This window comes from Lepus europaeus, unplaced genomic scaffold (genome assembly GCF_033115175.1).
Source record: "Lepus europaeus isolate LE1 unplaced genomic scaffold, mLepTim1.pri SCAFFOLD_105, whole genome shotgun sequence".
In the NCBI taxonomy this organism is placed as follows: Eukaryota; Metazoa; Chordata; class Mammalia; order Lagomorpha; family Leporidae; genus Lepus; species Lepus europaeus.
Genome location: NW_026909023.1, coordinates 560236 through 690494, shown reverse-complemented (window position 1 = coordinate 690494; position 130259 = coordinate 560236). Strand labels below are relative to the sequence as shown.

Below are 130259 nucleotides of genomic sequence, written 5' to 3'. Positions count from 1 at the left end.
AAGACGGCCCGAGTGTTCGCAGCCCTGCCATCACGCAGCAGACCTGGGGACGCTCCCGGCTCCGCCTGGCCCAGCCCTGACCCTGCCACCATCTGGGGAGTGAGCAGACGATGGAAGACCAGCCTCCCTCTGCAACTCCTTCAGATAAATAAACAGGTCTTTAAAGAGACAGAACCTGGACCTGCAGTAACCGCATCGCCTGTGAGAGGGGGCGTGGCCGAAAACTGCAGGGGACCCCTCCCCCCATACACACACACACATACACATAAACAAAGACACACACAGACACACACACAGAGACACAGACACACACAGAACACACAGGTGGGGACTGCCCTCCCCCCCACACACACAGGTGGGGACCGCCCTCCCCCCATACACACACAGGTGGGGACTGCCCTCCCCCCACACACACACAGGTGGGGACTGCCCTCCCCCCATACACACACACACAGGTGGGGGCTGCCCTCCCCCCCCCCACACACAGGGGTCTTTACAACATCGGGGGAACACGCATGTTAAAAACCGCCTGGAATTCAAAAACTCCTGCACCAAAATCAACTTCATCTTCTCCCTCCTCTTCCACAAACTCCGTGAAATCCCCGGAGCGGGAAGAGACTGGGCAGGAGGAGGGACTTCCCGAGCCGGCAGAGCCTGGGGGCCGGCGCCCCACCCCGCCCTGCCCCGCGAGCAGCTGCAGCCCCGGGCTCCAGCGCTGGGGACTGAACCAGCGGAGAGGCACAGCCCGCGGTCCCGGAGCACAGGGACACCCCTGCGGGCCAGAGCCGCGCGCCGGTCCGGGGGTCCCAGCAGAACCAGACCACACCCCGGCCCCCGCCCCTCAGCCCAGCTGCGCAGGGGAACCGCGGAGCCAGAGCGCAGGGGGCGGGCGGGGAGGGACCGCGGCCCGGCCCAGGTGCGGGCGAGCGGCTGTCCGAGGGCCCTGCAGGGGGCGGGCGGGGAGGGACCCCGGCCGGCCCAGGTGCGGGCGAGCGGCTGTCCGAGGGCCCTGCAGGGCGGGCGGGGAGGGACCCCGGCCCAGGTGCGGGCGAGCGGCTGTCCGAGGGCCCTGCAGGGCGGGCGGGGAGGGACCCCGGCCCAGGTGCGGGCGAGCGGCTGTCCGAGGGCCCTGCAGGGCGGGCGGGGAGGGACCCCGGCCCAGGTGCGGGCGAGCGGCTGTCCGAGGGCCCCGGCCCAGGTGCGGGCGAGCGGCTGTCCGAGGGCCCTGCAGGGCGGGCGGGGAGGGACCCCGGCCCAGGTGCGGGCGAGCGGCTGTCCGAGGGCCCCGGCCCAGGTGCGGGCGAGCGGCCGTCCGAGGGGCCCTGCAGGGGGCGGGCGGGGAGGGGCCCCGGCCCAGGTGCGGGCGAGCGGCTGTCCGAGGGGCCCTGCAGAGGGCGGGCGGAGAGGGACCCCGGCCCAGGTGCGGGCGAGCGGCCGTCCGAGGGCCCTGCCGGGCGGGGCGCCTGCACCTGCTCCGAGGCGCCGGCCGCTCCTCCCCGATCCGGGTCACGCGCTGGGGGCAGGGAGGGACGAGGCCCACTTCGGGAACCCGCGGCCGCGCCCCGGAATCGGGCTCCCGCTCCCAGCCGGCCCCCCAGCCCGGGGGCCCTGCGCTGCGGTCGCCCCAGCCGCCGAGCCGAGGCCCCGCACGTCCCCGGATGCGGCGGTAAACTGAGGCCGGGCGGGCGGGGGCGCGCGGGGGGCCGGCTCACCTCGTCCTCCTTGTGGTTGCGGATGCCGCGGACCAGGTCTTGCAGGTTCTTGTCAAACATGCGGTCGATGCTGCCCTTGACCATCTTGAGGGCCATCGCGGCGGCCCTCGGGCTCTGGCCCCGGGAGGCCCGCGGCCGGGCGCCGCCGAGCGGGGGCCAGGAGGCCGCGCCTACCGCCCGCGGAGCGCTGCGCTGCCGGCCGCCGCGCCGGGGCGGACTCCCAGGCCAGGGTGGCGGCGGGGCCCGGGGACAGCGGCGGCGGCAGCGACCCGCCAAGCAGGAGCCCCGCTCCCGCTCCCGGCAGCTGGCAAATGGCGGACAAGATGGCGGCCCGGTCAGCTGACGACGGCGCCCGGTCTCCAGCTGCCCACCCCCGGAAGCCCCGCCTCCCCGACGGCCACGCCCCCGTACCTCCGGGGCAACGCGTCTCCCTGACGTAGACAGACCGCCCAATGGCAATGCGGACACCGCCCCCTCCGCGGCTAGACCACGCCCCCTCCCGCACAGGGCTCTGCGCTCATTGGTCACCAGCCTCTGGAATTCCACCCACATGCTCGTTCCGGGTTCCAACCACGCCCTGCCCCGCCCCTCAGCTCAGTGACAGCTCTGGGCGTGGCCGGGTGTGGGCGGGGCCAGAGGTGGGCGGAGCGTCCACGTAGAGCTTACCTGGCCAATTTCTTCTACAGCATCAGCTCCGCCATCTGCGAACCTGCCGCTGCGTGCGACACCGGCGGGACTCGAACCAGCGACCTCAGGCCGCAGCTAGGCCCCCGACGCAGCCCTTCGTCCAGTATGCGATTCTCAAGGGCTTCTCCCATGGGGGGCTTGGTCGGGGTGGGGGGGCCTTGGACACTGAAGGACAAGCGGCCAACCTGGCCGGAGACTCGTGTCCAAAACACACCCGATCCGGCAGGCAGAACGGGGATTGGAATTCCTACCAGCCACGAACACGAGATAAAAGGCGAACTCAGCCCTTAATCCAAGGTGGGCTCTGGTCACTGACCCCTTGCACTGGCTACTGTAGGAAGACCTGGTCCAGGGCAGCACGACCGTGGGATGGGGGCACGACCCCCCAGCTGCACCCCAGTGCTGACCGGCTCACCCCAAGACCCAGCGGGCCCCCTGCAAATGGAGCACTGGCCGGGCGGGCGAGGACCACACGCACAGGGCTGGACAGAACAGGCCGGCCACACGGAACAGTGCCCACGCGTGGGGCTGCCGTGGCTGGGAGGTTTGCAAGCGGGAGCCACGGAGCTGGCGCTGCAGGTGAAGCCCCCTGCCCACAGCACTGGCTGCTCCTATCAGAGGTGGCTGCCACCTGTCCAGTCCACCCCCTGCTTGGCCACCTGGGAAAGCACCGGAGGACGGCCCCAGTGCCTGGGTCCCCGCCACCTGCAAGGGAGACCTGGAGGAAGCTCCTGGCTCCTGGCTTCGGATCAGCACAGCTCTGGCCGTGGCCATCTGGGGAGTGAACCAGCGGATGGAAGACCTCCCTCTCTCTCTCTCTCTCTCTCTCTGCCTCTCCTCCCTCTCTCTCTCTCTCTGCCTCTCCCTCTCCCCCTCCTCCTCTCCCTGCCTCCCTGTAACTCTGCCTTTCACATAAATAAATGAGCCACCCTGCCGCATCACCCCCCACGAGCCTCTTCTACTCCTGCAGCCCCAGCCCTCCCTGAGCCACAGCAGAACCCCAGACGGCTCTCGCAAGGGTCGGAAGCTGGGGAGCGCTGGCCGGGCGCCCCCGTTTGGGGCCGCAGTGAACCCTAAGACGGCAGGGAACCCCATGCTACCACGGGAAGTAAGGCTTGGCTCGCACCTGCTGGCTTCCCAGCCCCCTTTTGTCTTTGTAATTTTCCTATTTATCCATTTGACAGAGCTGCTCCCAGCTGTCAGGACTGCCTGAGCCCGGGCGAAGCTCGGAGCTGGGGGCGCGGCTGCGGGCTCCTGTGTTCCTGACGGACCCCAGCACCTGCGCCATCGCCTGCCGCCTCCCAGGCCCCACTGGCAGGAAGCTGGAGCCAGGAGCCGGAGCCGGGACTTGAACCCGGCACTCAGAGGTGCCAGACAGACAGGTTGGCCGGAAGCTGGATCAAGTCTGGAGGCAGAACAGAACCCAGACTTGGGGTGTGGGTGTCTCAAGGGGTGGCTTAACCCACACAGCTCACTGCAAGACCAACTTTTAAAAGACCCAGGCCAGCGCCGCGGCTCACTAGGCTAATCCTCTGCCTGCGGCACCAGCACCCCAGGTTCTAGTCCCGGTCGGGGTGCCGGATTCTGTCCCGGTTGCCCCTCTTCCAGGCCAGCTCTCTGCTGTGGCCCGGGAGTGCAGTGGAGGATGGCCCAAGTGCTTGGGCCCTGCACCCCATGGGAGACCAGGAGAAGCACCTGGCTCCTGGCTTCGGATCAGTGCGGTGCACCTGCCGCGGCGGCCATTGGAGGGTGAACCAACAGAAAAAGACCTTTCTCTCTGTCTCTCTCTCTCTCTCTAACTCTGCCTTGCAAATAAAAGAAAGATCCATTGTCTCCGAGTTTCCAGTGGGTAGGTGCAACCCTCGGAACGTGGCCAGTGAGCCTGAGACACTGAACTTGGACTGTGATGGAGACGGGGGTGTCGTCTCATCCAAACGCAGCTGGAACCCAGAGTCGGCAAGGACGTCCTGTGAGCAGCTGGCGGGAGCGTGACCGCAGCTTCCTGCTGGTGCACCCTGGGAGCAGCCATGATGGCTCAATACTCTGGAGACCCGGAAGAGCTCACAGCTCCAGCCCCCAGCCAGCCCTGCCTGCTGGGAGCACCTGCGGAGGGAAACAGAGGACGGGAGATTCCCTCCTCCTGTCTTCTGACCCTATGTTTCCTACTAGCCATTTTGGGTGTTGGTCTGAGCCACCGCCCCCCACCTGGACACGCGCAGAGACTGTGGCTTTGTCTTGTTTGCTAAGCAGGTGGGCTGCCTGCAATGCCCGGGGCTGCCAGCAGGGGGCAGTGCTAGCCAGGCTCGTCTCTGGCACGGACTTGGCCAGGAGCCCGGAGCTCTGGGAAGCAGACTGGAGGTGCAGACGTCTGTGGGCAGCTCACCCAGCCTCGCTTCCCTTGTTCACAAGAGATCCAGCCGCCCACCCGCCCATCATCCACTCATCTGTCTATACACACACAGGCACCCCCAGCCATTCACCCATCACCCATCTGTCCATTCACCATCCATCCATCCATCCATCCCAAGGAGATTCTGAGGGACTGGTACTGTGGCACAGCAACACCGTTGTCCCATATGGGTGCCGGTTCGAGTCCCGGCTGCTCCACTTCAGAGCCAGCTCCCTGCTAACGCGCCTGGGAAAGCAGTGGACGATGGCCCAAGTCCTTGGGTCCCTGCACCCACAAGGGAGCCCTGGAAGAAGCTCCTGGCTCCAGCCTGGCCCAGCCCTAGCCGCTGCAGCCATTTGGGGAGTGGAGCAGTGTCTGGAAGACACCTCCCTCTCTGGCACATGAGGGGTCCCGTGTCAGAGCACTGCTTCCTGCTGAGGTACTGGGAAGGCAGCAGGTGGGGGCTCCCTGGCTGGGGCCCCTGCAGGAGCTGAGGTGGTCTCCCCCTCTTCCTGGAGACCTGGAATCACAGGTGAGGGAAGAGGGAGGGGCCGCTGCTGGCCCCACCCCGGCGTCCTCCCAGCTCCCAGCCATCAGGAGTGGTGGTGGCCCCGTCAGGAGGGCACGGAGGGACCCAAGCATTCGCCCCGGCTCCCGGCACCACCCTGGGGGCTCTGTCACAGGTGTCTCTCACTCTGAGCCGGGCAACACAACTGCTCCAACGCGGTGGCCCCATGGCACGTGTCTGTCCCTGTAGGCACTCGACAAACATTGTGGACAAAATCAGCCACGGAGGGCATTCAGTTCACCGACAGGCACGGCCATCAGGACCGAAAATTCCCCCGGGAGCCAGCAGCATCCTGGTGCAGCCGGTGAACCCCACCCCGGCCATGCCCCCCTCCCGGGTCACCAGGTCCTGTCCCGGCTGCTCCACTGCGGATCCAGGTTCCTGCCAGCGCAGCTGGAAGCGGCTCAGGTTCCTGGGCTCCGCCACCCATGTGGGAGACCCGGTGGGGTCCTGAACTCCCGACTGCACCCGGCCCAGCCCTGGCTGTGCTAGGCGCTGTGGGAGGGAAACCTCTATCCCCCCACCCCGTGACCGCCTCTTTCAAATGAGAAGAGAGGTCCTCCCGCTCCTGCCCCTGCCCGTCTCTGCGAGGATCTCGGACCTGGAATCAAACCACGTTCATAAAGGCACAGCCAGCCGAGGCCTCAGAGGCGCAGGTGCTCCGTCCAGGTGCTGAGGGCCCCGCCACGCCGTCCTGGCCCATAGAGGGCGATACTGACTCACTCATCTAAGATTGGTTTTACTGGGACGGGCGTTGTGGGGAACTGGGCTAAGCCGCTGCCTGCAATCCTGCAGCCCCTGTTGGGCGCCGGTTTGAACCCCGGCTGCTCCACTTTCGATCCGGCTCCCTGCTAAGGCACCTGGGAAGGCAGCAGAGATGGCCCAAGTGCTTGGGCCCTGCAACCGCATGGGAGACCAGGAGAAGCACCTGGCTCCTGGATTAGGATCAACGTGGTGCACCTCTCACGGCGGCCATTGAAGGGTGAACCAACGGCAAAGGAAGACCTTTCTCTCTGTCTCTCTCTCACTGTCCACTCTGCCTGTCAAAAATAAATAAATAAATAAACTTTTTAAAATAAGATTTATTTTATTTATTGGAAAGATAGAGTGACACAGAGAGAGAGATCTTCCATCTACTGGCTCACTCCCCACATGGCCACAACGGCCTGGGCTGGGCCAGGCGGGAGCCAGGAGCCAGGAGCTTCCTCCGGGTCTCCCACGCGGGTGCAGGGGCCCAGCACTGGGCCATTCCCGCTGCCTTCCCAGGTGCATTAGCAGGGAGCTGGATCGGAAGTGGAGCAGCCAGGACTGGAGCCGGTGATCCAGTGACCCGGTGACCCAGTGACCCGGTGACCCGGTGACCTGGCCTCCTGTGGTTTAACCACTGTGTGCAGCCGATCCAGGGCCAAGCCTTTACCCAGGGCCTCTCCTAGAATCTTCCATTGTTCTGTTGCTGTTCCTGGGGTGGCCCCCGACATTCCTGGGTGGCCCCCAAATTTCCTGGAGTGGTCCCCGACATTCCTGGGGTGGCCCCTGATATTCCTGGGGTGGCCCCTGACATTCCTGGGGTGGTCCCCGACATTCCTGGGTGGCCCCCAAATTTCCTGGGGTGGCCCCCGACATTCCTGGGGTGGCCCCCGACATTCCTGGGTGGCCCCCAAATTTCCTGGAGTGGCCCCCGACATTCCTGGGGTGGCCCCTGATATTCCTGGGGTGGCCCCTGACATTCCTGGGGTGGTCCCCGACATTCCTGGGTGGCCCCCAAATTTCCTGGGGTGGCCCCCGACATTCCTGGGGTGGCCCCCGACATTCCTGGGTGGCCCCCAAATTTCCTGGGGTGGCCCCAGACATTCCTGGGGTGGCCCCTGACATTCCTGGGGTGGCCCCCAAATTTCCTGGGGTGGCCCCCGACATTCCTGGGGTGGTCCCCGACATTCCTGGGGTGGCCCTCGAATTTCCTGGGGTGGCCCCAGACATTCCTGGGGTGGCCCCTGACATTCCTGGGGTGGTCCCCGACATTCCTGGGTGGCCCCCAAATTTCCTGGGGTGGCCCCTGACATTCCTGGGGTGGTCCCTGACATTCCTAGGGTGGTCCCCGACATTCCTGGGTGGCCCCCAAATTTCCTGGGGTGGCCCCAGCCATTCCTGGGGTGGCCCCTGACATTCCTGGGGTGGTCCCCAATGCTGTGGATGGGGACGAAGCTCAGAACGGTTGCAGCCCAGGGCCCTCGGCTGGGGTCTCGGAGCACCAGGGCCCCAGGGCCCCAGCTTGCACCCTGGCCTTTCTGGCTGCTGGGCCAGGTGTCCCGCCCTGTGCGTGGCCCGAGGGACACTGCCACCTGCTAATCCACACAGAAGTGTCCCCGGGAGGGGCAGCAGGGAGTGGAACCCTTAGTTGCTGCTGGCTTCTGGGACCTCTGGGAGCAGGAAGCTGGCGTAAGGAGCCAGAGCCACGTGGGCCCCGGCACTGTGACGACTTGGGCCCAGGCACCGTGATGTGGACCCAGGCACGTGGACCCAGGCACCGTGACTACATGGGCCCCGGCGCTGTGACAACGTGGACCCAGGCACCGTGACGTGGGGCCCACAGTGTGTTAACCCTCACAAGGGCTCTGCCAAGCCACTGATTCCCGCCCCGGGCTTTGAACTGCTGAACCACCTTGCTGGCCCAAAAAATCTTACAAACAAAACAAAACAAGGGGCTGGCGCTGTGGCACAACGGGTAAAGCCTCCACTTGCAGCACCAGTGTCCTACATGGGCGCCGGTTCGAGTCCCGGCCGCTCCACTCTGACCCAGCTCTCTGCTATGGCCTGGGAAAGCAGTGGACGATGGCCCTTCAAGTCCTTGGGCCCCTGCACCCACGTGGGAGACCTGGAAGAAGCTCCTGGCTCCCAGCTTCGGGTCGGTAGCTTTGGGATCCACAGGAAAGAAAGCCCACACTTCGGGGAACGGAGAGTCCCTACCACACTTACGGGAACAAAAAGTCCTTGCCAAGATCCCCCTGGGTGCCTAAAAGGTCAACCAATGAGGGTCAGACGTGCCTCAACCTTTAACCTCCATGCTCTGTATCTGTAAAAGGAGCCCTGCCAACCTCTGCTGGGCAGCTTCCCTGTCCCCTGCTCTGTTGGGGCCGGTGAACTTCGCCCGGGGACGGAATCCCGGTAACAGCCTGTGCACGGGTTCATCGGGCTGGGAGACTTGTCACACACTGGACGCTGCGCACGGAGCAGCAGGGTTCTGGCTGTTGCAGAGTGACCCGGCGGGGGGCAGACCCCTCTCCTCTCTCTGTAACTCTGCCTCTCAAATAAATACATAAAGGAGATTTACTTTTTAAAAGCGTTATGCGAAAAGAGCGACAGAGAATGTATTATCGCCTTGGTTCTGTCCCATGTGGAAGAATTTCCAAGCAGAGATTTAAAAAGCAAGAGTTATTGAGGCCGGCGCCGCGGCTCACTAGGCTAATCCCCTGCCTTGCGGCGCCGGCACACCGGGTTCTAGTCCCGGTCGGGGCGCCGGATTCTGTCCCGGTTCCCTCTTCCAGTCCAGCTCTCTGCTGTGGCCCGGGAGGGCAGTGGAGGATGGCCCAAGTGCTTGGGCCCTGCACCCCATGGGAGACCAGGAGAAGCACCTGGCTCCTGGCTTCGGATCAGCGCAGTGCGCCGGCCGCGGCGGCCATTAGAGGGCGAACCAACAGAAGGAAGACCTTTCTCTCTGTCTCTGTCTCACTGTCTACTCTGCCTGTCAAAAAAAAAAAAAAAAAAAAAAGAGTTATTGGCGTCCAAGCCCTCCGGCCAGAGCGGCTCGGAGAGGGGGCTCCCAAGAGAGGAAAAGCCCGAGGGCTGGGGGTGGTGGGGGTCTAAGCACAATTTTGATTGGCATTCAGTTACAGGGCAGGAAGACCTGGGTTACAATCTATCCTACATGGAAACCCCCAGGAGGGTGGGGCAGGTGACTCCTCTACACCAGGAGCTCTGAGCTCAGGGGGACAAAGGACTGCTCTCTGTGAGCTCAGGGGGACCAGCGACCACTCTCTGTGAGCTCAGGGGGACCAGTGACTGCTCTGTGAGCTCAGGGGGACCAGCGACCACTCTCTGTGAGCTCAGGGAGTCCAGCGACCACACCCTCGCTATTCTCATGGGAAATGTGGAAGCCCCCAAGGAGTGGGCAGGCAGGCACTAAAAAAAAAAAGGGGGGGGGCTGGCGCCGCGGCTCACTAGGCTAATCCCCCGCCTAGCGGCGCTGGCACACCAGGTTCTAGTCCCCGTCGGGGAGTCGGATTCTATCCCGGTTTCCCCTCTTCCAGGCCAGCTCTCTGCTGTGGCCCGGGAGTGCAGTGGAGGATGGCCCAAGTGCTTGGGCCCTGCACCCCATGGGAGACCAGGAGAAGCACCTGGCTCCTGGCTTCGGATCAGCACGGTGCGCAGGCAGCAGCGTGCTGGCCACGGTGACCATTGGAGGGTGAACCAATGGCAAAGGAAGACCTTTCTCTCTGTCTCTCTCTCTCACTGTCCACTCTGCCTGTCAAAAATAAAAAAAAAATAAATTTAAAAAAAATTTTTAAAGGATTAATTTAATTTTATCCATTTGAAAGACAGAGTTAGGGAGAGAGGCAGAGCCAGGGAGTGGCCTTCCATCCTCTGGTTCACTCCCCAGATGGCCACAAGGGCCAGACCTGGGTTGATCTGAAGCCAGGAGCCAGGAGCTCCTTCTGGGTCTCCCACGTGGGTTCAGGGGCCCAAGGATTTGGACCATCGTCCACTGCTTTCCCAGGCCGCAGCAGAGAGCTGGATCGGAAGAGCAGCCGGGACTCGAACCGGTCCCCATATTGAAAGGAAAAGCCAGCACAAAATACACCAAACGCTGGAATAATGGAACAGGTTTACTGTGGGGTGGGGAGGTGGGGGAACCTGACAGGCGGCCTCCCGGGCCACAGAGAACAGAGCTTAGGAAGGGAGCGGCAAATTCCGTGAGGGTGGGGGTGGAGCCTGACACCCCACGCGGTGGTCGGGCCCCGTGGCCGCCTGGCTTCCAGCAGTGGTGGCAGGAGCTGGAGCCCAGGGTGGTGTCAGGGTGCAGATCCTGCCACAGATAAGACTGGGCCATCTTACTGACACCTGCGCTGGCCCTGCAGGCCAGGGCCTTAACCGGCTGAGCCACAGCACTGCCCCCACCCCAGGCACTTCTGACCTTGCTGGGGATAACCTTGGAGGGGGACAAGCTCTCCACACCCCAAGTCCCGCTGGGACCACCCCAACTGCCTGTTAACCCCTCTTACTCCTCAGAAAACCACAGCCCCTCCCACCAAGACCTCCAGGGGCAGGGTGGGGGTGGGGGGCCCAGAGAGTCAGGCGGGAGAACTTCCGGCAGCTGCACGGGGAGGGTGGCAGACGGAGGCAGGGCAGTCTGGGGCGTCTGGGGCGCAAGAAGCTGGGTTTGACTGGCACAGCACAGAGAGGGGCTGTGGGGTGGGTCCTGCTTCCGTGGCAACCACAGTGAGGTCAAAACTCCCCTGTGAACCCCGGGCCTGGGCAGGGGGTCTAGGCTGCTTCCGGGATCCCCACCCAGCCTCCAGGCCAGGGCTGGGTGCCGGCTCTCCCCAACCTGCCTGCAGACAGGGAACACTGAAAATAATTTTTTATTGGTGCTGGCATCCCTCACGGGGGCCGGTTCCAGTCCCGGCTGCTCCTCTTCCCATCCAGCTCCCTGCTGTGGCCTGGGAAAGCAGTGGACGATGGCCCAAGTGCTCGGGCCCCCGCACCCTTCAGATCAGCTCAGCTCTGGCCACTGCAGCCATCTGGGGAGTGAACCAGCAGGTGGGAGACCTCTCTCTCTGTCTCTGTAACTCTACTTCTCAAATAAACAAAATCTTAAAAATATGTATTATTTATTTGAAAGGCAGAGATACAGAGAGAGCTCCTATCTGCTGTCTCACCCTCCCCCAACGCCCCCAATGCCCACAGCGGCTGGCGCTGGGGGCTCCACCCGGGTCTCCCGCGTGGGTGGCAGGGACCCAAGTCCTGGAGCCCCCACTGCTGCCTCCCGGGGTGCACATCAGAGGCTGGAGTGGGCAGCAGCACCGGGACCCAGGCTAGGCACCTGAGGGTGGTCTTGGCTGCCGAACGAGTGCCGGTCTCTCTGTGCCTTTGTCACAAGCTCCTCCCTAAAGAGGCCGGGGCACCTTACAGCAGCGCCACGGCCTCGACCTTGGCACCAGGATTCCTTACCCTCCTCCCTGGCCAAGATGGCCACCCCTCCCCCACCAGCCAAACCCCATCGCAGGGTCTCTGAGGCTGAGGTTGTGGTCAGCAGGACCCCACCTCCCTGCCCCCACTGTTAATTAACCACTTGCTAAAAGCAGCCCCCAGAAACTTCCAGGCAATTAGCATCTGGATGGGGGGCATTGTGGGGGGGGGCAGGACCACCTGCAGTGGCCCCAGGCTGAAGGAAGCCCACCTGCCCATCACAAAGAACCCCGTGGAAGCCCGCCCAGGGGAAGGCGGTGTTGGGGTGCTGGCCGCCCAGGGGAAGGCGGTGTTGGGGTGCTGGCCGCCCAGGGGAAGGCGGTGTTGGGGTGCTGGCCGCGGGCTCCTGGCTTGCTGCTTAGCAACGGAAGCTCCTTTGCCCCCCCCCCCCCCCCCCCCCCCCGCGGAAGCTCCTTTGCCCCGGGCTGGCTGGCTTCCTGCCCACGGGGAGTGAACGCCGCCTGAGGGTTAGGCAGCAGCTGCTCCGACTGGTCCTGGGGCTTTCAGGAGCTCGCCAGGGGCCCCGCCCAGGACGACCGACCAGGCTCCGGGGGTCTCGGACTTCAGGCCAGGAGCCCACCCTCAAGTTCAGAGGTAGCCATTACAATCCTCATTCTGTTTGCTACCATCTACTTCTCGCTTAAAGTATTTGGGAGCCAGAGAGAGACAGAGAGATGGAGAGAACATCAGGGCCCCCACTGCTGGGTGGTCACCCCCGGTCTCACCAGGGCCATCGGCAGTGTAAGGCCACCACCAAGCACCAAGCACAGGAGTCAGTGGGAGGGTTTATTGGGGAAACTGGACAGAGGGTGTTTGGGGGGGGGGGGGCGGGACAGGGAAGTAGGAGCAGCGAATCCCATTAGGGTGGGGGTGGAATCCCATTAGGGTGGGGGTGGAGCTGACACGGGTGGTTGGGCCCTGGGGTCGCCTGGCGGTGGTGGGGCCAGAGCCTAGGATGGTGTAGATGGAGCTGTAGATAAGAGGAACAGTAGATAAGAGGAACTGGCCGGAAGCTGGATCTGAATAGGAGCACCTGGGAATGAATATGCAAATTCACAGAGACAGGAAATCGTTTTTGTTCCTGTCTACATTTATCCACTTATTTAAGACAGGGGCCGACAGTTGGACCTACAGGGGCCGACAGTTGACCTTCTACTTGCTGGTTCACTCTCCAAAGTCCTGCAAGGGCTGGGGCCGGGCCAGGCCAAAGCCAGGAGCCAGAAAACACAATCCAGGCCTCCTACAAGGGTGCCGGGGCCCCGGGGACTTGGGGACAGCCTCTGCTGCTTTCCCAGCGCAGGCGTCAGCTGGGGCGGAAGCGGAGCGGCCGGGCCTCGGTCCGGCACTTGTGGGATGTGAGTGCCTGGACCGTCGTGCAGCCCACTGCACCCCAGTGGCCGCCCCGGCTTAGTAGCCTTTACTACAGAGAGCTCACGGAGGGCGGGCCTGCCTGTGGCACCCAGCAAGGGGGCAGGTGTCCGGCTTAGACGCTGAGATGCCCAGGCCCCACATCCTGTTAGGCAGGAAGTTGGGCGCTCTCTCTGTCCCTTCCGTTCTGACGGACGCCCTGTCCCCAGTGACGCCCAATCACCCCGCGCTCTCTCACCCCTGAATTCTATTAAGATATAAGAGGTCCTGGTGTTGTGGCACCCTGGGCTATGTCATAGCCTGAGACACTAAACATCCCACGTGGGCACCGGTTTGAGTCCCGGCTGCTCCACTTCTGACCCAGCTCTCTGCTGTGGCCTGGGAAAGCAGTGGAAGATGGAGCAGGTGCCTGGGCCCCTGTACCCACATGGGAGACCCGGATGGAGCTCCTGGCTTCGGAGTGGTTCAACACTGACCATTCCAGCTACTGGGGGCTGTGAACCAGCAGACGGAAGACCTCTCTCTGTGTGTCTTCCTGGAACTATCTCTGCCTTTCAAATAAATAAGAAATACTGCGGCCGGCGCTGTGGGACAGAGGGTTAATCCGCTGCCTGTGGTGCCTGCATCCCATATGGGCGCCGGTTCGAGTCCCAGCTGCTCCTCTTCCGATCCAGCTCTCTGCTGTGGCCTGGGAGAGCAGTGGATGATGGCCCGAGTCCTCGTGATATCGGAATCACAATGTGGCCCCGTAAGGTTCCCCAGAAGTCCCATCTGGGGTGCCACATGATGTCACCATATGCTTATTACTAAATCCCCAATATTAATACTCCCGAGTGGGTTCTTCCCTAATATTTAGAAAAAAAATTATAAATACCGGCATCAATGAATGCGGCAGCATGGTGCATTTTAGGCTTTTATTTAGTGCGGAAGATGCATAGGAGAGTGAGGGCTTTATCTATAGGGGAGAGGCAGATCTGGGTTCATAAGGAGCACCAGGAACCAGCCACATGCAGGCACAGGGCGGTGCCGGGTGGCCCGAAGGTCATGCCCTGGGGGCACAGGGCAGCAGCCAACCCCCTACTGACCATTGGCCAGAGCAAAGAGAAAGCAGGAAAGGGGCGGACACACCCTCTCCCAGGTTTTTAATCCACTTGCAAAGGGGAGGGGTTAATTAACCTGATTGTCCAGGGGGTGCTCAGGTGTGGCCAGGTAGGGGCGTGAGGTCACACAGGGGCGTGGCGAAGGCATGGTCTTCCAGCTCACAAATCTGATCAATTTTTTTTTTTTTTGGACAGGCAGAGTGGACAGTGAGAGAGAGAGAGAGACAGAGAGAAAGGTCTTCCTTTGCCGTTGGTTCACCCTCTAATGGCCGCCGCGGTAGCGCGCTGCGGCCGGCGCACCGCGCTGATCCGATGGCAGGAGCCAGGTGCTTATCCTGGTCTCCCATGGGGTGCAGAGCCCAAACACTTGGGCCATCCTCCACTGCACTCCCTGGCCACAGCAGAGAGCTGGCCTGGAAGAGGGGCAACCGGGACAGGATCAGTGCCCCGACCGGGACTAGAACCCGGTGTGCTGGCGCCGCAAGGCGGAGGATTAGCCTGTTGAGCCACGGCGCTGGCCAAATCTGATCAATTTTAACCTGCATGCCTGCCTACCTCACCTGGGCCCCTGCACCCGCGTGGGAGACCCAGAGGAAGCTCCTGGCTCCCGGCTCCGGATCGGCGCAGCTCTGGCCGTTGCGACCATCTGGGGAGTGAACCAGCAGATGGGAGACCTCTCTCTCTCTCTCGTCTGTCTCTACCTCTCTCTGTAACTCTGTCTTTCAAATAAATACAATAAATCTGCCTCCATTATTGCTATAGCAGCGGAATGAACCAAGACAGGGTCGCCTTTCACACACATCCCATTTTACAGATGAACAAACTGAGGTTCAGACAATCCCAACAGCCGGCCAGAGTCACAAGCAGGTGCTTAGTGGCTGAGCTGGCCTTGGGAAAAAACTCACATCACCCTAGAACCCACGCCATCCTCCAGCGCCGGTGACCGGCAGGGCCTCCAGACAGCCGTGTGCAAGGGGGGCCTCTGTCAGGTGCACGTGGGGCTCAGGGAACCGAGGTGGGCAGGAGCCGCTGTGGCGAAGTCCGTGCGGGCCCCCTACCCTGTGGGTGCGGCATCTCTCCTCCTCCCGTGGGATCCGGCGTCTGGTCTCAGCCCTGGCTGGGCAGCTCGGAGCTGTCCACGGTGCTGAAACGGCCCTCGCTGGTCACTCTCGGCCGCCGTCTGGACCCTGCGTCCTGCTCCTCCTGTGCTGTCACGCTATACCCCGGCCACGCAGGAGCGTGAGCTCTCTGGACCTTGGGGATCCCGGCTGCTGGGCCATCAACGAGCTCCGGGGCTGCGGGACGCCTGCCCTGGCTGACTCGCCCTTGGGAACAAGGACAGGAAGACACCTGTACAAGCTTAGATGCCCGCGTCCCGGCCCCGGGATCCCCCTGCACCCTCTCAGGCGCCGGCGTCCTGGCCCCCGGATCCACCAGCCGACTCCAAGCAAACAGAAACAAACCCTGTTCTATTCTGAACCCAGGGCAGCCTCCGGGAGTCAGCTGTTCGGCCACGTGGCTCTCTGAGAGCCTCAGACCTCCCTCGTTATTTATTTATTGTTTAAAAATAGATCTCAATGGCTTTGTTTATGAACAAACTAGGATAACAGCTCCTCTGATCATTATTTGTCATGTAAGGTTTTTTTTTTCCCCTCCAAAATTCTGCAACAGCCAGAGCCGGGTCGGGTGATGCCGGGAGCCAAGATCTCCATCCAGGTCTCCCAAGCTCTTGGGCTGTCACTGCCGCCTCCCCGGGGTCGGCATTAGTGGGGGAGTTGATGCAGTGGTGTAGCCGGGGTAAAGTCGCCGCCTGCAGGGCCGGCATCCCATATGGGCGGTGGTTCGAGCTCTGGCCACTCCACTTCCGATCCAGCTCTCTGCTGTGGCCTGGGAGAGCAGTGGACGATGGCCCAAGTCCTTAGGGCCCTGCACCTGCGTGGGAGACCCGGATGGAGCTCCTGGCTCCCGACTCCAGCCTGGCCCAGCCTGGTTGTTGCAGCCATTTGGGGAGTGACCCAGTGCCTGGAAAGAGCGCTCTCTCTCTCTCTCTCAAATATATAAATCTTAAGGAAAAGGAAGCACCCATGTCCCAGGGCCGTCTACGGCGCCGGCGTCCCATATGGTGCCTGTTGGAGCCCAGGCTGGGGATGGGCACACACGTGTCCATTCATCACCGAACGTCGTGCCAATCTCCGAGGTTACAGTGGACAGGGCCTGGGGGAGCCGAGCTGTCAGTAACCGTGGCCCAGGGTCTCTGGACACTGGGGCCGGATCCTTCCCTGAGGGGGGCTGTCTGGGCTTCAGGGTACGGAGCAGCGTTCCCGGTCTCGCCGTCTTCAGCTCAGGAGCACCCATGGTTGTGAGACCACAGGTGCCCCAGACACTGCCCAGGGCCCCCTGGGGGCTGGGCTCTGCCTCCATGCCTTCTGCTTCTGGACTTAAAGGGACGCCGGTCCCTTCCCCTCTCCCCCCGCTGTCCCCTGTGTGCAGCAGGAATGTGGGTGGGTACTCAGTAGCTATTTTTGGTCAAATATTCTTTTTTTTTATTTGACAGATAGAGTTATAGACAGTGAGAGAGAGAGAGAGGAGAGAGGGGAGAGAGAGAGAGGGAGAGACAGGGAGATAGAGAGAGAGAGGAAGAGGGAGAGAGAGAGAGGAAGAGAGAGAGGAAGAGAGAGACAGGGAGAGAGAGAGAGAGGGAGAGAGGGGAGAGAGAGGGAGAGAGAGGGAGGGAGAGGGAGAGAAAGAGAGAGAGAGAGGAAGAGAGAGGGAGGGAGGGAGGAGGAGGAGGAGAGAGAGAGAGAGGGAGAGAAAGAGGGGGAAAGAGGGAGAGAGAGAGAGAAAGAGAGAGAGGAAGAGAGAGACAGGGAGAGAGAGAGAGAGGGAGAGAGGGGAGAGAGAGGGAGAGAGAGGGAGGGAGAGGGAGAGAAAGAGAGAGAGAGGGAGGGAGGAGGAGGAGGAGAGAGAGAGAGAGAGAGAAAGGTCTTCCATCCATTGGTTCATCCCCTGAATGGCCGCCACGGCCGGTGCCGCGCTGATCTGAAGCCAGGAGCCAGGTGCTTCTCCTGGTCTCCCATGCGGGTGCAGGGCCCAAGCACTTGGGCCATCCTCCACTGCCTTCCCAGGCCATAGCAGAGAGCTGGCCTGGAAGAGGGGCAACCGGGACAGAATCCGGCGCCCCGACTGGGACTAGAACCCGGTGTGCCGGCGCCGCAGGCGGAGGATCAGCCTAGTGAGCCACAGCGCTGGCCCCCATTTTTTCTATTAACATTTATTTACTTGAAAGGCAGGATGAGAGAATTTCCATCCGTTGGTTCACTCCCCAGACGGCCACGAAGGCCAGACCTGGGCCTGGAGCCCCATCCGGGTCTCCCACATGGGTGCAGGGGCCCAAGTCCCTGGGCCATGGTCGGCTGCCTGCCCCGGCGCATTAGCAGGGAGCCGGATGGGACAGAAGTGGAGCAGCCGGGAGCCTGTCCGGTGACCCCTGTGCTGGCAAGCCTGGTGCTGGGGGCCTTGCTGGCGTCCCGACACCTCCACCAGGCAGGGCTGCAATAACTCAGGGCCCCCTCACAGGCCCCTCCCAGAGTTCTCTCCTCTGCCCCGGGGGGCCCAGAACAGCCTCGGGCAGGGGCCCTGGCCTCCACTGCTGGAGGGGAAGCCGAGGGTCCAGGGCACCTAGGTCGCTCGGCCTGGAAGGGTGGGGCCAGGCCTGGAATCTGGTGGTGCAGGGCAAGGTCAGGCCTGGCCCAGGGCTTGCTGTGCCGGCAAAGTTCGCTGCAGAACCCCTAAGGCTGGGCCTGCAGGTCGCCTGGTGCAGAGAAAGCCGACCACAGACATCCGGCGTTTTATTGCCAAACTCGGGGGCGGCGTCCTGGCCTGGGGGGTTAAGCTGCGGCCTGCAAAGCCCGCGTCCCTTATGGGCACCGGGCTGCTCCCTGCCACCCACGCCGGGGACCCGGGTCCTGGCAGTCACTTGGGGAGGGAGCCGGCAGATGCAAATCTCTGAGTCGCCCTCTCGAAGCTACGGGCAGAACAGGGCGACTCAAAGGCATGCAGGCCACTGCCATTATCCTCCCGGCGGCCTCAGCAAACAGCGGCATCGCAGCCGGGGACGAGGCGCGGACGTGCGGTTTCACACGCGGCCGAGCGCGGACCGGGGACTCGAACTCGCCAACCACCCCCTCCGCCCGCAGGGCTTCCCCCGGGTTCCCGCTTCCGGCCGGCGGGGGCAGCCTAGGGCAGCCGAGGACGCGCGTGCGAGCGTGCGAGCGTGCGTGCGTGCGTGCCTGCGTGTGTTCGCGCCGCCGGGCGAGCCCACAGGGCGGGGCGCCGGGGGGTGGCGCGCGCGGCGCGGCGGGCGGGGCCGTGGGCGCGCGCCGCCTCCTCGCGCCGGCCCCCCCCCCGCGGCCGCGCGGCGAGTGGTTCGGCCCGGCCCCCGGCTCATTGTGCTCGCCTCCCGCCGGCCCAAGATGGCGGCGGCGCTGGCGGCCCCGGGCCTGTGACCACAAAGAGGGAGCCGGGGCCCGGACGGGAGCGCGGCGGCGGCGGCGGCGGCGGCGGCCGAGCCCCAGGCCAGGCCCCCTCCCCTCAGCCTCCCGCCCCTCCCCGCCCCGCCCCGCCCGCCGGCGGCCCCGCCCCTCCCCCACCGCCCGCCTAGCATGGTGCGGCGGCCGCGCGCGTCGACATGGGCGAGAAGCTGGAGCTGAGGCTCAAGTCGCCCGTGGGGGCCGAGCCCGCCGTCTACCCGTGGCCTCTGCCGGTCTACGTGAGTGTCGTGCCCGCGCGCGGGGGAGGGGGCCGAAACCGCTGTTGGCGACGCCGCGGGGCCGGTGGTCCGCGTGGACGCGGGCGCCGGCGGGGCGCGGCCCGCGTGGCCCCGGCGCCGCTGCGGCGGGGTGGTCGCGCGGTCCGCCGTGGGGCGGTGGGCTCGGCCGGGCCCTGGGGGCGGGGCGGCGGTTGCCCCGCTCCCGGGGCGCCCCTCGGCCCGCCGGGCTCCCGCGCGCTGCGCCGGTGTCGGTTTCTGGGAGCGCGGGGGCGGGGCCTGCGGGGCGGCGCGGGGGAGGGGGAGGGGGAGGGAGGGGGAGGGGCGGCGGGGCTTCCTCCTGCGGCCGCGGGCCCCGAGCCGCCCGACCCGGCCGGGAGCGGGGAGCGCCCCGGGCGCCCGCGCCTGCCCAGCCCCGGCCGCGCGAGCCGGACGTTGCAGCCCGCTCTTGGGTTACGTGCAGTGGAGTTCACTTCCTTTTGCATTTTTGTAACTTTCGGGAATATTCCAAAGGCGCAGACCGAGGCGGGCAGGGGGCACAGAGCCTCCCTCCGTCGTCCCCCGCCCCATGTCCAGCAGCCAGGAGCGGGGCCGGGCTGAGCCGCTCGCCCACGTGGGTGGCGGGGACCCCGCACTTGGGGCCTCGCCTGCTCTGCCCGGGGGCTGCGGGGCCGAGAGCCAGCCCCCTCCCCCAGCCCGGTCCGGGCCCCGTGGCAGGGCCGCGGCTCCCGCGCGTGCAGCGTCCAGGGCGGGTTTCTCTGTGAGCTGGAGTGGGGAGAGGCCCGGGAGGCGGCTGCTGGCCTGTGCTGAGGTCGTGCGCGGCGCTGCCCCCAGCCGCAGACCCCTGCCCTCGGCTTCCCGGCGGGCGGGGCTGGGTGGCTCCTGGCCGCCCCTCGCTGGCCCGGCCTCGCGTGGCAGGGCCCGTGGGTGCTGAAGTCCGCAATGCGTGGAGTGGCAGGCGGCGGCCCGAGTGAGGCCGGGCGGGTCTGCGGCACTGGGCAAGCGCAGAGCTGGGGCAGGTGCCTTCTCATGCCGGGTTCGCCGGGGCACCTGCACGACGGAGAGGGCAGCCCAGCGGAGTCACGGGGGCGGGGGCTAGAGCGAGGCCCACGCTTCCCTGCCCGCTGTCCACAGGGCAGCCCAGCGGAGTTACGGGGGGGGGGGCTAGAGCGAGGCCCACGCTGCCCCTGCCCGCAGTCGGGGTGGGGGGCGGGCAGCCGGCCTAGGCTCGCGGCACAGGCTCCGGGGTGCATGTGGTGCTCGTGGTTGCCTGGCTGGCAGGAGAGGGCTGGAGGGCGCCCTCTGCAGTGACTCAGGGCGGGGGGGGGGGCGGGGGGGCGGTACGGAGATGTGCCTTCGCGGGTCCCTGCTCCCTGAAGGTGCCGGCCGGGGGCGGAGTGAGCCATCCCCGCCCTGACTCAGAGCCTATTTCTGGGGCTGACCCGGGGATGAGTGTCCCGCGGAAGCTGCTCTGGCGGCCGTGACCTTCACACGGCCTGTGTGGGCGGGGCCGTGCTGCGGGGAGACCCAGCCGCGCTCGGGTTCAGACTTGTGGGGCCTCCTTGCCTGCAGGGGTGAGGTGTGTGCGCCCAGGAGCCAGGGGCTGCGGGGAGGCCCCTCCGCCCAGGAGCCAGAGGGAACTTGTGTCTGCCCATCCGCTCTCCCCTGATGCCCACGACCAGGGCTGCACAGGCTGGGGCCCGGAGCAGAAACAACTGGCCTCCAGTGTGGGTGGCGCGGTGCTGGGAGCTGGAGCCGATGTGGAGGGGCCGGCTCTGGGGTGCCCTGCTGCCCCCTCTTTTTGTCCAATTAAAAAAGTATTTGAATTTCGGCGTGGTGGCGAGACTGATCTTCCATCCACTGGGTCACTCCCCAGATGGCCTCAGGGACGCGGGCTGAGCCAGACCAGAGTCAGGAGCCAGGAGCTTCCGGGTCTCCCACGTGGGTGCAGGGGCCCAAGGACTTGTGGGCCGTCTTCTTCCGCTCTCCCAGGCCCTTAGCAGGGAGCTGGATCGGAAGTGGAGCAGCCGGGTGTTGAACGGGTGCCCGTGTGGGATGCCAGCCCTGTGTACCACGCTGGGCCCCCGTGCCGTCCCCCACACACGTCTTTTTTTTTTTTTTTTTAAGATTGATTTTTTTTTTGTTTATTTGAAAGTCAGAGTTACACAGAGAAAGAGAGGGAGAGAAAGAGGGGCGTCTCCCATCTGCTGGTTCACTCCCCACATGGCTGCAACGTCCGGAGCTGGGCCGATCCAAAGCCAGGAGCCAGGAGCTTCTTCTGGGTCTCCCACGTGCATGCAGAGGCCCAAGCACTTGGGTCATCCTCTACTGCTCTCCCAGGCCACAGTAGAGAGCTGGATTGGAAGTGGAGCAGCCGGGACTCGAACCGGCGCCCATATGGGATGCCGGCGCTTTAGGCCAGGGCGTTAACCCACTACACCACAGCATCGGCCCCATCACGTGAGGATGGTGCCTGGCAGGACCACTTGGGGGCTGGGCTGACGGTGCCCTCCGTGTGCCCATGCCCTCCCCGGTGTCCAGTGTGTTTTCTGGGGTGCTTGCCCCTGTGCGCCCCTGGGAGCCTGGGCCCCGGTGTCCATCAGCACAGCGGTCCCTCCTGCCCACAGCACGCAGGGCTGCCGACGCGCGTGGCCTGGGGCCCTGGCCCGGTGGTGGCTGCTGCTTCTCTGCGTGTGTCCCCAGCCTCCAGGAAGAGGGCTGCCTGTGTGCCCAGGCCTGGCGTCTGCCGGGGCGTCACTGCGTGGGCAGGGCCCTCGGGTCTCACCGCCGCAGATGGGCTGGGAGTGCTTGGAGCTGGCTTTGTTTGTAGAAATATTTATTTGTTGGGTTAATCTTCCGCCTGCGGCGCCGGCATCCTATATGGGCACTGGGTTCTGTCCCGGTTGCCCCTCTTCCAGGCCAGCTCTCTGCTGTGGCCCGGGAAGGCAGTGGAGGATGGCCCAAGTGCTTGGGCCCTGCACCCGCATGGGAGACCAGGAGAGGCACCTGGCTCCTGGCTTCAGATCGGCGTAGCGCTGGCCATGGCAGCCATTTAGGGGGTGAACCAACGAAGGAAGACCTTTCTCTCTGTCTCTCTCTCTCTCATTGTCTAACTCTGCCTGTCAAATTAAAAAAAAAAAAAAAAAAAGAAATATTTATTTGTTTGAGTTGAGTTACAGGGAGAGAGACCTTCCCTCTGCTGTGCCACTCCCCAGATGGCTGCCGTGGCCGGCGCTGGACCAGGTCAGATCCAGGAGCCTTATCCAGGTCGCCCATGTGGCTGCAGGGGCCCAAACACTTGGGTCATCTTCTGCTTTTCCCAGGCCGGGAGCAGGGAGCAGGATTGGAGGAGCAGCCGGGACAGGAACCGGTATCGTGACGAAGGTGACTCGCTGTGCCACAGCTTGGCGCTGGCTTTCCCACGCTTGGTGACGGAAGACGAGAGCCCCCAGCCCTGGCGCAGTGTCAGGCCCGCGCTAGGACGTTCCAGGGTCCCGGCAGTGAGCTGCGTGGACGCAGGTCAGGGCCGCGAGGCGGCACCATGGAAGTGCCCGCTCGTGGAAGGGCTCCCGACACCTCGTTGACCCGGCACAGCTGACGCTACCGTCTTGGCGTGGACCTTGGCCCTGGGTGTCCACGGTGCCGCGGTGTCTGTGAGGGCCCCGGCGTGGTGGCATCCCATGTGTGTGCCACCCAATTCCTGTCCGGCGCCCTGCTGGTGCTCACCTGGAAGGCGGCTGGGAGGGCCCCCCCCCCCCCCCGGAGGCCCTGGTGGCGTTCCTGGCTCCTGGCTCTGGACGGGCCCAGCCCCACCGCTGGCCACCGAGGCGAGGGGGAGTGGACAGGAGCCCGCCCTCCCTCTGTAGCGCCTCTCAGGCGTGGAATAGTTGAGAAGGCCGTGGGGGCGGGGGCGGGGGCGTGGGGTGAGCCCTGGGCTGGGGCTGCTCCCGGCCGCTGCTGCTCTGCTTCCCATCCCGCTCCTGGCTCCTGAGCCTGGGAGGCCGCCACCCTCGTGGCACTGCTGCGTCCCGCTGGCCTGGACCTGGCTGTTGAGGCCACGTGGGGAGGAGCCCGCAGGCCAGGGCTCTGTCTGCTTCCCCGCGGCGCCGCCTTTCACGTGGCGCAGAATACATCTTGAAGTCCTTGGGAGCAGTGTTCTGTGTGTGTGAGTGTGTGTGGGGTGTGTGTGTGTATGTGTGTGAGCGTGGGTGTGTGTGAATGTGTGCGTGGGTGTGTGTGTGTGGGTGTGTGTGTGAGCGTGGGTGTGGGTGTGTGTGTGAGCGTGGGTGTGTGGGTGTGAGCGTGGGTGTGTGGGTGTGAGCGTGGGTGTGTCTGCACGCATGTGTGAGCCTGTGTGTGTGTGGGGTGTGTATGTGCATGTGTGAGTGTGTGTGAGCGTGGGTGTGTGTGTGTGAGCGTGGGTGTGTGTGTGTGAGCATGGGTGTGTGTATGTGAGCGTGGGTGTGTGTGTGAGCATGGGTGTGTCTGCGCGCATGTGTGAACCTGTGTGTGTGAGTGTGTGGGGTGTGTATGTGCATGTGTGAGTGTGTGTGAGCGTGTGTGCGCGCATGTGTGAACCTGTGTGTGTGAGTGTGTGGGGGTGTGTGTGCATATGTGAGTATGTGTGAGGGTGTGGGTGTGGGGTGTGTATGTGTGTGCATATGTGAGTATGTGTGAGCGTGTGTGTGCGCACATGTGTGAACCTGTGTGGGAGTGTGTATGTGTTTGCATGAGTGTGTGTGAGCGTGTGTGCGCACATGTGTGAACCTGTGTGGGAGTGTGTATGTGTTTGCATGAGTGTGCGCACATGTGTGAACCTGTGTGAGTGTGTGGGGTGTGTATGTGTGTGAATGTGTGTGTGGGGTGTGTATGTGTGTGCATGTGTGAGTGTGTGTGTGCGTGTGTGTGTGCACGCGTGTGCTCATTCCACAGCCTGCTGGGTTAGTTGTGCCTGGCACCTCTCCAGCCAACCGCATGCCGAGGGCCCAGGGTGCTTTGTGGCCCGTGGCTGCCGTCAGAACCCCTCTTCCCATGAGGTCCCCCCGAGCCTGTGACCCCGGGAGCTGGGCGGAGCGTGGGGCCCAGGGGGCTCGTGGGGCCCTGCTCCTGCGAGGCACAGCTGCTGGGGCGCCGCGCGGGGCCCCGCCGTGTCCCCTGCCTCCTCTTTCCCCGCTGGCCTGGGAGGGATCCCCGGTCCCTTCCTGTTCCTGCACACATCCCAGGCCTCTGCCAGGGCCTCCCGTGTCGGGCGGCAGCACTGTCTCGGGGGGCTGTGCCAGACGGGCAGGGTATTTTTAGCTGCGGCTTTGTGCTGTGAGCACGGGTCAGGACCGCGCTGAGCAGGGGTGAGTGGTGGCGTGCGCAGCCTCCTTCCTGTGACTCACCCTGCGTGGAGGAGTGGGCACGCTGGGCAGTGACTCACAGGTGTGTGCGGGAGCCGCACGCAGTGACTCAGCCCCACTCGCAGCCAGGGCCACCCAGAGGCCACGGCGCTGAGCTCGGCTTCTGGGAGCCTGTGGCCGTGGGGGCTGAGCTGGGCGGCGCTGCCAGGAGTGTGACGGCTGCCCTCAGCTGCCCTCTCGGGGGCCGCCCGGGGGCGGGGCCGGGGACAGGTGCGCCTCTCCCTGGCCTGTGTGTGAGCCAGCCGCTGGGTCCCCCCACGCAGGGATCTCGCGCTGTGGCTCAGCGGTTGCCTGGGACCCGCACCCCGGTGGGCGCTGGCGGAGCCCCTGCCCCACGCGGGAGACCGGGTGGGCTCTCTGCTGCTGGCCTCGGCCTGGCCAGGCCGTCTGGGGTGGCCAGCAGGTGGAGGTCTCTGTCTGAGTCTTCCTTTCAAATAAATCACTGTTGAAGCCCCAGCAGACGGTGCTGTGCGGGGACCACCCACAGTGAACTGACTTTTCTCATGGTTTGTTTATTTGAATGTCAGAGTTACACTGAGAGAGCAGAGAGAGAGAGAGAGACAGACTGACAGAGGTCTTCCATCTGTTGGGTCACTCCCCAGTTGGCCACAAAGGCCGGAGCTGGGCCAATCCGGAGTCAGGAGCCAGGAGCCTCCTCCTGGTCTCCCACGCAGGTGCAGGGGCCCAAGGAACCAGGCCATCCTCCACTGCTCTCCCAGGCCACAACAGAGAGCTGGATGGGACGTGGAGCAGCCGGGTCTTGAACCTGCGCCCATATGGGATGCCAGCCCTGCAGGTGGTGGATTTACCTGCTGTGCCAGGGCGCCAGGCCCTAAACTTAATTCCGTTTTCCCCTCATGTCCAGGATGGTGCTGTCCAAGGTTACAGGTATCCTCCCTAACTCCCTCGGATCGGTGAGGGGAGACGATGGGCCGTGGGTCAGGTCAGGAGCAGCTATTTATTAAGGTGATGGATGCTCCAGTAGAGCACCTGGGATGGGGAGCCCCGTGCCCACCCCATGCCCATCACCTGTCTGGGCGTAGGCAGCCCCGTGCCCATCACCTGTCTGGGCGTAGGGAGCCCCGTGCCCATCACCTGTCTGGGCGTAGGCAGCCCAGTGCCCACCCCATGCCCATCACCTGTCTGGGCGTAGGGAGCCCGTGCCCATCACCTGTCTGGGCGTAGGGAGCCCCGTGCCCATCACCTGTCTGGGCGTAGGCAGCCCCGTGCCCATCACCTGTCTGGGCGTAGGCAGCCCCGTGCCCACCCCGTGCCCATCACCTGTCTGGGCGTAGGGAGCCCCGTGCCCATCACCTGTCTGGGCGTAGGCAGCCCCGTGCCCACCCCGTGCCCATCACCTGTCTGGGCGTAGGGAGCCCCGTGCCCATCACCTGTCTGGGCGTAGGCAGCCCCGTGCCCATCACCTGTCTGGGCGTAGGGAGCCCCGTGCCCACCCCGTGCCCATCACCTGTCTGGGCGTAGGGAGCCCGTGCCCATCACCTGTCTGGGCGTAGGGAGCCCGTGCCCATCACCTGTCTGGGCGTAGGGAGCCCCGTGCCCACCCCGTGCCCATCACCTGTCTGGGCGTAGGCAGCCCCGTGCCCATCACCTGTCTGGGCGTAGGGAGCCCCGTGCCCACCCCGTGCCCATCACCTGTCTGGGCGTAGGGAGCCCCGTGCCCATCACCTGTCTGGGCGTAGGCAGCCCCGTGCCCACCCCGTGCCCATCACCTGTCTGGGCGTAGGGAGCCCCGTGCCCATCACCTGTCTGGGCGTAGGCAGCCCCGTGCCCATCACCTGTCTGGGCGTAGGGAGCCCCGTGCCCACCCCGTGCCCATCACCTGTCTGGGCGTAGGGAGCCCGTGCCCATCACCTGTCTGGGCGTAGGGAGCCCGTGCCCATCACCTGTCTGGGCGTAGGGAGCCCCGTGCCCACCCCGTGCCCATCACCTGTCTGGGCGTAGGGAGCCCCGTGCCCATCACCTGTCTGGGCGTAGGCAGCCCCGTGCCCATCACCTGTCTGGGCGTAGGGAGCCCGTGCCCATCACCTGTCTGGGCGTAGGGAGCCCCGTGCCCACCCCGTGCCCATCACCTGTCTGGGCGTAGGGAGCCCGTGCCCATCACCTGTCTGGGCGTAGGGAGCCCCGTGCCCACCCCGTGCCCATCACCTGTCTGGGCGTAGGGAGCCCGTGCCCATCACCTGTCTGGGCGTAGGGAGCCCCGTGCCCACCCCGTGCCCATCACCTGTCTGGGCGTAGGGAGCCCCGTGCCCATCACCTGTCTGGGCGTAGGCAGCCCCGTGCCCATCACCTGTCTGGGCGTAGGGAGCCCGTGCCCATCACCTGTCTGGGCGTAGGGAGCCCCGTGCCCACCCCGTGCCCATCACCTGTCTGGGCGTAGGGAGCCCGTGCCCATCACCTGTCTGGGCGTAGGGAGCCCCGTGCCCACCCCGTGCCCATCACCTGTCTGGGCGTAGGGAGCCCGTGCCCATCACCTGTCTGGGCGTAGGGAGCCCCGTGCCCATCACCTGTCTGGGCGTAGGCAGCCCCGTGCCCACCCCGTGCCCATCACCTGTCTGGGCGTAGGGAGCCCCGTGCCCATCACCTGTCTGGGCGTAGGCAGCCCCGTGCCCACCCCGTGCCCATCACCTGTCTGGGTGTAGGGAGCCCCGTGCCCACCCCGTGCCCATCACCTGTCTGGGCGTAGGGAGCCCGTGCCCATCACCTGTCTGGGCGTAGGGAGCCCGTGCCCATCACCTGTCTGGGCGTAGGGAGCCCGTGCCCATCACCTGTCTGGGCGTAGGGAGCCCCGTGCCCACCCCGTGCCCATCACCTGTCTGGGCGTAGGGAGCCCGTGCCCATCACCTGTCTGGGCGTAGGCAGCCCCGTGCCCATCACCTGTCTGGGCGTAGGCAGCCCCGTGCCCATCACCTGTCTGGGCGTAGGGAGCCCGTGCCCATCACCTGCTGTTTTCAGGCTCAGTTGATCAGTGAGGGGGACAGTCCCTTGCTCAGCGAGAGGAGCGCCTGCAGTGCCAGTGGTCACAGGGGTGGGGGGGATGGGGGATGTCCCTGCCGTGATGGGGGGATGGGGGGTGTCCCTGCCGTGATGGGGGGATGGGGGGTGTCCCTGCCGTGATGGGGGGGATGGGGGTGTCCCTGCCGTGATGGGGGGATGGGGGGTGTCCCTGCCGTGATGGGGGGATGAGCTTGTCCCTGCCATGATGGGGGCAGTGATGGGCATGTCCCTGCTGTGGGGACAGTGATGGGGGTGTCTGCTGTGGGGGCAGTGATGGGGGTGTCTGCTGTGGGGGGGCAGTGATGGGGGTCTCTGCTGTGGGGGCAGTGATGGGGGTCTCTGCTGTGGGGGCAGTGATGGGGGTGTCTCTGCTGTGGGGGGGCAGTGATGGGGGTGTCTGCTGTGGGGGCAGTGATGGGGGTGTCTGCTGGGGGGCAGTGATGGGGGTGTCTGCTGTGAGGGCAGTGATGGGGGTGTCTGCTGTGGGGGGCAGTGATGGGGGTGTCTGCTGTGGGGGCAGTGATGGGGGTGTCTCTGCTGTGGGGAGGGGGCAGTGATGGGCATGTCCCTGCTGTGGGGGGGCAGTGATGGGCATGTCTGCTGTGGGGGCAGTGATGGGGGTGTCTGCTGTGGGGGGGCAGTGATGGGGGTGTCTGCTGTGGGGGGGCAGTGATGGGGGTGTCTGCTGTGGGGGGACAGTGATGGGGGTGTCTGCTGTGGGGGGGGCAGTGATGGGGGTGTCTGCTGTGGGGGCAGTGATGGGGGTGTCTGCTGTGGGGGGCAGTGATGGGGGTGTCTGCTGTGGGGGCAGTGATGGGGGTCTGCTGTGGGGGCAGTGATGGGGGTGTCTGCTGTGGGGGCAGTGATGGGGGTGTCTGCTGTGGGGGGGACAGTGATGGGCATGTCCCTGCGGTGGGGCTGTTCCTGGTGTGTTCTTGGCAGCCTGGGGCAGCTGTGGGGACCCTGGAGCTGCACTGGCGGCTCCCTGGGCGCTAGGACCTGCGGTCTCTGGGGCCCCATCATACCACTTTTCCTTCCTCGGTCTCCAGTTCTGAAGCTTGGGAAAACTTGGGTTCACGGCCTCACTTTTTTTTTAATTCGAAAGTCAGAGTCACACAGAGAGAGGGCGAGGGAGAGAGGGAGGGGGAGAGAGAGGGAGATCTTCCATCCGCTGGGTCACTCCCCAGTTGGTTGCAGTAGCTGGAGCTGAGCTGATCCGGAGCCAGGAGCCAGGAGCTTCCTCCGGGGCTCCCACGAGGGTGCAGGGGTCCAAGGACTTGGGCCATCTTCAGGCCACAGCACAGAGCTGGATCAGAAGAGGAGCAGCCGGGTCTCGAACCGGCGCCCATAGGGATGCAGGCGCTTCAGGCCAGGGAGTTAACCTGCTGCGGCACAGCGCCGGCCACCTCGTGTCCTCCCTCAAGAGACCAGATGACGATGCCTTTGCCTTTCCAGGCTTGAAGGATTTGGACAGACGCGCTCATTCACCAAGTCGGTGGTGTGCGACAGCTGCGCTTCAGCCAGCCCTACCGGGCGCTGGGCTCGCCGGGACAGCAGAGGACCCCCGTGTGGCGCATGCGTGGTGGGCGGGCGCGCCTGCGTGTGGCCTTGATGTGGAAGAACTCGCTGCCCTCGCGTCTCTGGGGTCCCCGCCGTGGTGCCCCACAGGGCCTCCATGAGAGGGCCCTGTTCGCCTCGGACACTTGCAGCAGGGGTCCCGTCGCCAGGAGGTCGGGTGGGCGCTTCCCCGGAGGCCGCCAGGCAGGGCAGGGCTGCTCGGCTCCGCAGCGTGGGCAGGCGGGAGAGCTGGCCGCGCACTGCCCACGTCGCGCTCCCCAGCCTTCCTGCGTCTGGGGGTCTCAGCTCCATGGAGCTGGGGTGCTGTGAGTCAGCCCTGCCACGGCGGCGTCCGCGGGGCTTCAGAGGAGAACGGAGGGTGGATCCCGCGAGAGAACCGCCTGGGTTAGAGCGAAGTTAATCCTCTTCACGTACTTGGAAGAGGAGCAGGGGGAGAGGGAGGCGTCGCTCACGGGCCGCAGCTGGGAGCCCAGAGCTCCACCCGGTCCCCACGTGGGTGCAGGGGCCCGTGGCCACCTCCTGGTGTCCCCAAGGGGCCGAGGGTTGGGCATCCCAGGCGGAGCCCCCCCAGCCCGTTCCTGCCGTCTGCCCTGGGTGTCCCCTCTGGCTAACTCAGCGCCACGCCCGCAGGGTTGCTGCACACTGGCAGCGAGCTGGAGCCCGGCTGCTGTGCCCGGCGTGGAGGGGCTGTGCTGTGCCCCCTGCCCCGTGCTTCCCGGGCCCTGGGTGTGTCCATTCCTCCGGCCTCCCGGGCAGGGTGTCCACCGCGGCCGCTCCGTGCTGTCCTGGCCACGTCCCCACGTGCCCACGTGCTCAGCGCTGGGTCCGCCCGTCTGTGCCCGCAGCCGTGTTGGCAGCAGCAGCAGGTGGCGGTGCGGGCAGGGAGGCCGGACGGTGGAGTGGCCCCGGCGCGTTTCTACAGGGCTTTCTGCCAAGCTGCCGGAATTCTGTGCCCGTGGGCTTCTCCTCGTCCTGGGTTCCCCTGGCTTGAGCAGACTCGGCTGTGGTGGGAGACTGGAGCCTAGGCCACGTGTCAGACCTGTTTGGTGCCGGTGAGAGGGGCACCGTCCCTGGCAGGGCGCCGCTGGCCTCCACCTGTGCTCTGTGTCTGTGTCGCGGCCACAGCGCCCTCTGGCTGCCCGAGGGCTTGCTCGGTTATTATCTGGGGTTGGCGCGTTCACCTGTTCGGGGTCCGAGGCGCTGGTGGGAGAGGGAGTGGCCAGGGACAGCCCCTCGCAGGTCTGCGTCCTTGGGAGGCCTGGCTCCTGCCCCTGCCTGCTGGTGGGGTGCGAGGTAGGGGGCCGCCTCGGGTCACCGGCCCGACCGCAGAGTGGGGTCCGAGCATCTAAACACGGCCTCTTTTTCTTCCCCAGGACAAACACCACGATGCTGCTCACGAAATCATCGAGACCATCCGGTGAGTCGGGGAGCCCTGCGGGGGGGGGCATCGGCCCAGCCGCGGCCGGGGGCTGGCGCAGGGTGGGGGCGCAGCGAGCTCCCAGGATGGCAGACGCAGGGCCTGGCTGCTCGCTGCTTAGGGTGCTGCCGGCAGGTTCGGCGTGTGCATTCTAGGCGTGTGTGGTGCGGTGTGGCTGTGGCAGCCGGGCCTAGGGCCCCCTGTGCGAGCTGTGGCTGAGCGCAGGAGCCAGGGGCCTGGCTGCTGCTGCTTCCCTGGGGCGCCACCGCCCTTCACAGGGGACCGGAAATGGCAGCTGCTGGGGGGTAGGGGCTGTGGGCGGGCTCACCCCTGGTGGCTACCGCCGTCGCCCCTCCCTCCCGCACTGCCTAGGAGAGCAGGGCGGGTCAGAGGGAGCTGGCGGCCCAGGCTGAGCGCCCGGTCGTTTGGGTCAGAGCCCCTGCAGCCAGGCGAATCTGCCTGGCCCAGGGCGCTGCTCCCGGGACCTTGGGTTTGCATTTGGGGCTGCGCAAGGTTATCTTGGGGTCAGTGACATCGCGTGACGATCCCAACAGGGGTTGAGGGCCTGGCCCGCCTGACCCGATGTGTCTACAGTAGACCTCTGTGGAGCCGAGTGGCTGGCAGCCTCCCGCTGCCTGGGCCAGGGCCTCTGTGGAGGGGGGGGGGCGGAGCCAGCGCGGGCCCTGGTTTGGTTATGGAGGTGATGCTGGCTCGGTGAGAGGGAAGTTCTGAGAGCGTCAGCGTGCGCGTGCAGACGTCTGGAAGGGTTCCCGGGAGGCCGTTGGCCTGGCGCCTTTCTGTGGAAGGTGTTCAGTTAGGGAGTGTGGACACAGCTCTCGTCGTGTGCCCGCGCAGGGGTTGTTTCTGTGTGCTGTGCTCCATCAGCCGCAGGGCACCGGTGACGACCCCTCCCAGGGACGACCCTGCACGCTTCTCTCCTCCTCCACCTTCTGTTTTTTCAAAGGCAGAGGAAAGACAGCGGGGACAGACAGGTCTTCTATCTGCTGGTCCGCTCCCCAGGTGGCCACAGCCAGGGCTGGGCCATCTTCACTGCTTTCCTAGGTGGGCCAGCAGGGAGCTGGGGGCCCAGCGCTGTGGTGCCGCGAGTAAAGCCGCCGCCTGCAGTGCCGGCATCCCATGTGGGCGCTGGTTCTAGTCCCAGCTGCTCCACTTCCGATCCAGCTCCCTGCTGTGGCCTGGGAGAGCAGTGGAGGACGGCTCAAGTGCTTGGGGGCCCCTGCACCCGCACGGGAGACCCGGATGGAGCTCCTGGCTCCGGATCTGCGCAACTCCGGCCATTGCAGCCGATTGGGGAGTGACCCAGCGGATGGAAGCCCTCTCTCTCTGTCTCTTCTTCTTTCTCTTGCTCTCTCCCTCTCTCTCTCTCTCCAAGTCTGACTTTCAAATAAATAAATCCTTTAAAAAAAAAAAAAAAAAAAGCCGAGCTGGGCCCTTGTCAGATGCAGGAACCCCAAGCAGTGACGTCCGCATCTGTGGTTTCTGTTTGTCTGTCTGTGGCCGTGGCCGTGCTGACGCTGTCCCGCGTGTGCCCGTCTGAGCTGGCCGTGGTCGTGCTGACGCTGTCCCGCGTGTGCCCGTCTGTGGCTGTGGCCGTGCTGACGCTGTCCCGCGTGTGCCCGTCTGTGGCTGTGGCCGTGCTGACGCTGTCCCGCGTGTGCCCGTCTGTGGCCGTGGCAGTGCTGACGCTGTCCTGTTTCAGGTGGGTCTGTGAGGAGATCCCGGACCTCAAGCTCGCCATGGAGAACTACGTCCTGATCGACTATGACACCAAGAGGTAAGGGGCCCTGGGCGCGGTGCGGAGCCACCTGGAGCGACGCCGAGCACCCTGGTGGGAACGCGCATCAGACGGGCACAGGCCCCCCTCTCCTGCCAGGCTCTCATGGTCAGTAGTGGCTCTTTTTATAGCCAGCGAGCGGCCACCCGCTGCCCACATTCCTGCCATTCCGGGGTCAGGTGGGCAGCTCTGCCCCAGCCCCACTGCCTCCTGGCAGCCCCAGGGTCTCGTGGAGCCGGGGTGGGGCGGGCACTGATGTGGGAGGCTCCCTGGAGCCCGCGGCTGGACCCGTGCTGGCGACTCTGCCGCCTTTCCCCTTGCCCCCCGACTCGCTGTCCATCTGCCTCCCTCAGCTCCGACTGCACCTGCCGTACCTGCGAGGCCCCACTGTGTCCTCGCCCAGCCTCCTGCTCCCCGGCCTGGGCTCCCTTCCCGCGGGCAGCCCCTGCGGCCCCCAGAAGGCGGTCAGGCTGTGTCCACCCCTGCTGGGCGGGGCCCGCTGTCCCCAGGGAAGCCTGGCAGCAGTGACTGGGCCATCACGGAGGGTGCTGCCCTGCAGGACCTGCCCCGCGCGGCTGTGGGTGTCACCGTGCGGGCCCCGGAGCTGGGGGTTTCTGTGAGCTGGCCTGGCCGGTGATTCACGTGGGCTCTCCCGTCCCCAGAGCAGCCGAAGCCCCAGGCCCCGTCAGGACTCGGCTTCCTGGGGTCCAGCCCCTCCAGGGGTCTCTGCCTCAGAGCCGGAGCCGTGCCTGTAGCCCAAGACGCCGCGGGGTTGGCAGAGACGAAGCTCACGCCTGGGTTGTTCTCTCTTCCTTTTTTTTAAAAAAAAATTTTAATGTTTGTTTGTCTTTATCTACTTGACAAGCAGAGGGCTGGGAGAGGGGGCCTCTGTTTTCAGTCACCAATGCCCACAATGGCCAGGGCTGGGCCAGGCCAAAGCCGAGGCCCCGAACGTGATCGCGTAACACCATGGGTAGCAGGGGCCCGGGCACTGAGCCATCATTGCCGTGTCTCAGGTTGCACAAGACAGGGACGGGGTCAGGAGCCGTGGGCACTGGGTGTGTGCACGTTAGGGACGGGGCCGGGAGCCGTGGGCACTGGGTGTGTGCACGTTAGGGACGGGGCCGGGAGCCGTGGGCACTGGGTGTGTGCACGTTAGGGACGGGGTCAGGAGCCGTGGGCACTGGGTGTGTGCACGTTAGGGTCGGGGCCGGGAGCCGTGGGCACTGGGTGTGTGAGGAGCCGTGGGCACTGGGTGTGTGCATGTTAGGGAGCGGGCCGGGAGCCGTGGGCACTGGGTGTGTGCACGTTAGGGATGGGGCCGGGAGCCGTGGGCACTGGGTGTGTGAGGAGCCGTGGGCACTGGGTGTGTGCACGTTAGGGACGGGGCCGGGAGCCGTGGGCACTGGGTGTGTGCACGTTAGGGACGGGGCCGGGAGCCGTGGGCACTGGGTGTGTGAGGAGCCGTGGGCACTGGGTGTGTGCATGTTAGGGAGCGGGCCGGGAGCCGTGGGCACTGGGTGTGTGCACGTTAGGGATGGGGCCGGGAGCCGTGGGCACTGGGTGTGTGAGGAGCCGTGGGCACTGGGTGTGTGCACGTTAGGGACGGGGCCGGGAGCCGTGGGCACTGGGTGTGTGCACGTTAGGGAGCTGGCCGGGAGCCGTGGGCACTGGGTGTGTGCACGTTAGGGACGGGGCCGGGAGCCGTGGGCACTGGGTGTGTGCACGTTAGGGACGGGGCCGGGAGCCGTGGGCACTGGGTGTGTGAGGAGCCGTGGGCACTGGGTGTGTGCACGTTAGGGACGGGGCCGGGAGCCGTGGGCACTGGGTGTGTGCATGTTAGGGACGGGGCCGGGAGCCGTGGGCACTGGGTGTGTGAGGAGCCGTGGGCACTGGGTGTGTGCACGTTAGGGAGCTGGCCGGGAGCCGTGGGCACTGGGTGTGTGCACGTTAGGGAGCTGGCCGGGAGCCGTGGGCACTGCCGCCAGTACGTGGGGGTGCAGTTGTCCCAAGCTGTAGTTTCACTGCTGCACCACAGCGCCCACCCCCGCACTCGTATATTTCTTTTTCCTTATTTTAAAGATTCATTTATTTATTTATTTGAAAGGCAGACAGAGAGAGAGATCTTCCATCTGGTTCACTTCCCAAATGGCATCAGGTAGGTCTGGGCCAGGCTGAGCCAGGAGCCGGGAGCTCCATCCGGGTCTCCACGTGGGTGCAGGGGCCCACATCCTTGGGCCGTCCTCCACTGCCTTCCTGACGCGTGAGGACGCAGCTGGTTCAGAAGCGGAGCCGCTGGGCGTGGACAGGCGCTGATGGCTGTGGTGGCACCCGCCCTGTGTGACCCTCAGTCCATCACGGGGTCAGGCCCTCGGGGGGGGTTGTCAGTGCTGGCCGCGTGGACCCGGGTGCCCCTCACGTCCCCACGCGGCTCCCGGGGCTCAGCAGCCCAGCCCCCACTGGCAGGATGTTGGGGCCTCCCTGCACACCAAGGTGCTGGCAGAGGGAGTGGGCGCCGGGGGGAGCACAGCCCCCCTGTCGGCCTCCGTGCGGGTCCCTCCCTCAGAAAGCTGGCCAGGGCCTCGAGGTTCGAGTGCGGCCCATTGGTGCCGTTGAAGGCAGGCTGTGAGAACCAAGAAACCGGGATGGGGCCGGCCTTCGCGCCCTGTGTGGAGGGCGCCTGCTCCGCACGTCCAGAGCCCGGGCCGCCAGCCCTGCCCGGCGCACAGCTGAGGTGTGGGGCGGGGAGCCCCGCCACCCACTGCCCGGTCACTGTGTCCTGGTGTCTGAGGGACGGACGGACACGGGGCTGCCGGCTCCCTGCCCCCTGCTGTCCCCCTGTCCTCACCCCTGCCGCGGCTGCTCACTGTTCCCGAGCCCGCCTGCGTTTCCAGCCGCCGCTGCGGGGAGCGGCCACGCGGCCTCCGTGCTGGAGCGGGGTCTGGTCACTCACCTGCTCCCATGGGTGTCTTCTGGGCTTCTGGTCACCCACGGGCCACCCCCTGAGCGGTACCCACCGGGGCACGGTGGACCATGGGCCAGCAGCTTCCCTGACGCGCTGGCTGCACACAGCGCCTCCTGCTGTCGAGGTTGTACATGGCTGGGTCCTCTGGGGCCTGGCAGGTGACGGACCCCTGTGGGAGGGCATGTATCGAAGAGCCCAGGCTACCTGGTGGGGCCAGAGAGGAAGACCTGACATTACAGAGCCATCCGTGCCGTGCGGTCTCAGCCAGGTGTGTCCCGGCTGTGCGTGTCTGGTGTGGCCCCTGCATCCCGCTCCGGTCCACGCACAGCTCAGCCACGGCACCAACGCCAAAGGTCCGAGCCCTCGCGCCGCGCGGGGACCTGGACAGAGCTCCCGGCTCCTGGCTTCCGCCTGGCCCAGCCCTGGCTGTTGGGGGGTCTGGGGAGTGAGCCAGCCGTGGATGGGAGTTCTGTCTCTGTCTCTGACTCACGTAAATAAAGTAAAGCTCGCCTCGTGGACACTTCCTCTTCCGTGTCCCACACTCGCCGCTCGTGTCTGATGGCCTCGGCCCAGACGGCTCTGGCCTCCGGGGCTGGGGGACCTGCTAGGCTGCCACGGCTCACCCACGTGGGCTCTGTCAGGTGCAGCCCCGGGGCGAGGGTCTGCCCTCAGCTCGCTGTGTGGAGCCTCTCATCTCGGGTTTGGCCAAGGGCCTGGACCTGCCACTGCCCGTGAGGGAAGTGCTCGGCCCAGGGACCAGGGCCCGGCCTCGTCCATGGGTGGGACCTCGGGGCTCCAGCTGGCCAGGGGCTGCAGCCGCGGGCATGGGCCTGCTGTGCTATGTGTGTGTGTGTGTGCTGTGTGTGCCAGCGCCCTCCCCGTGGGCCTGCTGTGCTGTGTGTGCTGTGTGTGTGCTGTGTGTGCCAGCGCCCTCCCCGTGGGCCTGCTGTGTTGTGTGTGCTGTGTGTGTGTCAGCGCCCTCCCCGTGGGCCTGCTGTGTTGTGTGTGTGCTGTGTGTGCCAGCGCCCTCCCCGTGGGCCTGCTGTGTTGTGTGTGTGGTGTGTGTGCTGTGTGTGCGCCAGCGCCCTCCCCGTGGGCCTGCTGTGTGTGCTGTGTGTGTGCTGTGTGTGCGCCAGCGCCCTCCCCGTGGGCCTGCTGTGCTGTGTGTGCTGTGTGTGCCAGCGCCCTCCCCGTGGGCCTGCTGTGCTATGTGTGTGTGTGTGTGTGCCAGCGCCCTCCCCGTGGGCCTGCTGTGCTATGTGTGTGTGTGTGTGTGCTGTGTGTGCCAGCGCCCTCCCTGTGGGCCTGCTGTGTTGTGTGTGCTGTGTGTGTGTCAGCGCCCTCCCCGTGGGCCTGCTGTGCTGTGTGTGCTGTGTGTGCTGTGTGTGTGCTGTGTGTGCCAGCGCCCTCCCCGTGGGCCTGCTGTGTTGTGTGTGTGGTGTGTGTGCTGTGTGTGCGCCAGCGCCCTCCCCGTGGGCCTGCTGTGCTGTGTGTGCTGTGTGTGCCAGCGCCCTCCCCGTGGGCCTGCTGTGCTATGTGTGTGTGTGTGTGTGCCAGCGCCCTCCCCGTGGGCCTGCTGTGTTGTGTGTGCTGTGTGTGCGCCAGCGCCCTCCCCGTGGGCCTGCTGTGCTGTGTGTGCTGTGTGTGCCAGCGCCCTCCCCGTGGGCCTGCTGTGCTATGTGTGTGTGTGTGTGTGCTGTGTGTGCCAGCGCCCTCCCCGTGGGCCTGCTGTGTTGTGTGTTGTGTGCCAGCGCCCTCCCCGTGGGCCTGCTGTGTTGTGTGTGTGGTATGTGCGCCAGCGCCCTCCCCGTGGGCCTGCTGTGTTGTGTGTGTGGTGTGTGTGCCAGCGCCCTCCCCGTGGGCCTGCTGTGTTGTGTGTTGTGTGCCAGCGCCCTCCCCGTGGGCCTGCTGTGTTGTGTGTGCTGTGTGTGCTGTGTGCGCCAGCGCCCTCCCCGTGGGCCTGCTGTGTTGTGTGTGTGGTGTGTGTGCCAGCGCCCTCCCCGTGGGCCTGCTGTGTTGTGTGTGTGGTGTGTGTGCCAGCGCCCTCCCCGTGGGCCTGCTGTGTTGTGTGTTGTGTGCCAGCGCCCTCCCCATGGGCCTGCTGTGTTGTGTGTTGTGTGTTGTGTGCCAGCGCCCTCCCCGTGGGCCTGCTGTGTTGTGTGTGTGTTGTGTGCCAGCGCCCTCCCCGTGGGCCTGCTGTGTTGTGTGTGTGCTGTATGTGTGCCAGCGCCCTCCCCGTGGGCCTGCTGTGCTGTGTGTTGTGTGTTGTGCGCCAGCGCCCTCCCCGTGGGCCTGCTGTGTTGTGTGTGTGCTGTGTGTGTGCCAGCGCCCTCCCCGTGGGCCTGCTGTGTTGTGTATGTGTGTGGTGTGTGTGCCAGCGCCCTCCCCGTAGGCCTGCTGTGTTGTGTGTGTGGTGTGTGTGCCAGCGCCCTCCCCGTGGGCCTGCTGTGTTGTGTGTTGTGTGCCAGCGCCCTCCCCGTGGGCCTGCTGTGTTGTGTGTGTGTTGTGTGCCAGCGCCCTCCCCGTGGGCCTGCTGTGTTGTGTGTTGTGTGCCAGCGCCCTCCCCGTGGGCCTGCTGTGTTGTGTGTGGTGTGTTGTGTGCCAGCGCCCTCCCCGTGGGCCTGCTGTGTTGTGTGTGTGGTATGTGCGCCAGCGCCCTCCCCATGGGCCTGCTGTGTTGTGTGTGTGCTGTGTGTGTGCCAGCGCCCTCCCCGTGGGCCTGCTGTGTTGTGTGTGTGTGTGGTGTGTGTGCCAGCGCCCTCCCCGTGGGCCTGCTGTGTTGTGTGTGTGGTGTGTGTGCCAGCGCCCTCCCCGTGGGCCTGCTGTGTTGTGTGTGCTGTGTGTGCCAGCGCCCTCCCCGTGGGCCTGCTGTGTTGTGTGTTGTGTGCCAGCGCCCTCCCCGTGGGCCTGCTGTGTTGTGTGTGTGTTGTGTGCCAGCGCCCTCCCCGTGGGCCTGCTGTGTTGTGTGTGTGGTATGTGCGCCAGCGCCCTCCCCATGGGCCTGCTGTGTTGTGTGTGTGCTGTGTGTGTGCCAGCGCCCTCCCCGTGGGCCAGCTGTGTTGTGTGTGTGGTGTGTGCGCCAGCGCCCTCCCCGTGGGCCTGCTGTGTTGTGTGCCAGCGCCCTCCCCGTGGGCCTGCTGTGTTGTGTGTTGTGTGTTGTGTGCCAGCGCCCTCCCCTTGCCGTTTCAGCTTTGAGAGCATGCAGAGGCTGTGTGACAAGTACAACCGCGCCATCGACAGCATCCACCAGCTGGTAGGTGCTCCTGGGGCCTGGAGCCAGCCCGCAGGACCAGGTTCCCCCTGCACACTGGCCGTCGGGCAGCGGGGAGCCAGCTGCCGCGTGGTGTGCACCCCGGGCTGCCTGCTGTGCCGTCCTGGCCTCAGACCGAAGCAAGCTGGGACGGCTCCTCCCAGGAGCGCCTGCTCTGGGTGTGCTGAGCCTGCCCTGTCCCTCCCCAGCCGGTGGTGCTGAGGCACTGGGGGCCACTGCCCCTGCCCTGTGCGTGCGGCCCCTCTCAGACCCCCTGCCCCTGTCCCGCGCGAGCGGCCCCTCAGACCCCCTGCCCCTGCCCAGCGTGTGTGGCCCCTCTCAGGCCCGCTGGCCGCCCTCGCCTGCTGCTGCCTGTGGCGGGGTCGGGGGGAGGGCTCCTCCCTGGAGCAGGTCAGGTGGTGAAGGTTGGGGTCTTTGTGTGGCTCCTGGCGCTGGGGTAGCCAGGGAGCAGGTCCTGGGGCTCGAGGCCTCAGCTGCCCAGGGGCGGCACCCTGGCAGAGCCGGGGCCCGTCTCTCCAGCTGTGGGTCCCTCTGCAGCCGGCACAGCCCCGGTGCAGCGCTGCAGGAGGTTAAAGTCCTGCAGGTGAATCGGGGGGGGGGGGCGGCGGCGCCGGCTCCATCAAGGACTGGAGTCAGAGCGCTGGGCCCCGGGCCCTGACCGTGGTGCAGCCAGAAGGGACCTGTGTCCTAGGCTCTGGTTGGCTGAGCGAGGGTTTGTGCACCAGGCACAGGGCGTGAGCACCAGGCTGCTAGGGGCCTGCTGTGCAAGCCCTCCCCTGACCACTTCCTGTGGTCTCAGCCGACTTCTTGTCCTAGTGGACGCCACTCAGCACAGCCTTTCTGAGCCTTGTGCCGCAGCCTGGGAGGCAGGGCAGGCGGCCTGTGAGCTGGTGCTTGGGGCAGGGCCAGGGCCAGGAGGGGTTCCCATGTCATCCCCCAATGAGCACCGTCCGCTTCTTGGAGGACGTAGCCTATTGACCCTTCCCCGCTGTGGGTGCCACCCTTGCACAGCGGGTGCAGCCGGCATGGTGGGGCTGCCTGTGGCGTGTGTGACAGACGCGTCCCCGTGTCCCCTAGTGGAAGGGCACCACCCAGCCCATGAAGCTGAACACGCGGCCGTCCAACGGGCTGCTGCGGCACATCCTGCAGCAGGTATACAACCACTCGGTGACCGACCCCGAGAAGCTCAACAACTACGAGCCCTTCTCGCCCGAGGTGTACGGCGAGACCTCCTTCGACCTGGTGGCCCAGATGATTGACGAGATCAAGATGACGGAGGACGACCTCTTCGTGGACTTGGGCAGCGGTGAGTGCTGGTGCTGCCGCTGCTAACTGCTCCCTCCCTTGGGCTGTCCATCTCCGTCCAGGCCGCCCCTGACCCTCGTGGGGCAGCTGCCCCCACCCGTTCCTCCACTCACAGCCCGGTGTGCTCTCCTGGGGCTCCCTGGGCAGAGAGGCTCACGGCTCTGCCGTCAGCCCCGGCGCCAGGGCCTGACCCGAGCGCACGCAGCTGTTTTCAGAGAAACAGGGCATTCTGGGAGGGGACGGGGCCGTGGGTCTGCCCCTTGCCGCGTCCTCACGGCAGAGGCCCAGGCGGGAAGGGTGCTGCTCGGGTCCCTGCAGCCCTTCTCTGAGGGGCCGGCCCTTGCTGGGGAGAGCAGAGCTGGCACCCTGACCCGGGCGGAGGCTGGGACGGGCACTCTGGGCGACACCAGCCGGGCGGAGGCTGGGACGGGCGCTCTGGGCGATACCAGCGTCTCTGCCGCCTCCTTGCTAACCTGGGCCGTCCGGGGACTCGGGCACGACTGTCCATGCACCTGCACTGCGGTGCCCCCACCCCAGTGATGTGGGCCTGCTGCGTGGTGCTGGGCAGGACGGGGCTCTGGCCTGGCCGTGCTGAGGCAGGGGCCAGGCAGCCGTCCCTCGGGTCTGTGTCAGGCCCAGGACCTGAGCAGCTTCTGGTGTGGGGGCCAGGGTGGCGTCCAGGGATGGCCGGGAGGCCTGGTGACGGCCGGCCCTGGGAGGGGAGCTCTGCGGGCCCGGCCCCTGGCGCTGTCCTCCGTGCCAGCCGCTCACGCATGTCTCTGCCCAAAGGCGTGGGCCAGGTCGTGCTCCAGGTCGCCGCGGCCACCAACTGCAAACATCACTATGGCGTCGAGAAAGCCGACATCCCAGCCAAGTACGCGGAGGTGAGCGGGGCCGGGCTGGGTCCCCGGTGGGGAAGGCGCCGGGTGCTGTACCCTGCCGAGGCGGGCAGCTGGGCAGGGGTGTGCAGGCCAGGCCTCTGCCCTTGATTCCGTCTGGAGGTCCAGCGCACCATGAGGCCCTGGCAGGGCGAGAGTAAGCCCCTCCCTCCTGCCAGGCCTCTCCCTCGCCCAGGGTCCCTGAAGGGACACTGGCCTCTCCGCCCCGCTGGCCTCTCCCACTCACGTGATGGATGCTGGCCGGCTGAGGGGGCGGGGAGGGGTCCACGCCTCCTCCCCACGGAGGCGCCCTAGGTCTGCAGTGCCTGGGGCTCTGTGAGGGCTGGGGACCTGGAGGTGCCGTGGCCAGAGCGCGGTGGGGCGGGCGTGCCGCAGCCCTCAGCAGCCGTCTGGTGTGTGTGCTTTCAGACCATGGACCGAGAGTTCAGGAAGTGGATGAAATGGTATGGAAAAAAGCATGCAGAATACACAGTGAGTGCCCTCCTCCACGGCGCCTGACCCGCCCTCCCCGCCGTGCTGCCCACACGGTCCCGCGGGCCCCCTCCCTGCTCGCTGGGGCCACGAGCGAGCAGCTTGCCCCTCCCCCACCACGGCTGAGCCTCCCCGAGCGGTCGGCCTGTGGCACCCTCAGGTGGGCGTGTCCTTGCTGGGGGCGTCCGGCCCTGCGCCAGGCTCTGCAGGCGCTGGAGCTGAGCTCGGCAGGTGACCATGGCCCAAGGCCGACAGAGCTTTTGGGCGCAGGCTGCGCGTGTGTACGTTAGTGCACGTGTGTGCGTGCCCCACCCTCTTGCCAGTAGCCAACTGAGTAGACCTGGGCCTGGGTGCCTGGTGGAGTAGGGGGCGGGGTAGTGCCAGGCACAGAGCTGGGGGCAGGCTGTGTGTGTGCGTGTGTCTGTGCGCGTGTGTGTGTGGCCGCCTGAGTCGTGCTGGGCACAGAGCTGGGCCCCCCTCACCCCGCCGTGCCCTCCTGCCCTCCCCGTCTCCTCCACCTGAGCACCGTGCCCTCCGCAGGGCCCAGTTGGCCTGCCCTGGCGGTGCTGGCTTTAGCTGACAGCTGGGCTCACGGTGGTCTGCGGGCAGCGTGTGCTGTGTGCCGCGCCCCTCGTAGCGTTCATGCCGCCCTCACTCCCGCAGTCCTGCTCGGCCCACGCGTCCCCTGCGCTCGGTGCCTTTTCCGGAACGTTCCGCAGGGATCCTGTAGAACGTTGCTGTTCCAGACTGAGCGTGCGCAGAGAGGCCTCCCGCTCTCCCCAGGTGCCCACAGCCAGTCCAGAGCCGGGAGCCAGGAGCTCTGCCTGGTGCCCTGTGTGGCGGGCGGGGCCCCAGTGCTGGCGCCGTCAGCGCTGCCCCCGATGGCGGCGGGGCAGCCCCACCCCCAGTTGTTGCCGGCGCTGGGCAGCCTGGGGGGTGAGCCTGAGTGACCCGCGCACTCAGCCATGGGATGGCCTGGTTCCTGCGAGTGTTCAGTTGTGAGCGAACTGCATTCAGACCCTGCCTGCCGGTGTCCGGGCAGCCGGGGTTCTCTTTCTCCTTTGGAAAAATTCATTTTATTTCATTTATTTTTTTAAAGATTTATTTATCTGAAAGACCTACAGAGAGGTGGGGAGAGGGGGAGAGAGGGAGAGAGAGAGAGAGAGTGGAGTCTTCCATCTGCTGGTTCACTCCCCAGTTGGAGCTACGCCAGGAGCCAGGAGCTCCATCCGGGTCTCCCACACAGGTGCAGGGTCCCAAGGACTTGGGCCATCGTCCACTGCTCTCCCAGGCCACAGCAGGGAGCTGGATGGGAAGTGGAGCAGCCAGGACTCGAACCGGCGCCCGTGTGGGATGCGGCCCTGCAGGTGGATGTTTAACACTCCATGCCTAGGCGCCGGCCCGTTTGTTTGAGACAGAGAACTCCCTTTGGTTGGTTCCTTTCCAGGAGTGGGGGCCTCGGGCCACGTCTGCTGCAGAAGTGGCTGGGACCCCGCTGGGTTAGCCCCAGCTTGAGGAGGGGCCGGCGGTGTTGCATGCGGTGTGCTGACGCGGGCCGCGGGCCCGGGGGCAGCTTAGCCACTCACTAGTCTGGAGGCCCACGCTGCGTTCTCCGCTCCATGGGTAAACGGGCTTAGTTTTTGTTTTTTTTTTAATTTTTTAAAAGATTTACTTCATTTATTTGAAAGACAAAGTGCAGAGAAAGGTAGAGACAGAGAAGTCTTCTATCTGCTGGCCCACTCCCCAGGTGGCCACACGGCCGGAGCTGCACCAATCTGGAGCCAGGAGCCTCCCCCAGGTCTCCCACATGCAGGGGCCCAAGCTTCCACCACTATCCCAGGCCACAGCAGAGAGCCAGATCGGAAGGGGAGCAGCCGGGACTCGAACCGGCGCCCGTATAGGATGCCGGGGCATTAACCCGCTGTGCCACAGCGCCGGCCCCAACAGGCTTAGTTTGAGAGGGGCGGCCTCGTCGTCTCCCTGTGTGCCCCGCGCTGCACTCCCTACGGCACCGAGGGGCCTTGCCCTGTGCCGGCTGTGCTGTGCAGGAGTGCAGTGGCGCCGGACTCGTGCCTGACCCCTGGGGATGTGGTCAGCTGGGGCCTCGCGCTCAGGCTGCAGCCTCGTGTCTCCTTTTCGCACCGTCCTGCGCGGGCTGTGGCTTCCAGGCTGCCTGCGCGCCCCCTGGCTTCGCTGGGGGTTTTGTTAGGAGCGGGGCAGTGGGCGCTGTACCTGCCCGTGGGGTCGTCATTGGCGGGCGTGCAGCCTGGCACTGGCAGGCGCCGCCGCCCCGGCCTCTGGGTCTCCCCTCCTGCGTGGTCTGGGGCCGTCCCTGCGGGGGCTCGGGAACTCCCTCTGCTTCTGCCCCCTGTTCTCCAGCAGGCGCAGGGCTGTGGGCCCACGTCTTCTCCCTCCTTAGCCTCTTGCGCCTCAGCGAGAGGTGAGGGTGGATCCCAGCCTCGGCTCCGCAGCCGTGGCGCCCTCGGCCTTTGTCGGTGGGCGGGCTGGGCGGGGGCCGCGTCTTCCTGCACGGGGAGGCCCCCGTCCAGGTGGGGTTACTGCTAGCGAGGTCGCTCCTGCTGCTACCGGGGCATTTGCATGACGTGGTTTGCATCACTGTGTGACCCTGGCCGGTGTGCCGGGCCTGGGGGCGGGGACGGGGGATGTATCAGGAGGTCCTCTGTGCCTGCTTCGGTGTCTGATCCGGTAGCAGTTCAGGGGTTTGCTCTCTGCCATGGCTCAGTTCCAGGGACAGGACTGGCGCCGCTCTGAGACGCCCCACGGGAGGGCCAGCCCTCGACGGGAGGTGCAGCGCCGGCTGTGTGCTCGTCCTGAGGCCCTGCGGGACTTCCTGTGCGGCTGCCAGCAGGCCTGGTTGGCAGGCTCCACGTCCTGCCTCCCTTACCCAAGAATGAAGAACGGCCAGCAGGAGCCTAAAAATAGCCCAGGGTGCACGCCCGGCCAGGGCCGCCCCACTGCTGCCGGAGAGGCGCGGCCGTGCGCTCCGGCCCCGCCTCCTGGGCCTGCTGTCGCTGCTCTGTCCCAGACCCTGCGCCCTGCAGGGCGCGCGGCCAGTGCTGGGGTGAGGTTGTGGCTGCCTCTGCGGGCTTCCCAGTCCTCTGTCCCTGCCCTGCAGTTAGAGAGAGAGAGAGCTAGGGAGGTCTCCGTCCGCTGCTTCACTCCCCAAGTGACCACGATGGCCGGAGCTGTGCTGATCTGAGCTGGGAGCTTCCGGTCTCCACGTGGTGCAGGGGCCCAAGGGTCATCTTCCACTGCGTTCCCAGGCCATTATCATCAGGGAACTGGGTTGACGTGGAGCAGCCGGGACGTGAACAGGTGCCCACGTGGGCTGCCGGGGTCACGGACGGCGGCTGCACCCGCTGCGCCACAGTTCTGTGGGGTCTGCCGTCAGGGGTGTGACACTGTGTGGCCGTTTGCGTCTGTGTGTCTGGTGAGTGGTGCGTGCAGAGCCCTGTCCCGGTTCGTGGCTGCGTGACGCTCTGTCTGCTCCCTGTCCGGGCGCACGGGTTGCTCCCCCGGGAGTGCCGTGCCCGGCGGCTGCGGGGTGCAGTGTTGCCTCCCTCAGTGCGTGCTCGGGAGCGGAGGCGCCAGTCTGAGGATTTCTGAATGTTGTGAGTCCCAGGGACGTTGTGTCTGGGCAGGACCCCGATCGGGCAGGGTCTGCTCACTGCCCAGAAGGGGCCCGGGCAGACCCTGGAGCCGCACAGCCTGTTTGTGCCTGCTCTTGCAGCCACGCAGGTGGGGCCCTGGCTTCCGAGCCGCATGGTCGTGTCCTGGCCCGCGTGGGGTCTTTGCAGCCCGGCCCCCGCTGCTTCCCTGGGCTGAGTTGGCCCTGCAGGGTCCTGGCCACCTCCCCCCGAGCGGATGAGCCCCCACCAGGAGGCACGTAGGACACGCAGGGTTTCTTGTGCTTTCTTGTCGGCCCCCCCTTGCAGCCCCCCACCCCCCGTGTCGTCCTGTTCCGGCCCTGCCCCGCCCCCTTGTCCCCTCGCAGGGCTCAGTCTCCCTAGTGCAGGAGTGAAGGCCCCACCTCTCTCTTGCAGCTGGAAAGAGGTGACTTCCTCTCGGAAGAGTGGAGGGAGCGCATTGCCAACACGAGGTACGCGTCCTGGGCCCGCGGGGCTTCTTGGGGGGGTGGGGGCTGTTCCCAGGACTCGCCCAGTCTGCTCCCCGACCCCGGCTCAGACGCGTGGCCCGGCCTGTGGTCTCCCCGTGAGGTGCTGGAGCCGGCTCCCTGTGGGCCCTCCGCACTGCCCCCCCCCCCCCGTCCTGCCTGCGCGTGAGCGTCCCCTGCTGGCTCTAACACTGTGGGGACTGAGTACAAGCCCTTGGCCACGCGAGTCAGCTCGGGCGCTTCTGCCCGCCGGGCCCGAGCACGGCCTGGGGGTGCGGGGTGCGCACGGGGCGCCGCACTCACCTGAGCCTTGTGTTGCAGTGTTATCTTTGTGAATAACTTTGCCTTTGGCCCTGAGGTGGATCACCAGCTGAAGGAGCGGTTCGCTAACATGAAGGAAGGTGAGCGCTGGCCCGGCCCCGGGCGTGGCTGGCTTCTCCAAGATGTGTTTGTCCCTTTATTTGGAAGGCAGGGTGACAGAGAGAGGTATTTCCCCCCACTGGCTCAGGTGACCACACCAGCCGGGGCTGGCCAGGCTACGGCCAGGAGCCAGGAGCTCCTGGGTCTCCGCTGTGGGTGCAGGGCCCGCGTGTGGGCCGTCCTCCCCGGGGCGTTAGCAGGTAGCTGGATCAGAAGTGGAGCGGCGGCTCCTTCCCCAGTGTCCGGTCCCGTGCTGGGGCCGTCCCTCTCCAGGCCAGGGGTGGGGTCTCGGAGCTAGACAAGGTCTCCAGGCGAGCCCCTGGTGCGACGGTTTGTCAGATCAGCATCGTGGGTGTTTGGCCTCGTGTCCCAGTTCTCAGCCCTTGGTCTGTCCGCGGCTCCTCGGGGCTGTCCTGGAGCTGAGCCTGCCCCAGCACAGACAGCAGGAGGCCTGGCCCTGGGCATGGGGGCTGGCAGCGTGAAGCCAGAGCCCCCGTGTCTGTGAGTGTGGGGTGAGCGCGCGCAGCAGGGACCGGGGACCAGGGACCAGGGCTTTCCCCACTCTGCAGCTGCACTCGCGTGGTGGCCGCTGTGTCGGTTGCTTCCAGCCCGCCAGGGTGGCGGTGGTCACCTGCGGGCTGAGTGAGGCTGGGGTCACCTGGTCTGGTCCTTCCAAGGCAGCTGCCTGTGGAGCGTGAACGTGAGGGAACCTGGGGCAGCCTGCGTGTCCCACATGGACCTGCTGGCCAGGGAGACCTCGGCGGCCGTCCTCACTGGGGAGCTGTGTGAGGCCTCTCGGGTCCAGTGTCCACTCCTCTTTTTCTTTCTTTTTTTTTTTAATTTATTTATCTGAAAGGGAGAGTTACAAAGAAGGAGAGAGAGGGGGAGAGAGAGAGAGAGAGAGAGCGAGCGAGTGATCTTCCGTCCGCTGGTCCACTCCCCACATGGCTACAACAGCCAGAGGCTGCGCTGGTGCGAAGCCAGGAGCCAGGAGCTTCTTCCGGGCCTCCAGTGCGGGTGCAGGGGCCCGAGGGTTAGGCCGTCCTCCAGTGCTCTCCCAGGCCACAGCAGGGAGCTGATGGGAAGTGGAGCATCCAGGACTCGAACCGGCGCCCACATGGGATGTGGCCCTGCAGGCGGCGGCTTCACCCGCTGCGCCACAGCGCCGGCCCTTACGTCCACTCCTCGTCCACTGCTCCCGTGGCTGCCGGCTCAGGGCTTTGTGGAGCGGCTCTGTGGGCTTTTGAGTGCCGGCTCCTCCTCCCTGGCATCACAGGGCCTCAGCCAGCCCCAGCGCCTCCCCTGCCGCTCCCGTGGGGGAGCCCGGAGCCGGCGGGGGTGTGCACCTGCTGAGAGGGGATTGTGTTGACTCCCACCTCCCACAGCCGCGGCCCCTCTGGTGCCGGGCGTTCCTGCAAGCACCCATGTGTGCCCTCCCGGTGCTTCCCCTGCACTGTCCCGTGGGCGCCCTCCCGGCCGGGACTTCCTTCTGGTCCTCTCGTCCTTAGCGTTTGATGAGGGTGTGGCGGGATCCAGGCCACGTCGTGACCTTGGTTTCTGCTTGTGTGGGGTCTGGGTGGCCGCTCCTGCCGCTCACACATCCGGAGAGGGTCCCCGGCCCCTGCCCACCAGCTCCGCCACCGTCAGTTCCCCGGGTTGGCGAGGCGGCGGTGAGACCTGGGGTCCCCTTGGTCTGGGCCCTCCTGTGGGGTCTGTGGGGGCTGGGGTCAGGAGAAGGCAGTGCAGCAGTGGTGGGCGGGGCCGTGCTGGCGCGTCTGGGGTCCTCCTGCCTCCGGCCCTGACCCCGGCGCTGTTCCAGGTGGCCGAATCGTGTCCTCGAAGCCCTTTGCGCCGCTGAACTTCAGAATCAACAGCAGGAACTTGAGCGGTGAGAGGCTGTGTGGGCGCCCACCCTCACGTAGCTGCCTTTGACCCCACACCCGGGCACCGCCAGCTCTCCACCCCTTCCCCAGCCACGGCCCAGCATGGGGCAGGGTGGCCCCGAGGGAGGCCTGGCGGCCGAGGGAGCTACTTAGAGCTGCTTGAGCTCAGGCCGCAGGTGGTGGGGGGCACAGCTGCCCGTGCTGTCGGGAGATGGCCGGGCTGGGGGGGGCACAGCCGCCCGTGCTGTCGGGAGATGGCCAGGCTGGGGGGGGCACAGCCACCCGTGCTGTCGGGAGATGGCCAGGCTGCGGGGGGGGCACAGCCGCCCGTGCTGTCGGGAGATGACCAGGCTGGGGGGGCGCACAGCCGCCCGTGCTGTCGGGAGATGGCCAGGCTGCGGGGGGTGCACAGCTGCCCGTGCTGTCGGGAGATGGCCGGGCTGGGGGGGGCACAGCTGCCCGTGCTGTCGGGAGATGACCAGGCTGGGGGGGCGCACAGCCGCCCGTGCTGTCGGGAGATGGCCGGGCTGCGGGGGGTGCACAGCTGCCCGTGCTGTCGGGAGATGGCCGGGCTGGGGGGGGCACAGCTGCCCGTGCTGTCGGGAGATGACCAGGCTGGGGGGGCGCACAGCCGCCCGTGCTGTCGGGAGATGACCAGGCTGGGGGGGTGCACAGCTGCCCGTGCTGTCGGGAGATGACCAGGCTGGGGGGGGCGCACAGCCGCCCGTGCTGTCGGGAGATGGCCGGGCTGGGGGGGGCACAGCCGCCCGTGCTGTCGGGAGATGGCCGGGCTGGGGGGGGCACAGCTGCCCGTGCTGTCGGGAGATGACCAGGCTGGGGGGGCGCACAGCCGCCCGTGCTGTCGGGAGATGACCAGGCTGGGGGGGTGCACAGCTGCCCGTGCTGTCGGGAGATGACCAGGCTGGGGGGGCGCACAGCCGCCCGTGCTGTCGGGAGATGGCCGGGCTGGGGGGGGCACAGCTGCCCATGCTGTCGGGAGATGGCCGGGCGGTTGTCAGGACCCCTGCTTGCCCATCCCCCCAGTTGGCGTACGCACTGTCAGGTGAGGGGAACATGGCCCAGTCCCTGCCGTGGGGGCACGCGTGGCCGGTCCCCTGAGGGGCCCTGGGGTTGCTCCGGGGACGAGCACCCAGGCGGCCCTCGCTGTCTGCAGACATTGGCACGATCATGCGTGTGGTGGAGCTGTCGCCCCTGAAGGGCTCCGTGTCGTGGACGGGGAAGCCCGTGTCCTACTACCTGCACACGATCGACCGCACCATAGTGAGTGCCCCTGCCCCGCCCTCTGCCGTGGGGCGGCCTCACGGTCCAGGGCTCCTGTCCGTGTCCTGCCGCGGCCCCGCCCCAGTCCCCCCGGCCAGCTGTGGCCTCGGGGTGCCTCATCCCTCCAGGCCCATGCAGCCGCGTGGGGGCTCTGGTGCTGAGCGCTGGGTGCAGGGCCCCGACTCGCTCTAACACGCGTTTCTTTGCTTTCATTTCTTTAGCTTGAAAACTATTTTTCTAGTTTGAAAAACCCAAAACTCAGGGTAAGTTGTATGTGTTCCCCCGACTTAGGAGTGGAGGGTACCTCACCAGCCTTGGCCTGCTGCCCGCACCGGGCCACAGAGCAGTCCCAGGGCCCTTCCCACCCCTCCTGCATGCCTGTGTCCCACGCGTGTCTCCGTCTGCGTGTCTGCATCTGTGTCCAGGCTCTGTCTCGCCAGCAGGCCCGTGTGGTTCTGCCTGTGGCCAGCAGTGTGTGTGAGCTGGTGACGTGGGCGGCTCTGGACTGGGCCGCCTGCCCTCCCTCCCGTAGACAGGGATGTCCCGGGGGTCCCTCGCCCCCTCCCCAAGTCTTCCCGCTGAGTCTGCCCTAGAACCCCCAGCGCACTTGCTGCAGAGGGGGGCCAGGTGTGAGGAGGGGCCCTTAGGCCCCGTGGCCCCCAGGGCGGCCGTGTCCTTCCCAGCAGCCATGGGGGACATCGGCCTAGTGAGCCCAGGAAGCAGTCACTCCGGTTTGCCTTCCTCTCCCAGGGCGGCCTTGCCGCGGCCCTCGGCCCGGTGCCTTTGTGCAGCCCCTGGGAGGCCGCCCTTGGCTGGCGCCGTGCACGCGGGCCTGGGCCTCCTGGGCACCGTGGCCGCAGCGGAGCAGACGGGCGAGCGCGGCCCGTGCCCGGCAGCCCTGCCTCGCTGCGGCTCCGCGGCTGCTCAGGCCTCTCTCCGCAGGAGGAACAGGAGGCAGCTCGGCGCCGGCAGCAGCGGGAGACCAAGAGCAACGCCACGACGCCCACCAAGGCCCCCGAGGGCAAGGCGGCCGGGCCTGCGGAGGCCCCCGCGGTAAGCTGCCCGCCTCCCCCTGCTCCCTGGCCTGGTGTGCGCCTCCGCTGCCCACCCCCTGCCTCCTGGCCCGGCGCCCCTCTGCCCCCTAGCCTGGCGCCCGGTGCCCCTCTGCCCCCTAGCCTGGTGCATGCCTGTACTGCCCACCTCCCTGCTCCCTGGCCCGGCGCCCCTCTGCCCCCTAGCCTGGCGCATGCCTGTACTGCCTGCCTCCCTGCCCCCTGGCCTGGCGCGCGCCTCCACTGCCCGCCTCCCTGCCCCCTGGCCCGGCGCCCCCGCCCCCTGGCCCGGCGCCCCCACCCCCCTGGCCCGGCGCGCGCCTCCACTGCCCGCCTCTGCCCGCCAGGACTCTGGGGCCGAGGAAGAGAAGGCTGGGGTGACCACTGTCAAGAAGGCCTCTCCCTCCAAGGCCCGGAAGAAGAAGCTGAACAGGAAGGGGAGGAAGATGGCCGGCCGCAGGCGTGGACGCCCCAAGAAGATGAGCGCCGTGGACGCGGAGCGCAAGCCCAGGAAGAGCCGCGCGGCGCTGGACGCCCTGCAGGCCCCGGCCGCGCCCGCCACCGCCCCGCCCTCGCCCCAGGGTGAGCGCCCGCGCCTGCCGGGCCTCCTCTTCCACGTTTGGGATTTTGGACTGATTTAGTTGGAAGGCAGACGGAGTGAGGGCGAGCCAGCTCCACCCACCCGCTTGTTCGTGCTCGGTGGCCGCAGACACTGGCGCTGGCCAGGCTCGTCCAGCAGCCAGGAGCTCCATCCGGGTCTCCCACGTGGGTGGCGGGGCCTAGCTCACCCACTGCCTTCCTAGCCACATGAGTAGGGAGCTGGATCGGGGGTGGAGCAGCCAAGATCTGCGGGGTGCTCGTGCCGCCAGGGTAGTCTTAACCCACTTGGCCACAACGCTGGTCTCCTGGCTGCGCTGCCTTGCTGGCGGTGCCGCCCTGTGGGGTCCCTGGATCCCGTGCCCATCCCTCTGTGGCCGTGGAGGTCGTGGCGGCCCAGTGCCAGCCCGGGGCCCCTCCCGGAGCAGCACTAGCAAGCAGGACTTGGCCGTGAGGGTCTCGTCCTGCAGGAGCCTCATGGACCCGGCCCCATCCGCCTGAGTTCCTGAGGGCCTGGCGCAGGCTGTGGGGGGGTGGGGCTGAGCAGGGTGCGGGGGCCCTGCAGAGCTGTGGGCGGGGCCTCGGCGGGCAGGGAGGGGTGACGTGCTGCTGTCTCTGCAGAGGCGTACAGGCCCCCCCACAGCCCCTTCTACCAGCTACCTCCGGGCGCGCAGCGGCTCCCCCCCAGCCCGCTGCTCGCGGCACCTACCCCGCCCGCGCTGCAGAAGCTGCTAGGTGAGCTGGGCCGCCTCCCCGGGTGGGTCGGGGTCCTGGGTGGGGGACGCTGAGCTACATCTCTGGCTGCCTGACACCCATGCCAGCCCCCAAGCCCACGAGAGGCCGGGCTCAGGTCAGGCCTCTGCACGGGGCAGCAGGGCCTCCTCAGCCTGTGACGGATGCTGGGCTGTGTCTGGGGACCCTGGTGGCCGTCACGGTGTGCTCCTGGCGTGGTGTGGCTGGGACCAGTGCACCCTGCCGTGTCCAGGGTGCCCCGCCTCCAAGGACGGGCTGCTGGGCCGTGGAAGGGGCCCGTGAGGCCCTGGGGCAGCGGGGGCAGGGTGCCAAGCCTTCGGGCCCAGTGTGCGCCCTGGCTGCGCCGCCTCACCCTGCCCTGCCCTCCAGAGTCCTTCAAGGTGCAGTACCTGCAGTTCCTGGCCTACACCAAGACCCCGCAGTACAAGGCCGGCCTGCAGCAGCTGCTGCTCCGGGAGAAGGTGGGTGGGGCGGGGGTAGGGGTCCCCTGGCCCCAGGGAGAAGTGCGCGCTGTGCCGGGGGCTGGGCGGGGGTAGGGGTCCCCTGGCCCCAGGGAGAAGTGCGCGCTGTGCCGGGGGCTGGGCGGGGGTAGGGCTGGGCGGGGTGCGGCGGGGCCCCTGGTGCTGCGCTCAGCCGCCCGCTGCCCGCAGGAGAAGAAGGCCCAGCTCCTGGGCACGGCGCGGCAGCTCTTCAGCCACTGCCAGGCCCAGAAGGAGGAGATCCGCAGGCTGTTCCAGCAGAAGCTGGACGAGGTGGGGCTGCCCGCGCCCGCACCCCTGTGTCCCCGTGCCCCCGTGTCCCTGTGTCCCCGGCCCCCAGCCCTGTGTCCCCGGCCCCCACCCCCGCGCCCCCGTGCCCCCGTGTCCCTATGTCCCCGTGTCCCTGTGTCCCCGGCCCCCAGCCCCGCGCCCCCATGTCCCCGTGTCCCTATGTCCCCGTGTCCCTGTGTCCCCGGCCCCCAGCCCCACGCCGTGCCCATGTGTCCCCGGCCCCCAGCCCCACGCCGTGCCCATGTGTTCCCGGCCCCCAGCCCCGCGCCCCCGTGTCCCCGTGTCCCCGGCCCCCAGCCCCGCGCCGTGCTCCGGCCCTCACCCCCGCGCCCCTGTGTTGTAGCTGGGGGTGAAGGCGCTGACCTACGACGACCTGATCCAAGCGCAGAAGGAGATCTCAGCGCACAACCAGCAGCTGCGGGAGCAGTCGGAGCAGCTGGAGCGCGACACCCGGCAGCTCCGGAGCCAGAGCCTGCAGCTGGTGCGCGCCCCCGCTCCTGCCCACGGGACCCCGCCAGCCCGAGCCCGTCCTCCACCCCCTCGTCCTGAGGCCCCGGGAGCCGCCCGCCTCCAGCGCCTCGGTCCCTGTCGCTGCAGCTCAAGGCGCGCTGTGAGGAGCTGAAGCTGGACTGGGCCACGCTGTCCCTGGAGAAGCTGCTGAAGGAGAAGCAGGCACTCAGGAGCCAGATCTCGGAGAAGCAGAGGCGCTGCCTGGAGCTGCAGGTGGGGCGGGCGCGGCGGGGCTGGGGCGGGGCTGGGGCTCAGGGCAGCAGGCACCCACGCTGCAGCCAGCCTGCTTCCGCCCGGCACAGGCCCGCGTGCCCCTCTGCCGTGTGGCTCGGCATGTGTCCTGCACCGCACAGGCCCGCGGGCTTGTTCAGAGCCGAGCCAGGCCTGCTGGCACCAGACAGGTGGCCGCCGAGCAGTGGGGAAGTGGGGCGGCAGGAGGGCGGCAGCCGCCTTGCAGGGTAGCGGAGAGAAGCAGCTGGGTGGGCGCCGTGTGCACCGCGAGGGTGTCCCCTGACCGCGCCCTCACTGCCGGGCGCCCTGAGAGTGTGGCCTGGCCCTCGGGTCACAGTGTCTGTGATGAACAGCGTGACGCTGCTCGTCGGAGTGGAAAGTACCAGCGACAGCAGCTGAGCCCCGTGCAGGCCCCGGCCGGGGGGCGTGCCTCCTGGGGACCCCTCGGGTGCATGGCAGGGCCGTGCCTCGTTTTGGCCCCTTGGGTCCTAGCTGCGTGCTCACGGCGCCTCCCGCTGCAGATCAGCATCGTGGAGCTGGAGAAGAGCCAGCGGCAGCAGGAGCTGCTGCAGCTCAAGTCCTGTGTGCCGCCCGACGACGCCGCGTCCCTGCACCTGCGTGGAAAAGGCACGCTGGGCCGCGAGCCGGAGGCCGACCCTGGCCGGCTGCACCTCGACCTGGACTGCGCCAAGCGCTGCCTGCCTCACTTCAGTAGCATGAGCCCAGAGCTCTCCATGAACGGGCACGCGGCCGGCTACGAGCTGTGCGGTGCGCTCAGCCGGCCGCCGTCCAAGCAGAACACACCGCAGTACCTGGCCTCGCCCCTGGACCAGGAGGTGGTGCCCTGTACGCCCAGCCACAGCGGCCGGCCGCGGCTGGACAAGCTCTCGGCCCTGGCCTTGCCCGAGTGCGCGAGGCTGTCCCCCGCCAGCACACTGCTGCGCAGGCACCCAGGCCAGGACCCCACGGGGCCTGCCAGGGCGGCGGCCGGTGAGCCACCCTCACGGTGAGTGCCAGTGCCGGGGTCTGGGGCGGTGGGGAAGAGGCTGGCGCAGGCGCACTCCCCGGAAACGTCACAGGCTTCTTGCGCAGGGCCGAGCACGCCAAGGAGAACGGCATCGCCTACCCGAGCCCCAGCCTGCCCAGCAGCACCAAGCTGAGCCCTCAGGACCCGCGGCCGCCGCCGTCCCCGGGGGCCGTGCCTCTTGTGGGGGAGAAGAGCAGTGAGAAGGTGAGGCTCCCCTTGGGCCGGACGCGCGCCCCGAGCCCTCTGGGTGGCACTCGGCCCTCACGGCCCAGCCAGTGCCAAAGCTGGAGGCGCCCACGTGGTGCTGGGCGGGGAGCGTGGTGGGGAGCCAGGCGGTAGAGATGGGGCTCAGGCAGCAGAGGGCGCTGTTCCCAGCAGGCTGGGCGGAGCGGTGCGGGGCCTGGTTCAGGGCACTCTGCCTCCGGGAATGAAGCCCCCAGCCAGCAGGTGGAGGAGTGGGTGGGGTCGGGGCTGGGTGGAGGAGTGGGTGGGGTCAGTGGCAGGAGCATCCCTGTCCGGGCTGGGCTCCACCCCAGCTCCAGGAGGGGCTGCCTGCGGGTACATGCGCCCTGTGCTGAGGCCGTGAGCGCGTGGCCGTGCCCGCAGGGTGTGAAGGAGCGCGCCTACGGCAGCGGCGGAGACACCATCACCAGCCTGCCCATCAGCATCCCGCTCAGCACCGTGCAGCCCAACAAGCTCCCCGTGAGCATCCCCCTGGCCAGCGTGGTGCTGCCCAGCCGCGCAGAGAAGGTGGGCGTGGGCTGCGTGTGTGTGTGTGTGGGGGACCAGCTGTCCTGGGTGTGTGTGTGTGTGTGTGAGACCAGCTGTCCTGGGTGTGTGTGTGGGGGGAACCAGCTGTCCTGGTGTGTGTGTGTGTGTGTGTGTGTGAGACCAGCTGTCCTGGGGGGGTGTGTGTGTGGGGGGAACCAGCTGTCCTGGTGTGTGTGTGTGTGTGTGTGTGAGACCAGCTGTCCTGGGGGTGTGTGTGTGTGTGAGACCAGCTGTCCTGGGGGTGTGTGTGTGTGTGTGGGACCAGCTGTCCCGGGTGTGTGTGTGTGTGTGGGACCAGCTGTCCCAGGTGTGTGTGTGTGTGGGACCAGCTGTCCCGGGTGTGTGTGTGTGTGTGAGACCAGCTGTCCTGGGTGTGTGTGTGGGGGGGGGACCAGCTGTCCTGGGTGTGTGTGTGTGTGTGTGTGAGACCAGCTGTCCCGGGTGTGTGTGTGTGTGTATGTGTGGGACCAGCTGTCCCGGGTGTGTGTGTGTGTGTGAGACCAGCTGTCCCGGGTGTGTGTGTGTGTGTGAGACCAGCTGTCCCGGGTTTGTGTGTGTGTGTGAGACCAGCTGTCCCGGGTGTGTGTGTGTGTGTGAGACCAGCTGTCCTGGGTGTGTGTGTGTGTGAGACCAGCTGTCCCGGGTGTGTGTGTGTGTGTGAGACCAGCTGTCCTGGGTGTGTGTGTGTGTGTGAGACCAGCTGTCCTGGGTGTGTGTGTGTGTGTGAGACCAGCTGTCCCGGGTGTGTGTGTGTGTGTGAGACCAGCTGTCCCGGGTGTGTGTGTGTGTGTGAGACCAGCTGTCCTGGGTGTGTGTGTGTGTGTGAGACCAGCTGTCCCGGGTGTGTGTGTGTGTGTGTGTGACCAGCTGTCCCAGGTGTGTGTGTGTGTGTGTGTGTGTGAGACCAGCTGTCCTGGGTGTGTGTGTGTGTGTGAGACCAGCTGTCCCGGGTGTGTGTGTGTGTGTGTGTGGGACCAGCTGTCCCAGGTGTGTGTGTGTGTGTGTGTGAGACCAGCTGTCCCAGGTGTGTGTGTGTGTGTGTGAGACCAGCTGTCCTGGGTGTGTGTGTAGGGGGGCGGGACCAGCTGTCCCGCCCTGAGGGCAGGCGCGGTCCGGGTAGAACCCACACTGCCCTGTTGTCTCATCCTCTGTGAAAGGGAGCCTGTGGGGGGGCTCGATGCCCTGAGGCCCTGCTCCCGCCCCTCCCCTCCCCTCCCTGGGGCACACACAGCACAGCTGCTGCCCTCCCCCCTCCTCCCCCTCCCCCTCCCCCTCCCATGTTTTGGAGACGCACTGGTTAGGAAGGTGGTTCCAGAGAGGAGACAGATCTCCCTTCCCCAGTGCTGCCGCAGCCGGGCCAGGGTCTCCCCCACGGGTACAGGGACCCAGACCTCGGGCCGTCTGCTGCCGCTCCCATGCGCATGAGCAGGGAGCTGGGCCGGAAGTGGAGCAGCGGGGACTGAACCCAGTGCTCGCGTGGGAGGCCGGCGTCCCAGGCAGCTGCACCACGCATGCCGGTTAGAGGCACAGCTCAGGGCCTTTGCTCAGACAGGCCCAGCCACCGAGCCACGCCCACAGTGGTGTGGGGGGAGCTCGGCTGGAGCCCAGCGCAGGCCCTTCCCCGCCGACGTGCCCCCTGCCCAGCCCGCAGCCCCTCCCCATCGACGCGCCGTGTGTCTTTCCACAGAGGAGCAGCCCCAGCCCTGTGCCACAGCCCCGAGACTCCGCGTCCACTCTTGACAAGCAGATCGGTGCTAACGCCCACGGCGCTGGGAGCAGAGGCCTCGCCCTGGCTTCCACAGGTACTGCCCCGCAGCAGGGGGCGCCCAGCCGGCACCCACTCCCCCAGCCTCTGCTGGTGGTCTCTGATCTTTCTTAAAGATGGGGTTGGTTGGTTTTTCACTTATTTAAAAGGCAGATTGACAGGGAGAGGGGGAGGAGAGGGAGGGAGGGAGAGAGGGAGAGAGAGGTCTTCATCTGCTGGGTCCCTCCCCCAGCGCCTGCAGCATCAGGGCTGGGCCAGGCTGAGGCAGAGCCGGGAGCTCCATGCTGTCTCCCTCGTGGGTGTGGGGCCTGTGCCCGTGGGCCGTCTGCCACTGGCTTCCCAGGACGCTCTTAGCAGGGAGCTGGGTCGGAAGCCGAGCAGCCCCCAGTAAGGGCCGCGGGGGTCCCGTCGGCAGGGCCACCACAGCCCCCCCAGCTGTCTGGAACATGGCTTGTACTGGGAGCACCTGTGGCCCCGCCCAGCTCCTATGCCTGGCACTCCACAGCGGAGCCAGTGCCTGGCCCTTGTCCCTGGGAGACCCCAGGACCCACGAGCCCTGCTGTCAGCCGGAAATGGCCTGTGGCTGCCCGGGCGTGCCAGTGGCTGAGCCCGGGGGCGGGGGGAGGGGACTGGGCCCAGGAAAGGGCTTCTCCTGCTGGGGTCTCTGAGCCGCCAGCCTGGGGGCTTGGGAGGACACCTGACCCGGCCAGGGCCCAGCTCTGCACAGATGCTGGGCAGGAGGGGCCGCCTCGGCTGAGCCGTGGGGGTTCAGGCAGGAGTGTGGGGGCTGGCGTTGAGCGCGGGTGCTGCCTGGTGACGAGGGGGCCGGCAGTGTCCCCCCGGCAGCTGAACCCACTCACCCTAGAGCAGGTGTGGGGGCCAGGGCCAGTGAGCAGGCCCCAGAGGTCACCAGGCAGCAGGCCCGAGGTAGCCGGGTGTCTCCTGTGCCCTGGGGCCCCCATTCCACAGTGCCCCGGGAACCTTCCGGAAGCACAGCCGGGGTGGTCTCCTGGTTCCCACGGTCTGCGGGCTCTCGTGTCCCTGGTGGGAGCCCCCGCCTCCCCTGAGGCCACCTGTCCTTACTGCAGGTTTCTACGCCGGCTCTGTGGCCGTCACGGGGGCCCTGGGCGGGAGCCCGGCCCCGCTGCTCCCCGGAGTGGAGCTGGCCGCCTTTGACGAGCCCTGCAGCTCGGGCGGCCTCTTCGCGGCTGCCACGCCACAGCACCCGCCCCTGCTCGCCCAGCCCCGCACCTCCGGCCCCACCTCCCCGGCCCACCAGCTCGCCGCCAGCCCCCGGCTCGCCGGGGCCGCCCAGGGCCTGCTCCCTGACACTGGCAAGGGAGACCCGCCCTGTGACGCCGGCTTCTCGGAGCCCGAGAGCGAGGCCAAGAGGAGAGCAGTGTTCGGCGTCGCGGCCGGGCCCGGCAGCGCCAAGCAGTCGCCCTCCAACAAGCACAGCCCCCTGACCTCCGGCCCCCGCGGGGACAGCGGGCAGGGCCACGGGCAGGACAGCCGCAGGCGCGGCCGCAGGAAGCGCGCGTCAGCCGGGGCTGGGACGGCCAGCCTGGGCGCGGGCATGTCTCCGAAGCGCCGGGCCCTGCCGTCCGTCGTGGGGCTCTTCACCGCGTCCTCAGGGTCCCCCCTCAACCTGAGCTCCATGGTGAGTGTGGGCGGGGTGGCCCTGGGTGCAGGAGGCCCCTGGGGCCCCACGGCCTGTCCCCCGGGACTCCGGGGCAGCTGGGAGCCCAGCGGTGTGGCTGCCGGACGCCGCCGAGCCTCTGCCTGTGTCCACCCCTCAGGTCAGCAACATCAACCAGCCCCTGGAGATCACGGCCATCTCGTCCCCCGAGAACTCGCTGAAGAGCTCCCCCGTGCCCTACCCGGACCACGACCAGCCGCCCGTGCTGAAGAAGGAGCGGCCCCTGGGCCCCCCCAACGGGGCCCACTACTCCCCGCTCACCTCGGACGAGGAGCCGGGCTCCGAGGACGAGCCTGGCAGCGCTCGGTGAGGGGGGGCGTCGGGGCTGCCAAGGAGGAGCCTGGCGGCTTTGCCGGGAGTAGTGGGCACGGGCGTGGCGACGGCCTTGGGAGCCGTGGCTCGCGTGGCGGCGCTGTGCGGGCAGGACCTGGGACCGCAGCCTCCCGTGAACACCCGCTCTTGCTGTCTGGACCTGAGGACCGCAGGGCTCCTGGGCCCGGAACCCCACCGTGTGCGTCCTTGTGTCTGGGGTGCCGCCAGGCCCCCGCACTGTCGCTGCTTTGTGTGCCGGCCTGCAGCCATGGACATGAGTGCGTGCTCTCGTTGGCTTTCCCCGGCGCCTCCTGGCCGGCTCGCTGCTGCGGGATCGCCGACGTCCACCACCCTCGCGTGCTGCCTGGCGTGTTCCCGCCACGGCCACGGGTCCCTTCCCCCCGCGCTCCAGCAGTTGTCGGTGGCTCGGCCACTGGAGTGGGGAGGCGCGGTGTCTCCCTCCTCGTGTGGGTTTTTGTTTGCTTGTCTCATCATAAAGATCTGTTCACTTGAAAGGCAGAGAGAAGGAGAGCGGTCGTTCCAGTGCTGGGTCCCTCCCCAAATGCCGGCAGCAGCCAGGGCTGGGCAGGCCGAAGCCAGGGCCAGGAGCTCCGTCCTGGGCTCCCACGTGGGTGCAGGGCCCAGCACTCGGGCCCTCACGGCCGCCTCCCAGGCACTGGGACTGAGACGTGGGTCCTTGGTCTGGGCCATGGTGGCCCAGCAGCCTCCTGCCGCCGGCCACACAGTAGCCTGCCGCGCGTGGCTCCATCTGGTTTGGTTCTTGTTGCTTCGGTGGTGAATGGTGGCCAGGTCCTGGGTGCACCGGCCAAGTGTGTCCTTTGCAGAGCGTCTCTCCAGATGCTTGGTGCAGCGTCCCCGGCCGTGCCCCCCACCCTGTCCCCCGCAGCCGCCTGTGCTGTGGGTGTCCTGTCCTCCACACAGGGTGAGGCCCGTGGAGGTGCGGCCTCCGGCGCCGCCGTGTGTGCCGGGGTCACGGGCTCCTCCTGCCACGGGCTGTAGTCCATTGTAGAGTTTGGTGCTGCCACTGTCCCCTGCATGGGACAGTGTGCCGTGTGCCTCACGGTGAGCTCACCGCTCGCGGCGGGGGGCGTGGGGGCGGGCGCTCCTGGGGACCTGCGCGTGCCCGCATGCGCGGCTCGGCCCCTGAGTGCACTCCTCCGCCTCACAGGATCGAGAGGAAGATCGCAACCATCTCCTTAGAGAGCAAATCTCCCCCGAAGAACCTGGAGAACGGTGAGTGCCGCGGCCTCTGCCCCCCCCCCCCCCCGCCCCGGCCAGCCCACCAGCCCACCAGCCCACAGGCACCTGGCCGAGCTCCGTGGGGCCCTGGGGGGCAGTTCCCGGGGCGGCTGGCGGGAGCTGGCTCCGTTTCCCCTCACGGCGCCCACAGTGGCCTCACGCCCCGGCCCCCTGCCTTCCTGTCAGGTGGCGGCCTGGTGGGGAGGAAGCCAACGCCCGCGAGCGAGCCGGGCAGCAGCGGCAAGTGGAAGTCCACCTTCTCGCCCATCTCCGACGTCAGCCTCACCAAGTCGGCCGACAGCCCGCTGCAGGCCAACTCCACCCTCAGCCAGGCCACCCTGTTCGCGTTCCGACCGGCCCTGGACGATCCGGTGGCAGCCGATGCCAAACTGGCCGCCCACCCCAGGAAGAGCTTTGCCGGCTCCCTCTCGGGGGCCGACGGCCACAGCCCGGGCACCAACCCCACCAACGGCTTCGCCTTGGGCTCTGGCCTGGCCTCGGAGCTCGGCCTGCACGGCTTCAGCGACGGTGCTTCCCTCCCCCACAAGGGCCCCTCGGAGGCCAACCCCTTCCTGAACAAGAGGCAGCTGGAGGGCCTGGGCGAGCCGGCGGGACCCCCGGACAAGGCCGGCCCGCCCCATGGCAGCCGGGCCAGCAAGGGGCGGGACCGCGAGCCCGACAGCAAGAACGGCCACAACCTCTTCATCTCGGCGGCCGCCGTGCCCCCCGGGAGCCTCCTGGGCGGCCCTGGCCTCGTCACGGCGGCGCCCTCTGTGGGCAGCACGGCTCCGGCCAGCCAGGCGCACCGCCCCTTCCTGGGCACGTTCGGCCCGGGGCCGCAGTTCACCATGGGCCCCATGTCCCTGCAGGCCAACCTCAGCTCGGTGGCCGGCTCGTCCGTGCTGCAGTCCCTGTTTGGCTCCGTGCCGGCCGCCGCGGGCCTGGTGCACGTGTCTTCCGCCGCGGCCAGACTCACCAACTCCCACACTATGGGCAGCTTCTCCGGGGTGGCAGGCGGAGCCGTTGGAGGTAGGCGGCGGCGGCACTCGGCGTCCGTGCTTTGCTTCCCGTGCAGGTGGTGAGCGTGCCGGCCGGGGCCCCGCCCCGCCGTCGCTCTCTTTCCACGAGGTCCCGACGGCGTGGGGAGACGCGGACGTGGGCACGGTGGCTGTGCCAGGCTCGGCTGTAACGCGTCCTCTCGTTTTCAGAAGTCCACGGCGCACGTGGCTAGGGCGGCCCGTGGTGCCGTGTGTGGCCCGTGAGCGTGGCCCCGTGGCCAGGCCGAGAGCCCTGGTGCCACCTGCCGTGGGCGCGGGCCGCAGCGTTGCGGCCAGGCGAGGTGCGGGCCTTGCTGGGTGCAGGCGGGCAGGTGGGCCCGGAGGGGCGGGGCCTTGCCCGCACAGGTAAGCCGCCGCGGCCGGCGCCCCGCTGCTTGCTGCTTGGTGCCTGCACCCCGCCTCGGCGCTGCGCCCGCCCTGCCCCTGCTCGCCGGCCCCAGCGCCTCGTTGAAGCCGCCTTTTTGTCTCCTGTCCGCAGGTGTCTTTAACCACGCGGCGCCTCCCGCCTCTGCGCATCCGTTCGGAGCCGGTGTCGGCAGCGGGGCCGTGTGTGGCAGCGCCGCGGTGGGCCTGGGCCCGCTGCAGGCGGCGGCCGACACGGGGCCGCCCCCTCCGCCTCCCCCGCTGCCCCCTCCTCAGCACCTGGGCCGGCCCCCCGCGGGGCCGCCCGCCCTCCCGCACGCCCCGCCTCCGCCTAACGTGGCCTTGCCTGCTCCCCCCGCGCTGCTGGCCGCTCCCCCCGAGCCCGTGCTAACGCAGAGCCTCGCGCCCGGCCCGGCTAACCAAGCGCTTCCCGCCCCCGCCTCCGCCACCTCCCTGCCGCGCGCTAACACCTGTGTGTCTGTCAAGCTCGCCCCCCTCCCGCACAAGGCCTCCCGCCCCTCCTTCACGGCGCACCCCCCGCCCCCGCCCCGCCTCCCGCAGGCCGGCCCCGCGGCCCCGCCCGCTCTCTGGGTTTCCCTTGGCATGCCGCCTCCTTATGCCGCGCGCCTCGCGGGGGTTAAGCCGCGAGCAGACCTTTAGCTAGCAGTGCGTGTGTAAGGTAAGGCTGCAGCCGCCCCGCGCCCTCGCCAGCCACCCGCAGGGCTCTGCAGGAGGGCCGGGGTGGGCGCAGGGAGACCGGGCCCGGGGCGTGGCCGTGCGGCCCCTCTGGCAGCCAGTGGACAGGTCATAGGCAGCCCCCCGAGGCCGGCCGGGTACCAGGCAGGGAGGCAGCCCAGCCGCGGCGCCCCTCTGCCCTGTGCCAGAGGCGCGCGGCGCTGCCCACATGGGCTCTGTGGCCGAGCGGGTGTCCGCGTGGCTCCGGGCCCAGCGCCCGGCACGTGGCGGGCCAGGCAGGCGGCCAGGAGGCAGAGCGGGTGGTAGCCGCAGCGTCAGCCGCTGTGGGCCCGCCCCCAGACCTGGCGCTGGCTCCCACGGGGCAGGAGCCGGGCTGCTGGGGTCCTGGTGGGCTCCAGACCTCGCCCGGGCCCGGCAGGGTGGCTGTGGACAGCTGCCGGCGGGCAGGGCGGGGGCGGGGGGCTGCTGCCGACGCCGTGCCCGCACCCGCCCGGCTCTGCGCTCACGTTGCCGCCTCCTGTGCCCTCCTGCAGGTAACTAGGACTTCTACCTCAACTGCGACCTATGCAAGGACGGCGTGGACCAAGGACGCCGGCGGCGGGGGGGGGGGCGCGGAGGGACTGCGGCCCCGACCCACGGACGCCGCCCGAGTCCTGCGGGAAACAGGATGAGCCGACACGCCCGCCGGCTGCCCCACCTCGGTGCTGACCGCCGCCGCAGCCCCCCCCTCCCCCCGTACCAAAGGCTCCCCCCCAGGAGGGGCTTCCCCCCCCCCCAGGGCTCGGCCCGTGGCCCCCAGGGCGCCTGCCTGCGCGACAAGTGCATTACTGTCCCGGGCCCTGGCCGCGCCCCCTGCTGGCCGGCGGCAGTATTTTATAGATGGATGAGATTTGTACGTTCAGAGACGCGACGGCATCTATTTTTAGATTGTATAATGCACAGATGTACAGCAGAGCAAGGGGAAATTCTTTATTTATTCGAGTGCACAACTGTGGCGTCGGCCCAGTGCCTCTCCGCGCAGGGACCACTGGGGCGGGGCCTGGCTCTGGGGGCGTGGTGGTGGGCGGGCCGGCCAGGACCCTGCCCAGCCCCTCGGCCCCCTCACAGCCCCGCCCCAGCAATAGTGAAGTCTGAAGATGGTGCTCGGACCCGGTTCACGCCGGCCCACCCTCCCTCGGTGCTCTTGGCTCATAGGTGCTGCGCCCCACGCCTGCCCCGGCCGGGGCGGCCCTGCTCAGCGTGGGGAACCGAGGGCCACCCCTCATCCCGGCTCCCCAGCCGCCCCAGGGTGGACAGTAGCGACGTCACACATGCAGGTCCCCGGTCTAGAACAATGCACGTCCCGAGACAAACACTGTACCCCCCTGCCCGCGCCCCGGCCGGCACGTGAGCTGACCGAGCAGCCGCACCAGGTCGAGCCGAGCTGCTGGGCGACGGCTCCCGCTCAGGAATCGGCCAGGTCGCCCGCCCCGGCGCTCGCCGGCGCTCCCCTCATCTGCCCAGGACGGCGACTTATTTAACACCCCCCCCCCCGTTATTTATCTCCCGCAGGACCCCGTCCTGCGTCCCCGCCCGGGCTCCGTGGTCGGCTCTGTGCTCACTGTCACGGCCCCTCCCCGCGGGGGTCGCTCTGCACTTTGTGGTCCCACCTGCAGCCGCTGTTAATAAAGAGACATTTTCACTTGAACCTGCCCAGTGCCGCTCTCTGGGGGCGTGGCCGCTGGGGGGGTAGGGTGGGGGCTGCAGGCTCCCCGCCCCTCCCCTCATGAACACAACCACCGGGTTTGGAAAAGGAGGTCCCTTTATTTGAGCACGGGGACCCCGGGGCCAGAGCATCCGGGCTCGCCCCGGCCCCTTCACAGCATGGTCTAGCTCCGCACGTACATTCAGCCGGGAGGGGGCCTCGCAGGGCGGGAACCCCCGGAGGGCAGACCCTCCCACCCGCACCCGGGCTCGCCCGGCTGGGGTCAGTCCAGCGAGTCCAGCCCGGGCCCGGTGCCCGCCGGCCGCCCGTCGCTGGGCGGGCTGCTGAGCTGGAAGCGGGCCTCCGCGGAGATGCCGAACTGCTCCAGGGGGTCCTAGGGCGGCGGGCGGGGAGCCGGTGAGCCGGGCGGCGCGGGAGCCCCGCCCCCGCCCGCCCCGCCCGCGCACCTTGCCCGTCATCTTCTGGATCTCATTCCGGTAGAAGATGAGGCTCCTCCGCATGAACTCGTAGCTGCGGGAGAGGCCGTGCCCGCGGGGTCAGGCCGCCGCCGCGCCCGCCGCGCCCGCCCGCCGCGCCCCGGCCCCACCTGGCCCTGCGCAGCGCCTCGGTCCACTGCCGGCACTGCTCCTCGCTGCCGCACTCGAACAGGTACTTCCTCTCCGGGTCCTCCAGGAAGCCTGCGGGGAGCGGCCGCCGCTGGGTCCCCGCGCCCGCCCCGCCCCGCCCCGCCCCGCCGCGCCGCGGGCCCGGCCCCGCGCACTCACCGATGGAGAAGCTCCGCGCCTCCTCCTGGGCGACCCGGCAGCGCTCCAGCAGCAGGGCTCCGACGGGCTGCGGGCACACGCGCCGTGAGCGCGGGGCCGCCCCGCGCCCGCACCCGCGCGTCCCGAACCCGCACCCGCGCCCACGAGCCCCGCACCCCGCGCGTCCCGAACCCGCGCCCGCACTCGCACCCACGAGCCCCGCACGCGCGTCCCGCACCCGCACTCGCGCGCCCCGCACCCGCGAGCTCCGCACCCCGCGCACCCGCATCCGCACACGCGCCCGCGCGTCCCGAACCCGCACCCGCGCCCACGAGCCCCGCACCCCGCACACCCGCGAGCCCCGCACCCGCGCGTCCCGAACCCGCGCCCGCACTCGCGCCCACGAGCCCCGCACCCCGCACCCGCGCGCCCCGCACCCACCTCCGCCTCGTCCGTGCGGAAGTAGAAGAGGAAATTCACCACCAGCTTCACCAGGCGCCGCTTCAGCGCTGCGGGCACACAGCGGGCTCAGGGCGGCCCCGCGCCCCCACGCCCCCGCCCCGCGCCCGCGCTCCCGCCCGCTCACCGCTGCCCTTCTTGGGGCCCCGCATGCCCAACTCAGCCGCCATCTCGGCCGGCTGCCGGGACAGCGCCTGCAGCTCCTTCTCGTTGTAACGCATGGCGCCGGCGCCGCCCGGGAACGGGAACGCGCCGCTAGTTCTGAGCCCTCTCGGCCGCCGTCCCGGATCGCGCCAGAAAGGTCCCGGGTCGCAGCCCCGGAAGCGCCATTGCGCCTGCGCGCCACGGGCGGGTCTTCCGTGCTGTAACCGCGGCGTGGCGCTGGCGTGCTGGGGCGGGGGGTACACTCCGGGCAGCCGCGACACCGCCGTGGTGGAATACACTGGGTCTGAGGCGCAAGCGGGAACGAAGGACCGCCGAGCGCGGGCGGACGGGGCGGTACCGGTTCCCGCCCCCGCCCCCAGAGCCGACGCGGGCGCGTGCACAGAGCGCGTTGTGCGCAGGCGTGCCTCGGGCACGCGCATGCGCACACTCGACGGCCCGTCCTCCCTCCGGAAGTGCTGCGAGCGTCCGCGCCGCGCGTGCGCACCGCAACGTCGTGGCGGCGGCTCCTGAGGCGGTCGGCGGAGGCCTGGGACGCGGGGCGCGACCTCCACGAAGTAGGCGCGGGGGCCATCGGGGCCCCGGGGCGCCCAGGGCGGGCTGGGGGTGCAGGGGGCAGCGGCCGGGGCGGGCGGCGGGCCCCGCGGCGTCCGGCCGGGCGGCCTCCGGAGCCTGGGGAGCGGCCGCGGGCCTTTCGCTGCTCGGCGGGGCGGGCCGGGGCTGCGAGCCGGCGTTCCCGCCAAAAGCCGCCGCGACCCCCGAGGCCGCCCCCGCTGGCGCCTTTGTCTTCGCGGGGCGTCCCGGGTGCAGACGGTGGTGCGGGTGCGCCCTGCGCTTCGCTTCTGCAGGCTGCGTGCCAGGGCCGCCGGGGGCGGGGTCTCCTCCCGCCGGTCCGGTCCCCGGGAGGCCGGGCCCCAGCAGGTGCGGGGCCCAGGCCCGAGCGGTCCCTGCCGTCCACGGGGGCCGCCCGGATGGAGCCGCAGGCCCCCGAGGCCCACCCTGGCTCAGGGGCATTTGGGGAGTGGACGGCGGGCGGGCAGCACGCGGCCTCCGTCACTCCAGCGCGGGGGCGCCAGGCGATCGTCCGCGGCCCCGTTCTCCGCGGCGGCCGACACGGGAGAGCCCGCGTGGGCGCGTGGGAGGTTCTGGGGCCGTGGTCTCCGTCCCGGGGGCTTCCCGCAGGCAGCGATGGCTCCCGGCGGTGCCTCCTGGGGTCTCCGGTCCCCGCCCCGCGCCCTGAAGGCAGCCCCGCCCCGTCTGCAGGCTTCTCCGGCTCTGAGTTCGCCAGGCCTGCACCATGGACTTCCAGCACCGCCCCGGGGGCAAGACCGGGAGTGGGGGCGTGGCCTCCTCCTCCGAGAGCAACCGGGACCGCCGCGAGCGCCTGCGGCAGCTGGCCCTGGAGACCATCGACATCAACAAGGTAGGGCCACCCCGCGCCCCCGCCCCCGCCCGCCGCAGCGGGGGCGCCCCTGACGCCCCTGACGCCCGCTCCCCCCCAGGACCCCTACTTCATGAAGAACCACCTGGGCTCCTACGAGTGCAAGCTGTGCCTGACCCTGCACAACAACGAGGTAGGGCCCCGCCCCTGCCTGCTCCGCCCCGCCCCGAGGCCTGGCCCCGCCCCCAGCCTGATGCCCCGCCTCCTCCACGCAGGGCAGCTACCTGGCACACACCCAAGGGAAGAAGCATCAGACCAACTTGTGAGTGCCCCCCCCCCCGCGCCCACGGCTGTGACACGGGGAGGGCCCCTGACGCCGCCACCCCCAGCCCCAGGGCCGCCGCCCCGACACCCCCCCGCGGGAGCCCAAGGCCAGGGAGGGGAGTCCTGCACCTGCGCCCGTGGCCTTGGCCTGCGTGTGGAGGAGCCACAGCACCGGGTCTGCCCTGCCCCCAGGGCCCGGCGCGCGGCCAAGGAGGCCAAGGAGGCGCCCGCCCAGCCCGCGCCCGAGAAGGTCAAGGTGGAGGTGAAGAAGTTCGTGAAGATCGGCCGCCCGGGCTACAAAGGTGAGGGGTGCGGGGGGCCGCCCCGCCACGTGCCCTGGGCACGGAGGGGGCGTGGCGCAGGCCGTGGGGTCCTGGGCCGGCCCTCTGAGCTGGGGTCTCGGCGGCGGGGCTCCTGGGTCCCTGCCCGGCGGCCGAGTGGCCAGGGAGGCCCCGCCTCAGCCCGGGCCTCGTGTTGCAGTGACCAAGCAGCGGGACACGGAGATGGGCCAGCAGAGCCTGCTTTTCCAGGTGGGCCTGGGCAGGGCCGGGGGCGGGCGGGGCGGGCCCGCGTCCTGGCGCCCCTGACGTGCTCGTCCCCACAGATCGACTACCCTGAGATCGCCGAGGGCATCACCCCCCGGCACCGCTTCATGTCGGCCTACGAGCAGAGGATCGAGCCCCCGGACCGGCGCTGGCAGTACCTGCTCATGGCCGCCGAGCCCTACGAGACCATCGCCTTCAAGGTAGCGCGGCCCCGCCTCCCCCCACCACCCCCACCCCACCCCCCACCCCTGGGCTTGAGCCCCATGGCCGCCTCCCCCCAGGTGCCGAGCAGGGAGATCGACAAGGCCGAGGGCAAGTTCTGGACCCACTGGAACAGAGAGACCAAGCAGGTGAGCGCCGCCCCTGCCGGCCGGCCCCACCCCCACCCCCCTGGGTGGCCCTACTGAGCCCCCTCCCCACAGTTCTTCCTGCAGTTCCACTTCAAGATGGAGAAGCCCCCGGCCCCGCCCAGCCTCCCTGCCGGGCCTCCGGGGGTGAAGCGGCCCCCGCCCCCGCTGATGAACGGTCTGCCCCCGCGGCCACCCCTGCCGGAGTCTCTGCCCCCGCCCCCACCCGGCGGCCTGCCCCTGCCTCCCATGCCCCCCACGGGGCCTGCGCCCTCGGGGCCCCCTGGGCCCCCCCAGCTGCCCCCTCCAGCCCCAGGAGTGCACCCCCCCGCCCCAGTGGTCCACCCCCCCACATCTGGGGTCCACCCGCCAGCCCCCGGGGTCCACCCCCCGGCTCCTGTGGTTCACCCCCCTGCACCTGTGGTGCACCCCCCGGCTTCTGGGGTGCACCCCCCCGCTCCAGGGGTCCATCCTCCAGCCCCGGGGGTCCACCCTCCAGCGCCAGGGGTCCACCCCCCAGCCCCCGGGGTCCACCCTCCAGCGCCAGGGGTCCACCCTCCCCCAGCGGCTGGAGTTCATCCTCAGGCCCCGGGGGTGCACCCGCCGGCACCCGCGGTCCACCCCCAGGCCCCAGGGGTCCACCCAGCGGCCCCCGGGATTCACCCCCAGGCCCCGGGGGTCCACCCCCAGCCTCCTGGTGTCCATCCTGCGGCTGCTGGGGTCCACCCCCAGCCCCCCGGCGTCCACCCCTCCAACCCCGGGGTGCACCCTGCTGCCCCCATGCCCCCAATGCTGAGGCCCCCACTCCCCTCGGAAGGCCCAGGGAACATCCCTCCGCCTCCCCCCGCCAACTGAGAAGCCGCCCGCCCCCGAGCCTGGTCCTCTGTGCCCCCCTTCCCACGTTGGTTTATTAAAACGTTTTCTAAGGCCTGAGCGGACTGCTGTGTCTGGGGGGGGGGCTGGGGCCTGAGCAGACCACTGTGTCTGGGGGGGCTGGGCCTGAGCAGACCGCTGTCTGGGGGGGCTGGGCCTGAGCGGACCACTGTGTCTGGGGGGGGCTGGGGCCTGAGCGGACCACTGTGTCTGGGGGTGGGGGTGCTGGGGCCTGAGCGGACCACTGTGTCTGGGGGGGCTGGGCCTGAGCAGACCGCTGTCTGGGGGGGCTGGGCCTGAGCGGACCACTGTGTCTGGGGGGGGCTGGGGCCTGAGCGGACCACTGTGTCTGGGGGTGGGGGTGCTGGGGCCTGAGCGGACCACTGTGTCTGGGGGGGCTGGGCCTGAGCGGACCACTGTGTCTGGGGGTGGGGGTGCTGGGGCCTGAGCAGACTGCTGTCTGGGGGGCTGGGCCTGAGCGGACCGCTGTCTGGGGGGGGCTGGGGCCTGAGCAGACCGCTGTCTGGGGGGGCTGGGCTTGAGCCCATGACTGTGGGGGGGGCTCGGGGAGGGCTGAGTCAGGGAGCTGCCCCGTTTGCAGAGGGGGATCCCGCCTGTGTCTGGGTCTGGCCGCGGGGTCTCAAGGACACGGCCCCGTGAGATAGGGACAGGCAGCTCTGAGAAGGCGTCTCCTGCCCACCGGGGAGTGTGTGTCCCCAAGGCCACCCCAGGGAGACGCCCCCACCCTGCCCGGACATTCCACCCTGACCCATAAAAGCCCGGCTTCCCGGCCCCTGGCAGCACCCAAGATGCGGGGTCTGCCTCTCGCCCTGCTACTCGGGCTGCTTGCCCCCGGGGCGCCGCAGGGGGCCGAGACCCCTGGGACGGAGCTGCTCTTCGGCCAGGACTGGGGCTGGCCACCGGGCGGCCCGCGGGACCCCCTGTGCCTGGTGACCCTGGGCAGGGGCAGCCCGGGGGGCGGGGCAGCCCTGCGGGTGGTGGGGGCCCTGAGCGGCTACGAGCGAGCCTTCCTGGAGGCCGTGCAGGGGGCTCGCTGGGGCCCCCGCGACCTTGACACCTTCGGGGTCTGCAGCCCCAGCCCCGCGCAGGCGGCCCTGCCTGCTCTGCGGCGGCTGGCGGCCCGGCTGGGGGAGCCGGGGGCGCCACGGCTGTGGGTCCTACACCTGGAGGAAGGTACGTGCGCGGGGGTCCTGCCCGAGCCCCGCCGTCTGGGGGGGGTGGCTCGCGCGGGGCAGGCCTGGCTGACCGGGGCCGCTTGCTTGCCCTGGCTGCAGTGACCTGGGAGCCCACGCCCTCTCTGAGGTTCCAGGAGCCCCCGCCCGGAGGAGCCCACCCGCTGGAGCTGGCGCTGCTGGTGCTGTACCCCGGGCCCGGCCCCGCGGTCACCGCCACCGGGCCCGGGCTGCCAGGGGCCCAGGTGACCAGCGGGTTGCATGCGGCAGTCCCCGGGCCCCTAGGGGAGAGGGCGGGGGTCTTCCGAAGGCCTGTGCGTCCGCGGCTGGCTGGGGGGGGGGGGCGCAGCAGGTGCCCCGCCCCAGCCTGCCGTGCCCCGCCCCCGCAGAGCCTCTGCCCGACCGCGGACACCCGCTACTCGGCGCTGGTGGTGGCCCAGCCGGCGGAGGCGTGGCGCGGCTCTGGGCTCTCGCTGACCCTGCGGCCCCGCGGAGACGGTAGGCGGCAGCGGCGGGCGGGGGCGGGGGCAGCCGGTGCGGCCCAGCGCCCTGAGCCGCCCGGCGTCTCCGCGCAGGGCCCCCCCTGAGCACCGCCCAGCTGCAGGCCCTGCTGTTCGGCGCAGACCCCCGCAGCTTCACGCGGAAGACCCCGGCCCTGCTGCTGCTGCCGCGGTCCCCCGCACCACTGCCCGCGCACGGCCAGCTGGACACGGTGCCCCTCCCGCCGCCCCGGTGCGCGCAGGCCCGAGCCGGGGATAGGGAGGTGGGCGTGGCGCCGCGCCGCCACCTGCCAAGTCCTCTCTCTGGCTCTGCGTTCCAGGCCGTCCCCGGCGCCGGAGGAGCCGCTGCCCAGCGCCGACCCCTTCCTGGAGACGCTCACGCGCCTGGTGCGGGTGCTGCGGGGCACCCCGGGGCGCGCCTCCCCGCCGCGCCTCTCCCTGGACCCCGGAGCGCTGGCCGGCTTCCCGCAGGGTCCGGTCAACCTGTCGGACCCCGCGGCGCTGGAGCGCCTGCTGGACGGCGAGGAGCCCCTGCTACTGCTGCTCCCGCCCTCCGCGACCACCGCCGGGGACCCCGCCCAGCCGCAGGGCCCCGCGTCGGCGCCGTGGGCCGAGGGCCTGGCGCGCCGTGTGGCCGCGGAGCTGCAGGCGGCGGCCGCCGAGCTCCGCGGCCTCCCGGGCCTGCCGCCCGCCGCCGCCCCGCTGCTGGCGCGCCTGCTCGAGCTGTGCCCCGGCGACCCCCGGGCCCCGGGCGGCGCCCTGCGCGCTCTGCTGCTGCTGAAGGCCCTGCAGGGCCTGCGCAGCGAGTGGCGCGGGCGGGACGCGCGCGGGGCGGCGCGGGCGCAGCGCAGCGCGGGGGCCGCGGCCGCCGCCGCCGGGCCGTGCGCGCTGCACGAGCTCAGCGTGGACCTGCGCGCCGAGCGCTCGGTGCTCATCCCCGAGACCTACCAGGCCAACAACTGCCAGGGCGCGTGCGCCTGGCCGCAGTCCGACCGCAACCCGCGCTACGGCAACCATGTGGTGCTGCTGCTGAAGATGCAGGCGCGCGGCGCTGCCCTGGCGCGCGCGCCCTGCTGCGTGCCCACCGCCTACGCGGGCAAGCTGCTCATCAGCCTGTCCGAGGAGCGCATCAGCGCGCACCACGTGCCCAACATGGTGGCCACCGAGTGCGGCTGCCGGTGACCCCCGCGCCAGCGCCCCTCACCGTATTTATTCGCACCCCAATAAAGACGAGCGAGCGAGCACCGGCTGGGGTCTCCGTGTGTGTCTGGGTCCCCCCCCGCCTGTCCCCGCGCCCCCGGGAGGCCCCAGGCTGCAGGTGCTAAGGAGGCGGCAGCCGCGGCACTCGCTTTATTTTGTGGGAGTGGGCCCGGCGTGCTGGGACGCGCGCTCAGTCCCGCCCCTTGCCCGCGCGCGGCTTCTGGCGGCCTGGGAGCCGCTCCTCGCGGTCGTGGCGCCGCGGCGAAGCCCGGGCCTGCCTCTTGCTGCGCCCGGGGTCCCTGGAGTCCCGCGCCCACGGCCCACGGCCCCCTTCGCGCGTCTCCCAGCGCCGGGGGAGGGCTTCCCGGGGCTCCTCGGACCGCGGCCGCGTCTTCAGCGGCCTCGTCCTCCGCGGCTTGTCCTTGGGCCCGCGGTCCACGCGGGGCGCGCGCTTCTCAGCGGCCTCTGTGGGGGCTCCTCCGGGCTGTGCCTCCGCCTCATCTGTAGCCCCCAGGCTCCCTCTGTCCTCTGCCTCCGCCGGGGGCTCAGGCCGTGCAGGGGGGGGCGCCAGGACGGGGGGCTTCGGCTGCCACGGGGACATTTGGGGGGTCCTGGGGTCAGCGCCCACCTCCCGGGTCCCAGCCCGACCTCCCGCGATCACTCAACGGAGGATGCTCACCAGGGGCGCCACTGGTTCCTTCCTGGGCGGGCTCGGTGGGACCCACGGCTCGGGGATGGGCGCTGGGGCTGTGGCCTCTCCAACTACAGCATCTGGGGGACCCCGGCGGGAACGCGAGTCAGCCAGGGCGGGGACACGCCGGCGACCCCTTCTCGGCCCCCAAGGCCCCCAGCCCAGGTCAGACGTAGGGGGCCTGACTCCCAGGGTCTCCCCCCTTCCTGTCTTGGGGAGCAGGAGCACCCCCGGGCCTGTGCCCAGGGCCGGAGTGGGGCCCCCTGAAGCCCACGGCCAGGTAGGTTCTGGGCTCCAGTCTGGAGGAAGGGGGCGGGCGCGCACTGCTCCAGGCCGGGGGCGGGGTTGGGGGGGACGTAGGCCAGGTGCTGGGGGGGGGCGCCCTCACCGCGGCACAGCTGCAGCGCCGAGCCCAGGAGCGCCAGCAGAGCGGCCAGCACCAGGCACGTGTTGAGCGACGCGGCCCCCCAGGGCAGCTCCTCGCTGGGCGCCGGCGGAGGCGGGGGCGCGGCCTGCGGCTTCCTGCGCGCCGGGGCGCTGCGGGAGGCTGCAGGGACAAGTGCGGGGCACGCTCTGATCTCCACGCACAGGCACCCCTCCCCTGCTCGGCCCCGCCCCCCGCATGCCCGCTGCAAACCCACTGGTGCCAGCTCTCGGTCTGTCCCGCCCGGGTCCTGGGGCGCCCCTGGCCGCGGGCTCCTTGTCCGTCTTCTTGGGTCTGGCGTCCACGCCGCTCCCTGCCCCCGGCTCCCGAGAGTCCTGCGGGAATCGCCCGTCCTGGTGCTTCCTCGGCCCGTGCGCGAGCACGAGCCAGCAACACCTGGAGCCCCAGGAGCGCGCGGAGGGAGCTGACCCCAGAGAAACCCAGCCCCTGTGCGTCCCACACTCCCAGGACCCAGCTACTCACCGGGGACCAGCTGCCGGAGTGGGCCAGCCGGGGAGACCCTGTGGCCAGAGCAAGGGGGCAGATCAGGGTGGGGGGGGGCACCGTCAGCCCCCCCTGCCCAGCCCTGCTGCTCCGGGTTAAGCAGAGACCTGGCCACAGAGGACCACACTCCGTGGCTCCCGGGAGCTCACCCCCTCTGCTGACCTAGCACCCCCATTTTTCCGGGGGCTCCTTAGACCCCGAGGCAGGGCAGGGGCAGGGGTTGGGGCCGCAGCGTGAGCCCCCCGGGCAGAGCCAGGCCTCAGGGTTTGCCACAGGGCTGGCTCCACGCCACCGTCCACGCACCTGCAGCCTTGTCTTCTGGGGGCCGCCCTGGGCAGGGCTCAGCCAGGACAGAGAGGTCCTCGCCGGCCGGGCAGCTGCCCAGGCCTCCGTCCAGCTCCTCCAGGGTTGTCATGGGGACCGGGGCAGGGCCGCCGGGCAGTGGGCCACAGGGAGTTGCTGCGAACCAACCCAGCCCTGTGTGTCGTGCCATTGAACTCGGTGCCTCCCCTATCACAGGAGCCCACAGCCGGCCCCCACGCCTCCCCTCTACCAGAGACCCCCGAAGCCACACAGCAGCGAGTCGCAGACCAGCCCCGGTCAGCTCCTGTTCTCTGAGACCAGGGCTATTTTTAGACGGTGCCCACGGCCAGCAGGCCAGGCCGGAGGGTGACCCAGCCCCGCCCAGGCCTCTGCTCCCCGGGGTCTCCCTCCAGACCCTCCAGCCGCGCTCTGGGTGCTGGATATCCGCCAGTCTGACCTGGGGATCCCAGGGGCTCCGACTGCCTGATTGAGGCTGCCGCAGGTCAAGCCCTGCCAGAGGCCAGGATTCCCACCCCCCCAGGGCCGCGGCCCCCACCTCCCTCCACCTCTGTCCCCAGATGCCGGATGGGGAGACAGGCGGGAGCCGCAGCGGCCGGCGGAGGCCACACCAACCGGACCCAGTGCCCTGCTTCCCGGGGTCCCCACCCCCACGGGGGACGACCGCCCCGGCTGGGGCTCTGAGTGGGGAGGGGGGCTGCAGCCTGAGTGGGAGGACGGGGTGGAGTCCCAGAGCCCTGCGGCATCTCCTGCAGCTCCCACCCCAGACCCCGAGAGCCCCCAGGCTGCCCCCAGCCCCTCTTACCACACAGCCACTGCGCGGGGCCTGGTGCTCTGGACGGACCAGGAAGGGTGGCCCTGGGACTGACAGCGACAGGTGTCTGGGACAGCTGAGTGGACCAATCAGAGAGGGCCTGAGCCGAGTGTGGGGAGGGGCTGGCAGGAGGAAGCTGCCGAGGGTGTCCCCGCGGAGGAGAGGCGACCCCAGGCCCACCCCAGCAGGCAGTGGGGACCTGAGTCGAGCCCTGTGTGATGGAGGGGGCTGGGGTCCATGGTCCCCTGGCCGCCTTCTGGGGCAGCCACAACTGGGGGCAGACTCCTGGAGGGCTCCCTGGAGGAGGGGTCGCCTTCCCCACACCTGTGGGTGGAGCCCAGGCTGTGCCTCGGGCTGCTCACTGGAGATGGAGCGCAGACCATTGGGTGCCCCTGCAGCTGGGGGTCGGCCACTGCTTCTGAGCAGGGAGCTGCCATCACAGAGCCACGCCCACTACACTGGGCATCAGCTTCTCACGTGTGCTTGGGTTAAGATCTGAAAGGCAGGGGGAGAGGGAGAGAGGGAGGGAGAGAGAGAGGGAGAGGGAGGGAAAGAGAGGGAGAGAGGGAGAGGGAGGGAGAGAGGGAGAGAGGGAGGGAGAGAGAGAGGGAGGGAGAGGGAGGGAGAGAGGGAGAGAGGGAGAGGGAGGGAGAGAGGGAGAGAGGGGAGGGAGAGAGAGAGGGAGGGAGAGAGGGAGAGGGAGAGAGGTCTTCCATCCGCTGGGTCACTCCCCAGTTGGCTGCAGTGGCCGGAGCTGGGCCGATCCGGAGCCAGGGGCCAGGAGCTTCCTGCTGGTCTCCCACAGGGTGCAGGGGATTTGTCAGACAAGGGACAGGGACACAGGCGTGGCGCAATGTCATTGTTCCATGTGGGTGCTGGTTCGAGTCCCGGCTGTCCCAGCTCCCTGTTGTGGCCTGGGAGAGCAGTGGACGATGGCCCAGGTGCTGGGGCCCCTGCACCTGCGTGGGAGACCTGGATGGAGCTCCTGGCTTCTGGCTTTAGATCGGCACAGCTCCAGCCACTGTGGCCATCTGGGGAGTGACCCAGTGGATGGAAGACCTCCCTCTCTCCCTCTCCTTCTCTCTCCCTCTCTCTCTCTCCCCCTCTCCCTCCCTCCCCCTCTCCCCCTCTCTCTCCCTCTCCCTCTCCTTCTCTCTCCCTCTCTCCCCCCTCTCCCTCTCCTTCTCTCTCCCCCTCCCTCCCTCTCTCTCTCCCTCTCTCTCTCTCCCTCCCTCTCCCCCCTCCCTCTCCCTCCCTCCCTCCCTCCCTCCCTCCCTCCCCCTCTCTCTCCCCTGCTCTAATGCAGGAATGCACACACACAGAGGAAGGTGTTCAGTGAACTGGTAGCTGCCCCAGACAGCAAAGAGGCGAGGCAGGTGAGGGCCGGGCAGGAGCCCTGGGAGCAGCCCCTCGTGCTCTTTCCCACGCCTCCTCCGCCGGATCCTCCGTGAGGATGTCGGGAAGGTCGGGAACGTCAAAGGGAAACACTGGCGGCCTCAAGGTTAAGAAGCGACCGGCAAGGAAGGACCAGAGGCTGGCTCCTCCCTTCGCCTGGTGGCGCCGCCCAGCCCGCTGGCTCCGGGGGTGGGGGGGCCCTGGGCCTTATCGCGGGGCTGCAGGCTTGGTGGGGTTTGTGGGCAAATGCTGCCCGTTGGCAGCTGGGCCCGGAGCACCGCCCGCCCGGGCCCCTTCCCTCTCTCTCTGCCCAGGGTCCAAAGGCCTCAGGCTTGGTCTCCTGCCCGGGGAGAGCTGGACGGAGCCGGGCTCACCACGGCGCTGCTAGGTGTTCCCTCAATGGTTGATTAAAAATAAGTTTTTAAAATTTATTTGAAAGGCAGAGCAACAGGAGAGGGAGAGGAGAGAAGGAGAGGGAGGGGGAGGGGGAGGGGGAGGGGGGAGAGGGAGATACTCCACCTGCTGGGCCACTCCCCAGACACCCCCAGCAGCCAGCGCTGGGCCAGGAGCCAGGAGCCCCCTCCGGGTCTCCCACGTGAGGGGCAGGGACCCCGACACTTGGTGGCCTGAGGGGCCGGCGGCCACTGGCAGGTCCCAAATCTGTGCAGACGCCGAGGAGGCGGGGGGGGGGAGCAGAGGCCCCCAGGCCGGCACAGCGAGGACCCCGGAGCCCCGGAGCCTGCTGGGGGGGAGGTTTGGGAAAACAGCGGAGGCTGACAGTGACCCAGGACGCCACGCCCCCCCCCCCCCAGCCGCAGAATGGCACCTCCCGGAGCCGGGGTGGGGCGGGGCTGCCCAGGGGTCCAGGGGCACTCCGACGCCCCCAGCCCAGTTCCCAGTGCCCGCGTTCAGGGTCTGGCTCCAGCTGCCCGGTCCCGAGCACCCGGGAGCAGTGGCCATGGCTCAGGGCTGGGCCCTGCTCTCCCGCAGAGACCAGATGGAGCTCCTGGCCCCGCCTGGCCCAGCGCCCCTGTTGTGGGCATCTGCGGATGAAGACCTCCTTCTCTGCCTTCCAAACGGCCGGGCCGGCATCCCCTAGAGGCGCAGGTTCAAGTCCCAGCTGCTCCACTTCCCGTCCAGCTCCCTGCTGTGGCCTGGGAGAGCAGCGGACGATGGCCCAGGTCCTTGGGCCCCTGCACCCACGTGGGAGACCCGGATGGAGCTCCTGGCTCCTGGCTTCAGATCAGCCCAGCTCTGGCCCTTGTGGCCATCTGGGGAGTGACCCAGCGGACGGAAGATCCGCCCTCCCCCCCGTCTGTCATTCTAACTCTGAAATAAATACATCTTCAAGTGATTGAAGCAAGTAAGTGAATTAATTAATTAACAGCAAACGGAAGGCAGGGAGCAGAGCGGCCCACCAGGTCCAGCCCTCTGCAGCTCCCGCGGGAGATGCGGACCCCGGCCCGCACAGCTGCAGCCGCTGACCCCGGCCCGCACCGCCCGCACAGCCGGAAGACTAGGACCCCGGCCCGCACAGCCCGCACACCGCACAGCCGTGAGCCGCTGACCCCGGTCCGCACAGCCGTGAGCCGCTGACCCCGGTCCGCACAGCTGGGACACGTAGACCCTGGCCTGCACAGCCGGGAGATGAGGACCCCGGCCCGCACAGCTGCAGCCGCTGACCCCGGCCCGCACCGCCCGCACAGCCTGCACACCGCACAGCCGTGAGCCGCTGACCCCGGTCCGCACAAGCCGGGAGACGAGGACCCCGGTCCGCATAGCTGGGACACGTAGACCCCGGCCCGCACAGCCGGGAGACGAGGACCCCGGCCCGCACAGCTGGGACACGTAGACCCCGGCCCGCACAGCCGGGAGACGAGGACCCCGGCCCGCACAGCCGGGAGACGAGGACCCCGGCCCGCACCGCCGGAGCCGCGGCTGCGCCTGGGGAACGCGGGGAAGTGCCCTGTTTGCCGGGGGACCCGCGCCCCGCGCCCGGGCAGCGCCTGCGGGGGACCCCCGCGCCCCACTTCCGGATCTATCCGGCACCAGCGAGATTTTCGCTCAGGCCCCAAGTTCACGGCCAGCGCTTCCCCGGTTGTTTACCCAGGGAGCTGGCTTCCGCCCGAAAGCCGAGCCGCGCGAACGGCGCGGATCACCGATCACCACCGAACGCCGGCCGCGGGGGCGGGGCGCGGCGGGGCGGCCCCGGCGCCCGGTGAGGGGCCCGGACGGGGGCCGCGGGCCCGGGCGCCGACGCGGGCTCCGCCCCGCCCCCAACCAGACGGCCCCGCGGTGGGGGCGGGGCGGGCAGGGCGCGCGCGGCGCGTACCCGGCGCCCGGTGACGCCGGAGAAAGGGGGCGGCCCCCGCGGCGCACGCCTGACCAATAGCCAGCCGGGACTCACGCCCGGACTCGGCCTCGGCCAATCAGACTCCCGAGGGGGCGGGCGCCCCCGCTCCCCGGCGGCGCGCGGGGCGGGGCCTGGGCGCAGCGCCTATAAAGGCGGGCGGCGGCGGCGGCGCCATTTTGCGGACGGCGAGCGGCGGCGGGGCGCGGGGAGGCGCAGCGGGGGTTTTGCTGGTTTCGGACCCCAGCGGCCGGATGGTGAAATCCTCCCTGCAGCGGATCCTCAACAGCCACTGCTTCGCCAGAGAGAAGGAAGGGGACAAGGCCAGCGCCGCCCACGCCAGCCGCACCATGCCGCGCCTGAGCCTGCCCGCCGGCCGCGGCGGCCGCAGCGCCGAGAGGTGAGCGCCCCGCCCCCGCCCGAAGCTTCCAGAAGCGCCGGCCCGCGGGGAGTCGGCCCGGGGCGGGGTCTGGGCCGCGGCGGGGCGGGGCGCCCCCTGGGGGCCGGCGCCGCCCCCGTGCCTGATCCCCGCGGCGGGGTCGCCCCTTGGGGCGTGGGGGTCGCGGGAGGAGGCCTGGGGGGCCGGGTGGGGCCGGGGGTGGGGGGTCGCGGGGGGCGCTGGGGGTCGCGGGAGGAGGCCTGGGGGGCCAGGTGGGGCCGGGGGTGGGGGGTCGCGGGGGGCGCTGGGGGTGGGAGGCCAGCCCGCGGGGGTCGCTGGGGGGACGTGGGGTCGCGGGAGGAGGTCTGGGGGGTCGCGGGGGACGTGGGGGTCGCGGGAGGAGGTCTGGGGGGTCGCGGGGGGCGCTTGGGGGGCGTGCGGGTCGCGGGAGGAGGCCTGGGGGGCCGGGTGGGGCCGGGGGTGGGAGCCCGCGGGGGACGTGGGGGTCGCGGGAGGAGGTCTGGGGGGCCGGGTGGGGCTGGGGGTGGGAGGCCAGCCCGCGGGGGTCGCTGGGGGGACATGGGGGTCGCGGGAGGAGGCCTGGGGGGCCGGGGGTGGGAGCCCGCGGGGGGCGCTGGGGGGACGTGGGGGTCGCGGGAGGAGGCCTGGGGGGCCGGGTGGGGCCGGGGGCGGTGGGTCAGCCCGGCTCGGGGGTCGCTGCGAGGCCCCCCGGCGGCGCCGAACAAGATGGAGGCGGCTTCGGGGCCTGTGGACGCCGCGCGGCAAATGGCTGCTGGCGCCGCGGCCGAGGTGACGCAAGATCCCCGCAGGGCCTCCCCCCACGGCTGTCGTCACCCGGGTCCGGGGCCTCGGTGGTGCTCCTGATGTCCCTCACCCACCCCTGAAGATCCCAGGTGGGCGAGGGGATAGCCAGAGGGATCCCAGCCTCGCGGCCGCGCCGCTGTACTCCGTGAGTTCGGGCCCCGCGCCCCCGCCCTGCTCCTGCCCCGCCCCCACAGCCGGCCCCGCGCCCCCGCCCCGCCCCCCGCTCCCTGCTCTGACGCGCGCCCCCGCAGGACCAGCGGCTGAGCGTGACCGAGGAGCTGACGCCGGGCGGCCAGACGCGGGTCCTGCACGTGCGGTCCCGGCTGTCGGACGCCAGGCAGGTCAGCTGGAGGGCGGTGCTGAGCGCCAACCGCCTGTACGTGGAGCTGCCGGCCGGCCCGCTGCCCGAGGGCTGCAAGGACAGGTGAGGGCGGGGCGGGGCCTGGGGTGGGGGCGGGGCCGGGGCGGGGTCAGGTGGGCGGGGCCGGGCTCACGCGCCTCCCCGCAGCCTCGCGGTGCTGCTGGAGTTCGCCGAGGAGCAGCTGCGCGCCGACCACGTCTTCATCTGCTTCCCCAAGAACCGCGAGGACCGAGGTGCGGCCGGGGGCGGCCGGGGGGGGGGGCGCGGGCCGGGGTAGCCCCTCCCCGCTCTGACCTCCCCGCCCGCCCCCCGCAGCCGCCCTGCTCCGCACCTTCGGCTTCCTGGGCTTCGAGCTGGTGAGGCCGGGGCACCCGCTGGTCCCCGCGCGGCCCGACGCCTGCTTCCTGGCCTACTCGCTGCGGGAGTAGCGGAGCCCGCGCTGTGCCCGCGATGAACGCCCTCGGACCCGTGTCGTGTTTGTGATACTGAAGTGTTTGCTTTAATTCTAAATAAAAGTTTATATTTTACTTTTCCACTGCTGCGGTGCCGTGGGTCCACTCGTGGGCGGGGCCTGGTGCGGACCCCGCGCCCCGCAGCCCTACCCAGGCCCTGCAGTGGGGGCTTACGGCCGATGACCCGCGGGGCGTCAGGGGAGCACTTCCGGGTCGCGTTGTGCGCGCCTAGCGCTGCCTGCCGGCCGTAGCAGAAATGGGGGACGAGACCTCTGAGACGGCGAGTCTTAGGATTGATTGGTTAGGAAGATTCAGACCCAATCCACTCCCCGGGGGCTGCATCCGGGCCTCCGACATACCTGGGCCGGGACCCCCAGCCAGGTGGACTCGGGGAGAGGCGGGGAGCCAGGAGGCCCGGGGCGGGGGCGGGCGCTCCAGGCTCCAGGGGGCTTCCCTTACCGAGACCCCCGCCATCGGCGGCACTAAGGCTGCCGGGAGGGCACTCGGACAGTCGCGGGCCCCGCGCTCGGGGTACCCGGAGGCCTCGCCGAGCCGCCGTCCGCGGGGTCGGGGTCAGTCCCACAGCAGCTCCAGGGCGTGGCCAGCGACAACTCGGTGGCCTCGGCCAGGTCTTCGCAGCACAGCCAGTCCTGCAGGTCCGGCGCCAGGCCCCCCGCCGCGCGCTCCCCCAGCTGCAGAACCAGCCCCGCGCAGGCGCACCTGCAGCCAGCGCCCCAGCGGAGCCCCGCGGCCGCGCAACTCCGGCCCGGGCCCCCAGAGCAGCGCCTGAGCGCGCCGCGCGGCCAAGCACTGCAAGCCCGCGAGCAGGGGCGAGGCCTCGGGAGGCGCCAGGGCGCTAAGCAGCGAGGAGCAGGCGGCCCAGCGGCAGCGCGTGGGCGCCCGGCCAGCGCAGCCGAAGTCGGCGAGCAGCAGGCGCGGAGACCCGCGGCCCGCAGCCCCTGGGCGCGGCCAGCAGCAGGTTCTGGGCGCGCAGCTCGGCCAGGTGCTCCAAGGCCGCGCTCAACTGCTGGCCCACGCCAGCTCCCGCGGCCTCCGGGCGCTCACCTCCTGCAGCCACTGAGCCGCGGTGCGCTCCGGCACCTCGGCCACCAGCGCCACGGGGCCTGTCCAGGGCGCCGCGGGCAGTACGCCCTTGCGCACCAGGCCACACAGCCCCTGCAGGTGGAAGTGGGGCCTCCGCCCCGGGGCCTGGGCACCTGCGGGGGCGGAGGGCGTGGTCAGGGCGGTGACCGCCGGGTTTCTGGTAGTTTCCGCCTGGCTCTGAGGAGGATTAAACCCAGGGGGTACCTTGGTTGAGGGTCGGAATCTCCGGTTTGTCTCCGGCCCCGCCCTTTCTGACCACCTGCTAAAGTGGGAGGGGCCTGTGATCCCGGAAGCGGCTTCGTGGCCGTTTTAGTGCGGGGGTCAGTTTTGGAGGCCGGGTCCTGAGCCTGGGAGAGCACCCGACCCCCGTAAGGAGCCCAGCGGCAGCGGCCAGCGGTCTGGAGAGCTTCAGCCTTGGGGGCCCTGGGGCGGGTGCATTTAAACTCCCGGGGAGCGCTGTGGCGCACCGGGTTAGGCCACAGCCTGCAGGGCCAGCATCCCACATGGACGCCGGTTCGAGTCCTGGCTGCTCCACTTCCGATCCAGCTCCCTGCCAATAGCCTGAGAGAGGTGGCCAAGAACCTGGGTCCCTGCACCCACGTGGGAGACTCGGAGAAGGCTCCGGGCTTCGGCCTGGCCCAGCTCTGGCCGTCGTGGCCATCTGGAATGAGCTACAAATGGCCTTAACGCACTTGGCCACAGCGCTGTCCCCAGTCGGGGCCCAGCCTGACCATGGCTCAGGGTTATCCATCCATCTATCTATCTATTTATTTATTTATTTTTGCCAGGCAGAGTAGACAGAGAGAGACAGAGAAAGGTCTTCCTTCCGTTGGTTCACCCCTAGATGGCCACTATGGCCGGCACACCACGCTGATCTGAAGGCAGGAGCCAGGTGCTTCCTCTTGGGCGCCGGCCTTAGTTTTAATTTTAATTAGAACGTTGCTCTGAGCGCGGACTCCCTAGAGTCCCGGGCCCCTGAAGGTGGGGAAGGGGTACGACGAGACCCCTCCCAAGGGTCACACACACCCGCCTCGGGCGCCAGCACGTGCCAGACGTCGCCGTGCACGCACACCACGCGGTAGTAGAGCGCGCCCCCGCTCTCCACGCATGGCGAGCTGTCCAGGAGGCGGAAGCTGTGTCGGGGCGGCCGCCCGTGAGCCGGGCCCGCAGCCGGGCGTGGATGCTGCGCAGGCCCTGGAGCTGCAGGGCGAGCAGCGCCCCCGGGCTGTGCAGCTCCCCGAGGCCGAGGGCCAGCTCTGCAGGGCAGGCCGGCCCCGCCTCGGCCTGGCTGTCGTCCACGTCCACGCTGTGGGATCCCAGGAGGGGCCTCCGCGTGGAGCCGGGACCGGGGGCCGAGTGTGTGGGCAGGGACTGGGTGCGGGTTAAGGCCTTCTTGGGCAGGGCTGGGGGCTGCGGGTCGGGGCGAGGGAGCCGGGTGTCCGCCGGCCTTGGAGGGCAGCAGGTGGGCGCGGACCTCACCTGCGGGGGAGGGGCGGGCAGAGAGCGTGTGGGGGGAGTGAGGGCCATGGCTCCACCCCCAGCGTCCATCTCCCCAAGGCCCCGCCCCTACCGGCCTCCAGGGCCCCGCCCCAGGTGGTCTTCGCCAGTCTCCCCCCCCCGCCCCCCACCGTGGGGGCCCCCAGGGCCGTAGGTTGCCGTAGGTGGGCTCCGCGGTCTCTGGGCGGATCATGCTGCTGGGGGCAGCGGTGGGGCACACGACGCTGGTGTGGGTGGGGTGCCAGGGGCCGGGGGCTCGTGCCCTCCTCCGGGGGCAGGAGGGTCCCCGCGGGCCTTCAGGGTGGTCTGGCCTGCGGGCGCCCAGCTCTCAGCCCTCCCACCCGGGAGGACCGGCATGAACTCCGAGAGGGGGAGAGGGCAGCCTGGTGCCCCCAGCACAGTGGGCAGGAAGCACTCGCAACCATCGTCCGCAGGCCCAGCCCTCTCTTCCCCACTGCCCACTGCCCACTGCCCGCCCGCTGGACCCGGGCCGGCGCAGATCCAGCGGGGGCAGGGACCGTGAGCGGGCGGCTGGGCCCTGGGGCTGCCTGGCTCGCAGCATCGTCTGAGACCCCCCGGTGACCCCGCCCGGCCCGGTCCAGCCCGGCTGAGTGACCTCGGGCTACACCTGTCGCCCTCCGTGCTGGTCCGGCCACACTGGCTGTGTATCCCCTCTCACCTCCTGCCCCTGAGCCCTATACATTTATTTATTTATTTATTTATTTTATTTTATTTTTGACAGGTAGAGTAGACAGTGAGAGAGACAGAGAGAAAGGTCTTCCTTTGCCGTTGGTTCACTCTCCAATGGCCGCCGCGGCCGGCATGCTGCGGCCGGCGCACCGCGCTGATCTGAAGCCAGGAGCCAGGTGCTTCTCCTGTCTCCCATGCAGGTGCAGGGCCCAAGGACTTGGGCCATCCTCCACTGCACTCCCGGGCCACAGCAGAGAGCTGGCCTGGAAGAGGGGCAATCGGGACAGAATCCGGCACCCCAACCGGGACTAGAACCCAGTGTGCCGGCGCCGCTAGGCGGAGGATTAGCCTGTTGAGCCACGGCGTCGGCCCCTATACATTTATTTTAAAAGACAATTTCTCGGGGCCACCACTGTGGTGCAGTGGGCTAAGCCCACGCCTGCAGTGCCGGCATCCCACATGGACGCCGGTTCAAGACCCGGCTGCTCCACTTCCTGTCCAGCTCTCTGCTGTGGCCTGGGAAAGCAGTGGAGGATGGCCCAAGTCCTTGGGCCCCTGCACCCGCGTGGGAGACCTGGATGGAGCTCCTGGCTTTGGCCTGGGCCAGCACTGGCTTTTGCGGCCATTAGGGGAGTAAGCCAGTGGATGGAAGACCTCTCTCTCTCCCTCCTCCTCTCTCTCTCTCTCTCTCTCTCTCTCTCTCTGTCCTTTAAAAACACAAAGGAGGCCGATTCCCAGGTGATGACCCGGGGCCATCCCAGGCTCATGGCTCCCAGATTGTCCATAGAGAGGGGCGCAGCCTCCCCCAGACCCTCGCAGGACCGGGCAGGAGGGGGCGGTGCCCTGTCTCGGGCCAGGCTCGGGAGCAGGCTGCTGCCCACTGCTGGGACCCCAGGCAGAGGGCTGGTGAGCTGAGCCTGGAGAGAGTGGGAGGCACCTGGGGTGCGCCTGGTCCCTGAGCCTGGAGAGAGTGGGAGGCACCTGGGGGTGCGCCTGGTCCCCAGAGCCCTCCCCTAAGGGCGGGGCTTCCAGGCTGGGGGAGGAAGTTGGGGGGTTCCGCTTCCTCCCGGTGGAGCCTGGCTCTGCCCGTCCTCCCTCGGCCCGTGTGTGAAATGGGGTCGCAAGGGGAGGGGAGTGCCGGGACGGGCCCCTGGCAGCAGCGTGGGTGCCCCTGCAGCGCCCCCTCTGGTGTCCTCTCCACGGGGGTCATTCTCCGGGCCTCGGGACCCCGGCCGGCCCCGCCCCCGCCCTCTGCACCACGCCATGGCCGTTAAGGAGAACCTGAAGTTTGCTATTAAATCAGGCTAGTTTTATTGGATTCCAACCAAGAACAGCAGGGAAGGGGGCTGTGGGGGGGCCGGGGGCGGCCAGGGGCGGGGAGGACCCCAGCGTTCTGCCGTCGCTGTCCCTGTCCAGGCCGAGAGCGCCCCCCACCCCGTCTGTGATGCGGCTGAAGGCACTTGGATGTGTTTTGGGGGGCCCTTGGGGAGCCACGGCCACCGGGGTGGGTTCTGCCTGCCTCACGGGGGCGGGGCTTCAGCCCAGGCACGCCCATGCGTGTCCAGGGCTCCGCCTCCCCCTGGCAGAGCTCCGGCCGGGCAGGAGGGGACCCTGCCTCTGGACGCACACCCCTGAGCCTCGGCCCCGTCCTGCAGAGGGCGCTGTCGGTCCCAGGGCCCCCCGTGGCTGGGCAGCACAGGCTGGCTCCGGGCCTCCCAGGGGTGGCCAGGCCACACACGGTCACCATGCTGAGGTCACGGACGGTCCCCATCTGCCATCCGAGTTCTGCCCGCTCACCCCGGTGACGGAGGCCCAGTCCATGCACAGCCAGCAGCAGTGGTCCTGGGGGAGCTGCGACCCCCCCCACGCCCCGCAGAGCAGCAGCGGCCGAGGTCCGCCTGGCCACGGCTGGGTCCTGCCTCCCCGAGCGGAGGTCAGCCTCCCTGGCCGCCCCCACGCCTCCTGGGCTTCCCCTGTGGGCAGTGGGTCAGTGGGGGCTGCAGCGGGGGCCGGGGTGCCCTCGGGGGAGGGAGGTCCCCCCAGCTGGCCTGGTGAGGAGGACTGCCTGGATGGCCCCCCACCCAGCACCAGCTGTGGGGCAGGTGGAGGAGGCTGGAGGTGCAGCTCCCGCCCACGGGCAGCCCCAGTGGGCCAGTGTCCTGGCGTGAGCCATGTGTGTCTCTAGTATGAGCTATACATGTCCCGGCCGTGAGCCATGCGTGTCCCTGTGTGTCATGCATGTCATTTGGGCCATGTCTGTCCCTGTGTGACCCACGTGTGTCTGGTGTGTCATGTGTGTCTGTGTCAGCTATGTGTGTCCCTGGTGTGAGCCATACACGTCTCTGCTGCACCGTGTCTGTCCCTGTGTGTCATGTGTGTCTCTGGCGTGCCGTGTGTGTCTGTGTGAGCCATGCATGGCCCTGTGTGACCTATGCGTGCCATGTGTGACCCATGCATGTCCCTGGGTGTCATGTGTGTCCCTGGTGTGAGCCATTCATGGCTCTGCTGTATCATGTCTGTCCCTGTATGAGCCATGCGTGTCCCTGGCGTGTCGTGTGTCCGTGTGAGCCATGCCTGTGCCTGGTGAGAGCAGTGGTCTCAGAGCATCCCTTACGCCCCCGGGGGGCCGCTCTGGAGCCCACGGCCTGACCCAGGGCTAGCTGGGAGCCAGCGGCGTGTGGGGTCCCAGGTGTGCAGCGTGTGCTCTGCGTGTGAGGGTGGGCGGCCAGGGGACAGCAGCGCAGGCCTCCCAGGCACCGCCCCTTGCCCCCCTCCCCCCGCAGGAGCCAGCCAGGTGGGACAGGAACAAGGGCAGGAGCCCTAGGGGCAGCAGCTGGCGCCTCCCTGTCCCCCACTCCAGCAGGGCAGGGGGGTGGTGGGAGTGGGCGTGGAAACCTCTAGAACCCTCTGCTGAGAAGCCAGGGTGGCCTGCTGAGGAGGGGGCGGAGCCCAGTGCAGGTGGCGGCCGTCGCTCCCCCGCACAGGTGGGGCCGCTGCTCCCCCGCACAGGTGGGGCCGCTCCCCGCACAGGTGGGCCACCCCTCCCCCGCACAGGTGGGCCACCGCTCCCCGCACAGGTGGAGTCGCCCCTCCCCCCGCACAGGTGGAGTCGCCCCTCCCCCGCACCGGTGGGCCGCCCCTCCCCCGCGCACAGTGGGGCCTCCACTCCCCCCGCACAGGTGGAGTCGCCCCTCCCCCCGCACCGGTGGGCCGCCCCTCCCCCGGCACAGTGGGGCCTCCACTCCCCCGCACAGGTGGGGCCACCCCTCCCCCGCACAGGTGGGGCCTCCCCTTCCCCGCACAGGTGGGCGGCCCCTCCCCGCACAGGCGCCCTCCCCCGCACCGGTGGGCCGCCGCTCCCCGCACAGGCGCCCTCCCCCGCACCGGTGGGCCGCCGCTCCCCGCACAGGCGCCCCCCCGCCCCGCGCGCCCTCAGATCATCTTCATGTTGAACTTGCGCGCGCTGCCCGGGCCCGCGGGCGGCGGCCGGGCCGTCGGCCTTGCGGAACGAGTACTCGACGGAGAAGCTGTTCTTGTGCTGCCCGCGGCCGCGGCTCCAGGCGAGAGCAGCAGGAAGCAGAAGAGGACGACGCCCAGGAAGGTGATGCAGCCCATGGCCGTGGACACCAGGATGGTGGTGAGGTCCAGCGGCGAGCGCGCGGCCGCCTGCGTGTCGTTGCGGCCGCGGGCCCGGCGTGGCGTTGGCGGCGGCCGGCTCGGGCCGCACGGCCAGCGTGGCGAAGTAGGTGTCGTTGCCGCCCGCGTTGCTGGCCACGCACGTGTAGGTGCCGCTGTCCTGCGGCCGCGCGTCCGCGATCTCCAGCGTGCCCCCGGGCAGCAGGCGCGCGCGGCCCGCGCTCTGCGCCGTCACCACGCGGTGCTGCGGCGTGACCCAGGCCACGGTGGGCGCCGGCTCGCCCTCGGCGCGGCACAGGAAGCGCACGGCGTCGCCGGCCGCCGCCGCCACGCGCTGCAGCCGCCGCTCGCGGATCTTGGGCTTGCGGCACACGAAGTACTCGAACAGCACGGCGTCGGGCAGGCTGCGCAGCGCGTCCCCGCGCACCTCGGCCGGCGTGGCGCAGGCCGGCAGCCGCCCGTCGAAGTTGAGCGTCTTGCGGCGCTGCACGATCCACAGCAGGCGGCAGTCGCAGGCCAGCGGGTTGCCGTCCACGCGCAGCGTCTCCAGCGTGTTCACCGAGTGGAAGGTGCTCTCCTCCAGCGTGGACAGCAGGTTGTTGGAGAGTTGAGCAGGCGGATCTGGCGCAGGCCCAGGAAGGCCTGCGGCTCCACCACGGCCAGCAGCGCGCCGGCCAGGTGCAGCTCGCGCAGGCGCACCAGGTCGCGGAAGGAGCCGCGCGGCAGGGCGCTGATGGGGTTGTGCGAGAGGTTGAGGCAGGCGAGGTGCGCCTGGTGGCGCAGCGCGGCGGCCGGCACGGCGGTGATGTTGGTGTGCGTGACGGACAGCGAGGTGAGGTTGAGGCCGCGCAGGCTGCCCGGCGCCACCTCCTCCAGCAGCGGCCAGTTGTCGATCTCCAGGTGCCGCAGGCCGGGCAGCCGCTGGAAGTTCTGGTCCTCCAGGGCGGCGATGGCCAGGTGGCGCAGGCGCAGCGCGCCCAGGCCGGGCAGCTGGCCCAGCGCCTCGGCCGACAGCGCCGTGAGGTTGCAGCGCTCCAGCGTGAGCTCGCGCAGCGCCAGCAGCCCCCGCGAAGGCGCGGCGCGAGATGAACACCAGGTCGTTGTCGCCCACCTCCAGGGTGCGCAGGCTGCGCAGGTCCTGGAAGGCGTAGTCCAGCAGGATCACCAGCTTGTTCTCGCTCAGGTCCAGCAGCGTGAGGTTGCCCAGGCGCGTGAACACGCCCGGCGGGATCAGCGTGAGCTGGTTGCCGCGCAGGCGCAGCACGCGCAGGCGCGGCAGGTGCGCGAAGGCGCCGGGCTCCACGTGCGCGATCACGTTGAGGCTGAGGTCCAGCTCCTCCAGCGCGGGGCAGCGCGGCCAGGTCGCCGGGGTTCAGGCAGCGGATGCGGTTGCGGCTGAGCCCCAGCACGCGCGTCTCGGCGGGGATGCCCTCGGGCACGGCGGTCAGGCGGCGGCGCGCGCAGGCCACGGCGCGGGTCTGCGCGGTGCACTCGCAGCGCGCGGGGCAGCCGCCGGCCGGGGGCGGCGCCGCGGGCAGCAGCAGCAGGTGCAGGCTCACGAGGCTCAGCCAGGTCATGGTGCACAGCCTGGGCCTAGGGCCGGGCCACCATCCTGCGCCCCTGAGGGTGGAGGCAGTGTTAGCTCCCCGCCACCAGCCCGCACCCGCACGCCCCAGAGGCCTGGACACGCAACAACTAGGACGTCACGGCCGGCGCTCCTAGCAGCCAGCCACAGACAACAGAGTCCAGCCCCGCGTGGGCGCCGGTTCGAGTCCCGGCCGCTCCATTGCCACCCAGCTCCCGGGAAAGCAGAGGAAGACGGCCCTAGTGCTGGGGCCCCCGCACCCCACGAGGGAGACCCGGATGGAGCTCCTGGCTCCGGTCTGGTGCAGCCCTGGCTGTGTGGCCACGGGGGAGTGAACCCGTGGATGGAAGACCTCTCTCTCTCTCTCTGTCACGCTGCCTTTCAAGCAAATATAAAATAAATACAAATCTTTAAGAAAAAATCCCCACCCACAGCTGGGTGGACGCGGGCAGCAGGGCCCACGCGGACGAGCAGCATCACGCGGCCTGGGGCAGCCAAGGCTCTGATGACCGCTGTGGGAGGCCGGACACACAGGCCCCACGCGTGGGCCCCACCTGCAGGACACGCCAGGGACACAGGCCCCACGGGGGCAGGAAGTGGATGTGTGGTCGCCAGGGGCTGGGGAGACTGCTCCTGGGGATTCTGTGGGGTGAGGGAATGTTCTAGAATTAGCTGGGGTGGCTGTGTAGTACTGTGAACACACTGAAAACTACTGAATTGTGTAGATTTAAGATTATTTATTTGAAAGGCAGAGTTAGAGAGAGAGAGACAGAGAGACAGGTCCTCCATCCACTGGGTCACTCCCCAGATGGCCACAACAGCCAGGGCTGGGCCAGGCCGAAGCCGGGAGCCAGGCGCTCTGTCCGGGTCTCCCTCGTGGGTGCAGGCCCCAGCACTTGGTCCGTCTTCCTCTGCCTCCCCAGGCCACAGCAGGGAGCTGGGTTGGAAGTGGAGCAGCCGGGACTAGAACCGGCGCCATGTGGGATGCCGGCACTGCAGGCGGAGGCTTAGCCCAGTACGCAACAGCGCCGGACCCAAACTGTGCTTTCAGATGCTGAACCCCAGGCTGGTCACTGGCCCTGGGGTTGAGATGCCCATGGCCTACATCAGGGTGCCCTGGTTGGACTCCTCGCCAGGGCTCCTGGGAGGCAGCGGGGGTGGGGGGGCTGCAGCACCTTAGGGTGTCAGGTGGGGGAGGGGCGCTCCAGGCTGGGCGAGCAGCAGGTGCAAAGGCCCTGAGGCACAGTGGGCAGCTGGTGGCTCCCGGTGGAGTGTGTGGAGCCGGAGTTGGAGCTCAGTGGGGAGGGTCTCGAGGCCAGAGGGGCACGGGGCCATGGGGGTCTGCAGACGGTGACGCCAACACGCCTGGGCCCCTGAGGCTGGGGCGGCCAGCAGCTCCTGTCCTGGCTTGGGCTGCAGCCGGAGCCGGATCCTGGGGCTGGCGCGGGGTCCGAGCAGCCACACGGCAGCTGGCAGCGCTGCCGGCCCGCGTCCCCTGGGCCACGCAGCTATTTCTGGCATCCGAACAGCTGAAGCCCCCGGGCGTCCCCCCCACCCCCATCTGCTTCCTCTCCAGGCTGGAGGGGGCCCATCTGCTGCGGCCCCCCCCACCAGGGCAGCCTCGGGCTCCCTGGGCCTCTGTGACTCCCAGGGCAGGATTAACCCCCGCGGAGCCACAGGAGCCGCGGCCGTGTCCCCCACGGTGAGGCTAAGTCAGGCCCCACGGGAGGCGGCCGGGGCCCTTACAGGATGGACACTGGACATGGCCTGTGCCCCCGGGGCGCCTGGAGCCCGGGACTCAGGCGGGGACCAGGGAGCCCTCAGCCTCGGATCCCCGGACCCAAAGGAGGAGAGATGGGGGTGGGGGTGGCCAGACAGTGCTGGGAGAGGCGGATGGCGTGGGCAGGCAGGGAGGGCGCCCAGGGGGGTCAGTCCCACCCAGCCTCTCTGCCTCCGGCTCCCACCCCCAGGCCCTGCCTCGCTGGCGCCCACCCCAGCGCACGACCCTGCCAGGGCCACCCAGCCGGAGCTGAGCACCTGTTCCCCAGGTGGGAGTGGGTTCTGACTCCACCTGCTCTGTGGCCCCCACAGCTGTGCCTCCGCGGGCCTGGCCCTGGGCGCCCCCTTCCCGGGCCAAGGCCGTGGCCAGGCCTGGGGCTGGGGCCCCAGACCACCGTGTGGCTGCCGTCCGGGGCCCCAGCGCCTTCCAGACGGGGAAACTGAGGCTCGCCCCCCCGGCCACTGCAGACGGCTGAGCAGGTCCTGGGGGACATTGGCCCATTCATTCATTCATTCCCGGCTGTGAGGAGCCAGGCATCCTTCCAGGGGTGGAGCCGGAGCCGGGCAGGGGCCGCTCCCCGCCCAGGGCTCATCCCCCAGGGCCCTGCTCCGGCCACGGCCGCCAGCAGCGCCCCCTGCTCCTATCCCGTGTCTGACACCCCTGAGGGCAGAGGCTGAGCTGGGAGGCCCTGGTCATTGAGGAGGAGTTGGGGGACACAGCCCTGAGGCGGGGGCGGCTGCGGGGAGACCCTCACTGCCTGACCACGGCCCCCCACGCCCTCTGCGCCCCCACGCCCTGGCACGGGCCGCCTCGAGCCGGGCTGGGGGCGCCGCAGCTTCCGACCAGGCCCGCGTTCCTTCACGGCTACTCCGTTCCCAGCTGGGGGCCACGTCGCCTCTAGTTCCAGAACATTCTGTCACCCCAAAATAGCCCCGTCCCAGCAGGCACCCACTCATCCCTTCCCCCCCCGTGACAAGATGCCCACTTCCTGTGTGGATTCTCCCGCCCTGGGCCCACTCCTGTCTGTGGATTCACCCCCCTGGACCCACTTCCTGTCTGGAGTCACCCCCCTGGCCCACTTCCTGTCTGGAGTCACCCCCTGGACCCACTTCCTGTCTGGAGTCACCCCCTGGACCCACTTCCTGTCTGTGGATTCACCCGCCTGGACCCACTTCCTGTCTGGAGTCACCCCCCTGGCCCACTTCCTGTCTGGAGTCACCCCCTGGACCCACTTCCTGTCTGGAGTCACCCCTGGACCCACTTCCTGTCTGTGGATTCACCCGCCCTGGACCCACTTCCTGTCTGGAGTCACCCCCTGGGACCCACTTCCTGTCTGGAGTCACCCCCCTGGGACCCACTTCCTGTCTGGAGTCACCCCCTGGACCCACTTCCTGTCTGGAGTCACCCCCCTGGGACCCACTTCCTGTCTGGAGTCACCCCTGGACCCACTTCCTGTCTGGAGTCACCCCTGACCCACTTCCTGTCTGTGGATTCACCCGCCCTGGACCCACTTCCTGTCTGGAGTCACCCCCCTGGCCCACTTCCTGCCTGTGGATTCACACCCCCCCAAGGCCCACTTCCTGTCTGGGGTCACCCCCCTGGACCCACTTCCTGATTCACCCCCCTGGGACCCACTTCCTGTCTGTGGATTCACCCCCCTGGACCCACTTCCTGTCTGTGGATTCACCCGCCCTGGACCCACTTCCTGTCTGGAGTCACCCCCCTGGCCCCTTCCTGCCTGTGGTTCACACCCCCCCCAAGGCCCACTTCCTGTCTGGGGTCACCCCCCTGGACCCACTTCCTGATTCACCCCCCTGGGACCCACTTCCTGTCTGTGGATTCACCCCCCTGGACCCACTTCCTGTCTGTGGATTCACCCGCCCTGGACCCACTTCCTGTCTGGAGTCACCCCCCTGGACCCACTTCCTGTCTGATTCACCCCCCTGGACCCACTTCCTGTCTATGGATTCACCCACCCTGGACCCACTTCCTGTCTGGAGTCACCCGCCCCGGGCCCACTTCCTGTCTGTGGATTCACCCCCCTGGACCCACTTCCTGTCTGTGGATTCACCCCCCTGGACCCACTTCCTGTCTGGGGTCACCCGCCCTGGCCCAGTTCCTGTCTGAATTCTCCTGCCATGGACCCCACTTCCTGTCTGGAGTCACCCGCCCTGGACCCACTTCCTGTCTGGGGTCAGCCCCCCTGGGCCCACTTCCTGTCTGCTGATTCTCCCGCTCTAGACCCACTTCCTGTCTGGGGTCACCCCCTGGCCTACTTCCTGTCTGTGGAGTCACCCCCGGCCCACTTCCTGTCTGGGGTCACCCCCCGGCCCACTTCCTGTCTGGGGTCACCCCCGGCCCACTTCCTGTCTGGAGTCCCGGCTCTGGTCTCCCTGTGGCCCACTTCCTGTCTGGAGTCCCAGCTCTGGTCTCCCTGTGGCCCACTTCCTGTCTGTGGAGTCACCCCCGGCCCACTTCCTGTCTGGGGTCACCCCCGGCCCACTTCCTGTCTGGAGTCACCCCCGGCCCACTTCCTGTCTGGGATCCCTGCTCTGGCCTCTCCCTGTCTGGGGTCACCCCCGGCCCACTTCCTGTCTGTGGTCACCCCCCGGCCCACTTCCTGTCTGATTCTCCCGCTCTAGACCCACTTCCTGTCTGGAGTCACCCCCGGCCCACTTCCTGTCTGTGGTCACCCCCCGGCCCACTTCCTGTCTGTGGTCACCCCCCGGCCCACTTCCTGTCTGGGGTCACCCCGGCCCACTTCCTGTCTGGAGTCCCTGCTCTGGTCTCCCTGTGGCCCACTTCCTGTCTGGGGTCACCCCCCGGCCCACTTCCTGTCTGGAGTCCCTGCTCTGGTCTCCCTGTGGCCCACTTCCTGTCTGGGGTCCCTGCTCTGGTCTCCCTGCCGTGGGCGGCCCGCGGGCCCTTTGTGTCTGTGTCAGGTGGACAGAGGAGAGCCGGGCCCCAAAGGCCAGGACGGTGCCACGCGCCAGCGAGAGGCGGCCAGCGGGACCAGCCCGGCGGTGCCTGCACCCACGCAGGGCGTGTGGGGGAGGCCAGCGCTGCGAGGGTGGGGAGGGGCCGGGGGCCGGGGGCCGGGGGCCGCACTGCTGACATCTCGGGGGTCAGGCGGCCGAGTGACGCTGCGAGTGGGGAGCGACAGGAGGGTGGCGGAGACGGGGGACCGGGCCCCTCCTGTGTCCACCCCAGGCCCGGCCGGCACGGCGGGTGGCTGGGGGCCCGGGAGTGCCCGGGGTGCGGGTGGCCTGCGGATCTTTGGGACGGGGCCTGGGACTGCGCCTCGGTTTCCCCTTCTGCACCAGGGACTCGTGGGGTGGGACGGGGGGGCACCTGCCCGGCGGGGACCCACAGACGGCGTGGGCCTGGGCTCAGCAGAGCCTCGGCCCCCAGAGACGGCCACGTCCCCATCCCTGGCCCCTGTCGCGGCGCCTTCCGGGGGAAGGACCGGGGACAGGACAGGGTCCGGGGGATCGTGGGGCCCTGGTGCGGGGCCCTGGCCGCGCCCCCGTGTGAGCCTCGCGGTGGGGGTGGGAGGTGGCCCCCCAGGATGGAGGCGGGCTGCGTCCTAGATCTGGGGCCCCCCGGGGTTTCCGGCCCTGACACTCATTAAGCCCTAATTAGGCTGCACCTGCTGTCAGTCCCGGCTGGCCCTCGGGGGGCGGGGGGCTGCGACCCACTTTCCAGGACAGCTTGTGCACGGGGCCGGGGCAGCCCAAGGAGAAGGGGCGCCCGAGGCTGAGCCGGGCCCTGCTCGCCCGCCGCCACTCGGCCGGACCAGGGCAGCGTTCGGGACCGGGTCGAGCCCAGCTCCCCTCCACGGAGCCCCAGCCCCTGCTGCTCGGCGGCCCGGGACTGACAGGCGGTGGTGGGCGGCGCGCGGGGGGAGAACCACCCCCAGGTGCCGTGCCTGCTGCCGGGGTGGTGACTCAGGGGCGCCGGGAGTGGCAGGTGGCAAACCTCACGTCCCTGCTCAGCCCTGCGCGTGTGTGGGGGCCGACAGCCGGAGCTGCCCCCATTCCACAGACGGGAACACTGAGGCCACACTTGGGCACAGCTGGGCCGGTGTTCCAACAGCGTCTGTGCGTCTCCCAGCACGGTCTCCGGCGGCCACTGGCTCATCTCAGAGATGAGGTCCCCCAGCCCAGCCCAGCTCCCCAAGCTGCCTGCTCCCTCACCCCACACTCGTCCCGCCCTGCACACCTCTTCCAGGGAGCCCTCCCGGACTGCTCTGCCAGCCCCGAAAGCCTCCCACAGCCCCAGGGTCTGTCTGCTGCCAGCCCAGGCCAGAGCCCCCTCCCCACCCCACCCCAGAAGCACCAGGGTCTCAGGCGGCCCTGTGCACGCTCGTGACTCCGGTAGGGGCTGCTGGTTGGCAATGCAGATCCCTGGGCCCCCCAAGTTCTGATTCCATACCTGGGGGCCGGGACACCCGGGTCTCTCCTTGCACCCGGACTTGTTGAATGGGGCTCCCCGGCCAGGGTCCAGAGGCCCCCAAACACCGTGGGCCACGGAGCCCACAGAGAGGGAGCTGGGCCCTGCGCCCCCAAATCCCTCCCTGCCAGGCCGAACCGCCCCAGCTGCAGGGGCGCAGCCGCTTGTGGTGCGGACCCCAGGCGCCCCCAGGCTGCTGCAGACCCCACTGCGGGGACAGAGGAAGGCGCGGGGCCGCCCCCCACTCCCCCAGACACGGCCGGCTCCCCTTCCCGCCCCTCCGGCGGAGCGCACCCGCCCAAGCGTCCCCACCGCCCGGGGGGCGAGATGCCCACCCGCTCCGCGCCCCAGGGGAGGGCGGGGGGACCCCGTGCGGGGAGTGGACCTCAAAGTTTCCCGGGGTGAGCGGGGAGGGGGTCCAGGCGAGGGGACGCTGTGCGCCGGAGGGGCGCGCGGGGCGATTCCCCCCTGGCGGGGGCTGCGGGCGCGCACAGGGGGCTGCGGGGCACGGGAGCGCAGAGCGCGGGCTCTGGGGTCGCCCGGGCCTGCAGGTGCGCCCCGCGCCGGGCCCCGCACCGCCACTCACCTGGGCGGCTCGGCCGCTGACACGGTGCGGGCTGCGGCGCGGGGCCGCCCGGAGCCGACTCGAGCCGCCGCCGCCGCCGCCGCCTCCTCCCGGCTCCGCCGTGCGCGTCCCCGCCGCGCGCGTTCGCCGCCTGCCTTCGCGGCGCGCCTGGCGGGGGGCGCGCGGGGGCTGTGCGGAGCGGCGCGCGGGCGACTGCGGCCGCAGGTGTGCGGGGACACGTGGACACAGGTGGGGGCTGCGCGCCCCCTGATGCCGCAGGTTGCCCCGTGTGGATCTTTCTGGAACTGCCCCCCAGCCTGGCTTCCCCGCAGCTGCCCCTGGGCACCTGCCTTCTCCGTCCCCGGGGGCCCAGAGGAAGCTGAGCCGCTAGGGTGGCCCCCGACCCCCGTCCTCCCACGCGAGTTCCCGGGGCCGGCGGGAGCCCCTGCTGCGCCCCGGCCGGGCGGCTCGAAGCCACTGGTGTCCGGCCGGGTCCCCGCTGTCGCTGTCGCTGCCGGCTCCCGGGGGCTTGTACGGGGAGCGGGTCTTCGGCTTTGATGAACAGTGAGGAGTGCGGGAGCCCGCGGCCTTGGCGGGGAGGGGCGCGAGGGGCCCTGCTTCCTCCCTCGTGGGCGCGTCCCGGCCAGCAGTGGGCCCCGCTGCGTTTGCGGAGGGCGGGAGCGGCTCGGACCTTGCAGTCTGGTGTGGGGGTGGGGGGGTTGTGCAGCCCGGGGAGGGGCGCTGCCTCCCCAGCTCGGGTTACCCCGAGCGCGCCGCGTGCGTGGCCGTGGGGATGGGGGTGGGGGTGGCGGAGACGCCTGTATGATTCCCATTGCACAGATCTGCAGGCTGAGGCCGGCCCGGAGAGTAAGTGGGGGACCCGGGCCTGGCTGCCGTCACCTTGTGCTGTGCACCCGTCCCCTCCCCCGCCCGCCGCGTCCTCCCGCGGCTTTGCCACCTGTGACTCAAGCAGCTCGCCTCTCAGACTGTCGCGTTGGCCTGGGGCCCAGACACCACGTCCCCGGAGGCCAGGCCACCCCCCCCCCCCCGGCCCAGCCCTGGAGCCAGGAGGGGAGGGGGCTGCTCCCCTCCCCCGCGGCCCAGGTCCTGAAGGTCACTTCCCCTCTGACACCTGCCTGGAGGGGCCCAGCACCGGGCGGCTGTCCCAGGAGGGGCTGTGCCTCTGAGTTGGGGAGCCCTGGGCTGTGTGGCCGTGGGGCGGTGCCCTCCAGCCTGGGGAAGGGGCCTGGGCACAGGGTGTTCCCTCACCCGCCGCCCCCTCGCTTCCCCCACCCCTGCAGCCTTCTGTCCCCAGCTCCCCAGTGACTTCCTGCTGAGATTCCCCTTTGTCCCCGCCCCCGCTGCGTCTGCGTCTGCGCCGGGCACACAGTAGGCGCTCAGCAGATGCCGCTGGGGGACACTGAGGGTGGCAGTTGGTTCCCGGGGAAGCGCCCCCCCCGCAGCTGTGGCCTTGTCCTGGGCTGGCGTCCCCTGCTCCCTGCCCCACCCAGGGCGGGTGCTCGGCTGACCTGCACCTGCCACTTCTGTGGCTGCCAGCAGGGTGAGGGAGGGGCTGCGAGTGACCTTGAGGTGTCCCTGGACCCCTCCCCCATCCCCCACCCCCGTGGCCCCTCCTAGAAGGCTGCCCTGGGGTGGAGGGGCGGAGAGAGTGTGGGCGAGGGTGACAGGCACAGGTTACAGCCTGCCAGGCAGTGGGGCGGCTGTACCTGGTTGCCAAGGTTACGACCGTGTTGCCATGGAGACGGACCACCTGGGAGGCAAGGCTGTGGGAGGGGCTGGAGGGGGCTCCCCGTGGGGCCCCCAGGGAGGCCAGCAGGAGCCTTGCTTAGGTAACCCCCATCCCGGGGGGGGGGGGGCAGGTGCGAGGGTCCCGGCCGCGGAGGGAGGGAGGCTGTGGGGGGGCGGGTGACACCCCCCTGGAATCGCAAACGTCGCCGTGACGGGCTCTGCTGGCCACGCGCTGTGTGCCCGCCCTCCCCTCTCCTCCGAGAGGCGGGAGTGACGGCCGAGCCCCCCGCTGCGGGAGCAAGTGCCGTGGGCGGCGTGACCCCCAGGGGCCCCCACACCACCACTGGCTCGCAGACGGGGGCCCTGGGACAGCCCCGGGCTGAGGTTGGCAGCCGGAGCCACCGGGGGCTGGAGGCAGGGCCGAGTGGGCGGGCGAGTGGCGGGGCCCGCAGCCCGCAGCCCTGGGCTGGGTTTTGAATGGGGCTCCTCCCGTGGCCGCCACACAGGAAGTCCTGGACACAAAGTTCTCATTATGGAATATTTCAGACGCCAACAAAGCCGAGAGGCACACGCGACCCCCCCACTCTCCCCGGGCCCCCCAGGCGCGTGTGGCCCGCGGCTAAGCTGCCGTCCTGGACGCCCGCATCCCGCATCCCACGGGGCCACTTCCGCCGCAGCTCCCGGAGGAGCAGGCACGGCTCCGGGGCCTGGGGCTCTGCCAGCCACGTGGGAGCCGGAAGGAGCTCCTGGCTTCCGTGTGGGACCGCCAGCACCCTGCGCAAAGGCCGGAGACAGGAACAGGCCCCGCACTCGGGGTCAGCAGCGAGGCCCTGTGGCCGGGACAGAGCGGCGAGCAGGGGAGGAGTCCAAGGGCCACGCAGGACGTGGGTGGTGCTGAGCCCCGTGGGGGAGGGGCAGCCAGGAAGCAGGCGGTCGTTCCTGGGGCGGGACCCCCTCCCCCGGCCATGGGACGGCCGCTGTGGCTCCCCTGGGCCCCAGTTGCTGGATTTCAGGGTGAACGGTGTAGGACGTCAGCCGCCGGTCTTCCTCCTGTGTGCCGGTCTTCCTCCTGTGTGCCGAGGGTCTGGTGGGCTGGGACCCGCCCCGTCTCGGCCGCACGGGCTCTTCCTGTCCTACCTGGCAGGTTTTGGCTCCCCTGGCTCCTGGCAGGACTGGTGCTGTTTGCTCCTTGGAAGCTTCCGGACCCGTTCTGGGGGTGGAGAGCTCTGAAGGTGACCCCAGCATTTGGATGGGGTGAGCTGGGGGAGCGCCAGGCGGCCCTGGGGGTGCGTCCGGTGCTGGGCAGGCTTCGGGGACTCCAGGTGGCACCTGTGGGCGCCCGTGCCCCAGCCGTTTGTGCCATCGGGTCACCGCCCCGGCTCTCTGGGCGCCGCTGTCCTCACACCTGTCACTGTCCAGCCCCAGGCCAGCACTGGACACCTGGTGGCCGCGGGCCTTCGTTCCTGGGGGAATCCTGACCCCTGCTGGCCTCCATCGGCGCAGCCGAAGGCAGGGTGGGCGGACAGTGGCCGGGAGAGCGTGCCGAGGAGCTGACCCGGGTCCTGGGTGGAGGCAGGGCCTGGAGTCTTCCGCAGACGGACACACGTGGGTCCTGCTTGGATGAGACCCCGCGGCAGGGGAGCTGGGTGTGGCCGTGCCGCGGGAGGTCTGGAGCCCCCGGCGCCCCAGGTCTCGCCCTGGGTGGTCCCCAGCTCAAGGAGACCCCTGAGGCCGCCTCTGGTCATGTCCACGGCCCGGCTGAGCTAGGCAGGAGCGGGCCCCTCCCCTGGCCACTGAGGGGACAGCGCTGTGCCCCCGGGCTGGGCAGGCGCCGCTCCTCCTCTCCGCCCCCTCCCACCTGGCTCCGTTTCCACGCCCATGAGGTGGGGGTGGCCTTGGGGCCCCGGGGGAGGGCTACGTGGGGGGGCGCACCCCTGGCTGCTCACCCTTTCTGGACCTGACAGGCCTGGGGGGCGCAGGAACCAAGCTACTCCCGGACAGGGTGGGGGCGGGGCTGCCCCTCCGCAGGGTCGGGATCGTGGCCGCCTCCGGGGCCCACTGTGGGGAGGCTCCGGGGTCCCGCGGGGGCCTCCGACGACCTCTCCCAGAGCGGGCCTTCTGTGGACAGGACCCAAGGCCTCTCTGCCAGCACGTGGAAGCCGTGGGCCGTGACTGTGGGCATGTGCGGCAGCGCCGGACCCTGCTCCATCGCCGGAAGCCCGGGGCCTGGGGCCCGAGGCCTGCGCTGACCTCGGGCGGGGAGCTGGAAGGGCGGGACCCGGGCAGGGGTCAGCGGGCGGCCTCCGGCGGGCATGGCGGGCGGGCTGGCGCAGCCGGCCGGGGATTTATAGCAGCGGCCCTGGGGATCCGGTGTCGCCGCGGCCGCTGCCCTGGTTCTGCACCTGCCCTGCTGTCCCCGCCCCCCCATTGTGAAATATTAAACTTTCCGTGGAATACTGAAGGCGAAATATGAAATATTAAACTTGTTCTCTTAAAATATTAAACAGCCCCTCAGGGCTGGGCAAGGATCCGTCCGATTGCTCCCCGGCGCCGCACTTGGCCCCTCACAGGACCCCACAGCGCTGCCTCGGCCTCCCCCCCCCCCTGGGGGCAGGAAGCAGCCGAGGGCGGGCGCGGTGCCCTGGTGTCCAGGGCCTGGTTGCAGTCCTGGCTCCCTGGGAAGGCAGGTGGTGGCCCCAAACCCACAGAGACCAGGGTGGGGCCGGCCCTGCCCTGGCTGCTGGGGCACCTGGGGGTGGACAGCGCATGGGAGAGTTCCCTGCCTTTCAACTAAGCTCCAGGACTCTCTGGCCTCTCCTGGGACACTCCGGGCCCTGGTGGAGGCCCCGCTGCACGGGGAGACCCCAGCCCCCCCCTAGTCGCCGCCCCTTTCTGGAGGCCAAAGTGAGCACTGGGAGGGCCCGGAGGCACCCAGCTCTGCAAGACCCGCCCGGCGGCTGACCACACGTGCCCGGCCCGGGACCACTGCAGGCCCCTCTCCCCAAGGCGTCCTGTTTTCCTAGACTGGTTTATTTATCTGAAAGGCAGAGTCACAGAGAGGTCTTCCATCCACTGGGTCACTCCCCAGATGGCCGCAGCGGCCGGAGCTGTGCCGACCAGGAGCTCCATCCGGGTCTCCCACGGGGGTGCCGGGGCCCCACCACTTGGGCCAACGTCCAGTGCTTTCCCAGGCCACAGCAGGGAGCTGGGTCGGAAGTGGAGCATCCGCGCCCACGTGGGACGCGGGCACCACAGGCAGCGGCTTCACCGCGTGCACCCCAGCGCCGTCTGAACACAGCTCACAGGCCAGAGCCGGCAGGAGGCCGGGCTGGGCCGGGTCCCGGCCCTGGGGGCTGCAGGGGCAGGGAGGGCTCTTTGTGGGGGCAAGGCGAGGGGGTGGGGCCGCGGAAACGGGGGGGGGGGGCTCCCCTCCGCCGTCCCGGCCCCCAGCTGTGAGGCGGGCGCCCCTGGCTAACCCGCAGTGCGCGGCTTCGGTTCGGAGATGGCCTGATAGGGAGACCAGGCCAGATGGCTGGGGGCGGGGCGGGGCGGGGCGGGAGCAGGTGCGGGCGGGTTCCGCAGCCGGGGAGCAGCTGGTGCCCGAGGGCCGCAGATCCCTGGAGCCGGGGGGCCGCCCCCCGGGGGAGAGGCCCTGGTGGGGGCAGCAGGCGAGCTGGGGAGACGGGGCCTGGGCTCCAGGTCAGCGCTCGCCTCCCGCGTGGCCCAGCCCCCCAGGAAGGAGGGGGCGAGGGGGGCGGGCGGACGGGGAGGGGTCCGGGGCCAGGGGCTGAGAAAGCGAGAGGCGAGCGGGCAGTGGGGCTGCGGCTTTACTGAGCGGGGCCGGGGGTGATTCCGGGGCGGGCGGGGGCGTGGCTGAGCCGGGCGGGCCGGGGGCGGGGCTGACCCACGCGGGCGGCTGGCTGAGCTGGTGGGAGTGGGGCCGGGCGCGCGGACCCGGGCGGGCAGGGGCCGGGGGCGGGGCTGAGCCGGGTGGGAGGGGGCGCGGGGCTGAGCTGGTGGGAGTGGGGCCGGGCGCGCGGACCCGGGCGGGCAGGGGCCGGGGGCGGGGCTGACCCAGGCGGGCGGCGGGCCGGGGGCGGGGCTGAGCCGGGTGGGAGTGGGCCCGGGCGCGCTGACCCAGGCAGGAAGGGGCCGGGGCGGCCGCACGGGCCGGGCGGCCTAGGCGTCCTGCTGCTGCACGAAGGGGTTCGGGATGGCCTCCATGCCGTCCTGCGGGCAGATGAGCACCACCGACGTGCCCCTGCACACCACCAGGCCCAGCTGCCGCGTGTCCTCCGTCAGCTTGTACTGGTCGTCGGGGTCTGGGGGTGGGGGAGGGCTGAGGCAGGCGGGGCGAGCCGGCACCCCGCACCCGCACCCCACGCGGACAGGGAGGCGGGCGGAGCACAACAGGCGGCACGGGCTGTTGTCAGGGGCGGGGCGGGGCACGGGGCGGCCTCGGAGAACGCAGCCCCCACGTGGGATCCACCTGCACCACGACCCAGCCCAGGACCCACGGCTGCAGGCCCAGCGCCCCGGGCTCCCCGCACGGCCTGGGCGTCCCCGGGGAGGGGCTGGGGGGGCTGCCTGGGCCCAGGAGCCGCGGCGGGGGGGCCGGCTCACCTCGCATGTGCTCGATGGTGCCGTCCAGCACGAGGTTGAGCAGGGGGTCGAAGCCCTTGAGGATCCCGCTGGCTGGGGCGTGGGGGGGGGCGGCGTGAGGTCGGCACCCGGCCTGGCCCAGGGGGGCCTAGCACGGGCAGAGCAGCCAGCTCCCCCGGTGCGCCCCAGGGTGGGGGAGCCCAGCGCAGGCTGGGATGGGCAGGGCAGCGCGGCCCCTGGGTGGGGGTGCCCAGTGCGCTGCCCGGGGCGCCTGGGCGGTCACTGCTGTTCCGGCTCCATTTCCAACAACTTAAGGACGTGGCTGCACCTGGGCGCTGAGGCCCCGACCCCACCGGCTACAGGGGAGTGAGTGGGCGGGGCCAGCGACCCAGGCCACCGGCCGGCCCTGGGCACCAGCCTGACCGGACAGGAGCACCATGCGAGTCCCGCGGCAGAACACGGGGACCCCGGGCCACAGCCACAGACAGACGGGTTGTGGCACGTGGGCTCGGCGGGGCGTTGAGTGTCACTCCCCGGCAGGAAGAGGCCCTCCAGCCTCTGGGTCACTCCCCAGATGGCCTCAACGGCCGGAGCTGCGCCGACCCGGAGCCAGGAGCCAGGAGCTCCATCCGGGTCTCCCACGCGGGTGCAGGGGCCGCAGCACTTGGTCCACCGTCCACTGCTCTCCCAGACCACAGCAGGGAGCTGGGTCGGAGGGGAGCAGCCGGGACTCGAACCCGCGCCCCTATCGCACCGTGGGGGCTGCAGTGATGGACAAGCCCTGGGTCCCCGCCCCCCACGCGGGAGACCCGGATGGAGCTCCTGGTCCTGCCCGGGCTGCGAACCAGAGAGGGGAGGTCTCGCGGCTTTCCGAATGAAATGCGGGTGGACTTAAGTGTCTGGGCCAGAAGTGGCCGCTGACCACAGGGCGTGCAGGCCGCGCCCCCTGGCGGGCGCTGGTGGCAGCGCGGGCCCGGGCACCGGCACGACCAGGGGGTGCCGGCGGGGGGGCCCGCGCCCGGGGGAGGCCCTGGTGGGGGCAGCAGGCGAGCTGGGGAGCCGGGGCCGCCCTCGGCCTCTCGGGCCCGCGAACGCGCGGAGCGGGCGGCCTCACCTTCGCGGCCTCCCTGGAACTTCACCCGGATCGTCTTGTCGATGTACTTGGACAGGTCCAAGATGCTCTCCTTCTTCTTCTTCTCTTTGTCCTGCGGGGAAAGCAGAGCGCGTGAGGCAGGGGGCGCGGTCCGACTTCAAGCTGCCCGCCCCGGCTCCGCCGCGCGCTCACCGCCATCTTGCCGCCCCGCGCCGCTCTGCGCAGGCGCCGCCCCGCGGCCTTTGACCCCAGGCGCGCGTGCGCATGCGCGACGCATGCGCGCCGGCGCCCCCGGCGGTGTTGCCGGGAAACATCTGCCGACGGCGGCGGCTGGACCGGCCGATATGGCGGCGGCGCTGGCGCTGGCGCGGCTCGCGGCGGCCTCGCTGCTCTTCGCGGCCCAGGTGAGGCTGCGCCGGCCCTGACAGCCCCGCGGGCCGCGGCTGCTCTGCCCCGACAGCGCCAGGCCCCGCGTGGGGCCGCGCTCCGCCCGCCCCGCGGCCGCCGCCTCCGGGACCCCGGTCCCCCGCGTCCGCCGCAGCGGGGCCGGGGCCCTGCCGTGACCTTGCGGGCTGTGCCGCTGTCCGCTCCGCTCCCGGCCGCGGCCCCTGGGTGGGTCCCGGCCGGCCGGCCGGCTGCGCTGGGGCCAGGGTCCGCCCACCCCGCTCCGAGCCTCAGTTTCCCCGTGGGGTTGCGGGGCAGCGTCCCGGGCCGGCCCTGGCGTGGGGGCCGCGCTCCGGCGTCCGCCCGGTGACCTTGGATGGGGGCCGCCGCTGGGCGCGGGGGTCGGTCCCCTGCAGCCGCGGGAGGTCGCGGCCCCGAGTGGCCGGCGGGGCTCTGGACTCGGGGCCCCCGCTGTGGCCCGGCTTGCGGCGTCCCTGGCGGCCGACGACCCTCGCGGAGCTCCCGGGGCCCGAGCCGTGGGGGCCCGAGGCGGCCAGGCCTTGTGCGGGGCCCGCCAGCGCCCCACGCGGGAGGCCCCTCCGGTGGGCGTGGGGCTGCGCCGGGGACTTTGTCCTGGGGAGCCAGGGAGGCCGTGTCCGGCCCAGGAGAGCCAGGCTCTGCCCCGGGACGCCGCGGTGGGGGTGGAGTTAGGGCCGCTGAGCGGGAGGCCGCCCGGACACTCCTGAGCCCACCTGCTCCCCGGCCTGCCTCCCGGAGATGTGTGGGCCCCTGCCCGGCTACGCAGGCTGGAGCCCAGCGCCGCCCCGGAGTCGGGGTCCCCCCTGCTCCCCCTGCCTGGAGTCGGGGTCCCCCTCTGCTCCCCCTGCCTGGAGTTGGGTCCCCCTGCTCCCCTGCCTGATTTGGGGTCCCCTCTGCTCCCCCACCCGGAGTCGGGGTCCCCTCTGCTCCCCCATCCGGAGTCGGGGTCCCCTCTGCTCCCCCCTTCCTGGAGTCGGGGTTCACTCTGCCCCTCCACCTGGAGTCGGGGTCCCCCCCTGCTTCCCCTGCCTGGAGTTGGGGCCCCCTCTGTCCCCCAGAGTGGGGTCCCCTCTGCTCCCCCCAGGAATCAGGGTCCCCCTGCCTGGATCGGGGTCCCCCTCTGCCCCCGCTGGGCTCCCTGTGTGCATCGGCCCCACCGTGGCTCTGCTGGTCACTGAGTGGCCCCCTGCAGAGCCCAGGGCGTCCTCGGGCCTGGCCCCCAGGATTCCGTTAGAGCGAGCGAGGGCGATGTCCTCCGTCCACTGGGTCCACTCCCCCACGTGAGTGCAGGGCCTGAGCACGGCATCTCCCACGGCTTCCCCGGCGCCATAACCGGGAGCTGGAGAGGAGCAGCGGACTTGAACCGGCGCCCGTGTGGGATGCCGGTACCGGCCGTGCAGCAGCTCTGTCGGTCTGCCCCGGCGGGGGGCCAGCTCTGGGGGGGAGAGCCTGCCCCCGCCCCCAGACCCCACCTCTGCTCCTGTCCTAGGACGCGTCACCAGTGAGCAGGCACAGGGCTGGTTTGGGGCTGGACTCCCGGTCTCATCGCAGACTGCTCCCCGGGGCCGGGGGCTGGGGCTCTGGACAGCGAGTGGATGCGTGGACACCACGACTGGCCAGGGGGAGGGGCTGGGAGTAGGGGCTCCGGGTCCTGGGGGGGCAGGGAAGGAGCTGCTCGGCCAGGTGCCCTGGGGACGGCGGCCCGTGCGCTCCCTCCATGCTGTGGACTTGCTTCCCTGAGCCAGGCCGCGGTCCCCACGTGTCACACACAGCTGTCACATGGGGTCTGCGCCCTCACGTGTCATGTCTGTGTTATGGGGTGAGGTCTCACATGTCACATGTGTTACGTGGGGTGAGCCCTTGCGTGTCTGTGGGGTGTGTGGCCGAGCCTTGCGTGGCGCCCTCTGGGTGCTGTTGTGCGGGTGATGGTGCAGGGTGCCCCAGTGCAGGTGCTGGGGGGTCCCCGAGTCAGGGCGCCGCGCTGCGTGTTTGTTGTCAGCCGCGTGGCTGTCGCCTGTGTGTTTCACGGCAAGTCTTGGGCGTGTGCAGCCCCGCGGGAGCAGGGAGCAGGAGCCTTAGAGGTGGGCTGGGCTCTGACGTGCCCTCCCCAGGGGGCCTGGGGTCAGGCCGTGCTGGCTGCGGCCTCCCAGACCCCCATCCGTGGGCCAGAGCAGCTGGACCACAGGGGTTGGCCGTGGGGGGGGGGGCGCAGGGGGTCTCACTGCCGCCCCCAGGACGGCGCCGGTGCCGCCACCGTGGTCCAGCCCACGTCTCCCTGTGAGTGCAGGCTCCAGGGCCAGCCTGCCGAGGGGCTCCGAGGGCTCCTCCTGGTCACCTCGGGCTCAGGGCCCCAGGCAGCCGCGCCCAGCCCTGTGGGGAGGTGTGGGAGCGGGGAAGGCGGGCAGGGGCTCTGCCTCGCTGCTGGCCTGGGCCCGGTGCTGCTCACGGCCCTGCACTTTGGCCCTGGTGCCTCTGGCCCTTGGCCCGCCGCCTGCTGTGTGGCTCTGGGGCCCTCTGATCCCAGCACTGGCGGGCAGTGTCAGGCAGACTGCTGGGGTGCCGGCCACCCACCCAGCGTCCCGCCCGGCCTCGCATCAGGGTCTCTGCCCTGGCCCACCGTGTGCCTGCTGGTGCCACCCCGCCGCACTGCCTGGGTGGGCGACCTGGCCCCATGTGGCCAGGCCCCTGCCCGGGTCCCGAGGCGCAGGGCAGGGCTGCAGCGTGGTCCCCGCCCGCCCGCAGGTGGCCGGCGAGTACGGGATGCTGCGTGTGGTGTCCCAGACGGAGACGCTCAGGGCAAGGACTACTGCGTCCTGTACAACCCGCAGTGGGCGCCCCTGCCGCACAGCCTTGGCAAGGCGGTGAGTGCCGGGGGGGGGGGGGGGCGGGAGTGCCGGGGGTCGGGTGAGTGCCCGGTGTGGAGGGGGCAGAGGGGGGGTACTGAGCGCCCAGGGGTAGGGGGCGGTGAGTATACCGGGGGGTGGGGTGGGTATTGGGTGCCCAGGGGTAGGGGGCGGTGAGTGCCGGGGGGGCGGGGGTACTGGGCTCCCAGGGGTAGGGGGCGGTGAGTACCGGGGGCGGGGGGGTACTGGGCGCCCAGGGGTAGGGGGCGGTGAGTGCCGGGGGTGGGTGGGTACTGGGCGCCCAGGGGTAGGGGGCGGTGAGTGCCGGGCATGCGAAGGGGCGGGGGGTTCCATTCGTGTGCAGCGTGCGGCCATGCATGTGTGGTGTGTGTGTGTGCGCCCAGTGGCTACTTCCCTCTCCCGGTCCACGAGCGAGGGCCTCTGGGAGCCAGGGCTGTGCCTCCTCCGCTCTGGGCCCTGCGGGTGGCACCTGCCCGTGCCCTAAATCGCGAGGCCGCCTCACTGTGGTGTCTCCGGACGGGGCCCCTAGGACACGTGGGCTGGGGCACGTGTGAGGCCGGAGCCTGGGCTGCAGCAGGGCCCTGTCTCGGGGAGCCGATGCGGCCCCCGGCAGCTCACCGAGGGCCCCCACCCCCCAGTCTCTCCTGCAGCTGCACAACTGGACGGGCTCCCTGCTCTGCTCGGCGGCCGACCTCCCCGCCGGCGGCTTCCGCAGCCGGCTCCCGCTGGTGGCGCGCGGCAACTGCACCTTCTACGAGAAAGTGCGGCTGGCGCAGGGCGGCGGGGCGCGCGGGCTGCTCGTCGTCAGCAGGGAGAAACTGGTGCGCGGGCTCGGGGGGGGGGGGGGGGAGGCGGGGGGGGGCTCCGGGCCTGGGGCTGACCCCGCCCCCTCCCCGCCAGGTGCCCCCCGGGGGCAACAAGACCCAGTACGAGGAGATTGGCATCCCCGTGGCCCTGCTCAGCCATGACGACGCGCTGGACATCTTTGGGGTGGGCCGGGGTCCGGGGAGGCGCCGCGCGGGGGGGCCTCGCTGGCTGTGGGTGTGGGTGGGCAGGGTCGGAGGCGGCGCCCGTGGCCAGCCCCCGGGTTCTCCCCCCGGCAGCGGTTCGGCAGTGCGGCGAGGGCGGCGCTGTACGCCCCCAAGGAGCCGGTGCTGACTACAACCTGGTCATCATCTTCATCATGGCCGTGGGCACCGTCGCCCTCGGGGGCTACTGGGCCGGGAGCCGGGACGTGAAGAGGTGAGTGCTGGGGAGGGGCAGCCCGCCCGGGCCCCGGAGCCCTGTGTGCGTGGTTCCCGCTCAGGTGCGGGTGGGGGAGGCGGTGGGTCCCCGCGTGGCCCGGCCTCTGTCCGGGGGCGCCTCACCCGCGTCCCCGTGCGGGCCCCAAGAAGGTACCTGAAGCAGAAGCGCGACGAGGGCGCCGAGAAGCGGGAGGACACGGCGGTGGACGTGACGCCGGTCATGATCTGCGTGTTCGTGTTCACCTGCTGCTCCATGCTGGTGCTGCTCTACTACTTCTACGACCAGCTCGGTGCGCGGCGCGGTGGGGCGTGCGTGCTGGGTGTGTGCGAGGCGCGCATGGGGGGTGGGGCCCGGGGGTGGGGCGTGGTGCTGGGAGCGTGCGTGGTGTGTGTGCTGTGCGTGCTGGGAGCGTGCGTGATGTGTGCGCGGTGCGTGCTCGGGCAGGCGCGGGGTGCTGGGTGCGTGCGAGGCGCGCAGGGGGCATTGGGCCCGGGCCGCCTCCCAGCCCGGCCTCCCTGCACCTGCAGTCTACGTCATCATTGGGATCTTCTGCCTGGCCTCGGCCACCGGCCTCTACAGCTGCCTGGCGCCCCTGGTCCGCAAGCTGCCGTTCTGCGCGTGCAGGTGAGGGCGGGCCTCGCCCAGGCCTCCCCGCGTGGCCGGCCTGCCCAGCGAGCGCCCCCAGCCCTGGGCCCGAGTCCCCGTCTCCCCGCATCCGGACGGCCCCGCGGGCCCAGGACGCCTGTGGCTGCTGGCGGGGCGGCCTGGGGCTGAGCGCCGCCCTCCCGCGCCAGGGTCCCCTACCTGCACAAGCGCCCGCAGGCCCGCATGCTGCTCCTGGCGCTGCTGTGCGTCGCCGTCAGCGTGGTGTGGGCCGTCTTCAGGAACGACGACCGGTGAGCGCCCCTCCCGCCCCGCCGTCCTCAGCTGCCCCGGCCTGGGCTGGCCTGCACCGGCCGCCGGCCGCGCCACTTCTGGGCCCGCCTGTGTCATGTGAGCTCTGATGGGGATCTGGGCACGACGCAGCGGCCCTGCCCGTGCCGCCGGCCCCGCCGACACCCGATCCGTGTGCCCGCTCCCGGCCTGGGGCCGTGACAGGGCCGAGCGCCTGGCGCCACGCTGGAGGTGCCCCCCCACACACACCCCCGGCCACTGACACCATCTGGCGCGGCCCCCAAGCCGAGCCGCGGCCAAGTGCTCTGGGCAGCCTTAGCTGAAGATGTTCGAGTGCCATGTACGCAGAGAGGAAGCGGCTCAGGGCCCGAGCCGGCCACGCGGCTGCCGCCGTCCTGGGGTGGTGGCGCGGCCACTGCTGGGGGCCTCGCTTTGCTGGTCACTGGGCCTGTGTCCCAGAGACACGGGCTTGGGGACGTGGGCTTGTGTAGCCAGGTGTCCAGCAAGGGGCGGGGGCATGGGAGCGGGAGAGGGCGTGGGCTGGGCGTCCCCCGGGCCCTGCCCCCACGCGGTCTGGGCCCCAGCGTGCTCCCTCGCCCCAGGGCTGCCCCGCGCGGCCTCTCTCGGCCTGCACCTTTGTCCCCCGTGTGGGCGGCTGAGGTGGAGCTGGTGACGCGGCCTCGCCTCCCCGCCCCGGCAGGTGGGCCTGGGTGCTGCAGGACGCCTGGGCATTGCCTTCTGCCTGTACATGCTGAGGACCATCCGCCTCCCCACGTTCAAGGTGAGGCCCCCCCGCCCCCCCGCTCTCCCTGAGGCTCTGGGGTCCCGGGTGCCCGGCCCTCGTCCAGGGGCCCGGCCACTTCCCCCCTCAGGACCCGGGCCCCCCACTCTCCCTACTGCTCTGGGGTCCCAGGGGCCCAGCCACTTCCCCCCTCAGGCCCCGGGCCCCCCCCCCCGCTGCTCTGGGGTCCGGGGGCCCGACCACTTCCCTCCCTCAGAACCCGGGCCTCCCCCCCCCCGCTGCTCTGGGTCCCAGGGGCCCGACCACTTCCCTCCCTCAGGCCCCGGCCCCCCCCCCCCCCCCCGCCGCTGCTCTGGGGTCTGGGAGCCCGAACACTTCCCCGCTTGGTCCCAGCGAGGTCTCCAACCTGGGAGGGGGCTGGAGTTGGGGGGGCGGCAGGGCCTCCCTCAGCTCCCCACCCCACCCCACCCCCGCCCACAGTCCTGCACGTTGCTGCTGCTGGTGCTCTTCCTCTACGACGTCTTCTTTGTCTTCGTCACACCTTTCCTGACCAAGGTGCGCCCGCGCCCTGCCCCCACGCCCGGGCCCTGACGCCCCACACAAACTCTGTCCCCCCCCCCCGTGAGCCCTGCCCCCACGCCCGGGCCCTAACGCCCCACACAAACTCTGTCCCCCCCCCCCCGTGAGCCCTGACCCCCCTACGCCCGGGCCCTGATGCCCCGCACAAACCCTGACCCCTCCATGGGCCCTGACGCCCCCACAATCCCTGGCCCCCCTGTGAGCCCTGACCCCCCTACGCCCGGGCCCTGATGCCCCCACAATCCCTGGCCCCCCTGTGAGCCCTGACCCCCATGCCCGGGCCCTGACGCCCCACAATCCCTGGCCCCCCTGTGAGCCCTGCCCCCATGCCCGGGGCCCTGATGCCCCCACAATCCCTGGCCCCCCTGTGAGCCCTGCCCCCCACGCCCGGGCCCTGACACCCCCCACAATCCCTGGCCCCCCCTGTGAGCCCTGACCCCCCTACGCCCGGGCCCTGATGCCCCGCACAAACCCTGACCCTCCATGGGCCCTGACACCCCCACAATCCCTGGCCCCCCTGTGAGCCCTGACCCCCCCCACACCCGGGCCCTGACGCCCCCACAATCCCTGCCCCCCCCGTGAGCCCTGCCCCCCACGCCCGGGCCCTGATGCCCCCACAATCCCTGCCCCCCCCCGTGAGCCCTGCCCCCCACGCCCGGGCCCTGACGCCCCACAATCCCCCCCCCATGAGCCCTGGCCCCCCTGTGAGCCCTGCCCCCCACGCCGGGCCCTGACGCCCCCACAATCCCTGCCCTGCCCCCCACGCCCGGGCCCTGACACCCCCACAATCCCTGGCCCCCCTGTGAGCCCTGACCCCCCCTACGCCCGGGCCCTGACGCCCCGCACAAACCCTGACCCCTCCATGGGCCCTGACGCCCCCACAATCCCTGCCCTGCCCCCCACGCCCGGGCCCTGACGCCCCACAATCCCCTCCCCGTAAGCCTGCCCCCCACGCCCGGGCCCTGACGCCCATCCTGTGCAGAGTGGGAACAGCATCATGGTGGAAGTGGCCACGGGGCCTGCGGACTCGGCCCACGCACGAGAAGGTGCGTCTCACAGGCGGCTGGGGTGGGGGTGGGCGCCTGGCTGCCCAGGGGGGCTCCTGGAGCCCTCGGGCCCCTCCGCTCTGCCGTCCCGCAGCTGCCCATGGTCCTGAAGGTGCCCCGGCTCAACGCCTCGCCGCTGGCCCTGTGTGACCGGCCCTTCTCCCTGCTGGGCTTCGGGGACATCCTGGTGCCAGGTACTGAGGCGGGGGCCGCCCGGGCCCTCGGGGGTCAGAGGTCTTCGGAGTGATGGTGGGGAGGGCCCCGGCTGGGAGGCTCTGAGCGGGCCATGCCCACCGGCTGCCTGGCTGCACCTGGCCTGCGGCTGGGGGGCGGAGCTCCGCCCACGACCCCGCCCCACACAGCGGGTGCGCCCGCCCCGCCCGTCTCTCCCCAGGGCTGCTGGTCGCCTACTGCCACAGGTTTGACGTCCAGGCACAGGCATCCAGAGTCTACTTCGTGGCCTGCACCATCGGTGGGTCCCGGCCCGCCCCGTCCCGGGGTGCCGCCGCCTTTGTCCCCGGGGTGCCGCCCCCCTCCCTGCGGTGCCACCCCCCTGTCCCCGGGGTGCCCCCTCCATCCCCAGGGTGCCCCCTCTGTCCCCAGGGTGCCCCCTCCGTCCCCGGGGTGCCCCCTCCATCCCCGGGGTGCTCTCCCTGTCTCCGGGGTGCCCCCTCCGTCCCCGCGGTGCCCCCCTCCGTCCCCGGGGTGCCCCCTCCGTCCCCGGGGTGCCCCCTCTGTCCCCGGGGTGTCCCCCCCAGTCCCTGCGGTGCCGCCTGGGCTGCACCGGGTGCCCCCCTCCGTCCCCTTTGGCCTGGGCTTTGCCGAGTTGTCACCAAAGCCGTGTACCCTGCCGCCGCTGTGGGCCGGTCCGTGGGTGGCCGCGGCAGCCGGGTGACGCGCCTGTCCCTGCAGCCTACGGCCTGGGCCTCCTGGTGACGTTCCTGGCGCTGGTGCTGATGCAGCGCGGCCAGCCGGCACTCCTCTACCTGGTGCCCTGCACGCTGGGCACGAGCTGCGCCGTGGCGCTCTGGCGCCGGGAGATGGGCGCCTTCTGGAGCGGCAGCGGCTTTGCGGTGAATACCGGTTTGCTATGACTGCAGGGTGGGTCCCCGCCGCCGGGCCCGTGGGGTTCGCTCCTCCCTCCCTCCCTCCCCGTCCTCCGCTGCGCCCCGGCCCCTCCCGAGCCCAGTCCCTAGCACCAGTCTGGTGTGGCCGTCGGCCCCAGCCGGTGGGGAGCGCCTCCCCCAGGCCCGACGGACGCTCCAGAGACCCGAGGCCGCTTGGGTGCAGAGCCCAGTGCAGGAAGGTGTGGGGCCGTGGCGGGGTCCCTCGGGGCCGCCCTCGCGGGAGGCAGCCAAGGCCCCAGACCCCGCGGGCAGGGCAGGTGTGTCCCACATCGGGCCTTGGCGGTGGCATCGCCGCGGCCGCTTCAGATGACCCCGGCCCTTGGTTTTGAGGTCCCCGGACCCCGGGAGGAGCAGCGCTGCCGCCCGGGGTGGGGGGCCTTCCTCCCCCTCCTTTCTCGGGGAGTCTGGAGACGCAGAGAGAGCGCCCGCCTGCCGGTTCCCAGCCTTGGTGGAGCAGAACCGGGGCTCCCCGCCGGCGCAGGGCCCAGCACCTTCCCAGGCGCGTCCGCAGGGAGCCGGACCGGAAGTGGCAACCGTGTGGGATGCCGGCGGCTCCACCACCGGGACCGTGGCGCACTTAGTCCTGAGAGGCCCCGGGAGACCCCGCAGGCCTCGGCCGTCCTCCCCCGCACGGGGCGCGCTCTGCCCCCCTCCGCTCCCGGCTCACGGGGCTCCTCTCCCTGCAGAAGGACCTCCTCCGACTCCGTGGGCCGCCACGCCCACCGACGGCCCCCAGCCTCCAAGGACCCGCAGCCTCCATGTGAAGACGTGGCCAGCCCCGCCCTGCCTGCCGCGCAGCCCCCCAAGCCGCAGCCCCCCGGGCCGGCAGTGCCCGAGGAGGCCGGGGCTGGAGCCCCTGCCCGGGAGCCCGACAGCCCCCGAAGTCCCCGCAGCCCCACGGGCGCGGACGAGGCCCGGAGCAGCACCTCAGCCTAGGGCGGGGGAGGCAGGACTCGGCCAAAAAGCCGTCTACACCCGCGGGAGGGGGAGACGGCGCGGCCGCCGCGCGGACCAAGACCTGCGCCGGGCGCCCTCCCCACATGGTGCTCAGCCCCCTGCCAGGTGCCCGGCTCCAGCCCTGCCCCCTGCGCGGCAGCCTCTCCCTGGCCCGGGGCACAGGACCGGGCAGTGCGGCCACGTTTGGTGCTTCCTCGGCTGCTGCCCGCCAGGCGCAGGGCCCGGCGGGATCCCGGTCTCCGCCCCGGTGGTCCAGACGCCAGGGCCTCGGGCCGCCGGCTGCCGCTCTGCTGGGGCCGGGCTCCGAGGGCGGCCTGTGGGGGTCACAGACGAGGCTGCGCCCCGGCCCGGCTCCTCTCGGGGGCCCAGGGGTTGCCAGCCGCCCGCCGGGGAGGTTTAATAAAAGGTCACGGCTGAACGTGTGGTGGTGTCGCCTGGTGGGGGGCGGGCCCGCTTGGCCTCTCCCTGCACTCCCGCACCGCCACCCACCTGCAGGGCTGAGCCGCCCACGCGGGAGCGCGGGCTGTGCGGGCCGGCGTGGCGTCCTCTACCTCACCGGCTCTCTGGGCCCAGGACAGACGCCCACCGGAGAGCCCACAGGCGCGCCGGCACCAGGGCAGAGACGCTCGGGTCCCCTCTGCGCGTCCACGGGACACGGAGACACCGGCCCCAGACGCGCCCGCCCTCCACGCCGAGGCCAGCATCTCTGGGTGGCGGCCGGGCCGGAAGCAGCAGCAGGGACGCCCTGGACGCCGAGGCCGGTCTGCGCCTTCCTCGAAGCCATGTTCCACTCCACTGCGGGGCGGGGATTGTGGCCCCGTGTTGGGGCCTGGGGCCGGGCCGGGGCTCGGCGGCGCGGTGCCCCAGGCGGGCTGGCCTGTGTCTGCCTCTGTTGGATCTGAGATTAAATGTAGCTTTTGATACTTGGCCTGCTCTCCTGTGCCTGGGGGTGGGCGCAGGGCCGGGGTGGAAGGAACCGAGACAGCCCGGCCGGCGTTTCCCCACGTGGCGGCCGCGCCCTGCCAGCTCCCGGGGCTGACCCTGTGGTCGTGAATCCCCAAGGGGGCAGACGTGCCGGCGTGGGGGGGGCACGACCACCTGTGGCTGCTGCTCGTGGCTGTGACCACCCACTGGCAGGAGACGGGCGTGTCGCTGTCCTTCCACAGCCCCCGGGAGTCTGATGGCCTCGTCCCGACCTGGTCACCTCCCGAAGGTCCTGCAGTGGACGAAGAGCCGGTCTGGAGCGCCCTCCTGGGCCGTCCGGCCGGGGGCCTGCCCTGGGGGCTGACTGTGGCGCAGCCTCTGAGCCCAGACCCCGCCACCCCGTGCCTGAGCATCCCAGCCGCTCTGCTCCAGAGCGGCCCCAGCTAACGCACCTGGGAAGGCGGCGGTGATGGCCCAAGCGCTGAGGCCCTGCCACCCACGGGGGAGACCGGATGGAGCTCCTGGCTTTGGCCTGGCCCAGCCCCGGCTGTTGTGGCCACAGGGAATGAACCATCAGTGGCTGGAAGATTCTCTCCGTCCCCCTCTCTGCTTAACAAATACATCAATTTTAAAAAAAGATTTATTTGAAAGAGAGAAAGGGAGAGAGAGGTCTTCCCTCTGCTGGGTCACTCCCCAAATGGCCGCAATGGCCAGGGCTGGGCCAGACCGAATCCAGGAGCCAGGGGCTTCCTCCAGGTCCCCCCTGTGGCTGCAGGGCTGACGCACTCGGGCCATCGGCCACTGCTCCCCAGGCACAGTAGCCGGCGGCCGCACTAGAAGTGGAGCAGCCGGGACTCGAACCGGTGCCCCCATGGATGTCGGCATGGCAGCTGGCAGCTCTGCCCACTGTGCCGCAGATGCTGGCCGCCAATGAATCCATCTGGCAAAAACAAGACCCTGCTTTGCCAGCCGCTGCGCAGACCCAGGCCACGGCAGGGCTGGGCGGGGGCCTTTCCCTCGCTGACCCCTGACCGTGGACGCGGGGTGGTGCGTGGTTGAGGGGCAGTGGGCACCAGCCACGTCCCCCCTTGTTGGACAGGAAGGCCCGTGCACACGGAGCAGCACAAGGCCCCCGCGGGGAAGGGGCACTGAAGCCAGCTCGGGGTCTCCCCGGGTCTCCCCCTCTCAGAAGCCCAAGGCAGACCCAGTCCCGGCCCCGTGTCCCAGCCGGGTGGTCGCTCGGCCTCTGTGGCCTGGGATGGAGCCTGGACATAGCCAGGTCAGGTCAGGCGCTCAGAACGGCTCCTCGCCACTGACGCCGCCCCCGCCCCCGGGCCAGCGAGCTGGGTCCTGGTCCCCACAGCTGCCGGTGGGCCCGGCCTCGGGGAGGGTGGGGGCCTGGGTCCGGGAGCGCTGGCGCCAGGTTCTGTTTCCGCCCACGCAGGAGCCCAGCCCGGAGTCTCTGAGTTGGACTTAGCAGAGGGGAGCTTTGGGGGTCTCACTGAAGCCAGGCAGGGCTGATTCCTCGCCCACCATGACCCTGCCACCCGGCTACCACCCACCTGCCCACTGCCCACTGCCCACCCGTCCACCTGTCTACCCATCCACCTGCCCACTGCCCACCTGTCTACCCGTCCACTGCCCACCCGTCCACCTGTCTACCCATCCACCTGCCCACTGCCCACCTGTCTACCCGTCCACTGCCCACCCGTCCACCTGTCTACCCATCCACCTGCCCACTGCCCACCCGTCCACCTGTCCACCCGCCCACCTGTCTACCCATCTACCTGCCCACCCGCCCACCTGCCCACCCGTCCACCTGTCCACCCGCCCACCTGTCTACCCATCTACCTGCCCACTGCCCACCTGTCGACCTGCCCACTGCCCACCCGTCCACCTGTCACCCGCCCACCTGTCTACCCATCCACCTGCCCACTGCCCACCTGTCTACCCATCTACCTGCCCACTGCCCACACCGTCCACCTGTCCACCCGCCCACCTGTCTACCCATCCACCTGCCCACTGCCCACCTGTCTACCCATCTACCTGCCCACTGCCCATCCGTCCACCTGTCCACCCTCGCACCTGTCTACCCATCCACCTGCCCACTGCCCACCTGTCTACCTGTCCACCCGCCCACCTGTCTACCCATCTACCTGCCCACTGCCCACCCGTCCACCTATCCACCCATCCACCTGTCCACCATCTGTCCATCTACCCACTCCTCTCCCATCCCTCACCCACCTCCCACCCTCCCGTCCAGCCACCCACCCGTCTGCTGGCCACCTGGCCACCCCCCTCCCAGTCAGCCTGCTGTGTGCCGGGAACTCCACTGGGGGCTGGGGACAGTCAGGTGTGTGGCCTGGGGCTGGGCCCGGTGAGGACAGACAGGGCCTGGGTCAGTGCCCGCGCTCTGGGGCCACCCTGGGAGTCCCCCCTCTGTCTCAGGGGCACAAAGAGGCTCTCCCCGCAGGGCGGGGCTGCCGCTGAGCCCCAGGACTGGGGTGGGGGTTGTGGAGCTCAGCCGGAGAGGGGCAGGGGTCCCCAGGGAGTCGGGGCTCAGGGCCCCCGCCCCGGGGCACAGAACAGCCGGGCAGGGGTCAGCGAGGGCGGCCCCCAGGGCTGTGGGGCTCCCCAGAGGTTAGAACCCTTCCCTGGGCACGGGAGGGGGCGCGCTGGGGGCAGGGAAGAGGTCCCCAGGGCCCCTCCCCCGCAGAAACCCCCGCCGAAGGCACCAACGGGTGGGCGCCCGCGGTGGTGGCCCGGGCTGCCCTGAGAGAAGCCCCTTGGAGACGCGGGAGGGCGGGCTGGGGGCGGCGGGGGGCCGTGGACGTCGTGTCCGCGGCGAGGTCCCGTGGGGGACCTAGGGGAGGGCGGGAGTGAACGCGCGGGGGAGCTGGGATGCGGACCCGGAGCTCCCGAATAGTAAGAACGCGGCGGCTTTGCACACCCCTGCCCGGGGGCCGCGCCCGGGAAGCCCCGCCCCCAGCGGAGCCCCGCCCCGCGGAGGCCCCCGCCCCCCTCGGTCCCGGCTCGGGCTGGGTTGCCGCCGCGGTGCAGCGTCGTCGCCCGGAGCGCGGTGAGTCGGGGTCGCCCTGCGCCCCTGCGCCTCGCCAGGACCCGGGGCTGTGCGGACGCCGCCGGGGCCCCGTGCAGGACCCCACAGTTTCCCAGGCTGCCCCCCAGACTGTGCCAAATCCAGACGGCCGTCCTGGGCCTCGCCCACGGCTGGGGAGGGGCGTCCTGACAGGTGCCCAGGGCAGACCGGGGGACTGAGGCTGGGGGCTGGGGGGCGATGCGCTCGGGCAGGGGTCTCTGGGCGGTCCCCTGTGGACGCCTTTTTCACGTCTCTGAGACGCTGGGGGTGGGAAGGCCCGGGCTCCAGGGGTCCCAGGGCGTGGGGAAGGGGTTGCGTGGAAGGCCACTGCTCGGGCGTCAGTGCGTCACCCTTGTGGGCCAGAACCCTGTGTCACCCACACCCCCCCAGCACGTCGGCCATGGCCCTGGGGTCTGAGAGACGGAGGCGTGATGGTGCGTGACGGTGCGTATGAGACCGCGTGTCTCAGGTGTAGTCGTGCCTGGGGTCCCAGCTGCGGGCTGAGTGGCCGTGGCCCTGAGTGGCCAAGCTGGTGGCTCCGTCCGTGCTCTGATGGCACATCGTGACGCTTGGGGGGGCGCCCGGTGGGGTCCCGGCAGCGGTGTTGGGGCCCACTCTGGGGACGCCCCGCCCTCATGCTCTCCCCCTGTGGGGGAGTGGGGTTGGGGGCTCTCGGGCCTGCGGGCCTCGCTGTCCGTTCCCGGGAGGCGTGGGCGTTAGCGGGCACCTGGCCCGGGCCTGGGCGCTGACCGCCACCCCTTCGCCCCCAGCCTCATCGTGGGGGCCATGCAGGAGAAGCCGGAACTCTAAGGGTTGGGTTTGTGGGAGGAGGGACAGGGAGCAGAGAGCAGAGCGCCCGCCCAGCCCCCTCACGTCATCTGCCAGGTGAGGGTAGCCCTGGGGGCGCAGGGCTGCGGCGGAGCTGCCCCCCACCGGCAGAAGCCTCCGCACTCCGCCAGGCTCCCCTCTGGTGGGCGCTGGGCTGTGTGGCCGTAGCTGGAGATCCCAGAACAACACGATGACGCAGGGACGGTCCCCGCCGTGAGGAACCCCGTCCGTCGGGCACGGCTCCCTCAGGGGGCTGCGCCAGCTCTGAGTGGAGGCCGAGGGCTCACACTGCACCCAGAGCCCGGCCCGGGGGCTCCATGGGGTTCAGGGGCACACGGAGGGCAAGGCTGCCTGGCGCCAGGCGTACCCCTCCTCTGAGACCCCCACTCGTTTTATCTGGCCCAGGGTGGGCGGTGGGCAGGCTGCGGCCAGCGCCTGTCCCCGCCCGCCACAGCTGAGCCCTTCCTCCCAAGGCTGGGCGGGCGGGGAGGGGGCTGCCCAGGTCCCCCCCACACACCGAGAGGTCTCTTCCCACGGAGACCCAACAAAAAGTCCCGGGACAAAGAGGGAGGAGGGAGCCGAAGCCGATTAGGTTTCCTGTGTTTTGCTGAGTGATTTATTGGGGGGGGGGGTGTCTGGCCCCGCTCCATTTGAGTGGGCCAAGAGAGGGGGATGGGGAGGCATGAGGGGGCAACAGAGAGACCCGGACGACGCCGACTGCTCAGCTCCCTCCCATGCCCACCCTGGCAAGTGCTGGGCCCCCGCCACCCAGCGGGAGACCCGGATGGCGCTCCGGCTCCAGCCCTGGCCATTGTGGGCGTCTGGGTAGTGACCAGAGGAAGCTCTCTCTGTCCGTGTCTCCTTAATTAATTAATTAGAAAGCCAGCCTGGGTTTGGACCCAGCCCCCCCCTCCCCCAGGCTCCACCATCGGCCACAGGACCTTGGCCAAAGCCTGGCTCCGGCCACAGCGGAGCCGCCGCAGCCGAAGCCGGGAGCTCTCTCTCCTTCCTGTTGTTGTAGCAAAAAGCTGACCTGGGCAGATACAGAGAGAGATACAGCGGGGCCCAGGGTCCGGAGAAGCGGGCGCTTGTTACAAGCTATCCCACTCTTACCGATTGAAACCACACCCATCACCCTCGCCCAGCCCCGCACCTGGGGCACTGGGCTGTTGGAGCCTGAGGGTGCCTGGGGTGAACGGGGGCTGGCGGAGCGGCTTCCCTCCCGTGCCCGTGGGCGGGGGGCTGCGGATCCCCCACGGGGACCCCACCCGGGGCAGAGACCAGAGCAGGGTAGGAGCTTCTGGTCTCTTCTGCTGAGCTGGGAGCCAGTGGCCCCGGCCCCGGCCGCGACAAGGGAGCGCGGGAGGACCCGGACCCGGTTCAGACCCCCCCCCCCGGTCTCCTGGGACCCCCGCTCCTCTCGGTCAGAACACAGCGGGGAGAGCCCTGGTGACACAAATGTTCTTTTATTTGCTCGTCTGTTTGAGAGGCAGAGCTGGGCGGAGGGGGTGGCGGCCCCAGGCCCGTCCCCGCCCACCCCCACCCCACCCAGGCTGGGGCCTCAGTGAAGGCTCCGTGCCTGGGGCTCCCTCGGCTTCTGTGAAAGGGAACCTGGCAGGTGCCACGGTGGCACCAAGGACACACTGGCCCCAACCCCACTGTGCTGGCATCGCCAGGGGTTGGACACAGCTCACGTCTGCTCGGGGTTCTGCTGTCCTGCTGGGGGCCCCAGACCCCAGACAGAGGGGAGTGGTCGACCAGATGTCCCAATGCGTGGGCCTTTGGTGCAGTTCCCACATCGCGGTCCTGGGGTCCGGTCCCGGCTCAGCGTCCTGCTGGTGCATGCTGGGAGCCAGAGACCCGGATGGAGCTCCTGGCCCCCACTGTTGCACGCATCTGGGCAGTGAAGCAGTGGATGGGAGAGCTCTGTCTGTCTGTCTGTCTCTCTGGGTCCCTCGGCTTCTCCTCTTTCAAGTGGAAACAGACTGGAGCTGACCCCGGTGACCCAGGACCTGAGCTCAGTGGGTCAGCCTGCCCGGCTCGCTGCTGAGCGGGCTGCGGCTGCACCACCACGCAGGGCTCGGGCGTCCACTGGTGGCTCACGGCTCCGTGGGCCCCGGGGGCAGACCTGCAATCCAGCCTTGACCGAGCCACTCCTGCCGGTCAGGAGGTCCGGCGTCCATTCCCTTAGTGGTCCGGGGCACTCCCAGACGCCGGCAAAAACCGGTCTGCCCGCACACAGTCCTCCCCGGGGGGGTCCCTGAGCTCGGGGTCGCCCGCCTCACCCTGCCTGTGTGTCATTCTCTCCCACCGCCGATCTGTGCAGAAGATCAGGGTACAGAACATTCTAGAAGATGTTTTGCAGTTGGGCTCAATGATGGGAAGGGCCTTCCGGACCTTTGTCTTTTTTTCCCTTTCTTTGTAAATTTGAGAGACACAGACAGACTCCTCCCAGCACCTCGACACTGGCCAGGTAACAGGGCCCGCCCCCGGCCCCACCCACCGCGGGCCAGGGACGCCCCGCCTCCCCGAGTGACAAAAATGTTTTTGGGGATGGGCATCAAGAGGCCACTTGGGGACACCTGGGCTCACGCAGATCCCGGAGGCAGCTCGGGCCCCGCCCCCCACAAGGGAGCCCCGAGGGAGTTCCTGGCGTCTGGGAGTGACCAGCGGGTGGGACCCCTCTCCGTCTCTCAAATACAGAAATGAAATGAAATGTCTGCATGTTAGCCCGGGGACAGCTGTGTTTGGGCCGATGTCTCTGGTTGTGCAAACAACGGGTGGTGACGTCACAGGACGCCATCAGCCCAGGGAGGGGCGGGCTTCCAGGGGAGAAGGTGGGGGCAGAGGGAGAGGGCAGGGAGGCCGCCGGCTGGGGAGGACACGGCCAGGCCTCCAGGCCAGCCAGGGAGGCGTGGGTGCCGGGCAGCAGAGGGAGGGTCCCAGGCAGGCTCGGGGCGTGGGGCGCAGCCTGTTGGCAGGCTCCCCTCGGGGGCTGCGGGCACTGCCCCTCACTGCCGGCTGCCCCTGGGGAGCCCCACTCAGGCCTCTGGTGTCCGGCCCCACGCCCCCTGCGCCCACCTGGCCTGCTCGCTCCGGCCGCCAGCTGTCATTTGCTCCTCCTGTGAGGACCGATGTGGGTACCAGGAGCCCCACCGCGGGGGAGGCTGGGGTCGTGGGGGAGGGAGCAGCTCTAGGGGAGGCGTGACCTCACGAGGCGGGACTCACGGTTCCAAGAACCCCTGGCCTGCAGGTGCAACCTCTTGGACCAACCACTGTTAGGGATGCAAGGGCGGGTACTGTGATTGGAGGGTATGTGGGTACTGTGATTGGAGGGTGTGTGGACCAATCACTGAAGGGGAGAGGGCGGGTACTGTGATTGGAGGGTGTGTGGACCAATCACTGAAGGGGAGAGGGGCGGGTACTGTGATTGGAGGGTGTGTGGACCAATCACTGAAGGGGAGAGGGGCGGGTACTGTGATTGGAGGGTGTGTGGACCAATCACTGAAGGGGAGAGGGGCGGGTACTGTGATTGGAGGGTGTGTGGACCAATCACTGAAGGGGGAGAGGGGCGGGTACTGTGATTGGAGGGTGTGTGGACCAATCACTGAAGGGGAGAGGGGCGGGTACTGTGATTGGAGGGTGTGTGGACCAATCACTGAAGGGGAGAGGGGCGGGTACTGTGATTGGAGGGTGTGTGACCAATCACTGAAGGGGAGAGGGGCGGGGTACTGTGATTGGAGGGTGTGTGGACCAATCACTGAAGGGGAGAGGGGCGGGTACTGTGATTGGAGGGTGTGTGGACCAATCACTGAAGGAGAGAGGGGCGTGTACTGTGATTGGAGGGTGTGTGGACCAATCACTGAAGGGGAGATGGGAGCGATGTTGGACTGGTGAGCTGAGTCCAGCGTGGACCAATCACGCTGATGGGAGGCGGGGGATGCTGTGATTGGCAGGCCCGGGTCTACTGTGCGTTGCTGATGGGGTTGGGAGAGGCTTGTGACTGGCAGGCTTGTGTCCGGCGTGGGCCAATCACCAGCAGGGAGAAGGGACTGAGTCCTGTGATTGGTGGACTTGCAGCTGGGTGGGGCCGGAATCTGGCGGGGTGGGGGGGGTCCTTGCTCAGAGACCGGGAGCGAAGCAGGGAGAGACCCTGTGGTCAGCCCCGGTGCTACAGGAAATCAGACCGGGGTGGGGGGTGCCCGGCTGGGGGAGCTGCGCCTGGGCAGTTGAGCGGCCTTGCAGGGGGTCCTTCCTGCTTTAAAGACCCCGAGGTGCAGGCCACTGGCCCGCCTCTCGCCTGGACCCGCACCCAGGAGCTCTGCCCCTGTGGGCGGAGCCTGGCCCTCCTGGGGGACCCTGGCCCCTCCCTCCTGCCTCCATCCTCTCCCTGGCTAAGTCCCTGCCCCCTCAGGGGACACTGGCACTGCGGCCACGCGGAGTCCGGGTGGGGTGGGGTCTGGAGGCGGCGCCCCAGGGCCAGAGCCAGCTCCGTCTCCAGCCCGGGGTCGTGCCAGGGCACAGGTGCGCTGGAGGCCGGCCGCGGGCTTGGCCCGGCTCCTCGAGCCGCGCCGGTTCACTGCCGCCGCCGCTGGCTCCCCACCTGCTACAGGGTTCTTGGTGGCCAGCTGTGGGTGGCGTCGGCCTGTCCGCCCCCTCCGGCTCTCCTGGGTCGCCTTGCCTGGCACATGTCAATGTCTCTTTGTAAAAAATACTTCTTTTTATCTACTTGAAAGGCAGAGCAGCAGAGAGGGAGACAGATCTTCCACCCACTGGTTCACCCCCACATGCCTGCAGCAGCTGAAGCCGGGCCAGGCCAGAGCCGGGAGCTCCCTGGGTCTCCCCCGTGGGCGGCGGGGCCAAGCCCGGCGGCCATCAGTGCCGCCTCCCAAGCCGGGAGCTGAACCCAGGTGCCCCGCAGCGGTGGGGGGGGGGGAGGTCTGAGCCATCGCTCCCCTGCTGGGCCAAACACCCACACCTTCCTCCAGTTCTTAGAGAGAGAGGGAGAGAGAGCGAGACAGGGAGAGAGGGGGGGGAGAGAGAGAAAGAGGGGGAGAGAGGGAGAGAGAGAGAGGGAGAGAGGGGGGAGAGAAGGGGAGAGAGGGAGGGAGAGGACAGGGAGAGAGAGGGGAGAGAGAGAAAGGGGGGGGAGAGGGGAGAGAGAGGGAGAGGGAGAAGGAGGGGGAGGGGGAGAGGTCCTCCAGCCGCTGCCTCACTCCCACACCCCCACTACGGCCGGGCTGGGCCAGGCGGAAGCCAGGACCAGGGGCTCCCTCTGGGGCTCCCACGTGAGTGGCCGGGCCGAGCCCTTGAGCCTTCACTGCTGCCCCCAGGGTCTGCAGGAGGCGGGAGGCGGGCCGGGACTTGAACCTGGGCGCCCCCGCCCCCGCTGCACCCGGCTTCATCCCGCAGCCCCTGTGCCCGGCGCCCCGGGGCTCCCCGGTTCGGCGCTCTGCGGGAGCCGGGACAGCGCCTTCCGCCGCGGGCAGCTCTGGGCTGGGCGGCCGGCCCGGGCCGCGCCGCGTGAACAGGGCTTCTGTGTTCCGCGCGAGGCAGCGAGGGGTCGGCCCTGGGAACCGAGGGCGGTGATGACAGCCGGGCTGGGAGAGCGCGGCGCCCCGGGGCCCCGAGGGGCCGGGGCTGAATGGCGCAGTGTGGGAGCGTGGAGGGGCCGGACCGGCCAGCTTTGTGCCCGCGGCGCTGCGCGGAGTGAGCTTGGCGCGTCTCCAGCAGCCGGGGTCAGTGCGGGAGGAACGCCCCGCAAAAGCCCGCCGCCCCCGGGCCTGCCTGCGCGGTGCCAGCGAAGAGGGCCTGGGGGCTCCCAGAACCCGCAGTCCGCAGAGAGCAAACCCAGACCCGAGATTCAGCTGGACAGAGGCCGGGGCCGGCGTGGGGGGCGGCGGGTGGCGCGCCACCTGCGACCCCATGGGCCGGCAGCTTCCGGTCCAGCTCCCTGCTGATGGCCGGGAGGGCCCCTGGCTCCACGAGGGGGGCCCCCGGCCCAGCCCCGGCCGTCTCGGGCGTCTGCAGGCAGCGGCTTCCCCTGTGGCGCCCCGCGCAGTTCTAGTCCTGGCGCCGACGGGGCCCCCGGGGTTTCCTGGCCCAGCACGGCCGAACCCTTCTGGGCTGTGCCGGGGCCGCCCTGGGCCCTGCAGGCCCCCACCTGCCCCATGCCGTGCACCGCAGTGGAGACAGCCCTGTGCGGGCAGAGAACTGGGTCGGCCCACCCGCGTGGCCGGGGGTCTCCGCCGGCGGCCACAGCAAGGCTGTGACCCTCTGTCCCTCCTGTGCCGGCCTCAGGTCCCTGCCTTCGTGACCCTGAGCCATGGGGCCCGCCGTGCCTCCCTCTCCGCTCACGCCGGGGGCCCCGGAGGAAGCCGAGGCCGCCGTGTGCTGCCGAGCGGCCGTGCCCGCGGCACTGGCCACCTGCACGGCCGTCCTCGCCCTGGGAGTCCTCTGGGGTAAGTGGCCGAGCGACGGCCGAGGTCACAGAGGCCCCGGGGTCAGGGTCGGGACAGGTGGGCGGCTCGTCCAGCTCGGAGACCTGGGAGAGGGCAGACCTGGGTCCCGCCCACCGGGGAGACCGGGAGGGGGTTCAGATCCTAGGCCTGTGGGGCGAGAGCCTGCAGCTGGGAGCCCTGTGTGTGTGTGTGTGTGTGTGTGTCTGCCTCTCAAATGAGTTAACAAATGAGGCTCATTTTTTAAAAAAAGAGAGATTTGTGGAACTTGTCCCCAGACCGGCCCCAGCCTGGTGCGGTCCACTGAGGCCCCCTAGTGGCCGCGGTCCGCAGCTGCAGCGAGCGTGTGTGTGCCGGGGTGGGGTGGGGGGGCAGAGACCCCGCAGGTGCCTGGGTTGAAGACAGGTTTATTTATTTATTTACTTATTTATTTGAGAGGCACGGATACGGAGAGGGAGAGGGGAGGGGGAGGGGAGAGGGAGAGGGAGAGGGAGAGAGGGAGGGAGAGGGAGAGGGGGAGGGGGAGAGGGAGAGGGAGAGAGGGAGGGAGAAGGAGGGGGAGGGAGGGAGAGGGAGAGAGAGAGGGAGGGAGAGGGAGAGGGAGAGGGAGAGGGAGAGGGAGAGAGGGAGGGAGAGGGAGGGGGAGGGGGAGAGGGGGAGGGAGAGGTCTTCCACCTGCTGGCTCACTCCCCAGATGGCTGTCATGGCCGGGAGCTCCATCCCAGGCTCCCACGTGGGTGGCAGGGATCCAGGCACCGGAGCCATCACTGCCGCCCCCAGGGTCTGCAGCCGGAGCTGGGACTGGAACCCAGGCATCCGTCGTGGGGCCACGCGGCCACCGCCCAACAGAGCGCTTTGGGGAACTGGAGGGAGCCGGGGCTCGGGGGTCCTGGGTGCAGGTGCAGAGAGGGCTGTGCTGGGGCTCTGACGGCGCCGGCCTCGCCCGCAGCCCTGCTGTCGGCCCAGGGCGTCCGCGTGGAGCACACGGCCGAGCTGCGGGGCCTCCGGTTCGCCAGCAGCCTGCGGCACGAGGCCTCGGACTACCACCGCGCGCTGACGGCCGCGCTGGAGACGCTGGTGAGGGTGGCCGGGCGGCGTCTGGGGCCGGGGCCCAGCCCGGGGGGGCTTGCCGTGCCACGGGGCGGGCAGGCCGGGTGGAGGCCGCAGCCCACGGAGGTCGGGCCCACGGGGTGGACAGGAAGGGGCCCGGGGAGGCTCGGCGTTCACCAGGGGGTCCCTGTTGTAGTTTGTAAAGAGCTTTCGGAAGACAGAGCTGGAGAGCAGCTGCGTGGGCTGCACGGTGCTGAGTTACGGGTGAGTGCGGCCTCCCGTGAGGATCGGGGGCGGGGGGGGGACTGGACCGTGGCAGACCTCTGGAAAGATTCCAGAATGCTCTGGAACATTCTGGAAGATTCTGGAAGGCTCCACCGAGAGGCGGGTGCTAAGTTATGGTTGAGTGTGGCCTCCTGTGAGGGTCGGGGGGGGGGAGCGGGCCTTGGCAGGCTTCTGGAACGCTCTGGAACATTCTGGAACATTCCGGAACATTCCGGAAAGGTCCCAGGGAGAGGCGGGCCCCTTTCCCCAATACTCCCCCTCCCGCAGGGACGGGAACGCCAGCGTCCTCGTGCATTTCCAACTGCACTTCCTGCTGCGAGCCCTCTGGCCGCTGAGCCTGGGGCTGGAGGCCGAGCTGCTGCAGCAGGGCGTGCGGGCCCAGCTGCGGGGACACGGCGTGCTCCTGGCCCCCTACGGCACCATCGAGGCCGCCGAGCTCACGGGTGAGGACGACACGGGGCCGTGGGGGGGGGAGGGGCCGCCCGCCCCTTCCACGAGCATGCCCGTCCGGTGGCCTCGGGAGCAGCCGTGGGCGGCGCAGGAGCCCCGGACCCTGGTCACCCCTGCCGGGGCTCAGGTCTGAGAGTGACACGGAAACTTCTAGAAATGAACAAGTCACGGCCGCTGTACTTTATTTTATTTATATTTTAAGATTTATTTATTTACTTGAAAAGTAGAGTTATAAAGAGACAGAGAGAGAGAGAGAGAGAGAGAGAGAGAGAGAGAGAGATGGAGAGGAAGGTCTTCCAACTGCTGGGTCACTCCCCAGTTGGCCGCAGTGGCCGGAGCTGGGCCAATCCGGAGCCAGGAGCCAGGAGCTCCGTCTGGGTCTCCCATGTGAGAGGCAGGGGCCCCTGCACCTGCTGCCTCCCAGGGCGCGCATGCGCACGGAGCTGGGGGCAGGGCCAGTCCCAGACCCCCCGGTGTGGGCTGTGGGCGTCTTCACTGCCCTCCCACAAATCTCCGTCTTGGGTGCCCACCCCCGGGAGGCCTGGTGCCTGCAGGGTCTGTCCCTGGGCCAGGCACCCCGGGGGTCTGGGAGCCCCCTCCCCGTGGGTCACTGTGCGGGGAGGGGCGGCCATGCCTGGCTGCCCCGTGGAGCTCTCCCGGCGCCCACCCGAGGCCACCGCCCCCGTGGGCGGACGGCTGCACCCAGCAACCGCGCGTCTCTGTTCGCTCCAGGAAGCCGTCGGGGGCTGTGGACACGCAGGGACTCAAACTCAGGTGGGTTTTGCAGCCAAAGGGGGCGGGCCCCCCCTGGGGGGCCCTCCGGGTCTCGGTCTTGGCTGGGAGGCTTGGGGGGGGAGCCCGCTGGTCAGCCTGTCCCTGGGGCCTGAGCCGAGCCAGGCGGAGTTAGAGAAGGGAAGAGAGAGAGAAGGAGGGAGGGGGGCCTTCCATCCGCTGGGTCACTCCCCAGATGGCCGCCACGGCCAGGGCTGTGCCGGACCTAAGCCAGGAGCCTGGAGCTTCCTCCAGGTCTCCCATGGGCGCAGGGGCCCAAGCTCTGCGCAGGGCAGAGACCCTGGGGGAGGAGGTGCTGGCCCCTGCTGGACACGGGGGACCCTGCGCCCTCGGCCCCCGCTCCTGTCTCCAGGCCGCTGCCCCGGGAGCGCCTTCTCCTGCGGGAACGGCCAGTGCGTGGCCAAGGTGAACCCGGAGTGCGACGACAGCGTGGACTGCGCGGACGCATCGGACGAGGCGCACTGCGGTCAGTCCCCCCCCTCCCCCCGCCGCCCGGGTCCCTCCCGGCTCTGTCCCGGCGCCCGCGGGAGCCGGAACAGCCGAGGGGGCGCGCGGGAGCGGGCAGCGCGCTGGGGCGGCCACGCGGAGTGCTCCCCGGCGTCTGCAGGCGGAGGAGGGCCGTGACCCCTGCCCCGTCGGGGCCCACGCGCGAGGGGTGCCGTGGCACCGTCTAAAGCCGAGGGGGAGCCCCCACCGCGGCCCACCTCTGACCCGCGCACGGTGTACCCCTTCCCGTCTTTAAGATTTCTTTAGAAGATTGATGTGAAAGGCAGAGCTATGGAGAGACAGAGCCTCCACCCTCGGATTCACTCCCCTTAGTGGCCACAGCAGCCAGGGCTGGGCCGGGAGCCTGGGGCCCCATCCGGGCCCCCACGGGTGCAGGAGCATCCTCCAAGCTGGCTGGGAGGCAGAGTAGGCTCGGCCGGGTCTGGCGCGGGCTGGAGAGGGAGGACACGCCGCCAGCTCGGAGGGCCTTGGACAACCCGGGCGCGCGTGGGGCAGAGGGGGAGGCAGCTGACCGCAGGAGACAGCGAGGCCTCAGCCGTGGGGCTCCCGGGTCGGTGCAGCGCGGGTGGGGTCAGCCAGAGACTCCTGTGCCGCCCCTGGGGGGGGGGGCGGTGTGCGCGTGACCCTGGGCGTCTGACGCGGGCGGTGCGTGGCGCGGGGGCGTCCCGGCCGCTGACCCTGTCCTTGCAGACTGCGGCCGGCAGCCCGGGCGGAGCTCGGCGGGCAGGATCGTGGGCGGCGTGCAGGCGGCGCCCGGGGAGTTCCCCTGGCAGGCCAGCCTGCGCGAGGGCAAGGAGCACTTCTGCGGCGCCGCTGTGCTGGGGGCGCGCTGGCTGCTGTCCGCAGCGCACTGCTTCAACGAGTGAGTGGGGGCCCCCGCCCCGCCTGTCCACCCTCCTACCCCCCAAGACCTCCTGGTTCTCCGGGAGCCCCTCTCAGCTCATCTCCTCTTCCTTCTCTCAAGATTTATTTTATTGTGTTTGAAAGACAGCGAGGTCTTCCATCTGCTGGTTCACACGGCCAGAGCTGGAGCTGAGCCGATCCGGAGCCCAGAGCCAGGAGCCAGGAGCTCCATCCGGGTCTCCCACGCGGGTGCAGGGCCCCAGCACTTGGGCCATCGTCCACTGCTTTCCCAGGCCACAGCAGGGAGCTGGATCGGAAGTGGAGCAGCCGGGACTCGAACCGGCGCCCGTGTGGGATGCGGGCACTGCAGGCGGCACCTTTACCCGCTGCGCCACGGCGCCGGCCCTTCTCTTAATTAAGAACGCTCGTTCCAACAGCACACGTACTACAAGTAACTGGCTCAGACGGCTTCTTACACTTACTAACCTTACTGGTGCTATGGCACAGCAGGTCAAGCCGCCACCTGCAGAGCCGGCATCCCATAGGGACCCCGGTTCGAGTCCCAGCTGCTCCACTTCTGATCCAGCTCCCCGCTGATGCTCCTGGGAAAGCAGTGGACAATGGCCCGAGTGCTCGGGCCCCTGCACCCATGTGGGAGACCCGGATGGAGCTCCTGGCTCCTGGCTTCGGATCAGCGCAGCTCCGGCCGTTGTGGCCAATTGGGGAGTGAACCAGCGGATGGAAGACCGCTCTCTCTTTCTGCTTCTTTGTAACTCTGCCTTTGAAATAAATAATCTTTTTTTTTTTTAATTACTTAATGTACCTGAGAGGACAGTGTGAGAGAGACCCAGCTCCCGGCCAGTGGTTCACTCCAGAGGCCTGGAGCCGGGGGCTCCACGGGGCGGCAGGGGCCCCAGGTCTCCAGCCGTCACTGCTGTGTGTGGGTAGGGACTCGGAAGGAAGCCGAGCTGGGCCTGGACCCCAGGCGCTCGGCTGTGGGGTCGTGAGCGTCCGAGCAGAGCTGAGCCGCGCAGAGCCGCTGCCCCCGGCTCTGACCCGGTAGCGTCTCATGTTTGGGGCTGGGTCATCGCCTACAGGGCGCCGGTTCTGGCCCCAGCCGCTCTGCTTCTGATCCGGCTCCCTGCTGGTGACGGCCGGAGCGCTTGGGGCCCTGCACCCGCGTGGGAGGCCGGGGCGGAGCTCCTGGCGTGGGCACTGGGGGGGGCGGAGCTCCTGGCCGCGGGCACTGGGGGGCGGAGCTCCTGGCCGCGGGCACTGGGGGGGCGGAGCTCCTGGCCTTGGGCACTGGGGGGGCGGAGCTCCTGGCCGCGGGCACTGGGGGGCGGGGCTCCTGGCCGCGGGCACTGGGGGGCGGAGCTCCTGGCCGCTCCTTCTGCTGTCGGCCCGCCTCCTCCCGATGACTGACGTCCGTGGTGCCCTCCCCCGCAGGTTCCAGGAGCCCGGCGAGTGGGTGGCCTACGCGGGCTCCACGCGCCTCAGCGGCTCGGAGGCCAGCACGGTGCGGGTCCGCGTGGCGCGGGTCGTCAAGCACCCGCGCTACGACCCCGACACGGCCGACTTCGACGCGGCGCTGCTGGAGCTGGCGGGGCCGCTGCGCTTCGGCCGCTACGTGCAGCCCGTGTGCCTGCCGGCCGCCGCCCACGCCTTCCCGCCCGGCAGGAAGTGCCTCATCTCCGGCTGGGGCTACCTGCGGGAGGACTTCCGTGAGCACCCGCGCCGCGGCTGTCCCGGCTCCTCTCCCATGCGCTGGTTCACTCCCCAAGTGCCCACAGCAGCCACGAGCTGCATCCGGGGCTCCAGCCCCCCAGGCTGCCCATGAGCTGGGAGCACGGGCGCCCCGAGGGGCGGCAGGGTCTGGGTGCGTGGGGCGCGCTGCGAGCCGGCTTGGTGTGCCACTTGCTGGCGGCTGGGAGAGGCCTTGCGCTTCCTGGCTCGGGGCGGCTGCAGCGCCGCCAGCGCCCTCACCCCGCTCCCCTCTCCCGGCCGAGGCAGTGGTCAAGCCGGAGGTGCTCCAGAAAGCCACGGTGGAGCTGCTGGACCAGGCCCTGTGCGCCGGCCTCTACGGCCACGCGCTCACCGACAGGATGCTGTGTGCCGGCTACCTGGACGGGAAGGTGGACTCGTGCCAGGCGAGTGCCCGGGGCGGCTTGGGGTCTCGGCTCACCTGCCCTCCCCCGCCCCCTCTGAGGCGTGGCTCTGCTCCCCAGGGAGACTCGGGGGGCCCGCTGGTGTGCCAGGAGCCCTCGGGCAGGTTCTTCCTGGCCGGCATCGTGAGCTGGGGCATCGGCTGCGCGGAGGCGCGGCGGCCCGGGGTGTACGCGCGCGTCACCAGCCTCCGACACTGGATCCTGGATGTGACGGGCGGGATGCCCACGGCGGCTCCTGCTCCCAGCAGCCCCGACGCCCCCACGGGACCCACGCCAGCCCCCGGCCCTGCGCCTCCAGGCTCGGCCACCACGCCGAAGCCACGAGGTACCGCACGTCCTCTCCTGTGCTGGCTCAGGTGCCCTGGTGCCGGCTTTCTCCCGTGCTCTGGGGGAGATCGGTGATTGATTGTGGATGTCTGCGGGGGGGGGGCTGCCCACCCTTCAGAGGCTGGGAGGGGGAGGGGGGAGAGGTCCTCCACCCGCTGGCTCCCGCCCCAGATGGCCATAACATCCAGGGCACCGGCAGAGAGCTGGAGCCAGGAACCACGCAGGCACCCCCGTGTAAGCCAGAGCCTGCCCCGGGCTGGGCCGCGGCGCGCAGGCCGACGGGGCCACCGGTGACTTCCCTGTGCACTTTGAAAACTTATTTCTTTTGAAAGACAGAGGGGGAGGGAGAGAGCTCCATCTTCCACCCGCGGGGTCCCTCCCCAAATGCCCACAGCGGCTGGGGCTGGGCCAGGCGGAGC

General features: G+C 69.8%; 12 protein-coding genes across 14 annotated transcripts in view; 6 read left to right on the top strand and 6 right to left on the bottom strand.

Moving 5' to 3' along the window:
* LOC133754434 (AP-3 complex subunit delta-1) overlaps positions 1 to 1865 on the bottom strand; it is a 20227-nt gene extending 18362 nt beyond the window's left edge. The window contains exon 1 of the mRNA XM_062184937.1: positions 1713 to 1865. Coding sequence (XP_062040921.1) covers positions 1713 to 1808 — 96 coding nt within the window. The 5' untranslated portion in view covers positions 1809 to 1865. The remainder of the gene's footprint in view (positions 1 to 1712) is intronic.
* A 16859-nt stretch (positions 1866 to 18724) lies between these two features.
* Positions 18725 to 63209, top strand: LOC133754398 (histone-lysine N-methyltransferase, H3 lysine-79 specific-like). 3 transcript variants are annotated; one of them, XM_062184873.1, is made up of 30 exons: positions 18725 to 18835; positions 30201 to 30244; positions 31965 to 32039; positions 34147 to 34197; positions 38194 to 38257; positions 39353 to 39581; positions 40370 to 40464; positions 40888 to 40950; positions 45015 to 45070; positions 45407 to 45486; positions 47325 to 47393; positions 48563 to 48669; positions 48891 to 48932; positions 49612 to 49722; positions 50069 to 50303; positions 50940 to 51053; positions 51441 to 51532; positions 51722 to 51823; positions 52185 to 52322; positions 52439 to 52564; positions 53104 to 53588; positions 53675 to 53813; positions 54216 to 54359; positions 56068 to 56182; positions 57234 to 57805; positions 57945 to 58150; positions 59346 to 59410; positions 59603 to 60445; positions 60953 to 61516; positions 62067 to 63209. In XM_062184873.1, exons 1-29 carry the CDS (start codon positions 18755 to 18757, stop codon positions 61495 to 61497), a joined length of 5088 nt encoding a protein of 1695 aa, XP_062040857.1. In that variant the 5' UTR covers positions 18725 to 18754; the 3' UTR covers positions 61498 to 61516; positions 62067 to 63209. The 3 variants fall into 3 exon arrangements, with proteins under 3 accessions (XP_062040857.1, XP_062040858.1, XP_062040859.1); XM_062184874.1 differs by lacking the exon at positions 34147 to 34197; XM_062184875.1 differs by lacking the exon at positions 60953 to 61516.
* A 107-nt stretch (positions 63210 to 63316) lies between these two features.
* Positions 63317 to 64859, bottom strand: PLEKHJ1 (pleckstrin homology domain containing J1). The gene is made up of 6 exons (XM_062184877.1): positions 64568 to 64859; positions 64423 to 64490; positions 64003 to 64069; positions 63825 to 63915; positions 63685 to 63748; positions 63317 to 63611 (listed from the first exon to the last, which is right to left on the bottom strand). The coding sequence occupies exons 1-6, from the start codon at positions 64659 to 64661 to the stop codon at positions 63501 to 63503; spliced, it is 495 nt and encodes a 164-aa protein (XP_062040861.1). The 5' UTR covers positions 64662 to 64859; the 3' UTR covers positions 63317 to 63500.
* Positions 64860 to 65084: 225 nt separating this feature from the next.
* Positions 65085 to 68125, top strand: SF3A2 (splicing factor 3a subunit 2). Its single transcript, XM_062184890.1, has 9 exons — positions 65085 to 65159; positions 65866 to 66025; positions 66105 to 66176; positions 66259 to 66305; positions 66500 to 66609; positions 66788 to 66837; positions 66912 to 67052; positions 67134 to 67202; positions 67275 to 68125. Exons 2-9 carry the CDS (start codon positions 65900 to 65902, stop codon positions 68052 to 68054), a joined length of 1395 nt encoding a protein of 464 aa, XP_062040874.1. The 5' UTR covers positions 65085 to 65159; positions 65866 to 65899; the 3' UTR covers positions 68055 to 68125.
* Positions 68126 to 68881: 756 nt separating this feature from the next.
* AMH (anti-Mullerian hormone) lies at positions 68882 to 70947 on the top strand. The gene is made up of 5 exons (XM_062184946.1): positions 68882 to 69266; positions 69368 to 69510; positions 69655 to 69763; positions 69841 to 69997; positions 70086 to 70947. Exons 1-5 carry the CDS (start codon positions 68882 to 68884, stop codon positions 70945 to 70947), a joined length of 1656 nt encoding a protein of 551 aa, XP_062040930.1.
* Positions 70948 to 71155: 208 nt separating this feature from the next.
* Positions 71156 to 76893, bottom strand: JSRP1 (junctional sarcoplasmic reticulum protein 1). Its single transcript, XM_062184870.1, has 9 exons — positions 76712 to 76893; positions 74044 to 74149; positions 73711 to 73795; positions 72888 to 73043; positions 72541 to 72601; positions 72298 to 72476; positions 72045 to 72203; positions 71645 to 71736; positions 71156 to 71593 (listed from the first exon to the last, which is right to left on the bottom strand). Exons 1-9 carry the CDS (start codon positions 76891 to 76893, stop codon positions 71156 to 71158), a joined length of 1458 nt encoding a protein of 485 aa, XP_062040854.1.
* Positions 76894 to 77647: 754 nt separating this feature from the next.
* OAZ1 (ornithine decarboxylase antizyme 1) lies at positions 77648 to 79556 on the top strand. Its single transcript, XM_062184892.1, is given in 6 exon segments — positions 77648 to 77864; positions 78674 to 78725; positions 78727 to 78813; positions 78920 to 79092; positions 79177 to 79262; positions 79345 to 79556. Coding segments are annotated over 6 exon segments (657 nt in total). The 5' UTR covers positions 77648 to 77718; the 3' UTR covers positions 79458 to 79556.
* Positions 79557 to 80054: 498 nt separating this feature from the next.
* Positions 80055 to 82275, bottom strand: PEAK3 (PEAK family member 3). Its single transcript, XM_062184869.1, is given in 10 exon segments — positions 80055 to 80086; positions 80089 to 80186; positions 80188 to 80430; positions 80432 to 80510; positions 80513 to 80698; positions 81612 to 81725; positions 81728 to 82009; positions 82012 to 82029; positions 82032 to 82064; positions 82242 to 82275. Coding segments are annotated over 10 exon segments (1119 nt in total).
* A 3929-nt stretch (positions 82276 to 86204) lies between these two features.
* Positions 86205 to 87985, bottom strand: LINGO3 (leucine rich repeat and Ig domain containing 3). The gene is given in 7 exon segments (XM_062184949.1): positions 86205 to 86249; positions 86251 to 86336; positions 86339 to 86459; positions 86461 to 87014; positions 87017 to 87473; positions 87475 to 87756; positions 87758 to 87985. Coding segments are annotated over 7 exon segments (1773 nt in total).
* Positions 87986 to 100616: 12631 nt separating this feature from the next.
* LOC133754418 (U6 snRNA-associated Sm-like protein LSm7) lies at positions 100617 to 102477 on the bottom strand. Its single transcript, XM_062184910.1, has 4 exons — positions 102427 to 102477; positions 102256 to 102346; positions 101163 to 101234; positions 100617 to 100861 (listed from the first exon to the last, which is right to left on the bottom strand). Exons 1-4 carry the CDS (start codon positions 102430 to 102432, stop codon positions 100719 to 100721), a joined length of 312 nt encoding a protein of 103 aa, XP_062040894.1. The 5' UTR covers positions 102433 to 102477; the 3' UTR covers positions 100617 to 100718.
* A 101-nt stretch (positions 102478 to 102578) lies between these two features.
* On the top strand, positions 102579 to 111121 carry LOC133754403 (signal peptide peptidase-like 2B). Its single transcript, XM_062184885.1, is given in 18 exon segments — positions 102579 to 102638; positions 105400 to 105436; positions 105439 to 105518; positions 106160 to 106342; positions 106422 to 106511; positions 106625 to 106673; positions 106676 to 106763; positions 106913 to 107055; positions 107294 to 107390; positions 107561 to 107662; positions 108361 to 108380; positions 108383 to 108441; positions 108883 to 108957; positions 109964 to 110014; positions 110016 to 110027; positions 110122 to 110221; positions 110422 to 110499; positions 110940 to 111121. Coding segments are annotated over 18 exon segments (1506 nt in total).
* A 12164-nt stretch (positions 111122 to 123285) lies between these two features.
* LOC133754393 (transmembrane protease serine 9-like) overlaps positions 123286 to 130259 on the top strand; it is a 10720-nt gene continuing 3746 nt past the window's right edge. The window contains exons 1-10 of the mRNA XM_062184868.1: positions 123286 to 123421; positions 124368 to 124495; positions 124665 to 124732; positions 125021 to 125196; positions 125936 to 125977; positions 126348 to 126461; positions 127193 to 127364; positions 128795 to 129069; positions 129359 to 129495; positions 129574 to 129838. Of these exons, the coding sequence (XP_062040852.1) occupies positions 123286 to 123421; positions 124368 to 124495; positions 124665 to 124732; positions 125021 to 125196; positions 125936 to 125977; positions 126348 to 126461; positions 127193 to 127364; positions 128795 to 129069; positions 129359 to 129495; positions 129574 to 129838 (1513 nt within the window). The remainder of the gene's footprint in view (positions 123422 to 124367; positions 124496 to 124664; positions 124733 to 125020; positions 125197 to 125935; positions 125978 to 126347; positions 126462 to 127192; positions 127365 to 128794; positions 129070 to 129358; positions 129496 to 129573; positions 129839 to 130259) is intronic.

Excerpts from the sequence above, each read along its gene's own strand:
- LOC133754398 (XM_062184873.1), top strand. The coding sequence starts at position 18,755 with ATGGGCGAGAAGCTGGAGCTGAGGCTCAAGTCGCCCGTGGGGGCCGAG. Across the intron at positions 38,258-39,352 it reads TCGACAGCATCCACCAGCTG|TGGAAGGGCACCACCCAGCC; the intron begins GTAGGTGCTCCT and ends CGTGTCCCCTAG. Across the intron at positions 51,054-51,440 it reads CGCGCTGCAGAAGCTGCTAG|AGTCCTTCAAGGTGCAGTAC; the intron begins GTGAGCTGGGCC and ends CCTGCCCTCCAG.
- PLEKHJ1 (XM_062184877.1), bottom strand. The coding sequence starts at position 64,661 with ATGCGTTACAACGAGAAGGAGCTGCAGGCGCTGTCCCGGCAGCCGGCC. Across the intron at positions 64,070-64,422 it reads TCCGCACGGACGAGGCGGAG|CCCGTCGGAGCCCTGCTGCT; the intron begins GTGGGTGCGGGG and ends GTGTGCCCGCAG. Across the intron at positions 63,612-63,684 it reads TCCAGAAGATGACGGGCAAG|GACCCCCTGGAGCAGTTCGG; the intron begins GTGCGCGGGCGG and ends CCGCCGCCCTAG.
- SF3A2 (XM_062184890.1), top strand. The coding sequence starts at position 65,900 with ATGGACTTCCAGCACCGCCCCGGGGGCAAGACCGGGAGTGGGGGCGTG. Across the intron at positions 66,177-66,258 it reads TGACCCTGCACAACAACGAG|GGCAGCTACCTGGCACACAC; the intron begins GTAGGGCCCCGC and ends TCCTCCACGCAG. Across the intron at positions 67,053-67,133 it reads ACGAGACCATCGCCTTCAAG|GTGCCGAGCAGGGAGATCGA; the intron begins GTAGCGCGGCCC and ends GCCTCCCCCCAG.
- AMH (XM_062184946.1), top strand. The coding sequence starts at position 68,882 with ATGCGGGGTCTGCCTCTCGCCCTGCTACTCGGGCTGCTTGCCCCCGGG. Across the intron at positions 69,267-69,367 it reads GGTCCTACACCTGGAGGAAG|TGACCTGGGAGCCCACGCCC; the intron begins GTACGTGCGCGG and ends CCCTGGCTGCAG. Across the intron at positions 69,511-69,654 it reads CCGGGCTGCCAGGGGCCCAG|AGCCTCTGCCCGACCGCGGA; the intron begins GTGACCAGCGGG and ends CCGCCCCCGCAG.
- JSRP1 (XM_062184870.1), bottom strand. The coding sequence starts at position 76,893 with ATGCGGACCGGGGTCCTCGTCTCCCGGCTTGTGCGGACCGGGGTCAGC. Across the intron at positions 73,796-74,043 it reads AGCCTGGGCTCCACCCACAG|CTGTCCCAGACACCTGTCGC; the intron begins GTGTGGGGAAGG and ends TGGTCCACTCAG. Across the intron at positions 72,204-72,297 it reads CAGACCGAGAGCTGGCACCA|CCTCCCGCAGCGCCCCGGCG; the intron begins GTGGGTTTGCAG and ends TTGTCCCTGCAG.
- LOC133754418 (XM_062184910.1), bottom strand. Across the intron at positions 101,235-102,255 it reads GTTCCAGGGAGGCCGCGAAG|CCAGCGGGATCCTCAAGGGC; the intron begins GTGAGGCCGCCC and ends CCCACGCCCCAG. Across the intron at positions 100,862-101,162 it reads CACCATCGAGCACATGCGAG|ACCCCGACGACCAGTACAAG; the intron begins GTGAGCCGGCCC and ends CCCCACCCCCAG.